General features: G+C 43.9%; 6 protein-coding genes, 1 long non-coding RNA gene and 2 other non-coding genes across 9 annotated transcripts; 3 read left to right on the forward strand and 6 right to left on the reverse strand.

Moving 5' to 3' along the window:
- The first annotated feature begins 15,605 nt into the window (after window positions 1-15,605).
- Window positions 15,606-29,823, forward strand: EGFL7 (EGF like domain multiple 7). Its single transcript, XM_053472672.1, is given in 11 exon segments — window positions 15,606-15,814; window positions 17,295-17,351; window positions 21,634-21,804; window positions 24,336-24,458; window positions 24,577-24,643; window positions 24,645-24,660; window positions 25,812-25,907; window positions 26,185-26,364; window positions 27,809-27,873; window positions 28,156-28,315; window positions 29,611-29,823. Coding segments are annotated over 9 exon segments (810 nt in total). The 5' UTR covers window positions 15,606-15,814; window positions 17,295-17,351; window positions 21,634-21,724; the 3' UTR covers window positions 29,634-29,823.
- Window positions 29,824-32,556: 2,733 nt separating this feature from the next.
- AGPAT2 (1-acylglycerol-3-phosphate O-acyltransferase 2) lies at window positions 32,557-41,942 on the reverse strand. Its single transcript, XM_053472671.1, has 6 exons — window positions 41,685-41,942; window positions 37,562-37,695; window positions 35,342-35,517; window positions 34,937-35,032; window positions 33,627-33,699; window positions 32,557-32,949 (listed from the first exon to the last, which is right to left on the reverse strand). Exons 1-6 carry the CDS (start codon window positions 41,870-41,872, stop codon window positions 32,792-32,794), a joined length of 825 nt encoding a protein of 274 aa, XP_053328646.1. The 5' UTR covers window positions 41,873-41,942; the 3' UTR covers window positions 32,557-32,791.
- A 21,893-nt stretch (window positions 41,943-63,835) lies between these two features.
- On the forward strand, window positions 63,836-88,257 carry DIPK1B (divergent protein kinase domain 1B). The gene is made up of 5 exons (XM_053472425.1): window positions 63,836-64,030; window positions 72,389-72,523; window positions 86,134-86,241; window positions 86,511-86,687; window positions 87,158-88,257. Exons 1-5 carry the CDS (start codon window positions 63,968-63,970, stop codon window positions 87,968-87,970), a joined length of 1,296 nt encoding a protein of 431 aa, XP_053328400.1. The 5' UTR covers window positions 63,836-63,967; the 3' UTR covers window positions 87,971-88,257.
- A 2,884-nt stretch (window positions 88,258-91,141) lies between these two features.
- Window positions 91,142-91,275, reverse strand: LOC128504170 (small nucleolar RNA SNORA17). The gene has a single exon (XR_008355403.1). It is a non-coding gene; the product is annotated as a small nucleolar RNA SNORA17 (small nucleolar RNA).
- Window positions 91,276-91,546: 271 nt separating this feature from the next.
- On the reverse strand, window positions 91,547-91,681 carry LOC128504172 (small nucleolar RNA SNORA17). The gene has a single exon (XR_008355405.1). It is a non-coding gene; the product is annotated as a small nucleolar RNA SNORA17 (small nucleolar RNA).
- A 2,030-nt stretch (window positions 91,682-93,711) lies between these two features.
- On the reverse strand, window positions 93,712-95,858 carry MRPS2 (mitochondrial ribosomal protein S2). Its single transcript, XM_053472426.1, has 4 exons — window positions 95,768-95,858; window positions 95,097-95,228; window positions 94,451-94,580; window positions 93,712-94,308 (listed from the first exon to the last, which is right to left on the reverse strand). Exons 1-4 carry the CDS (start codon window positions 95,802-95,804, stop codon window positions 93,765-93,767), a joined length of 843 nt encoding a protein of 280 aa, XP_053328401.1. The 5' UTR covers window positions 95,805-95,858; the 3' UTR covers window positions 93,712-93,764.
- Window positions 95,859-96,713: 855 nt separating this feature from the next.
- PIERCE1 (piercer of microtubule wall 1) lies at window positions 96,714-97,864 on the forward strand. The gene is made up of 3 exons (XM_053472427.1): window positions 96,714-96,897; window positions 97,311-97,389; window positions 97,479-97,864. Exons 1-3 carry the CDS (start codon window positions 96,776-96,778, stop codon window positions 97,659-97,661), a joined length of 384 nt encoding a protein of 127 aa, XP_053328402.1. The 5' UTR covers window positions 96,714-96,775; the 3' UTR covers window positions 97,662-97,864.
- A 1,827-nt stretch (window positions 97,865-99,691) lies between these two features.
- LOC128502589 (uncharacterized) lies at window positions 99,692-101,899 on the reverse strand. The gene is made up of 3 exons (XR_008355152.1): window positions 101,388-101,899; window positions 100,831-100,907; window positions 99,692-99,905 (listed from the first exon to the last, which is right to left on the reverse strand). It is a non-coding gene; the product is annotated as an uncharacterized LOC128502589 (long non-coding RNA).
- Window positions 101,900-104,589: 2,690 nt separating this feature from the next.
- On the reverse strand, window positions 104,590-109,045 carry PPP1R26 (protein phosphatase 1 regulatory subunit 26). The gene is made up of 2 exons (XM_053473203.1): window positions 108,884-109,045; window positions 104,590-108,138 (listed from the first exon to the last, which is right to left on the reverse strand). Exon 2 carries the CDS (start codon window positions 108,082-108,084, stop codon window positions 104,662-104,664), a length of 3,423 nt encoding a protein of 1,140 aa, XP_053329178.1. The 5' UTR covers window positions 108,085-108,138; window positions 108,884-109,045; the 3' UTR covers window positions 104,590-104,661.
- Window positions 109,046-144,179: the final 35,134 nt, after the last annotated feature.

Below are 144,179 nucleotides of genomic sequence, written 5' to 3' on the forward strand. Positions count from 1 at the left end.
CCAGCGCTGTATACAGTAATATAACCTCCCCAGCGCTGTATACAATAATATAACCCCCCCAGTGCTGTATACAGTAATATAACCCCCCCAGCGCTGTATACAGTAATATAACCTCCCCAGCGCTGTATACAGTAATATAACCCCCAGCGCTGTATACAGTAATATAACCCCCCAGCACTGTATACAGTAATATAACCCCCAGTGCTGTATACAGTAATATAACCCCCAGCGCTGTATACAGTAATATAACCCCCAGCGCTGTATACAGTAATATAACCCCCAGCACTGTATACAGTAATATAACCCCCAGCGCTGTATACAGTAATATAACCCCCAGCACTGTATACAGTAATATAACCCCCAGCGCTGTATACAGTAATATAACCCCCAGCACTGTATACAGTAATATAACCCCCAGCGCTGTATACAGTAATATAACCCCCCAGCGCTGTATACAGTAATATAACCCCCAGCGCTGTATACAGTAATATAACCCCCAGTGCTGTATACAGTAATATAACCCCCAGCGCTGTATACAGTAATATAACCCCCCAGCACTGTATACAGTAATATAACCCCCAGCACTGTATACAGTAATAACCCCCCAGCGCTATATACAGTAATATAACCCCCAGCACTGTATACAGTAATATAACCCCCCAGCACTGTATACAGTAATATAACCCCCAGCACTGTATACAGTAATAACCCCCCAGCGCTATATACAGTAATATAACCCCCAGCACTGTATACAGTAATATAACCCCCAGCACTGTATACAGTAATAACCCCCCAGCGCTATATACAGTAATATAACCCCCAGCACTGTATACAGTAATATAACCCCCCAGCACTGTATACAGTAATATAACCCCCAGTGCTATATACAGTAATTTCCATAACATAGAATTTGGTGACATTCCCAGCATTCGGTTCCCGTTCCGCACAGATCAGGGATTCTATTAATGGTAAGATATTTTTTTTGACCTTCTGGGGAATTCTATTATCCTAGAAAGATTAGCGTCCCCTGTGGATTATCTTCCTTATCAGCGTGATAATAACTCAAGGAGACCTGGGATCTTACAGGAATTGCTCTTCGGACTCTTTACTCATTTGGTGCCAGTTCCTTGCGGCTCCCATACATCGAACTCTGACCCCTTTGACCCCGATTAATGCCAACGTGTCCTGCGATTGTCACACCTCATTACTTAGCATTAGTGTTCGGAATTGTCCCATTAGGTTAGACACAAACTCTCGTTTCACGCTTTGATATCTACAACATGTTACTCCATCTGAGGGCTGGATGTGTATGGAGTGGGTAAAAGTCTGAGGAAGAGGGGGCCTTAATGTCCTCTGTAAAGTCCTTTGTCCCCACAACCTTGTCTGAAAGGCATAGCATCTAAAATGTGAAGTTCCTGCATGCTTCCTCTCGCCTTCCTTCGGTCCTTCCTCGTCCTCTCTCTCACTTCATTTCCTCTGTGTTTTCACCCAATTTCTTAATAAAAGAAGACCCCCCAAGTATAAGGAGCTCTGCGTGGAGATACATCTCTAGAATGCGACTTTCTTGATGTTCTGTTGATGAACGTCGCGTGTGTTTCTCTGACGGATACATTTTGAGAGGTTTCTCTGGGAATAAGAAAGGTCTCCAGCGATCAAACATTGAAATGTCTGACGACAGACGAGCAAATTCTGCCGAAAGCCCAACGAGGAGGCTGGAGAGACCCCATTAGACTGAGGAGGACCCAGATGCAGAATCTAACACTAGAGGCTCAGAGACTGAGATGGAACGGAAGGAGGTTTTAGTTTACTGAGAGGGTGGTAGATAAGTGGAACAGCCTCCCAGCAGAGGTGGTAGAGGGTAATACAGTGAGGGTATTAAACATGCATGGGATAGACATACGGCTCCTGAATCTAAGACGAGGCCACGAATGATGAAGGTTTGAGTCTTTACAGCAGGAGAAACGGGCAGACTAGACGGGGGCCGGATGGGCTCCCAATGTTATATAACAGCATTACATAGCGTTCCGTATGCCACAGATATTTATTCTACATATGTGGTATATTTTTACATTGCTGATGAAGTCATCTAGCTAATGACGACTAGACCTTGAGTTGTAACAGATGTCCCTCCGTCTTTAAACCCTCCCAACAGAATACTTCCTCCCCTGATGATGGAATATACTTCATCCGAGTGATGTACAGCGGCGGCCCACATCCCGATAAATCTTCTCAGTCGCTAAATGGAGTTATCACTTTGTTATGCACTTAATGATCTGTTTTAGGCGTTTGCAGGAATGTGTCCTAAGTGTATGGATAACAACACTTCCAAATCCCCTCACTGTATTAACCCCTACGGCCTCTGCTGGGAGGCAGACCACCCTCTCAGTAAAGTAAAAACCTCCTTCCATTCCACCGAAGCCTCTAGCGTTAGATTCCGGTCTCTTGTTCTAACGTTTCTCCTCCTTTGAAACAAACTCCCCTCTTCTTTTCCCAAATTGGTGGTAGAAGTGGGATAAAAATAAAGTGAAGGAAGTGAAACATGTATCAGGCTGAAGGGGTTAAAGAATTCCCCGCATTATTTGTTCAGAATCGCAAGAGGAATTACATTTTCCATCGGGCAGGAAGTGGACGCTTCCTATTGTTCAAAAGCGGCAGGCCCAGGGGCATTGTGGGTAGCCCGCTGCAATTTATATCCCGGAGAACAAAGAGGTTACGGACCGGCCTAAAAAAGATTTTTTTTCTGTGTGTTTTTGTTTAAATTTATCTCAACCAGACGGCCAGAGATGTTAACAGACAGCAGGGACGGGAAGCCAGGTCCCATTATGCCGTCATTGTGTTACAAATCTGATCACTCTCAGCCAGCCAAGCCGGAGGAAGGCGCATGTTGCACCAACATTCTGTGCCAGAGGTCCACCAAAGCAATTACCAATGGTGCCCTGTACACAGATATGCAGCGACTTGGGGCCACCATTAGTCCATCGGCCCCCGCACTTGATACAAGAGGCACAAGACATAGAATCCACACAAAGTAGATAAGTGGAACAGCCTCCCAGCGGAAGTGATAGAGCATAATACAGTAAGGTAATTTAAACAAGTATGGAATAGGCATATGGCCCCTCAATCTAAATAAGTGTTTATTCATGTAAAAATGTTGCCTGTGATCTATGTTTTATTGTCACGGGGCCAAGAAAAAAACCCAAAACTGCTAAAACTTCTTAAAAGTTTTTGTATGTTTTTTTTTTTGCTGATTAAACCACCCGGGGAAAGAATTAAATGCCGGATCTGCCACGGCTGATTTGCTTCGCATTCTATAGAGTACGAGGAATGTTTTAGGGAAGTAAGTATGGAATTTTTAGGATCAGATGTATCTCTTTCGTCTGTTACATCGTCTCGCGTTCATCCCGCGTACAGATAAGACGATTACCGTATATCACCCGGGGTGCTCATCCTCGTGAGACCCCCTGACGTTCAGCGCAAGGATGACATGAAAAAGCCTGCGATACTAATCCCGCTATTAACAATCTCCGTGGATGACAGCCCTGGATGTGGATCCTCTGAAGAAAAATGAATCCTCAGATCAAGAGAACGAAGAAAAACCTCCTTTTATCTGGATATTTTCTCCATTAGAGGAGGCACCTCCTTCAGACAGCTGAAAGTCTTCAAGTGCGTTGGGAGTCTGGGCTTTATTAACCAGGCAAAGTGCAAACAACGGTGATTTATATACATCTGGGTGATTGCGTAATAATGCATGACTTACCCCCCCCTCGGCATATTTCAGGGGTAAATGGCTACAAAAAACTTGGACGTCTCTGGAAAGAAGAAGACTCTACGTCCATTTCCATGGATGACCATTGAGTAGAGATTAATAGACGTTACATTGGGTCGTTGAGTCCGAAGAGGTGCTACTGCAGCAGGGTTATCGAGAAGTGAGTGGAGGGGGAGACAGTTAAAGCGATACATTCCTTCCAACAGTCAAGGGACAGTGCCGAACGTTGGACAATGTCATTGGAGACCCTCTGATCTCCCCTGACCTGAACCAAGAGAGCTGTAAAATCGAATTAGGTCTGTGCTTTTTGCCTATACGTCCCCATTGCCCATATCGTGGAATAGCATCAGCTAGCGAATGCATAGATCAAAAGTTTACGGGCACACGCAACACGTTTGGAATGCTGAGCCCTGCATTGCGGGCTGTTAGGTACGTTATTGCGGAGAATAACCAGAAAGTTGGATATTAATGTGTGTTTATAACAATATCCTAGAATCCCCATGATGACCATCTTTGATCTTCAACGAGCAACATATCAGGCAAAGCCTCATCTCGGACGAACATCTCGCGGACAACTCCATCTGCCCATAACCTGTCTTCTGGGAAGCTACTCAACAAATCCACAGCAAGGCTCCGTTACATTAAAACCCATTCAAAATCAAATAAAAATAATAAAATTAAAATAATAATAAAATATTCTTTTCCTTTCGTGTTGTTTTTTTTTAGTTTACGTTAACATTTTTTGTTTACTTTGTTTTTTGTTAACGTCTATCTCAAAATATAGCCCATGATGCTATTGGATTATTCTGTTTAGTCCAAAATACCCATTTTCTATCAATTTAAGAGTTGAGGAATGTCTTCCATTGTCTTCACTAAATTGTCTAGGGGCGATTTAGTGAATTTCATGCATTGTGGGAATTTAGAATTTACGTTAAGGTCACTTAATTATTCCTAATTATTCCGTATTCCGTTCTAGATTCTGAAATATCAGCGAGCGGCTCGGCTCTGCTACTCCATACGACATTTTAATTTACTAAAAGACACATTAACTAATTACCTGCACATTGTCTTGGAGAAATAAATTAATTTTATCGCCGTCAGAATATCTGCTTATGGTAATTTTCCGTTTTATATTCAAAGCGTCGGCATCGAGTCCGCTAATGGGATTCCCCGCGGTTTCCAAGGAATTTCAAATTAATGAATTTTTCTCAAGCTGTTGGCACCATAACCACGACACGTCGGAGGTGTAATAAAACGATACATTCATTATTTATGATTTTTTATTGCATTTTGCAGAAATGTGCATTTTTTTAAACAATGGATCAAGATGACGCAACGCAAGAAGAAAAAATAAATAAATGTTAAACAGTTACTTAAAAGCAAGAAAAAAAACTTTAAAAGGATATCTATTAATAATATTCTACTAAGAGATAATGTAGGAATATAATAAAAAAAAAATATATCTAAAAATATATATTTTTAAATGTTTTATTAAGATAGAATCTGTTTGTGTAGGAAGCCATTTTGAATTTTTAAGAGCCGCCCACTACAGTTACAGGTAAGAGTTGGGGGATCGGATATATTTTTTTTAACAAAATATAAAAAAATAAATGTTTTTTATTATATTTTCTTTCATGTAATAATAATAATAATAATAAATAAATAATAATAAAAGAAAATATTAAAAAAGTAACTAGTAAAGGAATCAGAACTTTGGTAAATTATATAAAAATATAATTCTAGTGGTATTCTAGAAAACATTAGATCAGTCTATGGTGGTCCGTACCCGGGAACACTGATCTAAGAAAATTATGAATATTAACTATATTTTAAAAAACGTAATAATGGAAAAATAATGGGTTTTTTTTCGTAATTAAAAAAAAAAAATCTCTGTCTACAATCCAGCTCACGTGCATTTATTTTTTTACTCTACAGACCACACCAACGGAAATGGGTAATTTATTATTAGGCTAAAACATATATTATATTATATAACATTTTAAAAAATGAATCTGTCAGTGGGGTGTGCCCCCCCCCCCCGGAAGTCTCTGCTGCGAAAGATTGGATAGTTGTGTTGAGCCGGTTTCCTTCCAGCCTGTAAAACGGTTATAGTTTGGCTTCTCTCGATATCCTGCTCTCTGCCCAGAAGTCACATGTCTCCAGCATATATCGCTGCCGCCACTGCCTTACTCAAGAATCCACGATTCCCCACGCATAAAAGACCCCCATAAAGGGTCCATTACTTAGATGGAATGTAAGGAAATGTGACTTTACAGAGAGGGTGGTAGATAAGTGGAACAGCCTCCCAGCAGAGGTGGTAGAGGGTAATACAGCGAGGGATGGGATAGACATACGGCTCCTGAATCTAAGACGAGATCAACGACTGATTAAGGTTTGAGTCGTTACAGCAGGAGAAACGGGCGACTAGACGGGGGCCGCCGGGGGCCGATCTGCCGGCAGGTTCTGGGTTTCTATGTTACTAATCACTTCATATATGATGCAAAATGATGTTGTTCGTGTTTATTAAGTAAATATTCCCGTTAAGTATGGGAACGAGAACAAAATGCCCATTCATTTAGCAGAAAGCTGCGAGTTACTTTTCAGCACCTAATTTATCATTTCCGATTCGGTATCTGGCTTTTTTCGGGAATTTTTCGTGCGTTTCATACATTCACTCGCTTTTATTGTCTTCCAACTTCGCCTTGGTGTCTGAAAGCCGCGAAACTGCCTTTTTCTTTAGCTGGAAGGGGGAAAAAAATACAAATTCCTTAGGAAAAAAACCCTTAACTTCTCCACATCAGGAGGCATGGAACTGACAAGAATGTACATTTAATTAAAGTTTATGAACATATTTATTTATTTTATTTCTGAAAAAAAAACAAAAAAATAAAAGAAATTATGTATATATATCATTTTATTTAATTTTTTTTCAGAAATAAATTTTTTTAATGAATTTTCACAATCCAAGAAAGGGAAAATGGGTACAAATATACACATATACATAAAGCGAATGAATTAAAACATAACATGAATTAATTAAAAAGCTACAACTACTTTAGCTTTTACAAACCCAAACACTGGAGCCTTTGGATTCTCCCGATTAAGCAGAAGCTTCTGTGATGTCATCATACCATATATGGTGTAAATGATATAGTTGTATAGCTGTTTCACTAGAAATTCTCTTTTCATAATTCTACTAAACACAGCATTAAAAACATTATAAATAACGTTAAACGTGAAATAATGGAAACATTTGGTCTCATCGGGAATTTTCCCGGGGAACGCTTAAAGGTCATTTGACACAAAACCAGAAATTGATTTCTAAGTGGAACGGCAGCTTTAAATCTCCGTTATAATATTAATAATGATGGACGCCATTGTAGGGTTAATCTTTTTCCTATGTGTGCAGGCTGCCTATTCCTTTGTAGTAGCTGCCTGCGAGCTCAGGAAGGTCTCGGTGTAAATGCGAACAAAAGCCGGACGTGATGCCAGAGATATTTGGAGTTATCTTTGTCGTCCACTCGGGCCGCTCCGTATTTTTTTTCGGGGCTCCATTAAGGCAGGAAACTCTCATCTCCCCCGACTCGCTTCCTGCCTCCAGTCCGAGCGGTGGCCGTGTACGCATGCAACGCCACGCATTATAATTTAACCGTAACACGGAATACAGAGTAATATCGTACAAATATTACTTTACAGAGGGGGTGGTTAGTAGGTGGAACGGCCTCCCAGCAGAAGTGGTAGAGGGTAATACAGTGAGGGGATTAAACATGCATGGGATAGACATACGTCTCCTGAATCTGAGATGAGACCAACGACTGATTAAGTCGTAACAGCAGGAGAAACAAGCAGACTAGACGGGCCGAATGGGGGCCGATCTGCCAGCATATTTTTAAGGTTTTTATGTTTTTTAAAAAAATATCAAATATTAAAAAATAGGGACAAATTTATACAAATCTAACCAGGGGCCATTGTGGATAAGAAGACTTTTATGAACATTAAAAAAAAATCTCACATTCTCGATTTATAAATCAATAAATAATAATATTTATAATAATAATAATATTAATCAGAATGTTAATTCAGAAGCTTTCTATATGAATCATAATATTTCTATCTAAAATTATCTTGTGATGGCATCAAGGTCTTTTTCTATGACTTTTATTGAGTTCATTTTGGGGCATTTTGTGTGGATATTTTAGCTATTAGGATCTTATTATGATTAAGTAACAGCCAAGCCATCCTAATGAGCCATAAATTACTCTAAATGCGATGAAGCAGCTGGCCTGTGGTAAGCATGACTCGTGGGTTATTTATGCTTCGTAGGTATATCTAGAAGAGGTTCCATGGAACGTTGTAATGTATGCATCACTTAGGACAAATTCTGGACACTTGTGAACATTCTGATAAAAGGAACTTTAGCTTGGATCTAAGTCAAGATTTCTCTAGGTGAGTGAGCCACAATAATACTGAGTGAGGGTAGCTCTGAGATTGTGTCCATCACAGAAGATCTTGGCCAACGTGCTTGCTCTTCACATATGGACGTCATCTCGTTGGAACATGTAGGACATTTCATAGAGAAGGAGCGTTCCACCCAACCAACAGCTGAGTTGGTGCCGGAGGGTGGTCTTCGAGAAGTTGGGGGGAACCCGTCTAGGACTCCAGCCTCATCACAAAATCCATATCTACTTGTCGCCCTACTTCATGGCTTTCCAGAAGATATATAGCATCTGTTATATTAGGACAACATGGCTCTCCAGAAGATATTGTCCATGGACCTTACTGACACTAATGATAACCCTGATTGAGAAGTGGTTCAAACTTTAGAAAAGGTGTCCAGTGTATCAATTTGAACTTCTTGAGGTTTCCCAACTCAATGTTTTTCTTTCATTCCAAAGGGCATAGTCTTTGGGTTATGGCACCTCGGGGACATCCCCTCTGACTTCCCAACAAGGAAAGTGTCAGGTATCAAAGAAACCCTACCTTATCCATCTAAGAGGAAGACTCATGGGCTCCAGTTTCCTGTCCCTTTAATCCCACGCCAGCTTTTTGGGTACTAGACCCATCTACACGTGATAAATGTCAGGAGAGACCTCTGGGTTGGTCACATTAGGCTGACCTGTATCACAATGACATCATTCTCATTCATTTCAACTGAAAATACTCAGCACTGAATCATACCATTAAATCAGATTATTATTTATTAAGATGTATAAAGCACAGAGAGGGTGGTAGATAAGTGGAACAGCCTCCCAGCAGAAGTGGTAGAGGGTAATACAGTGAGGGTATTAAACATGCATGGGATAGACATACGGCTCCTGAATCTAAGACGAGACCGATGTGTATATTGGGTCCAGTCTGGAAATATAGAACCATAGTAATAAATAAACCCGATTTGTTACCCCATTTTTTTATCTTTTTCTGGATAAATGAATTGAATTTTGCTAAAGAACCAAGAAATGTATTTTTTGGGGGATATTTTAAATAAAAACATAACTCCGTTACACATTCTTTTGATTTAATTGTAACTTCTTTTGTTAGAGAAGAGACAGGAAAAATGGTCTGAGAGATAAGGATATTGGCGCTCTCTAGGATTCGCGAATGTTTTACTTCCAGCAGTTTCCATAATGAATTCTGGATTCAAAATGTAACCAGTATTTGTTTGTAGAAACAGAGAATTTACCCAAATATTGGATTATTTTTGGGGGTTTGCTATAAACAATATAAAAATAGTTATGGACGTTAGACAGTATTCTTCAAAATTAGAAAGTGGAAACACTTGAGTTTGCAACTGGTGGGATTTAAATCACCGGAAAACAAGTTTGGTAGAATTTTCCCCTTTTATAGACAAATATTTAAATTATTAGAAGTTTCAACGGAGACAGATTATTTTAGATTTTCAAAATAAACAATATAAAAAAGTTCTGATAAATTAGATCATATTCTGCAAAATTTGTGGATTTTTAATTAGCGGGGGGGGGAATATTCCCCTTTTTTTTAACAAATATTCATTTTTTTTTTTACAAATTTCCACTGCGACCCCAAAAATAATTTGGTTCAGTTTCAAGCTCTGAGAGTTGATTTTAAGGAAAGAAATAGAGAAACGGATAAAAATCGGGCCAAACGATAAGAGGTTCTCTGACCGACGATCCTGCCCTACAATACGATGGAAAGATTTTTCAATAGGATTTTGTTTTTTGCCTCCCACGCAAGAAAATAAGCAGGAATTTCTTAATATAAGTGACGCGTTCTGTTGGTTTGTGGGTAAAACACAATAAAAAATGTGTAAAACTGAATACTCGATTTTATAATTCAGATAAATCTGGAATCCTTTAATTTTGAGATGTGGAATAGTCTACTGATTGTCTACAATCTTCAGAACATGTTGGGGTCTAAATGGTCCAAGTTGACGTCAGGGTCTCAAACCTCCAAAGACATCAGGGTCTAAAACCTAAGCGGCCGCTGGGGGTCTAATAGGGGTCTTTTGGGCCAAAATTCTAAAGGAGTCATTTTGCTTTTTAGGACCTTACATTTTGGCCTTCGCCTAGGTCTTCCAGCAGCTCACCAAAAACCCCTCAGAACCTTCCCAACCCAATTGTTTTGCAGGCAATCAGGGAATGGAACTTTTCCAACTGTTTTTGGACTAAAAATCCCCCCAAAAATTCTTGCCGTAGGTAGACGCTGACCTACGGTGACGGAAGAACCGTAATCGATCTACCGATGAGGACCTAGACAATGCCATGAGCTACAGGCTCTACAGGGTTGCGTTGGAGGTTATGGACGTTGATGCCAACGCACGATGAGCCAGTCCTTGTTGGACATTCCAGCTTCCGATTCGTTGCGTAAACTATATTTGTCTGGCCTTAGTCACCATGAGGTTGAGCCGCATTGGCTGCCAAGGAACATACGACGGCCCAGCAACACCCTACCGATTTCATCCTTTCTGTCTTACGCTTGTACCTTTCTAAGAACTCAACCGTCGCCGACCTTCAAGCGTCGTGATCATCCACTAAAAAATAAATTCCCGCAATATTATGTTTTGGGGGGTGGGGGCTGGATTTACCCCAGAAGAAGCCAAAACGGAAAAAAAAACCCTCACTTTGTTGTATTTATAAAGAGCGGACGGGGAGCAGATGCATTCCAATATTCATTAGGACTTTATTCTTTAAGGAATTCAAATTAAAGGTCATTCTCTCATCCCTTCCAAAAAATGTGAATTTCCGTTTGACGCACATCCGTTTCCTCCCTGAACGAACTTTTCATTGTTCTGGAGAAAAAAAAAAAACAGAGCCGAAATCTTGCTTTTGCACTCACTTCCTGTTTCCTGCCTGACAGGAAGTACAGATTCTCCAGCATGTGAACTTGATCCACCGAGCGAAAGGAAATATAATAATTTAGCAGCTAACGCAGCAAAACGCTCTACACATTTTACTAAGTCATAAAGTAGATTGGGGGGGAAAAACATACATCTCCGTCCGGAGCGGCCAAAATCAATGGCCGATCAGGCAAAGTTTATCAGGGGCCAGCGAAATCCTCAGGAACTCGGCAACTCGAAACTATTTTGGGTCGAGTTTATGCTTAACAAAGGCTATTGAGGTTTCCTTTTCCTGAAGCCTCAAATTAGAAGAAATTATTCCCAAGAAAATGCTAGTCATGCGCGATTAACTATTCGGAACGACCCAAATCCCGCATAATTTATGTTCAAATTTTTAAATATAATATTTTACGTTTTTACTTCATATTGTCACAAATTTGGTGTTTTTAAGCAGTATTCGATTCCAAATAGTTATTTTGGTGGGAGGGGCTTAACGATGACATTGAAATGACATTGTATCAGTCATAAGGTGAAGATCACTCAAATTAATGGAATTTAACTTATTTTAATGGACTGGGTGGGCGTCGTTAGGTGGATTCATTGTAACCCAGTGTGGGAAAAGATTGAGGTCAAGAGAAGTCGGCCCGGCAGAAGGAGATTACATGGAAAACTCTGTGATCATACATGGTGTTAGCGTGTAATACGTGTCGATAGGGGTTTCCTGGCCAGGCTGATAAAGGGATTGTAGGAGCCGGAGATCAGCACAGCTGTGATTTCACGACGATTTGGGGAACACCTCTACGCGTTCACCAAGCCTCATCTTGAGGGTCAGAGGGCTTAGATGTAATGTAAGGAAGTTTTACTTTACTGGGTGTGTTGTAGATCCACGGAACAGCCTCCCAGCAGAAGCCGTAAGGGCTATGCCCATGTGATATGGCTCCTGAATCTAAGACGAGACCAACGACTGATTAAGGTTTGAGTCTTTACAGCAGGAGAAACGGGCAGACCAGACGGGGGCCGGATGGGGCCGATCTTCCAGCTTGTGTTTCTATGTCTGGATGGGGAACCTGGCGAGAGCCTCGCTTTTCTCAGATGGTTGGATTGTAGCGACTCCTCACATATGGGAGCCACCTGGAAGAAATTACGAGCCATAATAGTAAAAACAGGTGGATTGTAGAATTATCACGCAGCGTCCTGATACACGGAACCTCGAAATCCGCGCTGCGATTGGAACGCGATGTACCTGCGCCGTTACACCATACAGCGTTCTCCGTCCGCGCTCCCCCATTCTGGAGTTGTGCAGAAATTCTTCTACATTCATTTTTTTTACCATTTGTTGAAATAAAATCATTTTCAGAACCCCCCCCCCCCCCCGAGAATGAACAGACGGCCCAACCGAAGGAACCAACGATTTCCATATGGAATCTGACATCTACTTCCATCCAACGTTCTAGGTTCTGAGCCGTGCCAAGAACCGGAACGCCGGCGGTGGGCTGGAATGGGGGCCGCTACAAATCATTCATGCAAAACAGTTCCGTATCTGGCTTATATCGGGGTGACCCTCGAGTCTACGGAAGAGACCAACACCCCGTATGCATTAAAGGTGCTGTCCCACTAAGACTTTGATTGCGCTCTCCAGTATGTTAAGCAAATAAACAAACAACACAGAAACTTTTAAGGAGTGTTTTTTTTTGTCTCTATGGCAACAACCACTCCCTGCTTTTGTATCATGTGACAATAAAGTGTTCCCAGCGAAATTATGATCTAGAGGGAAATTTTAGATGATTAGAATAATTATTCCTGATGCTGTTTTCTTCGTTACAAAAGCACCAAAATTCGAGAACGTTTTCTTAGAATTCCAGGCATTCCGATACAATTAATGCTTTGGAATTCTAAATCACAATTGAATTTTTGAGGGCTTTTGGGGGGGCTTTCTTTAGCTCTCAACCACGTAAGTGGATGTCGCAGGGAGGATTAGCGGCGGGGCAGACATCAAACGCAGAAATTAGTCTCCTAAATCAGATGGAGAGCTCAGGAGGGGAGACGTTTTAAAGCGGCAGTCCCGCCATCATTAGTACTTTAATGCATGTGATAGCTAAGAGGTCCCTTTAAATGTTGCCCCCTTTGCAGATGTATGGGGAACCCCTCATATGCATTTGCCCCTTTTTCCATCCCAGGGTGGAGGGTCTAACGGTATCACTGGTGGCATTGAGACTAAAGCCACGTCCTATCAGAACCCTGTTATCCAACTAGTGACTCAAGAGCTATGACATCATAACAAAACACCAGCTAGGGGGTGGGGACTAATCATTATCTCCTTACCCCAACGTATATATTTTTTTTACTCAACATCAATTAATTTCCTACATTTTTTTAAGGGAGATTCTGAAACTTTTTGCACATCCGTAGCTTGAACACATTTGGCGTTTTTTTCTATTTTTTTCTGGGGGGGGACTCTGGAGCCGGAGCCAGATCTTTATTCCGTATTTTGCCGCAGGGCTGCAAACCTTTGCTTTGAATTTCCGTCGGAAGGTCAATTCCGGAGAACACATTGACGGATATTTTTCCTGATTTTTCATATGAGGTTACTGGGTTACTTTAATTTCAGATTAGTTATGACATCACACTAATAGGTAATAGGAGAAATGAGTCCCAGACGGTTAGAAACGTACCGCGCCGGTAAATTCAAGATGGGGCGGGCTTATGATGCGATGCTGGACATTTACAATGATATCATAAACATGTGTGATGATGCAATAAAATATGATGATGACACAAAGATCATTCTGCTACTCATCAGGGGCAGGGCCTATTTGGGGGGGGGGATAGCCAACCCCTAAAAAATGTTATTCAATGAGCAGGATTCCTTGTCTTTTGTTTTACGTTTTACTTTATGGCAATGACCTTTTAGAGCCTTGCGTTGCCCCCCTTATACCAAGCAGAGCCTTGTGTAGCCCCCTTAGGTCCGGCAGAGCCTAGTGTTGCCCCTTATGTCTTGCAGAGCCTTTGGATCACATTCCTCTGAATGTATGGATCGAGTTTTCCATGACGATCTCGATCACCTTCTGTATCACTGCAGTACCCTCTACCACGTCTGCTGGGAGGCTGTTCCGCTTACCCGCCACTCTCTGATAGTTAACTAGAATCCCATTGCGTTTCTCGGTATGATTTCCTATGCCGGGACTTTCGTGACACAGAACACGCAAACGTTTCTCTTTTTTTTCCTCTTTTTTTTTAGACCCCATGTGAACCGGCCAAGAGTTCATTAAGAAAACGAGGAAAAGATGGGGAAATGTTTCTCGTATGTTGTAATCGGCTATAAAAATAAACCAGGATGCGGGGCGTGAGGCTGAAGAGATGAATAGAAGGGCCTGTGCGTTAATACACTGAAGAGGTAAAGGGGGGCAAATTATGGCCATGGGGGTATTTTTTGGCATCTGGCACAGATATGGTGAGTGTCTAGATGGCTGCAAGACTGAACGCTGGCGGGTCGTTGCCGCGTGGTATCTTGATTTGGCATTTCTACGGAAAGTTCTGTTACCTTCCGACGAATTTAGAACCAAATTTAAGGATTTGCCCCCTGAACGCCCCCCCCCCGCCACAAATGGTTAATGGGGGAATTTCTTCCATTGAAGAAAAGGGTACCCAATAATGCATGATGACAAAATGTTAAGAAAAATCTCTTATCTACAAACCTGGGGGTCACCATTGCAGGTTGTCATGTGATCTATAAGTCCCGCCCCCTGGCTCCAAACCACCATGTGCTGATTGCTTTATGGCGCTGTTCCTCTTAAAGGCATTGTTCTGTAGTAAGTTTTAATTTCCAGGTAAACCCTGTCCAGAGCACAGTTGTCGACATAAAACTTGCCGGAAGTTCGGCCCCATTCGGCCCGTCTAGTCGCCCGTTTTTCCTGCTGTAGGTGCCTGCCAGGTGCTCATGGTGGACAATTGCTGGGGTCTATGGTGGACAATTTAATGATGTTCTATGGACCTTCACCAACCTTGCCACGGAAACCGTTGATACTTTGCCTATCCGTGGTGAAGACTCAAACCTTAATCAGCCGTTGGTCTCGTCTTCTGGGAGCCGTATGTCTATCCCGCGCGTGTTAATGTATTAATGAACCGGTGGGTATCGTATGATAACCTCTATGACTTTTTTAATCTAGCTTGGTGGACGTCCCAACTCTACATCTAGGATTGACTTTGATGATGGGGCATTCTCATTGACTTTGGTCTTTATGGACCATTTCCTCTTTGACGTCTGAATCCTAACACAAACATGGAAGTGTGCGCTGTGGAAAGGTGACCTAACCCTACCCCCCAAAACATACGGTGTTTTTAGGAGTTGGGTGCTGACTGCAATCTCATTAGGCCCTTGTCCTGTGTGTGCAAGCTTCAAGTGTTTGTTCTAACAAAAGTCTTTATCAGCCCGAAACACATACAGGATTTCCTCTCTCGGATTGTCCAACCCAGTCCTGATTTATACAGGAAGAGGAGCATAAAAGCATCCCTTCGGACATTTCAAGTAACACAGCTAGGGCTTTATAGCAGCACCGGGGTCGCTCAAGACAGAGCAAGAAGAAGGGTCCAAGAAGGAGACATCTCCGCTCGATTCTGCATTGAGACGATGGGGTGGTTGGTCCTTCACCAGGGGTTATTGACCCCATCCAGCAAGACGCAGCCATCATGGAAACCACCGGGGTGGAAGTTTGAGATCCACTCGGCTTTCCCGACAGGTAATACCCCCTCCATTCTTATCGTATGAATATAACATTTTCTCTTATCCTTATCATCAGACGACTACTGCTCTCTTCTCCTTGTTCTAGATTCCAGGTCAGAATGTAGGCGCCTTTCTTCTCGGTGAATTCTAGACTCTTCCAGAACTTTCTAACTTCTCCCACTCTAGAGAGCAACTTTTTATTTATGGTCCACTGGCCGACAACCACATAAAATTATTTTCACGACTTTATTTTAGAGCTTTTCAGGGGTTCTTTACATTGTAACATCTAGATCTTTTAGTGGTTCTCGATCTACGCAACGTCTTGTTGGATCTACTCGCAATAAATGTACAATGCGGATCGTTTCCACGGCAATTAGGCTTTCATTAAATATAGGTATACCTCTGTACCCCCCCAAAGATATTTCGAACATTTTTCCTCCCTTGTACAATTTCTGAAAACTTTCCGGGGTAACAAAAATTTTTGTTACAAAAAAAAAAAAAAAAAATTGTTACAAAAATTAACAAAAAATTTTTTTTTACAAAACGCTTTTTATGTATTTTAAAAATGAATATTCTTATTTCAAAAGATATATTTTTTTAGTAATTCGAGCAAAGAATTTTAGCAGGGAATTTATTGGTCTCCAGGAGAATTTAAAAAAAGAAATTTAAAATAATTTAAAAATTTAAGTCTTTTTTTTTTTTTTTTTTTTTACATTTTATTATTTTCATTTTTCTTCCCGGCCAACTTTTTCGTATCTTGCCAACGGGGAACATCTGAATGCCATTTATCTAAAGTGCTTTTCTTAATTGAATCCATACATTGAAAAAAAAAAACGAGACTGTCTGCTAAAAATTGGGGTTATTTTATCCTATTTGTACGTAAGCGTTTGGGAGTAACCTATAGGATTTTCAATTAGCGCCTTTGGTCACCAGATAGATGGCATCGATTTTATAGCCGGGGCGGGTAAAAAAGTTACGAATCTCAGCCAGCAGTCTGAATTTTTTTTTAGAAATTGGAAAAAAATTGCTTTGGAACTATTTTCTCAGAGATAAGGGGGGAAAAAAATCTGTTTCTATGACGCCCGCTATAAACGGGCATCGCTAGAGCCACGGTTCAGCTCTGGGAATGGAATATTAAGAAAAACTAAAATATCCACTGGAAAAAAATGTCACTTTTGAGTAAATGTAATTACATTCAAGGTTATTATGAGGACAAACCGAGTCTAGATTTCTAGATCTATTATTAACCCATTCAGTGGCAGGGGCATCAGGACTAAGGTTTGTATTAATGCTTCTTTTTGTTTAAAAACATTAAAAATTATTAACATTTGTATCAATTTAACAAAGATTGACTTTTCTTTTTTAATCTACTAAAGATGTAGATTTTTCCAAAAAATAATTCCAAATCTCTCTTGATAAAATCATTTTTTTGTTATTTATTTTTTTATTCTTCTTCTTATTATTTTTTTAACCCATTTTTTCCTCTTCTCGTCTAGTTACGTGAGGGTCGTGGGTCTTCTGTGGACGGCTGACGGATTCCAGGGAATATAAAAGTAAGTGCGTTTTATAGCAATAAAAAGAGACAGACGCCGGCGGGTTGTGATTGTAGGTGAACGTTCCGGAATCTGGTCCTGATTATCCACCATCAATGTTCTACAGAGCGTAATTCCCGTCGACGCGTCAGAAAAGACGTCTATTACATGTGACATTTATTTCACCGGCTTTAAGTATAATTCGAATAATTCCCAATATTCCCCATTGATGCAAGGTTTTTGGCGTGTCTTATTTTACTGAGAGGGTGGTGGATAAGTGGAACAGCCTCCCAGCAGAAGTGGTAGAGGGTAATACAGCGAGGGGATTAAACATGCATGGGATAGACATACGGCTCCTGAATCTAAGACGAGACCAACGACTGATTAAGGTTTGAGTCTTTACTCAAAAGACGTTTCATGCAGTCCGGGGGGTTGTTAACCCTTTCCATGCCATGGAGGTTGCATTTTTCTCGCTCTCTTTCAAAAGGTTAATCTGCCCTTTGATGTGCGCACTGTGTATATGTTATTGTTTCACGCCGTTATTCCCCCCCATTCCTTGGTATTTTGGGGGCAGGCAGCTGCATTTCAATCATCCAGGGGGTAATGAGAGGGGGGGGGGCGTACGAGCGCGCGGAATGAATGAGGGTCCCTTTTAAGAAGAAGCAAAACATTTCTTAATTAGAACGTGGAGGTTGTTATTAGTGAAAGCGACCCCCCCCCCCCATAAACACTTAGAGTGATATTTAACTGCGGTGGTCTTTTAATGATCTGCTACTCCCATTACGCCCAGCCGGCCTCGGCTTCTGGTGCAGCATGGTTGCAGCTGTACATATCTGCTTGAATACTACAAGTTTTTTTTAAAGAAAAACTCTTTTTAGCTCTAGTTTTAAGGCCCTATTAAGGCCGTGGCCGGTTTCCTCCTAAGAGGTGGTGCAGCAGCTGTGGTCTTCGGTGAGCAGGCAGCCGGCGAATGTTTTTTTCATATGGCTACTGCTCAATCTCACCCGCGGTTGTGCTTAATCCGCGCACGTAAATCCTTTTATTAATCTGCCAGTTTCTCATGAGAAGGCCTGAGTTAAAATAAGCGAGTTTTCTGGAATGTAAACAGAAAACGGTACTTTTTTTTTTTACGTCGTCTTAAAAGCTGCAATAAAATCCACTTTACACGAAAGGATAAAACTGCTAACCTTCCCTCCGTTAGTAAAAGTGCATTGAAGGCAGACAGAGCTCACCGTCTTATTAATTTACTGAAATTCAGGTTTACCGAGAGGGTGGTAGATCAGTGGAACAGCCTCCCGGCGGAAGTGGTAGAAGGTAATACAGTGAGGGTATTAAACATGCATGGGATAGACATACGGCTCTTGAATCTAAGACGAGACTAAGGACTGATTTTATGTTTCTACGGCAACATTGCAAAGAAGCTAAAATATACGAAATTAAATACAAAATGTAAAATATATATTTTTTTTTAAATTGTATTAATTACATAAAATTTTATTAATGACAATAATGCATCATTTTCACTCTTTTATGACTTTTAATGTCTTCCAAAGGCGCATGCGCCGACTTGCACCTAAAAGGTTAGTCTCCAAGGATTCTGCGGCTTTTAACCCTTGCCGTGCTAACACCAGAACCGGCCGCCGGATCTGTTTTCTCGGACGACTTCGAGTAATAACGAGAATCTCCTAAAATGCAGAATTCCTGCCCAAAAAAAATGACTATTTTAGATCCTGAGCCCAAGCCCGGGAGAGATCTGTTCTCCGTTTAAGTAATCACCTGGTCCTTGACTTGGATCAACGGTACTTAGGGGGTCTCTTTAAACATCTAAAGAGCGTCACGGACAGATAACAGACCCCCAGTTTAAGAATCAACCCCCCCCAGTCTTTAAAGGGGGTGTGCGTCAGGTGGTAACCCATCTATGAGATGCTATGGAAATCCTACCCCTGCGTCCAATGGGAGGGGGGGCTTTCCTGAAGGCATGTTGGGGGAGGGGACCCTTTACCCCCCCACCTTGTCCTTTGCTGAGTGCTGGTGTATTTTTTTGGCTTATTCTACGAGGCATTCACCGTCCGCAGGGAGACTTCTGTGTCTCAAATAACTGACGGAAGAATCCGAGGAAATTATTTTATCTTATAAAAAAAAAATACATTTTTGAACCAGAGGCACCAAAATCTTGTTTTTTTTAGCCAAGGAATTAGAAGCTTCATCATATAAGGTGTATAAAACCCAGACCCCCCTCTTCCCTTGGAATAAAAGTGAGTAAACGACGTGAAATTAACCAAATTCGCCAAAATTTACCAATGCATGTAGTCTTTAACCCTGTGGGTGCCACAGTGTCAATATTGTTTTTCCCCTCCCTCCAGCATGCAATGGGTTAATTAACCCCCTCACTTTGTCGCTTTTTTTAATGACTGTCCCTATTGCATGCTGTGCCTTCAGCCTTGGCAGGGAATGGGTTAACTCTTTGCACCCCTGTGGCTCAGTCTGGGGTGATGCATTTTAAAGGAGGGACTGATGTGGCCTCCCTGGTCTGGGATTTTGGTTTTGCAAGTTGTTTTCAGGACAATATATATATTTTTCATTAATTTTCAGTAATTATTTCCCAATTCACTTGTTTTCTAATAGTTTTACTATCTGTACAGATCTCCATCTAGTGGAGCGCAAGGATACTCTGTATAACTCTCTCTCTCTACTACTACTCTATATACTACATGTAATACTCTCTATATATAGTACTCTATATACTACATATAATACTCTCTCTCTCTATATATATATACTACTCTATATAATACTCTATATACTACTCTATATATATAATACTCTATATACTACTCTATATAACTCTCTCCTCTCTGCTACTCCACATACTACATATAATACTCTCTATATAATACTCTCTCTATATAATACTATCTCTATATAATACTCTCTATATATAATACTCTCTATATAATACTCTCTATATATACTACTCTGTATACTACATGTAATACTCTCTCTATAGATAAATATATACTACTCTATATACTATTCTATATACTATTCTATATACTACTCTCTCTCTATATATATAATACTCTATATATTACTCTATATAATACTCTCTATATATACTACTCAATCTAATATTCTATATACTACACTATATGATACTTCATATAATACTCTACTCTATATATACTGTGCTATATATCACCCAGATGCCAGATACATTATGTATGAAACCCAACCCTCTGTAGGAATATAGATGTTTTGGTTTGTTACGTTTTGTAACAGTTTCTTGTTCTTGTTTATTTGTTGAATAAATGTTTCATTAACCCATAAATATTATCGGATTCCCGGGTTATTTGTCACGGTATTTGGAGATATATGAGTTTATGAGACGTTTTTATTCTCAGCGGGAAGGCCGTGTTATTTGGGAATTTATTTTAAATTTGTACAGCGCTGCGGAATATGATGGCGCTATATACATCAATAACTAATAATAACCCCCCTTGAAAAGTTTCAGAATCTTCCTTCCCTGTTTAGTTACGACTCCACCTGTCCTGAGAGCCCGGGAAGGGCCGGTTTGGACAGCCCTGGTTCTCCAGTCTGAATGATGCTGAGCCAGTAATTCTTATTTTTTTTGCTTCGGAGCAGTTCCCATGGAAACCAATGAGACAATGTGTCTGCAATGACTATGAGTTCTCCGTAACCCTTTCATTGCCATGGGCCAACTCCTTAGTTTCCCATTCCATTTGTAGAAGAGACCTCTGAGGTCTCGAGAGCCCATGTGACATTACGCCCCAAAAAAACGTCAGCTAAAGACTAAATATTGGGAAATAATGGTCGTGGCCCTTAACTGGGAGAGATTCAAATTTTAACCCCTTCGTGTCTGTCATATGATACAGCCTGCCCTAACGTCTCTGGGGTGGATATTGTCTCAGCAACCCAACCATCTCTGCTTGGAGACTGTTCCATGCTAGAATCAGGGCTACCCAACAGGATGCTGAACTGACAACGCCTATGAACCTCAGCCGGCTCGGCTTGTATGCTAGCCCAGCGCTAGATAGATTTGGGATGCTGATTGTGTTCTGAGGGCTGGGACCCAATGAGGTTGTACTGCGCTGCGGATTATGTTGGTGCTATAATAATAATTAATAATGTATTAAAAATAAATGAATGAATTTGTGTTTCTGCTGGTATTTTACGCCCCGACGCTGCAGGCAGGATAAGGGGATTAGTCTGGGGGTCTCCGACAGACCACTTGGAGGAGGGATACGGCTGAATTTAACAGGCTTTATGCGCTTTTGTGTTGCAGGGAATTCCTCGACGGACTTCTGTACAGGAGCTGGACGGGGGGGAGAGCAGAGGCGATCCGTCACAGCGGGGGCGCCGAGCCGGGGCAGACAATGTGGGGAGTCAGCTGTTGGTTGGCGGGATTTGCCCTTCTCCTCGGGGCGTCCGGCACCGATCACTTCTACCGCCCGGGGTAAGTCGGCTCGTTCTTTGTGTGACTCGCGTTCAGAAAGCCTCTTAATGAGAAACAGGCAAAGAGGCCAAGTTCAGCCTCACAGCGGAGGCGGCCAGAGGGGCTTTAATATCCAAATTACTCTGATTATCAAAAAATAAGCCCCCCAAACCTTTCCAAATTCACCCCAAAATCGTGCTATTCACTAAAGAAAGGGGGGGGCATCAGGAGCCAAATTCCTCCCGAACTTTTAGGATTTATCAAACGTCACGGACACAGCAAACTTACCCCCAACGGGGCAGAACGTAATACCCCCCCGCACGTCAGGGAACCCCGCAGGAATGGGGTCGCTTATATACATACGGGGTAAGGAAGGGTACTTCTTCATGCCCCTGGTCATTGCCACCCCGCGTTCTGAGAATGAACGTTGATTTCAAAGGAGGAGAAATGTTAGAACCAGAGGCTGAGATGGAAGTTTGACTTTACTGAGAGGGTGGTAGATAAGTGGAGCAGCCTCCCAGCAGAGGTGGTAGAAGGTAATACAGTGAGGGGATTAGACATGCATGGGATAGACATACGGCTCCTGAATCTAAGACGAGACCAACTGCTCTCGGATGACCAGCTCCTGGGGGCCAGAGGTGCTTAAAAAATGCATAATGCGGGGCTCTACTCCCTTTTAATAAGCATCTGGGAAATCGAATATAACGGGACGTGAAATTAAATGGAAAACGTCCTGCGTTTATCGGACCGGTTCAGGAAGATGTCTCTGACCTGAAAAAAGCTTCTCTTTCCACCGGGAGCTTCCCGTGGCGCAGAGGTTAATAATCACAGACATCTCCCGGTATTTGCTCTATAAAAGAGGAGGCTCGGGGGGCTCCTGGCAGAGGGGATCAATGTTAACGGAAATATTTACCTCGAAATAACCCAAAGTCTGGCAAAACAAATCCTTTACTTCCTGATCGCCTGTTCCCCCGGCTTCCGGAACATTCATTCTAGAACATCAGGAAAGGAGATGCACTTCCCAAGTTTCCCTTTTAGACGGTTCAGTCTCCCAAAATCTCTGTGCCCCTCTCTCCTCCCCTGATGCCCCTTTTTCCTCCCCTGATGCCCCTCTTTTCTAGGAGGTCAGAATGTTTGCTGGGTATGAGGGGATCGCAGGGTTCTACAGCCCTAAAAGCCCCGATAATGTGTATAGAAACAGCAGGGAACGGCTTTATAAATTCTTCTTCTAAATGGCCCACTCAGTTACACCAGTAGCCCCGCCCCAACCACACCTCTAACCACACCCATAAGAACAAAACTGACCCTCTTGGATCGTGAAAAAAAAACACCATTCTGAAATCATAAAAAGTCCGAGTCAAAACTCAAAAGATAGGGGGAGAAAAAAGAGCCGCAGCAATGAATAAAAGACTGTAATTTGCGATACGGATCGGCTCATCGGGGATTATTTCCGTGGAAGGTTAGATAATTCCGTATCGAGATCTGTAACGAGCGCAATAATTACTGCAAATTTCACACTGATTCCCCGCAATCAGCGGCTCAGTAAAAGCCCGTAAGGGAGGGGCCATGGGGGATACGGCTGCGTGGCGTTAATACCCTCTGCCTGGCAGTGCAGGGGTTAAGTGTTACTATTATGTATCATGTCTGTTTGGGGTTTTTTTTGCCCAAATGACCTCAAGCGTCCCATACTCATTGGCTGTCAGGGCGTATTAACCTTATAAAGGAAGGATTTGATTGGAGAGCGTGAGCGTTTCATGTATTATAGGATTTCATGTATTCTTCCCAATTTTTATTTTTTTTATCATTTTTTTTTCAAGTATATTTTTAGTGAGACGGAGAAACAAAAAGAATTAAATTTTAGCTCTTAATTTAAAAAAAAAATTAAAAATAATAATAAATAAAAAAAATCCAATTAGGATTCCCGTTGCATAACATTACATTTATTTATGTGAAACTAGTAGATTCTCTAGCGCTGACTAAAGACACGTAACACATGCTATGACATGATGGTACAGAGGAGCTGCGCCGTACCTCCTAAGTGCCCCTATTCGCTTTGGACAGTCCTTCTTTCCACCCCAACTCCTTCTGTCCCTCATTCCTCCCTTGCAATACTTACTGTAACGTCTTTAAAATATAAACTGTAAATCACTGTATATGGTAGATATATATATATAATTTCATTTAAACTATTGTAATTTTTTTAACCCATTGTGGTATAGGAAGTCACTATTGTTGCTGAGATATAGCATATCTATCTCTTAACCCCTTAATGACAAAGCCCGTACATGTACGGGCTGAAAATACATTGTATTCAATGGGTTTAGGAACCGCCCCTTGTCCTTAAGGGGTTAATTTTATTTGTTGATATATATTTTATATATGTATTTATTAAAGATTTTTATATATTTTTTTATAATTACTGGAGCGCTGTCTTTTTTGAGTTCATTTAAAATATGAATAAAAAAAAATACCCATTATGCATTATCCATTTTTTTTTTAACTCTTTCATGTTATAGTTTGATTTTTACACTTTCTTTTTTTTTTTCTCTTAGTCGTAGGATTTGCTCGTACCCCGGCCAGGACAGGACGGTGTCCGTAACGCAATCGTTCGTGCAGCCCGTTTACCGGCCGCTGATGACGCTGTGCGAGGGGCACAAGCTCTGCAGTACCTACAGGTTGGTAACGTTTTTTACATAAAAAACAAAAAAAACAACGAAAAATATAATTTAACTTTATTTTTTTTATGCATTTTTGGGATGCATTAAGTTACATTATTCATCGTTTGTATTTCAGGACAACGTACAGAATTTCCTACCGGCAAGTCTCTAAGAAAACATCTTCCTCGGTTTATTCTTGCTGCCCACGGCTGCAATAAAGGTAGCAATCATCTCTGCTCAGAAATAGGGGGGGGATATTTTTTTAATAAAAAAATAAAATAAAATAAATACAATTATTCACAGCAGCAATAAAAAAATATATTCTAAAAAACACAAATAATTGGGGAAAAAATCCTTCCCCTAAAACTCCCATAAAGAATATTATATATACATACCGTATATATATATATAGAGGTTCAGTCTCTCTGGTGCCCTCTACAGCTGGGTAAGAGAATTGCAGGTAAATACATTATATTTGAACATTTCCCACATTTACTGTTTTGGGCTAATAATTACCCTTTAAATGACTTCCCCATCCATAAACTTGTCATATAAATAAACAAAGTGTTTTACAACAGAGAGGAATCCTAACAAGAAATTAACACCCGGACCCCCAAAGCAGATGCTGAGCCAAAATTCAGGAAGAATGCTTTTTATGGGGCAACAGGAAATTTGAGTTATTTGTAGCTCATAGAAACACGGACTGTTACAATGTAACAGCGGGAAGGTCATTTGTGAGAATACCGTTTTACTGAAAGAGTAGTGGATGCCCGGAACAGCTTTCCAGCCTAGTCAAGGAAGCCACGATTGGTTAGGATATCCGTAGAATTAGGTGAAGTAAGTTATCACAATCGCACAATGGCTCTTATCTATAGAGACGTTTCTTTGTTACATTCTTACCCTGCTCTGTATTCCCAATGAAAACTGATTTAAAGTCAAGAATAAAATTACCTCCGGTTTTCGGCCTGTTAACCCCTTAGACCAAACTCCCGTCCCGCATGCTCCAGGCCCAATGAAAGGGTCGTATAATTGTTTTTAGTAATGGTTGGGCAGCAAAAAGCTTTGATGTTTGAGGAAACCAGAAGGCGGTGATTATAGAGTGAAGACCCTCATAAAAATGACAGCCGCCGGAAGACATGAGGCTGTAAACGTGACCTTAATCAGTCGTTGGTCTCGTCTTACATTCAGGAGCCGGGTGTCTATCCCACGCATGTTTAAATCCCCTCACTGTATTACTCTCTACCACCTCTGCTGGGAGGCTGCTCCACTTATCCACCACCCTCTCAGCAAAGTAAAACTTTTTACATTTTGGTTCCATATCGGAAAATATAATATGAAGATGCCACCAAACATGATTTCTTTTTCTCCTAGCGTCATGCCGGTTACTTTGCCAAAACGGAGGGGTTTGCACCGGATTAAACAAGTGCCGGTGTCCTGCCGGTTGGACCGGACTCCAATGCCAGACGGGTACGAGACTTTTATTTTTTTTTAAACATCTTATTATTTTAAGACAGCGTTTGTGACAAAAACAACAACGCGAGTGTCAAAAAAACGTAACGGGAAAACAATAGCGAGACTCCATCTTTATATTAACCCTTCACGTGCCTGTATACAGTGACATCGCCCCGGGGTCTGTCGTTAATGTCTCGGAGCGCGTTCCTCTTGTCCCAAGTCACCTTAGTCAATAAGACGTCCGGTCTGGGACAGGCCACCCGAGCTGATCTGTCGTAACGTCTTATTTCAGATGTCGAGGAGTGCGAGGGCGGAAGCCATCGGTGCTCCCAAGCATGCATTAATACCCCCGGGAGCTTCCGGTGCCAGTGCCTGGAAGGATTTACCCTCTCGGAGGACGGAAGGAGTTGTTTCAAAGTGGAAAACCCAACAGAGCTGCCCCCGGAGACGCAACCACCGGCGAATGCGTCAGGTAACGGCCGTATATATAGTGCTGGCGCCCCCTGGTGGCAGGAGGAGGAGGATACAGTAACCTCAGAGGCTTATTCACAACGACCCATCAGTGTCTGCGTGTGGATCACATAATAATTAATCATTCCCTGAAAAATTAGGGATGACGCATAGTTTTATGTAATTAAATAATTATTAGCGGGACATTCAGTGTTAAATTCCGTACGCCTCCGCTCAAAAGTTTGGGGTCACTCGGCTGTTTTCATGGAAAACAAGGACATTTCTGGCTGTAACATAATTACAAAAAGGGTTTCTAACCATCAATTATCCTTTTAAACTTAAACTTGGATCAGCGAACACAGCATGCCATTGGAACACAGGAGTGATGGGAGTGATAAAGAGCCATTGGAACCCAGGAGTGATGGGAGTGGTAAAGGGCCATTGGAACACAGGAGTGATGGGAGTGATAAAGGGCCATTGGAACACAGGAGTGATGGGAGTGATAAAGGGCCATTGGAACACAGGAGTGATGGGAGTGGTAAAGGGCCATTGGAACCCAGGAGTGATGGGAGTGGTAAAGGGCCATTGGAACACAGGAGTGATGGGAGTGATAAAGGGCCATTGGAACACAGGAGTGATGGGAGTGATAAAGGGCCATTGGAACACAGGAGTGATGGGAGTGGTAAAGGGCCATTGGAACACAGGAGTGATGGGAGTGATAAAGGGCCATTGGAACACAGGAGTGATGGGAGTGATAAAGGGCCATTGGAACACAGGAGTGATGGGAGTGATAAAGGGCCATTGGAGCACAGGAGTGATGGGAGTGATAAAGGGCCGTTGGAACACAGGAGTGATGGGGGTGATAAAGGGCCTCTTTACGCTTATGAAGAGATTTCATTAAATTTCCAGCTACAATAGTCATTTACATCATTAATCCCGTCTGCGCTGGATTTCTGATCCATTTTATGTCATTTTAATGGAAAAAAGGAAATTTCCAAGTGCCCCCCCAATTTTTGGATGGTAGCGTAGGTGGAACAGCAGCTTTAATATTCAGATATTTTTTTAGCGCAGTGTTGTATTTTCCGTCATGTTTCGTTGCTGCCAGTATCAGAAATGGACTTTTACTTTATTATGATGTCAGAGCGCCGTCCCCCGAAGAACGACCTGCGATGTCGGCGGCTGTTCATTATTACTTTTGGTACGCGCTGTGACACATCAAACTCGTACCGTGAGTAATAATGCGCAGACGCAGATTCTACCGACCGAGACGCCACAATTACTTTTTTTTCTGAAAAAGCAAATTATTGGGTAACAAAGTAACTTAGATCATTTAAACTTAAAGCTGAAAGCTTTTTAATTTTTGTTTAATTTTTAGATATTTTTTACTTATTTTTATTAGTTATGACGATGACGTTTTTAGTTATTCCTGTCGATCAGAGTTATAACTTCTTTTACTCGTTAACTAGCTGTTCCTGATACAACAAGCAAAGAAATCGAAGAGCTCCGGAACAAGGTCGAGATATTGGAGCAGGTAAATCTAGCCAAACTGTGTCATACCTTCTAAGTGTCCCTGTTCAGTTTGGCCAGTCCTTCTTTGGGCCCTAAAGCACTGATCTCCTTCTTTCCTCCCCTGATGCCCCTCTTTCCTCCCCTGATGCCCCTCTTTTCTTGGAGGTCAGAATGTTTGCTGGGTATGAGGGGATCGCAGGGTTCTTCAGCCCTAAAAGTCACAATAATGTGTATAAAAACAGCAGGAAATGGCTTTATAAATTAATGCAGCGACCCGATAACATCCTGCGTCTTCTCCGTATAGAAGCTGCAGATGGTACTGGCTCCTTTTCATGCTCTGTCCGGTTCCGGCCCCTCGGACGGCTCAGACGCCGTAGCTTTCCTGACGCACTCGATCCAACAGCTGGAGCGGATCGATTCTCTCAGCGAACAGATCTCCTTCTTGGAGGAACGGCTGGAGACCTGTGAGTATGCGTTGGAATCCCGTCTCATTCTCTCCTGGATCTCCAATCTTAGATTCAGGAGCCGTATGTCTATCCCGCGCATGTTTAAATCCCCTCACTGTATTACCCTCTACCACTTCTGCCGGGAGGCTTTTCCACTCATCCACCACCCTCTCAGTAAAGTAAAACTTCCCTCCACCTAGGAGCTACAGGGTTAAGCGCGTAACGCTCTATCCTGCGATGCTGTAACAGGACGTGGGGGTTAATTGCTGCAGAATGTTCAGGAAGCCCTAAAAACTCTAGATTAATTTGCAACCCGGACTTAATGGTTTATTTAAAATTTATGACTGCAATAAACAGACCGACCGTCCGACTTATGCCTTTAAAATACGAAGCCCCCCCCCGACCCCTGATACACCCCAGGGAGATGGATTAAGCGTTAGCTCTTGCGCAGCCCTTTAGGGGAATTTTTCTCGGAATGCTGTTTATTGTTGGAAATGTATCTGTAAACGGGTGGGATAATTCAGCCCAGACATCAGATATTAAGTTACCACATTTTTAACACCGCGGCTTACAGAAATATTTTGGGGTTTTTTTTAATGGGAATTTTGAATTCCAGTAACTTAATACCCCACTTCATGTCGGGCGGTAGGGCCACACTTACATAATTCGGTGGCTGTTGGCCTTAAAGTGCCAGGGCCACTTAATCATCCCTAGTCCGGCCCTGATAGCACTTAGGTGCTCCTGCTGTTTTACATACTTGGGAGCATTGTATATAAGTTTTATTATATATATATATATATATATATATATATATATATATATATATATATAGATAGATAGAGAGATATTTTTTTTATATATAATATAGTTATATATATATATATTTATTTACATATATTATTTGTATTATTTTATGTAATTATATTTACATATATTATATATTTACATATTATATATATGATATATATTATTTTATATATTTATATTTACATATATTATATATTTTATATATTTACATATATTTTTATATTATGTTATTTATTGACATATATTATATATTTTATATATTTACATATATTATATATTTTAGATACCGGTATTTACATATATTATATATATATATTTTTTTATATTATGTTATTTATTGACATATATTATATATTTTATATATTTATCATTTCTATTATTTTATATATTTACATATATTATTTATATAACTTTATTAGTAACGTCTGTTTCTAGGAAGTCCGTAATCTGGTGTTGAATTTATACCAATTTGTTCAGTAGTTTATCAAACTTTTTGTCTCTTTTAGGTTCTTGCAAAAACGAGCTTTGATTGACGCCAAAAACACGATTCCAGATGTTAAACGGGGCAAAGGATGACCCTGAACGATGGTTTTTCCAATTCACCAATTACCTCACCGGTGACGGCACTGAAAACCAAGCTGTTGCCAACCCACCAACTAAAATAATAGACCTTGTAGCGTTCGGTGATTAAAAGTTTTTCTCTGCAAAAAAAAAAAAAAGGAGGCGCCATCTAATCGTCTCAAAATATTTTAGGGGGTGATTTGCTTTTTTTCCCTGTAAATTTTTAAATATCTGCGGATTTAATGCAGATCTGGCAGCTGTAATTCTCCAGCTTTGGACCATACCATTCCAACAAAACAGAATCGTAAAAGGGGGGGAAAACCAACAAAAATCTTTTGAAACATGTAAATATATTTTCTCTGTTATTTAAGTCAATTTCACCGGCCTCCCAGAAGAACTTTATTGAACTTCTTCTTTCATCTATAATTTTTTTTTATCCGGGGCAGATATTTCCTACCGCATTGCCTTTAAGTTGTAAAATATACGTATATATTATATTAATGTATTCACTTTGGAACTCTGAGGTTTAATTTCTGTATATATTTAATACGTTTTGATACGATTAAACTTTTTTGGGAGACAACTTCATTAAAAAATAGGTCACTGATTTTTTTTTTTTTTTTTTTATTCATCTCTTTCTAAAATTCTACATTTTTTGCAAATATTGTGTCGTTACCTCTTAATTAAGCCTACCCCCCCCCCCATAATTACCATAAATAAACCATCATATTATATGTGATGGATCTTTTCCAGGAGGCAATTGGCTTTTTTTTTTTGGCTAGATGAAGATGGGGAACAATTTCTACGGGCCATAAAAATATTTATCGCAACCAAATTAAGATAACCGATTGGCAATCAGGATGGATCATCCTTTTGCCGCTGATCGGTTTTAAATATTTTTAACTCATTTTGTTACTTTAAGTGTTGAAAACAAAACAAAATATATAAAAAAAAAATGGTACAATAAGAATTTTTTAAGGAAATATTTTAAATGGTTCTGGTGGAAATACATTGTATATTATTTTCAAAAAGAACATAATAAAAATAAATGTTGGATACGTGCAAAAAAAGTCTGGGAATTTTTTGTGATTTCAATGTTCCAAAATTGTTTCTCCCCTTTGTGATGTCACTTGGACCCACCCGGGCTATTTTTAGTAAGCCATGGTCACTCTTAAAGGCAACTTACACTTGGATCTTCCCAAATTCTACATCTCCGTACACTGAATAAATTGAGTTAAAAATAAAAACACCCCTACCTTTGTGTGTCCCATGGGATCATCCATCTCAACTTCCTGTTTGCATGATTACCCCTCCCCTTTTAGTAATTTCTCCCCTAAGTTGCTGATTGGTCGGGGAAGTCTTTGTCAGGATGGAGAAACGCGAAAACTTCAGGAAAGGAAATGAATTAGAAAATGCTGGATCTGCCACAGACTGCCACCCACCTCAGCGTTCAAAATGTTACATTTAAAATTAAAAACCTCAAAACCAAATACACCGGCGAACAAACAAAAAAAAGCCACGATACAGAGAACAGCTGATCGGTTTATTGCATGAAATATTTACATCAGTGCTCGATCACGGAACATTCTAACAGATTGTTTCAATTATACGGGTTCTAATCAATAAAATAATATTCTATTCTAAAATAAGCTGGATCAGGCACGAAGCTATTCCAAAATCCACAGAAACGAGCAAAAATAGCATGAAATACGACAAATAAAGCGGAAAAAAATAAATACACCAAAATGTCTGAAGTTATTGATCCAGGCATAAAAAAAATACTAAAAGTGTGAGAAAACACAGAATTTTGCACATATTCTTGCGTGTCACGTTCCCTGTATAATGTTATTTATAATAGGTACTTTATGATAGAAAACGTGCAAAATAAAGTATTTGATTGGGGATGAAATACCCCAAAACAGTATAATGGTTACAAAAAAAGACATCGAGCAGTCGCTTATAGCAAAGGTTCGGATAGTGACAGGCGGACGAAGATTATTATTATTAAATCTCTGTTATCAACGTAATAAATGATATATATAATATATAGAAAAATGAGAAATCTGGCCTGCTTTCCATAAAACCTGAAATTACTCATTCACCATAAAAATTAGTAGTGAAAAATAGTTTAGACACAACCAAAAAATTTGCTTTTAAAGCTAAACAAAAAGGAATTTATTATAATATGTCTTTAATTACATAATTTAATATATATATTCTATAGCTAGACAGATAACCAGCCTAAAGATGGAGGTTATTAAACCGGGTTTGGTAAGTAACCGAATTCTTTGCTCAAATAATTATATTTCTGATAAACTTTTTTTTATTTAACGTTAAAAAAATAAGGGATTTATTGTACATTTTTAGGCATTTTTTAGTTTAATATTTTTTTTTTATAAAAAAAAATTAAAAAATGCAGATTTCAGATGCGGCCGGCCAACTTTAAGGGCCCGCATTTCAATTATTACAGGTAATTCCTAAGATTCTGATCAGAATTCTAGATTCTCTGAAAAGGGGATATTTTCTTTCCATCTGCCCTCGAGAAGAGGGGTTTTAAATGGCGGGGGGGGGGCTTTAATCTATGGTGAGAGTAAATAAAACCCACCGAACACCTACTGAAATTTCTTAACACAGATTTAACAAATTAAAAAAAACATTTTTTTAGGAATTTTTAGATTTTAAATCTCATGTCATTTAATAATAATAAAAAAATTAAAAAATTGCAGGATTTGGTAACTTATTATTTCTAGATACGTACCTTTTAACAAAAAAGGAGATCATTCTTTGGCTTGTCGAATAAAAATTTGGTGAATTTACAAAAATAGTATGATTTCTTTATATTTAACACAAAAGAAAAAATAAAACTTAATATACAAGATTTGTACAAAATATTATTTTTTGTACACATTTCAAATTATTTACCAGGATAGCAAAAATAGGCTATAATGTTTCTTTTTTTTTGGCAAGTTCTAAACCAACTTGCGCTTCCATTAAATATTTAAAACACAGTGTGCGGCACTTGAATTGGCAATTTTTTATCTTTTTTTTTTTTTTGGAAGAATCCAAAAAGCTTGTCCATTCGGGAAACAAGATCGGCAACTTCAAGCCTTTGGTAGCTTGAGTTCCTTAGTGAGCTGACGGTCCATTACACTTCATGGGTTTGTCCGACAGCCTGAAGAAGACTTGTCTCATGGTTTGGTAACAGCTCTCCGTCAGGTCGGAGATGTCTGCTTCTGTCAACCCCGATATCTCAATCTTTGGAAGGATTTCAACTTTGATGGTTCCTGGAAGAAAAAACCATAAAAAAGGTTATTTCCATTACACACGGCCAAAAATAATGGTCTTCGATGTTCTAGGTGACACAAAGTTGGCTTGATTTTGTTTGACCTAGAACATCGAAGACCATTACTTTTGGCTGTATCGATGACCTACACTTATATTTGTGACTAAGGAAAGCTGTCAAAAGAAGACAACAAGACATTTCAGAAGATCCTGGCCGGCTGGTTTATACATCTACTCGTGGGGATACATATCTAGAACCTACCACACAGAGCTAGAAGGGAATTTAAACATGTCATGGGATAGACATACGGCTCCTGAATCTAAGACGAGACCAACGACTGATTAAGGTTTGAATCTTTACAGCAGGAGAAACGGGCAGACTAGACGGGGGCCGAATGGGGCCGATCTGCCGGCAAATGCTATGTATCTGAATCTATTAGCAGGGCTGAATACTATGATTATGATACTGTAGTGTAACCAATATATTTTTAGTTTCCTGCAGCAAACAACATTGAGCTGGTTCCCGACCCCTCCTTCTCGTGTTTTTAGGGCTGCGCTCCCACCCATATAAATTAGGGAAGAGCCGTAATACCCTAAATGCCCAGGAGGTGGCAGTAGCAGCTTAAAACAAATCCCCGAGGTGCTCAGCATACGGAATGAGAATTGCGCATTTACGTACCTCCTGTAAATAGGAGTTTCCGCTTGTCGTAAAAGCTCGAAAAAGAGGAATAGACGACCGGGATGATAGGAACCTGAAACCCGACCCACACAAAAAACACCGAGTTACGCAAGAGATCATTTTCACGAGATATTTTTAGATTTTCAGTATATTTCCGAACAATTTTTTTTAGCACAAGGTGGTCTTCTCTTAACTGCAGATAAAAAAGCAGCGGAATCGGTGACCTAAATGTTCCTATTGGCTGCAGCGGACATCTGCCCAGCCAATAGGATACGGAGCCAGCTGACTTCAGGGCTTTTACGTACAAAGAATCGGAACGTTACGTATCTTGTGAACGTTAGCAAAGGACAGGAGGGAAGTTTATTGCAAAGGAGGGGAAACGTTACAACAAGAGACCAGAACCTAACACTACAGGGTCTGAGATGGAATGGAAGGAAGTTTTACTTTACGAAGAGGGCGGTAGATAAGTGGAACAGCTTCCCAGCAGCAGTGGTAGAGGTTAATACAGTGAGAGAATTTAGCATAAGGCTTGATTACCCCGTACATTTTAAGTTTGTGTTTTTTTCCAACACGTCCATCTGTCTGTTGGAACGGCGCTGAAGCCACCAATTCATTTCACTTAATGGTCCCTGCAGCTCCATCACGGAAACGATGGCCGTCGTTTCCATCTCCGTACCAGCCCCGTACTGGCCGTCGTGCGGTTTATAGGTTTTTTTTTTTTTTACCCGTATTTAAAAGCGGGACCAGAATTAAATTTCTAAAGAGCTCTGGTCCCATACCCATACCTTCCAAGTGTTTCTTATTAGCCCATAATTATTTCCAACACAATTTCTCCCACGTTTTCATAGCGAGGACCACACGGAATTCCGCGGCTTGTGCCAAGATTCCGTTGGTATTAAAGCGATAATAATGTCAACATTTTTTTTTCTTTCATAATTTAATTACAAAAACAAAACTTTGCCTGCCTCCCGCTTTAAATCACTCGGTAGGGGAGCAGACCCTATGAGACAGGGGGATGGCCAAACAAAAAGCCTTGCGGGTTACATGTGGCCGGTGGGGCTCTTGTTGGTCTACCTGCTGGTGATGGGAAGCTGGGAGACCCACCTTAATGTTAATGTTCTTCAGCGACGAGAGGCAGGAGCGATGAGAGGCAGGAGCGATGAGAGTTGAACATCTGTGTTTTTTGTGCTGGAGGTTTTAATATGCAAAGCGCCTCTCTCAGTGTTCTCCGAATCCCAAAATATACGCGTTTTGCATGTTAAGAAGGGGGTAAAATGCAGCTCCTGGCAGAAAACAGTGATGTGCGTTACCTGAGCCTGAAGCGCAAGGTGGAAAGCTCCCTTCTTGAACGGAAGCAAGTCGTCGCTGATGTTTCTCGTCCCTTCGGGGTAAATCCAGACTTTTAACTGGAGGGACGAACGTAAAGGGCCGTTATCGAACTGGGATAGAGTGTAGCGATAACAAAAAAAAAAACAATTCATGGCGCCATAAAACGGGGTGGGTTCTCTATCAGGGAAAATGCCGACATTGCAGAAGGTTCCTGATAAGAGCATAACCGGGGATATGATCCGACAGACAATATTTTAGAATTTTTTTTAATTAGTAATAAAAAAAAACAACTGGAGGGATGAATCCTTTTAACGGAATTGTAAAATAATCGATGGTTCCTTTAAAGCGTGGATTTCTTTTGGATCATCATACGCTGTTGTACTTACATTGTCGTCTATCATTTCTTGTGCGACGGACGCCATGATGCTTTTAGCGTCGCTTGTGCGTTTTCTATTGATATAAATGACACCACCGAGGTAGGTGATCAGGCCGACGGATCCCGCATAGAGTAGTTCCTTTTTAGCAATTTGTACGCAGCGGTCCGGCAGGATTTCCATCAAACCTGGGTTGGTAAGAGAATAAAAAGTCAGTAAAAGTGGGCATCGAGAGGACTTGACACGTGTTTCTACTTTTTGAGTAGAAACGCGTAATGCGCAGCGACAATTAGGGCATCCAGGGAAAATTCCTTTTCTCCGCCATTTTTAAAATATGTGCAAAATATTTCACCCTGCCTCCAATATCAACCTGGAATTCTGGGTTGATTTATAAAAATTAGAAAGCTTTAAGCCAGATTACTTTGAAGTGTTAGACACATTATATCTATGTGGTGGGGTGGGCAGCATAAACGGCAGAAAGAGGATGAAAAAATAAAACAGACAGACAAGCAAAATAGAAGATAAAGGAAAAGCAAAGATGTCAGCAAGTTAGGTACAAAAAATATGTAAGGTAAAATAAAGAATAGAAGGAAAAAAGGACTACAAGGGACAGAAAGCAGAGGAAAGAATGCAAACTATCTCTTTGCTCCCCTAGAAATAATCCAAACAGATTTCTTGCCTTTCAGTCTATTCCTGACCCCTCGTATAGCCTTTTACTGTTTCCCATTCCCCAACGCATTTCGCTACCTTCATGCGATCCCAATATCTCATCCTCCCCTTTATCTCACAACCGCGTCATAGATCGTATCACCAATCCAACACCAAGCCACTGACTTTTTTTTCCTTATTTAAGCTTAAATCCCCCGTCTCCCTTTCCCACACACAGCCCTTTGGAACGTCGCCATCATTCAATGGAACGATGAAGCCTTTAGGCTTCCAGGTCTTCGCCACAAATATTTCAAGAGAAACCGAAGTAGGTATGAGCGAAATCCGCGTGGCCACATCTCTCGTAATGAAGTTTCTATAATTAAAAACCCTCGAGGTAACGACACCGCCAGAGAGCTTAAGGCATTATTGGGGTTATTAACCCCTTAATGACAAAGCCCGTACATGTACGGGCTCAAAATGCATGGTTTTCAATGGGTTTAGGGACCGCCCATTGTCCTTAAGGGGTTAAATATATTATTAAGATTGTCTGCAAGGTCTGGGGGGGGGTCCCAGCCAATCACAGGGCTTCGTGGCTTGAGATGATAGAAAATCAAAGTTAAGTTTCACAATTCCGGTGAAAATGAGTCACCAGCACTGGGAAAATATGTATATATACATAACACTAATATTTCATTATATTACAACTATTTTATTTTTCTATATATTACATAAAAAATACCACGAAAAAAGAAATGAGCTTAACAATGAATATTATATCAAAAGGCAAATATATTATATATTATAATTATTTGTCAAAAACATGTGAGACAGGAAAGGGGGGAAAAAAATAAAAAAAAATTGGTTCTACGCGTTTCGCACAAAATAGGGTCTTTAAAAAAAAAAAAAAAAAAAAGTAATTTTGATACTGGTGAGGTTACTGTTTGTCGCACAATGGTTGCTGGCTCGTTTAATTGGCCATCCAAGAAATATTTTGGGTGCCTTCTAATTGAATTCTTGGGGGGGGGAGTCTAATCCTTTAGGAAGTTGTTTTCTTATAAATCCTACGTGTTCTTTAATGTATCACCATGTCAAGAGTTAATCGGGGCTAATCCTTACCGTAACAGATGGCGGAACGGCCAGGATTATCTCCAAAAAGTCACTTAACCGGATAACTCCGTTACATAAGGCAATTTACTAATATTGTGTTTAATAAACTGGGACAAAAAAAATATAAGAAAACAAAAGCGAAATATTAAACACATCCTCACTTCTGATCCTCCCCAACCCCATTTCACGTGCACTTCAAATTATTGCCATAATCTGCCAAATTTCAATCTACACCCCATCCCAAAAACCTACTTTTTAATTACATAATTATTACATTTTTTTTCTGTTTTATTTTCTTTTATCTCCAGGACATTTTTAAATTAATAAATAAATAATACATTTAATAATATTTATTTAATAATAAACATTATTTATTTTTTTCTTATAAAACCCTAAAATCGAAGGCTTAAAATAATTTTCAGAACTGAACAACAAAAAAAAAAATAATAAAAAAAAATGAACATGAAAGTCACTTACCCATCATGTCCAGGACACTCTGGTGGTTGGATATAATGACGCAAGGACCCTCGACATTAAAATTCTCCAATCCTTTCACTTCGAAGCGCAGCCCGTAAAAATACTTCATCGTTCGTACAAAGCTCTTGATCACCCTGCGGAACAGAATATTTTTTAAATGGAACGTTCCGCAAAAGTAATAATATATATTAATATATATATATATATTTTTTTTAGAATTTTCCTATTTAATTAAGAATTTAAAATTGAACGGAAAGCGGATTCTCCGTATAACTTATTTTGAAGGTGTTATGGCCAACCCTCTTGGCCGGTCGATGATGGTCCTTTAAGTGCCGGCTCATGGCTGGTGGATTCTTGATCATATCCGCATTCCAGAACTTGCTATTTCTTAATCAAAAGTAGGTGACGAGGCATGAAACGGGGCCAAAGTTGGCGCTCAGAAGGTTCTATGACTTCGGTGACTCAAACACAATCGTAAGAGATGATGAAGTCTCACGCCGGTTCCTGGAGGACTTTCCCATTGTAGCTCAACCCAAAAACCACGCTGTACATTGGATCTTACCAGTTGCGGGAAAGTCAATGACGGGACACCTATGTTGGGGGAGGGCGGGTAACGAGGAACCCACACCAGAAGCGGATGGGGTCAGGGACATGTCCATCTGCCCAGCTCACCTGAGGAGCCTCCACTGATTTAAGAGCTTCCTGGTGGTCACTGTCCCGCTTTTTGAGGTCAGTGGGGGGATCAAGGGCTGGTTGTGAAGATCCTCTGATCTCCCCTGAGAGGATCTTCACAACCAGCCCTTGATCCCCCCACTGACCTCAAAAAGCGGGACAATGACCACCAATCAGGGCTGTCCCACCAAAAACCAGGACGGTTGGGAGGTATGGAACGGTATGTGTCGAGGCCGTCACAAGATGTTTTAGGGTAATAATAATCCCTATTTTACAAACGTTACTTCCATCGGAATTTGTATTTTAAATATTTTAATAATTATTATATCAATAACGAGATCTCTAAATGTCTATCTTTTGTAGAGTGGCCCCTCTGTGTCCCCGTCGGCCCCCGGGAGCACCATATGAAACAAAATGACCCATGGTGATTACCCCGTTCACATTTATAGGTTCAGTTTTTCCGAGAGCCAACTAGCACAAAGATTTTAACCCTCCGGAGGTCGGGGCCCCCAAAACGCCCCGAATGAAAGGCGCTCTGCACGACCGTCTCGTTTCACACCCGCGAATCCCCGCTCGCTTTTAAAAGGCCTCTCGAAATCCCTCAAGAAGGTCTCAGCGAGAAAGGAATTGCTAAATCCTGAAACGTTAATTGCTCACCAAATAATTTCCTTCACGCTGGGTGAATTTGCAGATACTTTGGCAGAACTCTGTTTGCGCAATTACTTTCAGTAAATGACCGTTAAATATTTCATTTTCCTCAAACTGCGAAGAGGATCCCGGACGAAAAAGAGAGAGAGAGAGAAAAAAAAAGAGAGAGAGAGAAAAAAAAGAGAGAGAAAAGCGACATTCTCGTCTCTGCCAATTTATCTCCTTCGGAAGACGCGGTTATTTACCCTGAAGACGGCGCGTGATCTCGGCATGAATATTTAGCGGGCTGTCCAGACGTCCGGGTCTATTAAGCGCTCTATAAAGCCGCTTGAGGGAGTCTCTTCCGGGAAAATACAATCTGTAACAATATTTCCGCTCTTTTTTAGCGTCGGGAGCAAATGCAGGCAGAGGTGGCCGCGGTTTGATGGGATTGATGTCGTCGAAAAGGGGGGAAGGCATTTTCTGATGCGCTGTTCACTTCCTGTCTTGTAACATAAGATCTCGCGAAGTGCTCAGGGGAGGAGGTGCCACAGAGAAAAACTTCCCCGTGCGACAAAAGCGGCTGAGCCACAGCCAGCGAGAACACGCATGTTATCAGTGCGAAGCGCCTTAATATTGTGTAATTCGGCGTTATCGCTCGCTGCTATTCATTAGTTTATTTATAGTAGGCGAGCCGTGACCTTCGACCCCTGCATCGATCCCGTGTTTCCTCTCCCCATGTACAATGACAGGTGTAAGAAAGGCCGTCGCTCACAGAGATTCTGCGCGGGAATAATTATCCCGGGGGTAATGCCTTTTTATCGAGCGGCGAGAAAGAGTCATAGGGCATCCGACGCATTCTGTTCAAACAGGCCCTGGGGAGGAAAAATAACAAAACATTTCCCTCCATCGGACTGTACTGAAGAATACGGCAGAATGATTAAAGGGGAAGTTTGACTCAAACAAGGCCCCATTCGGCCCCCGTCTAGTTGCCGTTTCTCCTGCTGTAAAGACTCAAACCTTAATCAGTTGGTCTTGTCTTAGATTCAGGAGCCGTATGTCTATCCCATGCATGTTTAATACCCTCACTGTATTACCCTCTACCACTTTTGCTGGGAGGCTGTTCCACTTATCTACCATCCTCTCAGTAAAGTAAAACTTCCTTCCATTCCATCTCAGTCTCTGACCCTCTAGATTCTGGTCTCTTGTTGTAACTTTTCTCCTTCTGAAATAAACGTCCCTTTTTTAAATCTCTTTATGATTTTTTAATGGATTTTACAGTTTGTTAACAAAAGGGACCAAATCTGCATTAAAATGAAATCTCAAAACAGGGGGAAGCAGTTTTTGGGAGCACCCCTCACTTCCTCCTGTTTGATAATAGCTCCCTGTATAGAATATTAGCAAGCGACATCTGAATTCCTCCCTGTCACGCCTCTTTTTTTGTTACAGTATCAAAAACTAACATTCCGAGACGTAACGACTATTTTAGGAACTTGCAGTATATAAAAAAGAACTGCCCCTCCCCCCAGGGGCAACAAACAGACATCGCTTGTACTCCAGAGTCACCGAACTGGCTTTACCCGCTGCCGGCACGGGCCGGGGGGGCGCCGCGCGGATTATAAAACCCGTCCGTTCACCAAAAGGTGGTACAAAGCCCTGCATAAAATCCTCTGTGGATCGGATTCCCCGATTTAAAGGGTGCTTTCCATGCGTGTACACCGGGGGGGGGGGGTGCATATTGGGGGGTCATTCTGCCGAAACCCCCCCACCCCCGACTCTTGGATGGGGGCGCCATGAAAATTTAAAGAGACCTCAGCTATGATATGCATTAAAGTGTATAAGAAGAGGGGGGGGGCTTTAACAAATCTGCAAAACTACAATTGCAAACCAAATGGGGTCTGAGGTGTGATGTCATCATCATGACATCACAGAGACAAGAAGGGAAATGACACTTTGCCGCCGTGCCTTCACATCGCTTCGTGTCACGGAAACGTGGCGGCGGGAAGCCACCCCGGCGGGGAGAAAGGAATAGACGACGGCAGCAAAACACCGACAAAATAACCTCAAAACACATAATGACATCATAACGCAACAAACGTGAAACCGCGAGGGCTGGCAGACAGCTAAACACGCGCTTACATAACCCACATTCTACAGCAGGCCGAACCCCCAGACTGACTCAGTGAATCCAGGACAGTCGGCAGGTATAGGAGGGTCACATCTCAACGTTGCCAAAGCAGACTCCCTGCAAGCGGCATTTATATCCCGACGGCGATTTCTCTGCAACCGACAACTTAATCTGACCTCCGGCACCCAAAGCCCAATAGATCGCAAGCTCTTAGGACCGCACTTCATCTAACGACTTGGAACACAGAAAACATCAAATTTGGCCCAAACCTTAATCGTCTTAGATTCAGGAGCCGTAAGCCTATCCCATGCATGTTTAATACCCTCACTGTATTACCCTCTATCACCTCTGCTGGAAGGCTGCTCCACTTATCTACAACTCTCTAAGTAAAAAAGAAAAACTCAGCAAAGTATCCTGGAAGCTTAAAAGGAAGATATTTTAGCATCTTTTTTTGGCGTAATATCGTTTTAGCGATATTTTAGCGTAAATCTCAAGTTAAATATATATATATATATAAAAGTTTGCATTTAAGGCAAAAAAAAAACCTGCAAACAAGAAATTTGGGTAAATTTCAGAAATCCGTTAAATCAGTCATTACAACCCCGGAAGGGGGAGTCGTGCGGTCAGATTGGGTTCAATTCCAATTAAATGCCCCCCGTACAGTCATTCAGACGCATAATACCCCCCAGGACTTGCCTCATGTTTTTGACGTTCCTGCCCCCGCTTTTGAGGAGGCACACGGGCGCTGCCAGGGCAGATAGGAAGAGGCAGAGGGCACAATACGAGGCGATCTTAACGTGGAATTTGAAGAAATCGCTCATTTCCATGAGGAGGAGCGGGAGAAGAAAGAGCAGGGAGAGCCAGAAAATCCACCACAGCTCCATGGGGGCAATAAGGGGCACTCAAGGGGGCAATAGGGTATTTTAGTAAGGGGCAGAATGAGGGGAGGGGGGACACAGGGTGAGAAGAGAGGGGTATTTTAAGGAAGAGAAGACTGGAAGGTGTGAGACTGGGAATAAGGAGGCGGGGGTCTGGGGGATTAGGGGGCCCAGGGCAAGTAGGCCAGGTGGGGCAGGTGGCTGATTAAAAGGACAGCAGGGCAGGGTAAGGAGCCAAGGGCACGGGACTGAAGCGCTGCTGAAGAGGCAGAAGAGGGCCAATCACAGTGACAGGGGCAGCGGGGCAGATAGTGCGGGCAGGTGGAAGCATCACCCTCTCTCTCCCCCCCTCAAGGCACAGGTAGGGCAGGTGGGGTAATTTGCAGGCCGGGTCACTTGGGTGGCATCGGGATCCTGACCCGGGCCGGAGGCTGCAGTTCTTACAAACCCAGGGGGGTAATTCTTCCCAAACTACACAGAACTTCAGCGGGCAGATCACGGAAGGGCAGGAGGAGGAAGGGAGGAGAGGAGGGCGGTGACTCGGGGGGCGGGGTCTGGTGACAGGGGGGAGTGGTGTAGGAGGAGGGAGCAGGGTCTAGTGACAGGGGGAGGGTAAATACACGGGATATCCCGCCCTGCTGTCGCCTCGTGTCATGTGAAGGGCTGGCAGTCTAAAGGAGGGAGAGGGGTGTATTGAGGGAGCAGTCTGAGGGGGGGTCTGTGTACTGGGAGAAGTCTGAGGGGGGGTCTGTGTACTGGGAGCAGTCTGAGGGGGGTCTGTGTACTGGGAGCAGTCTGAGGGGGTCTGTGTACTGGGAGCAGTCTGAGGGGGGTCTGTGTATTGGGAGCAGTCTGAGGGGGGTCTGTGTACTGGGAGCAGCCTGAGGGGGGTCTGTGTACTGGGAGCAGCCTGAGGGGGGTCTGTGTACTGGGAGCAGCCTGAGGGGGGTCTGTGTACTGGGAGCAGCCTGAGGGGGATCTGTGTACTGGGAGCAGTCTAAGGGGGTCTGTGTACTGGGAGCAGTCTGAGGGGGTCTGTGTACTGGGAGCAGTCTGAGGGGGGTCTGTGTACTGGGAGCAGTCTCTGAGGGGGTCTGTGTACTGGGACCAGTCTAAGGGGGGTCTTTGTACTGGGAGCAGTCTGAGGGGGGTCTGTACTGGGAGCAGTCTAAGGGGGTCTTTGTACTGGGAGCAGTCTGAGGGGGGGTCTGTGTACTGCGAGCAGTCTAGTAACAGGTGGGGTGTGCACTGGGAGGGCGTCCAGTAAGTGGCTGGTGTTTACTGGGAGGATTTGGCTCCGGGGGGGATTTAAAACTGGAGGGAATTCTGCAGTGAATGAGAGAGAGACAGACAAAATATTCGTTATTCCGCCCCATCCCGGGGAATGGATCCAGCTTTCTTGTGCCATGTGACACGCGTGTAAATGTTTGCATCCCGTGTGATATGCGTGTAATTTATTGCAGTGACCCAGACAGCTGCATTTACTAAAATAAAAAAGCTGGAGAGGTTTCACGCACCGCCTGCCGCTGGTTAGCAGGGAAGACAAACCCTCTTTTATATTTTATACACAGCTTTCTGCACAAATACCCCCCCCCCCCCCGGGTTAAATATATGGCTGGCGGCCAACAGACGTCTCACTTGGTTGCACCAAGATACCCTCAACCAGGGACGCCGACCCCAAACAACCCCTCACCTAAAAATATACTCGGCGGAAGCTTGTCATATCCCCTAAATATATACCATCTCCTATTTATACCGCTCCCTGCGAAAACTACCCTTTATACCCCTGTATACTACCCACCCAGCATGAAAGCAGAACCCACCGGCAGATCGGCCCCCGTCCAGTTGCCCGTTTCTCCTGCTGTAAAGACTCAAACGTTAATCAGTCGTTGGTCTCGTCTTAGATTCAGGAGCCGTATGTCTATCCCATGCGTGTTTAACACCCTCACTGTATTACCCTCTACCACTTCTGCTGGGAGCCTGTTCCAATACTATTTCTAACCCCTTAACTAAAACACATGCACATACAAACATGCAAAACACCATACACTTATACATACGCACGACCTCCCTCCTCTCCTCACCCCTGACACTGTAACACACACACACTCACTAACACCACATGTTAACACACGCAGGCATGCTGACACTATACACCCTAACACAATGCAGTAACACACACATGGTAAGGACATACACTCACACATGCTAAAGACATACACTCACACAAGCTAACACCTGGGTGCCATGCACCTGATTCAGGAGCCAAATGCCTATCCCATGCATGTTTAAACTCCCCACTGTTTCAGCCTCTACCTCTTCTGCTGGGAGGCTGTCCCACCCCTCTACCCTCCCCCTCAGGATCGTATCACTTTAAAACTTGCTTTTGAACAGCTCATCCTTTATGACTCAGAAACAAAAGCTGACTTCAGTCCAGACGTAGCGTGTTTTTGAGCGAGGGCGATTGGCCCGCGGCGGAGCTGTCCTCACGTGGGTTAATATTTTGCTGTCTCTCACGCTGAGTGCACCCACACCCTCTCAGCCCCAGGCGGCAAATTGATTTTTCTATTTTTAATTTCAGAAACATTTTCAGCATTAAATCTCTTTTATATAACACAGAGCAGTAAGACCAGAGAAGCTTCAATAGTGGCCAACCGTCTTGATTTTGCCGGGACAGTCCCACCTGTTGGTCATCTTCCCCCGCGACAGAACCTTATCCTCTCTGTGAAAGACTAGAAGGGGTTGATTCAGTAACCTATGGACCAATTTTCATAAGTGCCAACAGTCTTCACTTAGTTGGAACAGTTCTGAATGGAGACTAATTACAGCATACCATGCAACATTCCAAACTGCCAAAGAGGGTCACTTTAGTGGTAAGAGGTGGGGTGTGGAGCGGGGCTTGTCATCTGACTCTCTGGACTGTTGGTAGTTATTGTTGTAACTGAGTGAGGCATTTAGAAGAATAATGGGGGTTTAATTTACCCCGTTTAATTTATAAAGCCGTTTCCTGCTGTTTCTATACACATTATTGGGGCTTTTAGGGCTGTAGAACCCTGCGATCCCCTCATACCCAGCAAACATTCTGACCTCCAAGAAAAGAGGGGCATCAGGGGAGGAAAGTGGGCATCAGAGGAGGACAGAGGGAAATGGGAAGAAAGAGGGGCATCAGGGGAGGACAGAGGGAAATGGGAAGAAAGAGGGGCTTCAGAGAAGGAAAGAGGGAAACTGGAAGAATGAGGGGCTTCAGAGAAAGAAAGAGGGGCATCAGGGGAGGACAGAAGAAAATGGGAAGAAAGAGAGGCATCAGGGAAGGAAAGAGAGTATTGAGATCCTCACACAGTAAAAAAACACATAAAATAGGAACACAATTAACACAACATATTACAAAGTCACAAAAACATTTATACGTCCCAAAAGTTAATGCACCAGGATGACTGGCTGCCCCCTTTAGCTGGAGTCCCACTGGGGTTCCCGTCTCTAACCGTATACAGAGAGGACTATGGCAATAACAGAGTACCCTTGGCTCCTGGTAGCTGATATCTCTACAGGTGATCTCAGCCGTGAGTTGCGTAAGACACTCAACCTTCGACCGGGAATAAAAATCATTGAGGACGTTGTATTTCCAACACACAACAAGCCGTTACCGGGTGATATTCACAGCGAGCGTCTCCTGGAACCCTGTCCTCAACTTTCACACACATTACTGCTGGATGAACAGCGCCGGACGTCATGAGAACTTGGAACCCAAAGACCATACTCTAGTAACCTCTAGTAACCCGAACAAGGACGGCGTGAACTCCGGAGAGAGACGACATCACAGAAGAACAGCTAGAATTTTAATGGAAAAAATATGTATTTATTTTAAATTATATATATTAATATTCAAAGACTTTAAACAATAATTAATAATATTTTTATTAGATTAAAATATATATATAAAAAATATAATTTAAAAAAATAATAATAAATCACGTCTCACATGAAAGTAACGTTGTTTCATTTTCTGTAAGACATTATATTGTTTCTTTTCTTTAAATATAGAACAATGATCCGTTTGATGTGGAGGAAGTTGATTGTTTTTTTTACTTTCTTTAATGAGAACGGACTCGTTAATTTTTTTCCTCTGTTTTTAAAGTAAAAAGCCCATAAAATGCGAGAAAATTGAGCGCAAGCAGAGGAACGCGATTTATTCTCATTCGGTGGATCAAAGACTTTTATCCGTAGGAAATCTCTTCTCGGGTTGGCTCTTACATCATACATAAGTAGTTTTTTTAAAAAAAATTATCGTTAGAAGTGCATCTGGACCAAAAACAATTTGGACAATTCTTTTTTTTTTTTTGATTTAGGAGCCATATCTCTATCCCATGCATGTTTAATACCATCACTGTATTACCACTTACCACTTCTGCTGAGAGGCTGTTCCACTTATCTACCTACCTCTCAGTAAACTAAAAAGTCCTTACATGGGCCACCTATATGTTATATCCACCCTTGCATCGTGCCATGCGCTATGGACTATGTTGGAGCATAAGTGTGTCAATTGATGTAATAGCCCACGAGCCCTCGGCCAATGACTCCTTATCAATATATAGATGGGAACATTGATACATAGACATAATTATTCAAAATAAATCCTTCTGTCCCCAGGTAATGCATTTGCATATACAGTCAAATTAAAATGCTTCATTGATTAATTAATTGGATGAGTCCGAGGCGGTTTATCCTCCAGGCGGCTGTTCCGACGAACCAAATTCTCCATAAATAAAGGCTTCGTTCCATGAGCCGGGAATCGTGAAAAATATTGAGATTATTCAAGATCCTTGTGGCTTCTTCGACGGTTTGCCCGGCAGCTGAAATTTCTCGCGGGACTTTTGTTTAATTATATGACACGGATCTGGCAAATATTAGTGATTTATTTCCCGACTCGCTGATAGAAGGAATCATCGCTCTCGTGGCTTAAGTGAGATCAGCAGTTCTGCGACGCGGTGAGTTAAGAAGCCGTGTCTTATTAAGCGGTGCAGTGGAAATTAAACTAATTGCGTGCGTTCCATCAAGCAACGTTTCGATGGCTGCTTCCCGGGAACTTGATTTAATGTATGCAAGAGCACAGGCGAGGAGAGAGACAGATCCACCGACAGAAGGATTAGACATCTCCCAGGTCTCTCTGTTTTAGACAGTACCTTCTTAAACCCACAAATCACTGTGCTCCTCTTTCCTCCCATGATGTCCTCTTTCCTCCCTTGATGTCCCTCTTTCTTCTCCTGATGCCCTCTTTCCTCCCCTGATGTCCCTCTTTTTTCTTCTCATGCCCTCTTTCCTCCCATGATGTCCCTCTTTCCTCCCCTGATGTCTCTCTTTCTTCTGATGCCCTCTTTCCCCCTCTGTGGCCCTTTTTCCTCTCCTGGTACCCCTCTTTCCTCTCCTGATGCCCCTCTTTTCTAGGAGGTCAGAATGTTTGCCGGGTATGAGGGTATCGCAGGGTTCTACAGCCCTAAAAGCCCCGATAATGTGTATAGAAACAGCAGGAAACGGCTTTATAAATTAAACAGGGTAAAAAAAAAACGTTATTCTTCTTCTAAATGCCCCGCTCAGTTACCCCAATAGCCCACAATAGGGCATAATCAATCCTGGGAAATTCCAGAACGGATCACTGCCCCAACCATGAGCGAAACAGAGAAGTCGGGTCACCCCGCTGTAATGCCGGCTCTCAAACCGCGGGATTATGACTTAATTAAAACTTCATGATAACCCAGGGCCAGCGCTCCGCGAGAGGGAGATTTCTCGGTCAGCGCGGCCGAGCCTTCGCTTTGTGCTTTTTATCCGGATGCGAGCTCCTTTCTGCCAGAATGCAGGACAGGATTAAAAAGTAGCCCCTTCGACACAAAATGTATCAAGAACAAAAAAAAGAATCTTTTAACTCTAGCTCCGACAGTGAACATTCTAGTCTGTCTCCCCGGCTTTCCCGTCATGATATAACAGTCGGCGCTCCATAATACATCATCTAAATTCTAATTCCGATGTATCTGGCAGCACATTACGTGGTCATTAATTTCGCGGGTAGAGCGGCTGAATGTGACGCTCCATTACAAGCTTGTAATTTGCATCCTGGATAAATTGAGGCTAATTTTAAACCTTCCATTTTTATTTTTTTGTTCTAGGTGACATGGACATCTTACTCTGGTCGCCGTGAAGAACGCGCGGTGCAATTTTTAATATATAATAAAAGCTTCAGCTGTTCGTTCGTTGAAATGCTCCGATTTTGCATGATTGTGTGGCGTGATTATTAGAGGTCCCGATATATATAAAAGCCCTTTGTAAGTATATACGGCGGTCCGCGGTAGTAGCTGGAATTCCAGTATATATGGAGTTTGATCTTCAGGTGGGACATTCTTGGTGCTTTTTGACGTCTGGCCTGGGGTGAGGGCCATCATGTCTCATGGCCATAGTCCCAGGTGGCCCTTTTAAAGGAACGGCGAGACCTCTCACCCCCTCGCTATTATAGCGCGAGCCCAAATTATTTTTTAGGAGTACATGGGATTTGAGTTAAAAGCCCAAGGTGTCCTGCTTTAACCTTGATGGTGAATATGGTGAAGGTGCCTGTGTCGTTGTAAGGTCACAGAGGAGCCCCAGGCCCCCAACCGTCTTCTACTGGGATATGTAGCCCGTTCTTTGCCCAAAACTATAGGAGGGCTGGATCTTCTTGGTCCAGGGGAACCACTGGAGTCTTCATGGAGCTATGGGAACCAAAAAGGTCAATATACATCCTAAAGCTGAGGAGATGTTGAGGACACCCTTGGCCACCTGGTCAAAGTAGGACCTACTCCTGTCCCACCACCAGTTCCTTGTTGATGACCTTTCACTTTCTCTCTGCACAACCCTCTGGCATCAAACAGGTTAATCAGATTTCCTCACGTTTCTACTGTCTTCCAAACCACATTCTCCTACTCGGAGGGTTTTTCTTCCTATCGCCGCTCTCTCCTCCCGGTGTAATACATAACACACCTGCCACCACGGCTGTAATAATCCAGCGTTTCTCTGCAGCTCACACGCAGATAACCCCGGCATCGTTTCCTATTTTACAACCATCTGCAGTTCTTGCAATATATTTACCTTTTCTGTAAAAAAAAAAAAACCCCATCGAGACGTTGCTTTGGTTTTTATTGCGAAATTGAACTCTAAAAAAAAGGTTAAAAAAATAAATAAAAAAAATTTAAATTTAAAATATTTTAAAAAGGTTAAAAAAAATGGTGATTGAATATAATGTACCGGATAATTAAGAAAAATAAAAGGAAAAAATGGAAAAAGCTTTTAAAAAAGAATCCTTTGGTTGCTATGGTGACCAGATAAATAGGGGGAAAAAAGCATTTTTCAGGCTGGATCGTTTCCAGTCCGGCCATGATGGAATCCGCATCTTGTCTCCGGCCCGGTCGGTTTGCCGAACAGAGGGGCAAATTAGTGTTCTTTGTAACCACAGCCATTGTCTGCGTCTGTTTCTTTTTTTATGGAGGGGGGGGTATTTTGGCAGGCCGCACCAGCCATTTTATGCTCTAAATAGCTTGCAGTTCATTCTAGGCTCGGAAGATTTGGCATGAACAAGCGTACAGCTCATCCCACAGAACCGGTTCCACGAGGGCGCGATGCCAGGTCATCTGTATTAACATGGCTGCTTCCTGTTCGAACATCCCACATGTCACACTTGGTTTGCCGTTCGCAAACACATCGTGAAGTAGAGCACATTTTTACACAGAATTACATTTATTGCGGGTCTTTTAAAGGAACAGTAACATTTAATGGCGACGTTGATGCGTAACGTGAAACAGCTCATTTTTTTTCCGATACATGGGGGAAAATTGAAAGCCGGAACTTTCCTGCCAAAAATATGAGGCTTTCAGAATTTTCATGGCATCCCAACGAGCTCTGGTACCTGATTCTGGAATCTGACTCTTGGAAGGCCAGTTAAAATGGGGTATAGCCAATCCCACCAGATGAAGCAAGCCAACTGCAAACCACCTGAAGGTCTGTATCTACCAAATGTTCCTAGCTGATGATCTGGTTCTGGCCAACTTTATGACCTGAAGATCTGGTTCTGGCCAACTTTATGACCTGAAGATCTGGTTCTGGCCAACTTTATGACCTGAAGATCTGGTTCTGGCCAACTTTATGACCTGAAGATCTGGTTCTGGCCAACTTTATGACCTGAAGATATGGTTCTAGACAACTTTATGACCTGAAGATATGGTTCTGGCCAACTTTATGACCTGAAGATATGGTTCTGGCCAACTTTATGACCTGAAGATCTGGTTCTAGACAACTTTATGACCTGAAGATATGGTTCTGGCCAACTTTATGACCTGAAGATCTGGTTCTAGACAACTTTATGACCTGAAGATATGGTTCTGGCCAACTTTATGACCTGAAGATCTGGTTCTGGCCAACTTTACCACCTGAAGATCTGGTTCTAGAAGATGTTACTACTTGAAGGTCTACTTCTAGCCATTATTTCTATCTGAGGATCTGTGTCTAACCAACGTTACTACAGGAAGGTCTGCATCTGCTATCAACGCAACATTAAAAAAGGACATCAGAGCCGCATCAGAGCCGTCTACTCTCTCCGACAACCTCTTTACTCCGATCTAAGCAAAATACATCCGGATTCATGAATCATGCGATTCGTTTATCCGTTCCTCTGTATGCAGTGTACTTTACATACTGTAAGTTTATTTTTCCCTATTTTCTTTTTTTTTATATAAAAATTACATCAGGTCACCTTCAGGAAAACGAAAACCTCTGTTTTTTCCTCTTTATGATTCCGCCATATCCTTAAATATGTAACTCTGTCATTTTTTGTTTATGGGCGCCATCATTTTTTTTATTTATTATTTATTTATGTTTGGGAAATTATTCTTCACTATATTAAATATTATAGAATCAGCCACAAATGAAACCCTATGACACCTATTACATCATAGTATGATGAAAATAGATTTTCCTCTATTGTTCTGCTTGCCGTGGACCGTAGTGGTGTTTGGAGATCAGATGTTGAACTGCAATTCCCATGATCCTTTGAAGAAGGCATTTTCCAGGGTACAGACCGCCAGTACATCTTGCCACACTGAACGAGACCCGTCAGCTAATACCGGTATCGAGTCTCTCATTAGAATGATTGCTTCGTAACAGATGCGATGTAACAAGATGCAACTGGGACCCGACCAAAAGACCAAGGTGACCTGTCTCCCCTTGCACCTAGAATGAACATATATATATACTGTATAGAGACTGTATATAGAGTCCCTATACTGTATATACAGTCTCTCTCTCTATAGGTCCCGCACTCCAAATATAGGTAATGTCATGTATTATTTTATTGAATAAAGTGCCAAAGAATGCAGACGGACCAACGCGTTTTGCTCTAAATATTAATTGTGTTGCAAGGTGATACCCCCTGCAAATACATAAAAATTAAGGAAAAAAGATTAAATTGTTCAAAAGCTCCCCGGCGGGGTGTACAATGCCCACTCAATTTCAACACAAGGGGCGTTCAAAGCCCATGAAAAGTTCTCGTTACGAACATCAAAAGTGACTTTTTTTAATCTATAACAGTTACTTAGCGCTGTCTGCCCTCCATTTTTAACTAATCTGTCATTTCTTCTAACGAGATAACCGACGCGCTGGGCTGGGAAGCGAAGCCGGAGACCGGAGCCCGGCGCCTCGTCCTGCCAGGTAGAAATTCAATTAGTTTCCTCTGCTTTAAAGTTAACCGGCCGGCATTACGGTCCGGCTGCCTTCATCAATTATACATTTTACTGATTCAGTCTGCGTTCTGTAACCGTTCCGGGGCGTACGGATCGAACCCTCACGGCTCCAGGGATTATATATATATATATATACGGCAGAATGTATAGGAGACAATGGGTTAACGGCCCAACTTATTGCAACTATCAGAAACATACAAGAATCATGTGGCTGCATTTCATTTTTGGACATTGGTGGCACGTTTATGTTTCGCCCGCTTGTGCATATTCTACATCCTGCATCCTCTACCACCTCTGCTGGGAGTCTGTTCCACTTATACAAGACCATCTCAGTACTGAAATACTCTACATGCTTTCTGATCTTGAAAGGAATACACACAGCAGCCCAAGTTTTAAAACCTTACTTTAAATACCCAAAAAGGGCCTGAAGACCACCCAGGCTTAGGTTTAGGACCCCCCCTCAGGATCACATCTCACGGTTGGGTTGACAGGTATTATGGGATATTATACATCACGCTGTGAATCTGCAGCCCCCCCACCCCCGAGAGGTAATAGGCATAGCCGATATCCGGGGACCCGTGATAAACGCACCTCTCTTCCAGTGCCGGAGGTCACGTCTGGCATCTGTAAGTCATCAGCACCTTGCAGATTTATGGATAACGGTTCTGAGACTTTGCTCTCCTGAGTTAAATATTGATTGGGAGCTCGGAGCCGAGTAATATTTATCGTGCGTGGAGACTGTATTTCAAAATGCGATCTCTCCATCCGTGTCATATCGCCGCCGAGTCTGTATTAATCTCGCCGCCCCGCATCTTATTTCCATCCAAGTAGCAGGCAGAGCGACTAGACGGCTTTAGGCGGATTAAGAGACCTGCAAAGGTGGAGGAAGCCGGAAAACCTGACCCATGGACCCCACCAAGAAACCCCAATGAAACCCGCGTGGCTTGAAGGACCTCGTCGGCCGGCCACCTGCTTTCTTTTTGTTTTATTATTGATATCTTGGGTTGCAGGGTTCGTCACGTCCCGTTTATTCCTTATCCTGGACTAAAAGCAAAGACGCTGACGGCAGAGATGACCAATGGCTGTAGCGGCTGGATCGGGTCATGTCCTGTATGACCCCACATGGCGCCTTTGCTTCTCGGGAGCTACTTTTTCTACAAATAATAATAATAACAATAAAAAATGCGGAGTCTGTATGGAGACGTTACAGAATCCTAACGAACCCGGACCCATAATAAAAATACTAACAACCTTCACACAACAGACATCTCATAAACACGCATCGTCGGCTTGCAAGCATTGTCTTCTCTCCCTGATTCATCTTCTGGTGATCTGGGTTTGTAAAACCCTCGCCCCGTTTGTAATACGTAGCCCCGTTACAGCTCTTCTGGCCCTCAATCCATCCTGTACATAAAAGGCAGTGAGATAGGCACCTCTAATAACAGATTTTTTTCTGTTTTGTTGGTCGTTGATTAACTGAGGACACCAGTTTATGACATCATATCCTCGCGACGTTGGTTAACGCCCCCGAGGAGCTGAAGATGCTTGTAGTCTTTAGTAAAAATATCCTATTGTTAATTATATCTTCTACTGTTTCTCTACACATTATTGGTGCTTTTAGGGCTGTAGAACCCTGTGATCCCCTCATACCCAGCAAACATTCTGACCTCCTAGAAAAGAGGGGCATCAGGGGAGGAAAGAGGGGCATCAGGGGAGGAAAGATGGTCATTGAACAGGAAAAGTTGGGAAGCATGTAATTTCAAGTAATGTAACTATCCTGGTAGTTTTAGGGGTTACCCCAAACTTGCTTTATTTCCTTGGGGATCACAAAGGCCAAACATAAACCCAATGCATAGTTGTCCCTTTAGAACCCGAAAATATCCTTCTTTTGAAAGAACCTCGTGTTTTGGGGGCTTCTCTACTTAATATTAATTTTGAAAAAAAAGAAGAAAAATGTCTAGTCTCCCCAGAACGAAATAAATAACGTTCCAGAATTCTGCACAGTCAATTAGCTGTACCTTCGGAATACATTATTTCTGACCGGAGAGAAGTCAATCATCCGCACGATGTTGATTTACAACGTAGCGCAATCATCTTGCAGCTATTGTCAGTAAATCAAAAGGATGCAGGTTGGTGTTTGGAAGGGATTCTGGGAAACACGCGATCCGCTGATGTTCCATGACATACTTCCAGTTGGATCAATTAATCTTTACCCACCTACGGAGCAGGCTGAGCCCGACGCTGTAAATCAGAACTGCGGATTATCTAAAAAAAACCCAAAAAAGATGATTCAGTTTTCCCGAATTTAGAACAATAGAGCTACAGCTGTCAGCGGCTGCGGTTCTTTATTAAAATCGCTCCATTCGTGCCACCGGCGTCTTGCGAAGATGTCAAGATGTACCCCGGTCGGAAATAGATAGGATTTAGGATACAATGAGGGAAATTGGAGATTTTTTTCCCATTGTTCCCAAAACAGTCCATATATTAAAAAAAAATCATGTCCTTTGTTTGTCCTGATGAAGATCTGGAGGGTCGAAGCGTATGTCGCATCCCTACACATTTTAATGCAAAGGTGGGACTCTGGTAATATATGGAGTGTGCTGGGATTCCCCCCCCCTCCTTAATTTTCTCATAAGAAGGTTAAGGCTGGAGAAACCTAGGTTCTAAGGAAGAGTTAAGACTCCCAGAGGGTTAACAAAATATGAGATGCAAGATAGGGTTGAGATCGGGCAGCAAAAGCATAGTCAGAAGCGGCCACGCTGAATGAGATGTCGATGAAGGTCTACAAAAACAACACGTTCTGGAAAAAGTGGACTTTAAGACCATTTATATAACTAGGGGCCACATTTGGTAAACCCAACACTGACCTTGGCCAACTCATTTGTTATTAACCTTTCTACACAAGGATGGAGGTCTATGGGATCTAGTGGTCTAGATGGGACATCGTCTAGTGGTCTAGTTGGGACATCATCTAGTGGTCTAGATGGGACATCTGTATGGGATCTAGTGGTCTAGATGGGACATCTTCTAGTGGTCTAGATGGGACATCTTCTAGTGGTCTAGATGGGACATCTTCTATGGGATCTAGTGGTCTAGATGGGACATCTTCTTGTGGTCTAGATGGGACATCTTCTATGGGATCTAGTGGTCTAGATGGGACATCATCTAGTGGTCTAGATTGGACATCTTCTAGTGGTCTAGATGGGACATCATCTAGTGGTCTAGATGGGACATCATCTAGTGGTCTAGGTGGGACATCATCTAGTGGTCTAGATGGGACATCTGTATGGGATCTAGTGGTCTAGATGGGACATCTTCTAGTGGTCTAGATGGGACATCTTCTATGGGATCTAGTGGTCTAGATGGGACATCTTCTTGTGGTCTAGATGGGACATCTTCTATGGGATCTAGTGGTCTAGATGGGACATCATCTAGTGGTCTAGATGGGACATCTTCTAGTGGTCTAGATGGGACATCATCTAGTGGTCTAGATGGGACATCTTCTAGTGGTCTAGATGGGACATCTTCTATGGGATCTAGTGGTCTAGATGGGACAACTTCTCTTGGCAAAGACTCTCATGGCTGGATAGAAAGTCATACCCTTACCGGTGTCCTCATTTTTTTGGAACATGACTATGGTCCCCTTCTAGTCTAGACTAGAGCCGATAACGAAAAGTCTGCCCCCCACCACCACCAGTAGGTACCTGGGCCACTTGGAGTTAGGTGACCTGGTGGCAGCTCTTCTACCAAACCTTACTCCCCTGGAAGGAATCCTCACGCCCTCTCTCCTTGTCACGAATCTTGCGAATACATTGTTCCTCCCCGCACAGCCCCGCTTTATTTATTTATTTGTTGGTTCCGTGTAATAAATACGGCGATCCTGTTAGACACGGAACATTTTACACATCAAATAAAATATTGCTAGATGACTGTCCTCGGTAATGATGTCTGCCTGTCATTCTGCCTCATCATCTGTACCGACAGTGTTATTATTAAATCCAGCCGCGAAGCAGCGAAGGACAATGCTCCGACGCCGACGGTGTAACGAGACTGTCAAAACTCAACGAGAACCTATTTCTCATACAGTCATCCCCTCCTTCAATCTGGGTTTTTTTTTTCGCCCCAGTAACAAGGCATTTCCAAAGTGAAATATCTTTAAGGTTGTCCGCTCCACCAGATAAAAGAAATCCAGAGCCGCTAAACAGACTCAGAGGTAGAGAGGAAAAACAAAGAGAGGACCTTGTTGGAGAAGAGACCCCGTCTACGGAGGGGAGACCACAAGGATGAAGGCCTCACGCCACCTGGAACAACATTAAAAGCCAATTTCTCTTTGTTTCTCATTATTTTATGAGTGCCCCATCCGACCCATTGCTTTATGCACCATGGCGGGCACTTTGGGCACTCCTAGTACGGGGAAAGCAAGCAACCGATGCTGTTTGGGCTCATGGCAAAGGTCAACCTGTGCTTTATTTATTTATTTATTTAAAAAATTAGGATTGTCCTAATTTGAATGAACTTGCCCATATTTTTAACTTAATGCCGTTAGCGTTTCCGGGTTATCCTCTGATTGTCTCGGCAGCCCCGGCACCTGTTTGGGGTATACCCTTCCCCGCTCACATCTCAAATGAGCGTAATTGCGCGTCGAGGCAGACTCTGACACATGAAAACACCATTTTTTAACGCCGTAGACATCGCTTTCCTGCATCCCCGAGCGGCAGAGAGCTTCTGTTTCCAAACTATCATTATAAACAGGTCATCGCTCTGTGTGCTCTGCATCTCATGTGCAAACGAAAGTCAATATTTAGCAAAGTCTGAGAACGACGGGGAGGAATAATTAACGTAATGCTGTTGCATATGTCTAGATCTATCCTTAAAATAACATAGCTGGCCATGGACTGGCCGTTTGCTGACAGCACTCCATACTCATCCTCCAGCCTGGGTGCTGGCTATACCTGGCCTGTAAGTGTTAGGACCACCTCATTACCCCCAGTCCAGCCCAGCTGATTTTGATTGGGTGGTCTTATGATCCCCCACCCCTTGTTATTAGGGAATTCCTCTGCTAGAAGGTGACACCAGATGAGCGCCGGCCCCCGATATCATCAACAAGCCAAACACCCCCCCCCCCCAAACGAATCCACATCTTAAATAAGAATTAGCGTATTCGGTGAATCCAAATGCGTAACCTTTTGCTTTATTATGTTAAACTCCTATTACTGAAAACAGGAAAATCCTAAATGACGCCCGATTGGGTTATACCGAAAATTACAGAAACCGAGCGTTCTCCCCGATATTCTTTTATTGCTATAGAAACACCTTATTATATGTATTTATATATATATATGTATCCGGTGATATTATGCAGATCCGGCTCTCGCATAACCTAAAAAAAACTTTGTTACGGGACCTACGATGGCCAAAACTGTGGAAACGTGAACCAAACTGCTCCCAATTTACTACTACGTGGTCCTACTCCATAGAGTAGATCCTACGAATCCACTGGATCCACTTAGAGTCCGATCCTCCCCTGCCACCTACGTGTGAAGTCAATGCGCCATCTAGTGGTCACTTTATCCAAACACCGCTATTACCCTCGACACATTGTCTACGTTGTTTACATTGTTTACAAATTCTAACCGGTTCAACGTAAACATTTGGATTACTAACGATACATTTTGATACATTTCAGCGAACACTAAAGAAGGGGAAAAAAATGTAATTTAATGGAATTTTAAGTGAATTATTTCTATTAATATTGTGGTTTTTTTTTTTTATCAATCAAAAGATAAATGATGCCATGAAGCATGCGCAGAAATCCAAGATTTTAAGCTATAGCCCGTTTGTACTACGCCTCCGCATCTGCAGTAATCGCTTGATACAGTATCATTGTACCTGCCTTTCCGGATAAAGAACCCCCCCCCCCCCGGGGAGGAATAAGTGCGTGGGAGTTTATTTTTTAAAAGGTACATTGTCTAAATGGAGCTTTAAACCTTTATGGAAATGAAACCCCCTACTAGCTGCTTATAACACGCGTGTTCTAATAGATCGCGCTATACGTAAGACGCCCCCGCTGTAAACGATAAGTTATTTCCCCTGCTGGACGCTCGCTTAAAAAAAAGGAAAATCTTATAAAAGTGACTTTAATTTGGCAATTTAATAATCGGTTATTTAAAAAAAATCACCTTTGAGAATTGTTTTTATCGCTCACAGGTATTATATATATTATATATTAACCCCGCGGGGGGTCATAGGAAGGAGTCAGACTGCGCGACCCCAAGAATCTGCCCCGAGACCCTGAGACTCCGGGGAAAAAACCCTGACAGTTCCCAGGTATGATCCTCTATAGCCTGATGATAAAGCATCTTTTATCCACAAGGGCTTTTGAGCGGCCTCCCAGCAGAAGTGGTAGCAGGCATTTAAAGACGCGTGGGATAGGTGTGTGGCTCCCGGACGCGGGTTCCCAATACCTGTTTTATATGAAGATGGAGCCTCCAGCAGGTTGCGTCCTGATAGATATTTATAAAGAACGCAGGTTACGAGCAATTTGATAGATGAAGTTGCCATGGTAACCTCAACTGCATTTGATCTTCATCTGAGATTTGGTTGGACGCTAAAAATGAGTCAGTTTGGGTTTTTTTTGATGTTTAATTCGGATTTTTTTTTATATTCATCAAACAATCGTTAACCATTCGCGGTAGAAGCCGCTTCACGTCGCTTTCTAATTGGTTCTGGCAGGAAGCGACTCCGGGATAATAAACGGATCCGACGCGTTTAAAGCCCCCCCCCGCCTGTACCAATTACCACGGACGCCCAACAAATTGACATCAATAACTACTAATGCGCCCGGGGCAAGACTGGATCGGGGGGGGGTCGTGTTTTAATCAAAATCTCAGTCTTTAAAGTGGGATCCTACATTCCACTAAGAGGTTAGTAGATATGTGGAACCGCCTCTCAGCAGAAGTGGTAGAGGCTACAGCTATTAAAAGGGGCCGCCCAGCTTTGAGATATGGGTATGGGGGGGTAACTCGACTCCGAGGGGTATCACCATGCTGGATCTGCCACACGCATTTCGCGCGGTTCATGGGGCCGGCACTTGGATCTGTGTGAATGGGTGATAATGTTTGTCGAGGTCTCTCGAGTCCCCAAATTACCTGTAATTCAATTTCCAGCGAATGAACTTCTCTCCGGTCTAATGTATCCATAATACGACTCGATGCATCGCGTGATGTGTTTCTGGAGATGCATTTATCTTTGTAAATCTATTATCTCCCTGCCAAAAAGTGATAACCCCCCCCCCACACCCCCAGGGATGGTATATGAAATCTGGGCTTTAACCCTTTGATTACCAGAGGACTGTGCAGGTTCTGGCTTCCTGCCCCTGACTGTTCTGCAGCCACCCCGGAGTTCACGCTCGGGGGGATCCCAGTTTTCCCTTTAGTGGTCTTATGGTGGTCCGGTTTATCGGGGGGGGGGGTCATTGCAGGTGAACATAGATCCTAAAAAAAGATGCTTAAAGTACAAGCATTTCTTATTACCATGGCAACCTGTGGACCGGCCACCTGTGACGCGGGGGCAAAAATCCGGTGAGTCTCGGCCATACATTGCTCCATACGCACCGCCCCGGAGTCGCAACGTGCCCCCCGCCGAGGGGATACGCTGACGTGTGGCCCTCACATCATTGGCAGCCACTGGCCTTAAAGTGCCAGAGCGGTCTCGTTATCCCCAATCCGGCCCCTACATCCCCCACGTCCTCATCGCCACGCGAAGCCGTATGCAAATTACAGATATGTTCTTTGCATATAATGGCGCTCAGTGATAAAAGCAGGAAAACCACCACGTAATACGCGTTATCGGAAACGCTCGTTCAGGGGCTTCGGCTGAATAAATCCTGGACATTTCATATTTTGTGCATTCGCAATCATTTCTGAGTTATTTATTTAGGAGTTTTTTATTTTTAGCCATACATAGGAAGAAGAAGCGAGTTACCGGCCCCCGGCGGCACTGAAGCATCGGCTGCCCGGCGCTACGCGGCTGTCGTATGGGTTTCAGCGCTCCACGCCTGTCAGCTCCGGGGTGAAGACGCTGTAACGAGCAGACGCGCTCGGTGACGCCCCGGCGATGGAAGCCGCTTCTCCCTCCCGTCACCCACGCAGGGCTGCCATCCAGCCCCATCCTCTCAGGAGTATATTCCGGAGAGACGCTGCTGCCGAGACACGGAGACCGTGCCTCCCCGTGAGACCCCCGATGAGCTGTAACACCGGGGGCCACCTTTTGGTGAAATGCCCCCCAAAGGCTGGTGCGACATCTTTCTCCTTCCTCCATTGTTTTCCCTTTTCTCTTATCTGTTGGCATTTGTACAAAACCTGCCAAAAGTCCCTAGAAAGAAGTAAAGTCCCTACTTCTTTTAGGTGCCCCCTCTCTGCAAATTGTTCATTAAAAAGGGGCACTCCGGCCACCATGGCCACTTTAACGCATATGATACCTGGGGGGTCCCTTTTCACGGTGTTCCCGTTGCGAATGCTTGGGGGGGGGATCTGCAGAATCCCCCATTTGCCCCCTGTTGCTACCCCCCTGGGTCACTGTGCTCCGTCTCCAGGTCACAGGAGCAGCGTTCAGGAACTGCTCACCCATACAGATTGAAGCTATCTGGGGTTCGCTCCACCCTCATTGACAGGTAACCCTGCCCCTCGTGTGGCTAACCCCACCCCACAAGCCGCGCCCCTCAAAGAGGAAATGCCAGTCAGCTCCAGTACTGGCTCAGGAGCGCTCCAGGAGGGGGGGAGGCATTAACAAGACCCTTCATGTACATACGCAGAAAGTGGTTCACGACATTGAGGAAGCGGGTGTTATCCGTGTTAAATGTCTCTTCAATCACCCCCTCGACTTTTTGTCATCTCGACCCCCCCCTCCCCCCGGTCTCACTGCTTTGAATCTTCCAGAACAAACTCTGTATATAACTACCGGTACCGGCTGAGCCGTAACTCTGCAGTGATTAACGTTTATTGGGAAGTTCCGTTCCAGACCGGAGCTCTCAGCAGGAAGCCGCCGTTCACGCATTCGATTGACCCCCCCGGCTTCTTCTAACCATCCAAAGCCCTTTTCCTCCTCAGATATTTTTTATGTTCCACCCACCTGCGCCAAGCGGGACAAAACAATTCCGTTAAAAGCTGCCCTGTGACCCGCGAGAACTTTATATTAAAGCGTAAAGGCTGGCTGGCTGTACTTGAGAAGGACTCGGGGGGGGGGTTCTATAAATCAACGGAACGTTAGGAGCGTCATAATACACAGGACATTCCATAATAATTATCAGAATGCTGAGCGAGAGGCGCACGTCCTTCTCCTCCCCTTTTTTTGTACCCGGAGTCCTGCGCCAGTTATATATTAGTCATATCATAAGCTGCAAAGTTTTAGGAGAGTGGGTGTTTTGTTCATCATTTTTGCTGGGAACACTAAAATTACCATGTGACCCAAAAGCAGCCTCTGATAGGCGGTATGGAAAAGTGTTGCTTTTACGCGATTAAACCTTTAGAACAAACAATGAAATGGGAGATCTCTAAGATTTATTTGCTGGGGGGGCCACTAAGTATTCTAGGGGCCCAATTAATGTTCTAGGGGCCCAATTAATATTCTAGGGGCCCAATTAATGTTTTTGTGAAGGTGTAATAGCATAATTAAGCTTTGGGGGTATAGAAACGAGTCTCAGGGGAGTAAAAGTATCGCCGACCCCTGTGACGATAGATATAGATGCTTTCCTTTTGTATGACATCACTTTGATGATGTCACATGACATTAAATCAGAATGGCCCATTCACCTGCCGGTCCCGTCAGCGGCGTATCCTTCCTCGCGGGGACTTTTTTTTAATACCGTATCTTATTAGATGAATTAATCATTGGGCGCTGATAGCCGCTCCGCAGACATTTGTACAATCAATAGTAATCACTTAATTACTTGGCGCGATCCTACGGAGAGATCTCCGCGCTCTAATTACATTCTCCGGACCCTCTCTATTCAGGAGTATAAACTCTATGGTCCGGAGTCTAATTACACCCCCATCCATATGTAAATCTGTGATGATTAGAACCCCCTGGGGGCCGAGAGAGAAAAAAATTTCCTGTTACTGGATCCACGGCTCGGGAATGGGGCGAAAATACAGCATATCTGTAATAAGGAGCTGGAATTCATGCAAAGGGGGTTTCCTAACAAAATATTGTTCTCGCTTCAATCAGCCCCTAGCTCCATTCTATTATAAATTAGTGTAATAATGTACAGGGGCTCTGGAGAAATGCCCTAATATACCCCGTGTACCCCAATATACCCCAAATATACTCCAAATTACCTCTAATACCCCAAATATACCCCATGTACCCTAATACCCCAAATATACTCCAAATTACATCTAATACCCCAAATATACCCCTAATATACCCCACGTGCCCCTAATACCCCAAATATACTCCAAATTACATCTAATACCCCAAATATATCCCATGTACCCCTAATACCCCAAATATACTCCAAATGACATCTAATACCCCAAATATACCCCAAATATACTCCAAATTACATCTAATACCCCAAATATACCCATAATATACCCCATGTGCCCCTAATACCCAAAATATACTCCAAATGACATCTAATACCCCGAATATACCCCAAATATACTCCAAATGACATCTAATACCCCAAATATACCCCCATGTACCCCTAATACCCCAAATATACTCCAAATGACATCTAATACCCCAAATATACCCCAAATATACTCCAAATTACATCTAATACCCCAAATATACCCCTAATATACCCCATGTGCCCCTAATACCCCAAATATACTCCAAATGACATCTAATACCCCAAATATACCCCTAATATACCCCATGTACCCCTAATACCCCAAATATACTCCAAATGACATCTAATACCCCAAATATACTCCAGATTACCTCCAATACTCCCAATATACCCTGTGTACCCCAATATACCCCTAATTTACCTCTTCTAGACCCCTTATACACCCCCCATACCCTAATACAAAAATATAAAATCTGCCCAAATTACATATTTAAATGAACAGATAGATAGATAGATAGATAAATAGATAGATAATCCATGCAGGATGGCAGGGGCTGCCCGGCTGGCAGGGGGGTTTAGGGCAGTGTGCCTAGGAAGGCAGGGCTAGGCCCTCGCCCCTCCTTATCCCCGCCCCCAGCCCCTCCCCTTGTCTGTACCGGAGCCTTTTGTGTCGGAGGCAGAAATTCTTCGCCTTTAAGGAGCGGATCTGGCAGCGGCTGCAGCGGCAGGAGGATGCGGGGACCGGAGGATCCAGCACCCCTTTCAGGGGCCACACACCGCCGGGGATAGACCGGAGCCACACACCGCCCGGGATAGAGAGGGGCCACACACCGCCCGGGATAGAGAGGGGCCACACACCGCCCGGGACAGACAAGGGCCACACACAGCCCGGCATAGACAGGGGCCACACGTCCCGCTGCACCTGCCGTTATCTGCCCGGCCGGCGGGGAGCTGGGTAACTGTGATGGAGCTGCCACCCGCTGCCCCACTGAGCTGAGCAGGAGCCGGGGAGCAGGGAGAGGATACAGGGGGCAGGGACACGGATCACTGAGGGGGCACTGATTACCAGGGGTATAGGGAGTGGGGGCAGGAGGCATGGTGTGGGGGCAGTAAATGTCTGTTGAAGGTGTACGTGGTTACTGGGGGGTAGGAGGACACTGAGTGGGGCAGTGAGTGGGGTAGGGGGGTGCACTGAGTGGGGTAGAGGGGGTGCAGTGAGTGGGGTAGGGGGGTGCAGTGAGTGGGGTAGGGGGTGCAGTGAGTGGGGTAGGGGGGTGCAGTGAGTGGGGTAGGGGGGGTGCAGTGAGTGGGGTAGGGGGTGCAGTGAGTGGGGTAGAGGGGGTGCAGTGAGTGGGGTAGGGGGGGTGCAGTTGCCTGGATCCAGTTTGAGTGGTAAAAAGTCCTGAGTATTAGGAGTCTGGGTGGGCTCAGTGAGTGGGTGCAGTGAGTGGGTGCAGTGAGTGGGACGGGGGGCAGGGGGGGATGAAGTGAACAGTGTGGAGGAAGTGGGAAGGAGTCCTGTGTAATAGTAGAGACCAGGACATCCAGTGTCAGGGGGGGTGTTGGGGGCACCCAGTGAGGGGGGGTGCTAAGTGTACAGGTGTCTCGTCAGTCTGCAGGGTGCGGGGTCTGGAGGAGGGGGGGCTTCTGTTCCACCTGGGGCCACCATAAAAAAGGATTATCATTTCTGAGCAGAGGAGGAGAGCCGCAGGACCTCGCAGTCCCCATGATCCCTGTTTTGGGGGTGCTGGTACCCTGACCCCGCTATCCACAAAGATGAGGAAACTGAGGAGATATGTGCACCTGGTGCTGTTCTGCCCCCTGTCCAAAGGACTCCAGGTACTTCTACTCTTTCCTTTATTTTTTTCTCTCCATCCTGACGAGCCGACGATCAGATTTCCGACATGCCGATGCAGACTTTTGATTTCAGGGTATTTTGTGTATCATGTGAGGTCCTGCGATATCATGGATTCCTCCCCAGCACTTCAGGGGTTAAAATGGTGCACAAAACCCATATTCATCGGGGGGGGGGTCACAATGTTTGTGTTACAATACACTCTGTATCAGAGATAAATGGATCTTACTATAGCAAAATATCGATCGCTCTTCTGGCACGTTAGAGGTTAACTTGGCATTCTTGGTCATGTTACATGTATGTGAATGTACATGCAGACAAAACATATGTGTTGCGGACAGATTCTGCAGTCTGGGGTATCCGGAGTCTGTCGGGTGGGCATCTAAATCGTGCAAAACCTGCGCTTCAAGGGATGATGAGACTTGTAGTTCATCTACAACTGAAGGATCGCCGGTAGCCCAACCCTCCGTGGCCAGTGCAGTAACGAAAGGGTTAATTGAGCTGAAATCCACTCAAAAAAAAGGGATCCTACGCGTTCTGCGGCAGGGAAGGTGCCCGACGCAGCGGGGCAGAATATATGTCTCCGGAGAACTCTCGGTTAACTGTTTCATTACTGTCAGTTTGGCACGGGGTGTGGAATATACCCCCCTGGGGGGTAATAAGAGCAGCGTGTCCTCCGGCTCGGCCCGTATTAATAACGGGGAGGTAAAGTTGCGGTTATTAATGTAACTTTCACTCGGGCGCTCTCTGGGGGGCGATTGGAAGCGGCCGTTAGCGCGTGCAGAGAATCGGCTCTAATGATTGGGGACGGCTTCTGTTTGCCGTCCATTTTTTTTCTTTTTTAACCCTTTCTTCGGTATCCGGCGTGGCTTCTCTAAGTGGAATCCGTAATTATTTTTATTCGAATCTGTAACGAGCATGGGTGATTGGGTTATTAAAGACGGGACCTGGTCTGAAAGGCAAATGTTTAATCTCAAATGCCTTTTTTTCCCCCTTCTCTGCTTCTACGGCAACAACCTATCAGCGCCTGCTTTTGTGTCACGTGACAATGAAGTGCTCCTGGGCAAAAAAAAGATTAGGAATAAGCTAAATTGAATCATTTCTGGAGTAGGTGGATCGGCACCTTGGAGAGCGCTCTAGAGGCTTTGTAATGAATAGACGGACAGACGGACGGGCCGGGCTCCGGGGATTCGTGATGTACGGAATAGAAACACAGTGTGTGTCCCTTTAAATACTTTATACTTCCCTGAAATGCCTACAGCGTGGCCCCGTATTTGGAAGCAAACAGTGATGTCTTGCATGCCTTTCATGGCATCCTTACTGAGAGGGTGGTAGATAAATGGAACAGCCTCCCAGCAGAAGTGGTAGAGGGTAATACAGTGAGGGTATTAAACATGCGCAGGATAGACATACGGCTCCTGAATCTAAGACGAGACCAACGACTGATTAAGGTTTGAGTCTTTACAGCAGGAGAAACTGGGTTTCATGTGAAGGACACTTTAGGAATGGACCTTCTGCCAGGCATTGGAAAAATGAGAGGTGGCTTGTCTGGCTTTTGGAGAGACCTCTTGCCCTGAAGGAATGTCTGGGTAGGGCTTCTGGTCCAGCTCGGTCCTGGTCTGGATGATCGGAAAGACTGTAAGATTTAATCAAGTCCTCCTACGTGCGATTTCGGACCAGTGATGTCAGCACCGAGACCCGAACTACGACGGCACCAAGTGGGGATTACTACTAATTCACGGCATGCGCGTGGCCTCTGCAAGCATAGATGGCCCTCATCACATGCGTGGCATCACCATACCCTGGAGTCGGGAACTGGTTTTGAAAGTGTTAAACCTCTCGTCTGGCTTGCAAAGTGTTAAGGCTCTTTAGCTCAGCGCATTGTTCTGTTAAGGGGTTAATAGGAAGCTTTGGGCTGCATTATCGTTGGCTCCCGGCAGACCTCCAGAGCATTGACTTTCCGATCTCCTTTCGAGCTCCCAGGTCACAATGGTCATTGAACGAGTCACTCAACGCGTCTGCTCGCCTGGCCCTCAAGGTCCTATCGATAGCCCGGATTCCCTTTCACCCCCCATTGTGTATTTAAACCCGATCGCGGCTACGTCGGGTGCGGACAGACCTGCGGCGTGCCTGACTGCTAAATACCTGGGCTCGGACGGGATCGCTTTACAGTCCATCAATCATGGCATCATTGTGCTGGTGAAATCCAAACACCTGTCCCTTTACAGCTGCGTTGGCTCACGGGAGACGGAACTCCGTCCAACGAGCCCGTTCACTATGTGTCGGTGCTGGGACGGGGCCCGGGGATCCATCTTCCTTCTGCTCAACCACCAGGTAAGGGATGGTTGGCCAGCTGGTGGACCACGACCCGATGATGGTCCTCCTGGCTTAATTTTTTTGGAGGTCTCCCAATCCTATCTGATAACAGAACAACAGTCTGCGTCCGACAAAATAGGAAAGAAGATTCCAAATGTTACCCTGGCAGATGTAGCATGGAAAGTCCACCTCAAACCAGACCAGGACCTGGACCAGAAGCCTGACCCGCTGCCAGTGCTGCAAAAAATGCATCTTTTGCCTGAAAGTGTATCTTTTTCCAAACAATTACTGGAGACGGTTATGTTCCTTCTGTGCCTGATGCGCGGAATGTCCCTTCAGGGCAAGAGGTCTGTCCAAAGCCACCTCTCATTTCCCCAATGCCTGGCAGAAGGTCCATTCCTAAGGTGTCCTTCACAGGTCACGTAGAAACCCAGAACCTGCCGGCAGATCGGCCCCGTTCGGCCCCCGTCTAGTCTGCCCGTTTCTCCTGCTGGAAAGACTCAAACCTTAATCAGTCGTTGGCCTCGTCTTAGATTCAGGAGCCGTATGCCTATCCCACCCATGGTTACGTTGTCTCACTAGGAGGTTCTTTCCATGAAGACCATTACTGGAAAACATGGCGTTTGGTGAAAGAGTTCCGCCCCGTAAGATATTCCTAAAATCCACCCCACCTAAGATACGTTTATCCCGCTCCCTGCCCAAGAACGGGGGACAGTTTTAGAAAAGATCTCCCCATTGGTATCAATTTATGACGACCTCCCGGCAAACACCGCAACGTTGTGGAAGGTTCTTTGAGAAGCATCATAACGCATGCACCATTAAAAGAGCTTTCGCCGCACGGCTCGCCCCGCTTAACCTCTCCGTGGCTTGAGGGGACGCGGCAGCCCGCGGGATGCGTTACAAGGTCGGGGGGGGGAGGTGAGCGAACTCCAATTTATTCCACACAAAGAAGATGTTTCCGCGTTTCCGCGACGAGCCCGAGGGTCTTCGTTCAGAACGTTGACTCCTAGCGGATTAGGGGGTTTGAAAGGCTTTTTAATAGAGACGCCGGGGGGGGGGGATTTGCATAACAGTATCGGTGATATCCCATAACGTGAGGCTGGCGGAGTTATACCCTCGGCTGGGGCAATTAAAGGGCGGAAGGGCAGTGTCTGATTTCTAAGCGGTTGGCGGTAAGCATTTCCCGTCGGAAGGGAACGCAGCGCTGATACTTTCATTAAATACGTTTAAATGACAGGTGAGATCTCTACTCTCATTGGCTGCAAATACCTGGCCAGGTAGAAACTCCATACCACTGATTTGTGGGCTGGAACAAGTTAATTCTCTGTATTATAAAATATTTTAAGACATATTAACCCTTTAATGGGGACACTTTCCAACCTGGTGATGTCGGTTGTTGAAATGTGTTTAGGAAGCTCCAAAATGTCCTGTGTTTAGTTCGGCCAGTCTCTCTTTTGTCCCCAAACCCCTGATATCCCCCTCTTTCCTCCTGATGCCCCCCTCTTTCCTCCTGATGCCCCTGTTTCCTCCCTTGATGTCCTTCTTTCCATGATGTTGCGCTTTCCTCCATCTGATGCCTCGGTTTAGGTTGGTCAGTCCTTCTCTGACCCCCTCTTTTCTCCCCTGTTGCCCCTCTTTTCTAGGAGGTCAGAATGTTTGCTGGGTATGAGGGGATCGCAGGGTTCTCCAGCCCTAAAAGCCCCAATAATGTGTATAGAAACAGCAGGAAACGGCTTTATAAATTAAACGGGGTAAAAAAACCCCATTATTCTTCTAAATGCCTCACTTAGTTACATTAATAGCTACCAACAGGCCACAAGGTCACATAAAAGTCTCCGTAAAGCCCTGACCTCTAATATCTGGATGCATGCGCGCATGGTTTAGAAAAAAGTGTAATTAGCTCAAACGCCATCAAGGACGGTTAAATCAGAGCGCTGAGCGGCCCCCGGTGATTTAAACGGCTGTCTCTGAGCTGACACTTCCCGCAGAGCGAGTGTTTTTAGATGAGCCCCGGCCGGCCCCGGCTGACATATTTACGCACTAATAATACATTAACGGGGATTTCGGCGTCCTCATCGCTTCCCAGAAGGCTCCTTGAGGAGGAGAAGTTGTAATATGTGGCGGATGTCAGCGTTACCTGCTTTATTCGCTTGCCGAGCGGCCAGACGGGTGTCTCGAAGCCGCCCTGATGCAAAAGCCGAGTCCCAGCGAGTGATCAGCGGGGTAGGTGGAGTCCGACGTCGTCTGCTGCCGGGAGCCGGCAACTCACCGTCCCGTCAGCCGGCTGCCTCTGAGCACGAAAGACAGCGCCGAATAAAAATAGAGTGTTTACTCCGAGCGAACGCGGATCACACAAACAGACACAAACATTTTGGTTTTCGGCGGCGTGTTTGGACTCCCGCCAGCCATGCGCAGAAACATTTCAAACGTTTTCCGGGGAGGGCCACAAAGTCGGCGATTTCCCAGTGTTTAGTGCAGTGCCTGCTTAAATAGAGGACATCTAGTTGGCAGGACTAGCCTGACCGCAATGGGACTGTTGGTAACTATGTGCTAGAGGCGAAGTTCACTTGTGACGCACAATTCCCATCATCTAAAGTGGCCAAAGACTTTTGTGTGCTTTTAGGGCTGTAGAACCCTGCGATCCCCTCATACCCAGCAAACATTCTGACCTCCTAGAAAAGAGGGGCATCAGGGGAGGAAAGAGTAGCACAGGGGTTTGGAGTCGAAAGAGGGACTGTGGCTTCTAGACAGGGACACTTGGGAGTAATGCTTGAATCCAGTACCAGGGCATATATTGTCGGCAGGAGAGGAAGGAATGTTCGTGCGGCCCCCCGAGTCGGACACCCTGCGCGTTTTCACACCCCAAAGGCCCCCCAGAAGCGCAGAGAAATACACCAGTTCTTCCCCAAAGAGCGATTGACAACATTATGGAAGCTCGGGGGGGAGACGGCGTCAGTCACCACGGCAACAGCGGCTGCAGCGGATCCATCGGAGCTCTCGGCCCGGCGGGGATAAAACCGCTTAACACCTCTGCCCCCCGTTCTCAGCGAGAGCGTGAAAATACTGGCGGATACAGTATCCGGGAGCCGCAGCGCTGCGAGGGCCGACAATTAGCGCTCAGCCTCGTCGTTAAATATCTTACCTGGAAGGCGGCCGGAAAACTCAATTTCACTCCGCGATTATCTCTCCGCCGAGCCGCGAAGCGGGCGCCGGAATCAGCCCGTTACACTCGGCCCCGCCGGGGGCCGCATCTTACCGGCTCATTACCAGCCAAAGGAGCGCGGAATCGGCGGGAGACGGAGGGGCGCGTCTTCTAAATAAACAAGACTGTTCTGTCCGTTTTCTGTTTAATACCCTCGCTGTATTACCCTCTACCACCCCTGCTGGGAGGCTGCTCTATTCATTTACCACCCTCTCATTAAAGTAAAACTTCCTTCCGTTCCATCTCACCCACTGACCCTCTTGAGTGACAAGGCGAATTATAGTATACAGGTTGAGGGGCTTCCGGGGCCCCCTTTACATTAAAAATATTATTATTATTAAGGTCAATTCAGGGAAAAGGAGAAAAAAAAAGAGCAAAAACAGGAAACGGTTTGGTTGTTTGCAGAAGGCGTCTCCTGCGGGTCATATATATTTATACCGATGCAAAGTCCGGAATGTGGAGCAATCAGCGGGAACGTTTCCATGGCAACTGATCCGAATTTAGAACTTTGTTCCAGGATTGTAAATATTACCGAATGTTTCTATACGTACCCCAACCCCCCCCCCCGGGGTAAATGTCTATTGGGAACAGAATACATCGAAACCCAGAACCCACCAGCAGATCGGACCCCATCCGGCCCCCGTCGCCCGTTTCTCCCTCCTGCTGTAAAGACTCAAACCTTAATCAGTCATTGGTCTCGTCTTAGATTCAGGAGCCGGATGTCTATCCCATCCCAAACAAGACCTCCAGCGTCTCCCCTTATCACCCCACTTGCCCAGAGCGTTGGGGTAAAGAGACCTCCGAGGTCCTCAAGCCATTCTTATTATATATGTTATATATATTTTAGGATATATGGTGATAAGACGGGTGCAGCCCGCAGCGTTCTGTTTTGGAACACGGACGGGTCGTCTCTAGAACGCGTCTGTTGTTGGTACGACGCGATCCAGCGAAGCCATGAGAATCATTTATACCCCGCTGGCTTCTCAATGACAAAAACCCCGGATCGGAATCGAGAGCTGCGCCGAGTTATCGCGCCCACGCCGCCCCCCCCCGGACGCGTTATTTATCTGTCTAATTGCAATCAGTTAACGTGGATCGTCGGCTCCTCTCCCTCCCGCCACCCTTAGGGAGAGATCCTGTAATCTGACGGGGGCTCTGGGGGGGCCCCTGCTGCGCCGGCAGACTGGGGAAGGAGGGGTTAATCGTGTAATGGGTGGCGCAGAGACCTATCTGCGGAAACATCCTGGTAATTAGCTGTGAACGTAAAAGGCATTAATTAGCAGAACATGCGCTGCCGAGAAATACACGACGCCCCCCCGCGAGTCACAGGCTCGGAGCTTAGTGTTTGAAATGACAAAGAAACTTTGAGTGTGAGTGTGCGTGTGTATACTCCAGCTATCATGTGCACTTTGATAGCTGAGTGGCCCCTTTATATATACGCGATGTTCCCCCTTGCAAAGTCATGAATCTCCCCAAATGCAATTGTCTAGATAACTGGAACAGCCTCCCAGCAGAGGTGGTAGAGGCTAATACAGTGAGGGTATTAAACACGCATGGGATAGGCATACGGCTCCTGAATCTAAGACGAGACCAACGACTGGTTAAGGTTTGAGTCTTTGGAGCAGGAGAATTAGATGGGGGCCGGATGGGGCCGATCTGCCGGCAGTCTTTATATTTTCGCAGCCAGGCCTGTAAGCGGTAGGAAAATGTATCACCGACCATGAAGGGCAGCGGAGCGCCGGAGGTTAATTAACATAAGAAAGTAACGGGATTTACTCGTCGGCTGGGCGGCTGATCAAGCTATGTCAGCGCAGCGCCATGGGGGTCACGTGACCACGGCTCACGCGCCTCGTGTGCCTCAGTGAAAAGGAGAAAAAAGGTGAAATCGGTTCATTTACTGATCCTGGTTTGAAAAACGTTTTCATTAATTTGATTCGACTTTCCGTTTAGTCCAAGATTTGAAACTCGTTGGGGGGGGGCTGCGTTACATCTCAATACAATCTCATTTTACGGTATTTTTAGGTTTTTCATATCTCTGAACCCAGCCAATTGGGGAAGAGATCACAGTGCGTCTATCACTGTGACTCGGGCAGCTGTTCGCGCATGACCCACTTTCTGGGCTCATCGGGTTCATACTGTGGCCCCCGTGACGCTGGAGGCAGACAGGGGGGGGTGCGAGAGATCCTGACAATTAAGGAAATTAGAATCCCCGGTGATTTTTGGTTCTTCTTTATAAATTAAAGATATTATTATTGTCCTTGTGATTTATTATTATTGTCATTGTTGTAATTTATTATATTGTGATTGTTATTATTGTTGTGATTATTATTGTTGTTGTAATTATTATTATTATTGTGATTGTTATTGTTTTTGTGATTTTTTATATTATTATTGTCGTTGTTGTTATTATTATTATTATTATTATTAGGTTGCTTCAGTCCCTGTTTTCTTCTCATTATTATAATTTTTTACGGTGGGAAAGGCACTGAAAGGATGCAGGGAATCCGCTTTTTCTTTATCTACCTCCTCTGCGTGCTTCTTCTTTATTTCGGGGACCCCTCTGGCCCCTTAAAGGGCTGGCAGACAATAGAAAAGGATTATTAAAGTTCTAACACATCCTTTGTGCGACTCATCGCCATGGAAACATAAATGCAGATCGCAGCTCGTTGTCATAAAATGAGTTAAATATACAGAGTATATATTTTTTAGCCGCTCGTAATTAACGTCATTATGATTAATAAACCCCAAAAACCGATGTTCTTCAGATACAGAGGCTGCTCTGTGTTATTCCTCCCCGGATAACCTTGGGTTCTTTGGCTTTCAGAGTCGCCTTCCGGGTATCAAGGTGAAGTACCTGTTCCTGGCCTGGCTGGGTATTTTCGTGGGCAGCTGGGTGATGTACGTTCATTATTCTTCCTACTCTGAACTCTGCCGGGGCCACGTTTGCCGCATGATCATAGTAAGTGTCATCGATTTTGCCTATTTTTTTTTCTAAATATATATTAAAAAAAAAGGGGGGGGCTGCCTGGGGGGGTCGATAACAACATGTTAAAAATATTATTTAAAAATATTATTTCTCTGAAAGGATGTCGCTACAGGCTCTTCTGTTAAAAATGAGAGGAATAAAAGAATTTATCTCAAGAATACATTTTTTTATTAATGAGAGAAATAATTTTTTAACGAGAGAAATAATTGTATTTATTAAAGAGATAAATAATTTATTAATTAATGAGATAAAAATTGTATTCATGAGATAAATCATTTGTATTTATCAATGAGATAAATAATTTATGAATGAGATTGATAATTTTAGTAATGACATAAAAATGTTATTTATTAATAACTAATTTTATTTTTTATTGAGATAAATCATTTTATTTATTAATGAGATAAATGAATAAAAATATGCATCTCATTAATAAACCTCGCAGCTTAAAGCTGAAATATAAATATTTATTACATTTTCTTTGTACAAAATCCTACTTTCCTGCCGATGCTCGTTAGCCGTCTGCCGGCCGTCGGAAGGCGAGCGTCGGCAGGTAAGTAAGTACCTTGGTTTTAATACAAGCGAGGTTCATCGTTTTTCTTAAGGGTAAAATAAAAAATGTCCAAAAAATGCTACTTTAAGCCACAAGAAGTATCAAATAACGTCCTTGAGGGGCCGCACGGAATCCTCCGGTTACTTTGTTACGGACTCGGAATCTTCAAAATAAGAAATTATTGGCGTTCATTCTTTCGCTTTTAAGTTTTGAGAGGATACTTCAGGAATTCCAGCGGTTATCTTTGGATACACATCTGTGCTCAAGTAGAGTTATCGTTAGAACGTTAAGAGCTCTTGAGAATTCCCGATTGGCCGCGCAGGCTTATAAAATATGTTTGTTATCACTTTGTGACAGAATAACAGCGTGCGGCCGTCTTAGTTGAGAGCGCAATCATCAACAATCCACTTTATCAAGAGTTTTGCGGCAAAACAAACACCCGGCATCAAAAGATTCCATTAAGGGACGCCGGATTCCACCCCTTTCCTTTTGTGTCCCAACCGAAATCTAATCTTTGGTTAAAAATATAAATACATATATTTTTTTAACTGTAGCGTTTGCAGCTATCAGGGCGACAATAAAAACGACGGATGATAAAGAGATGGAAAGGAAATGATCTGGAAAAAAAGTGTTTTATGGCAAACAGAAGAGCGTCACACTGATAACACCTTATATCCCTGTATATTCCTCATATTATATATTATATACTCTCCCCCCATATAACTAATCCCGTCCTTATAACCCGTTATATCCTGTATATTCCTCATATTATATATTATATACTCTCCGGCCGTATAACTAATCCCGTCCTTATAACCCGTTATATCCTGTATATTCCTCATATTATATATTATATACTCTCCCCCCATATAACTAATCCCGTCCTTATAACCCGTTATATCCTGTATATTCCTCATATTATATATTATATACTCTCCCCCGTATAACTAATCCCGTCCTTATAACCCGTTATATCCCTGTATATTCCTCATATTATATATTATATACTCTCCCCCGTATAACTAATCCCGTCCTTATAACCCGTTATATCCTGTATATTCCTCATATTATATATTATATACTCTCCGGCCGTATAACTAATCCCGTCCTTATAACCCGTTATATCCCTGTATATTCCTCATATTATATATTATATACTCTCCGGCCGTATAACTAATCCCGTCCTTATAACCCGTTATATCCCTGTATATTCCTCATATTATATATTATATACTCTCCCCCCGTATAACTAATCCCGTCCTTATAACCCGTTATATCCTGTATATTCCTCATATTATATATTATATACTCTCCGGCCGTATAACTAATCCCGTCCTTATAACCCGTTATATCCTGTATATTCCTCATATTATATATTATATACTCTCCGGCCGTATAACTAATCCCGTCCTTATAACCCGTTATATCCTGTATATTCCTCATATTATATATTATATACTCTCCGGCCGTATAACTAATCCCATCCTTATAACCCGTTATATCCCTGTATATTCCTCATATTATATATTATATACTCTCCGGCCGTATAACTAATCCCGTCCTTATAACCCGTTATATCCCTGTATATTCCTCATATTATATATTATATACTCTCCCCCCATATAACTAATCCCGTCCTTATAACCCGTTATATCCCTGTATATTCCTCATATTATATATTATATACTCTCCAGCCGTATAACTAATCCCGCCCTTATAACCCGTTATACCCCTGTATATTCCTCATATTATATATTATATACTCTCCCCCGTATAACTAATCCCGTCCTTATAACCCGTTATATCCTGTATATTCCTCATATTATATATTATATACTCTCCGGCCGTATAACTAATCCCGTCCTTATAACCCGTTATATCCCTGTATATTCCTCATATTATATATTATATACTCTCCTCCCGTATAACTAATCCCGTCCTTATAACCCGTTATTTCCCTGTATATTCCTCATATTATAATTATATACTCTCCCCCCGTATAACTAATCCTGTCCTTATAACCCGTTATATCCTGTATATTCCTCATATTATATATTATATACTCTCCGGCCGTATAACTAATCCCGTCCTTATAACCCGTTATATCTTGTATATTCCTCATATTATATATTATATACTCTCCTCCCGTATAACTAATCCCGTCCTTATAACCCGTTATATACCTGTATATTCCTCATATTATATTTTATATACTCTCCCCCCGTATAACTAATCCCGTCCTTATAACCCGTTATATCCCTGTGTATTCCTCATATTATATATTATATACTCTCCGGCCGTATAACTAATCCCGTCCTTATAACCCGTTATATCCCTGTATATTCCTCATATTATATATTATATACTCTCCGGCCGTATAACTAATCCCGTCCTTATAACCCGTTATATCCTGTATATTCCTCATATTATATATTATATACTCTCCCCCCCATATAACTAATCCCGTCCTTATAACCCGTTATTTCCCTGTATATTCCTCATATTATAATTATATACTCTCCCCCCGTATAACTAATCCCGTCCTTATAACCCGTTATATCCTGTATATTCCTCATATTATATATTATATACTCTCCGGCCGTATAACTAATCCCGTCCTTATAACCCGTTATATCCTGTATATTCCTCATATTATATATTATATACCCTCCCCCGTATAACTAATCCCGTCCTTATAACCCGTTATATCCTGTATATTCCTCATATTATATATTATATACTCTCCCCCGTATAACTAATCCCGTCCTTATAACCCGTTATATCCTGTATATTCCTCATATTATATATTATATACCCTCCCCCGTATAACTAATCCCGTCCTTATAACCCGTTATATCCCTGTATATTCCTCATATTATATATTATATACTCTCCCCCGTATAACTAATCCCGTCCTTATAACCCGTTATATCCTGTATATTCCTCATATTATATATTATATACTCTCCCCCCATATAACTAATCCCGTCCTTATAACCCGTTATATCCTGTATATTCCTCATATTATATATTATATACTCTCCCCCGTATAACTAATCCTGTCCTTATAACCCGTTATATCCCTGTATATTCCTCGTATTATATATTATATACTCTCCCCCCGTATAACTAATCCCGTCCTTATAACCCGTTATATCCTGTATATTCCTCATATTATATATTATATACTCTCCGGCCGTATAACTAATCCCGTCCTTATAACCCGTTATATCCCTGTATATTCCTCATATTATATATTTTATACTCTCCCCCCTTATAACTAATCCCGTCCTTATAACCCGTTATATCCTGTATATTCCTCATATTATATATTTTATACTCTCCCCCGTATAACTAATCCCGTCCTTATAACCCGTTATTTCCCTGTATGTTTGAAGGGGGGACCATTTATGCCGCGCTCTCTACTTAAGGAAGTTCAGGAAGCTGTCCGCCAAGATTGTGCGATGGAAATTGGCTTCCCCCAGTTCTACAATATATATATTTTCTGCCAAAACAAAAAAAAACTATTTGAAACGTACTTTTATATGTATTTCTATTACGCATCATATTTTTGTGGCGGTAACAATGCATGCGCACAGCGTGTATAACTCAAACCCATCTTCAGGTTGGATTTTATCGTCCGTGTCCGTTACACGCTCTCCCCTACCTCCTGAAGTGGGGCGCCGTGAAACACGTGCAGTCGTCTGACACTCCGGTTGCCATGGAAACCAGAAGCAGACTCTCAGCCTGTTTAACTCTCTACCTCCTTGTATAAAAACGCACCCCATGCGCGCGCGTGAGCCTCCCCCCCCCCCGTTTCATTAAGATGCGCGTTTAGGGGCTCCCGGCGACATGATGCCCGCGGGGGAATAGAGGGGCCGCGGGCGATCTGGATTGGAATCCATTAAAATTCTAATGGAATGTAAAATAATGCAATGGATCCATAAACCACCTTATCTCATGCAGGCAGGCGAGCGGCGCGCAGGAGGCAGAGCCAGGCGTGCGCATAAACCGGTATATATAGCGTGACGGCAAATATTAATTCACGAGGAGAATAGGTAATCCGAGTTTAAATGACTCGTCGCCGTGACAAAAAAAAAGGAAGAAATGGTTAAAAATGAGCCGCCCCTGAGAGTCTTCAAATATTAACCCTTTAATAGCCCATCATGGCGTTCCGTGTAGCCACTCATCAAACGGCTCTAATACTGGTCGTCACGGAAACATTAACTTGTTATTTAAAGATATGTTTAATTGAGTCACCTGCATTCAAGCAGGAATATCAACCATAACAGACTGGGAGCAAAGGCACCAACTGGGAGTCTTATAAATGATCACAGCGGGGAGAATAGCAAGGAGTCAGACTGTGTGACCTGGAGAATCTGCCCCGTCACCCTGAGACTGGGGCAAGAACCCTGACAGCCCCCGGTGTGCTTGTCGCTCTCCCGTCGGATCAGTCTGGAGATGTCGTCTCTTTAAGAGTCCGTTTAACGTCGTCGGGCGTCTCGACGAGTGACAGATTCGGTATGCGGCCGGCCGCCTGAAACGGGACTTTTGTGCAAATTAATGAGCCGGAAAGGAACAGAAAATTTCCGCATCCCTGACTTCCCTCTTACGCAGAACCCGAAGCGACGAGACGGCTGCAGGAGAACGATGTGACCTCCCTACTCAAAAGAAATGTACAATTTGCTGGCCCATTCGGCCCTCAAACCTTAATCAGTCGTTGGTCTCGTCTTAGATTCAGGAGCCGTATGTCTATCCCATGCGTGTTTAATACCCTCACTGTATTACCCTCTACCACCTCTGCCGGGAGGCTGTTCCAGTTATGTTCCATTGCATTATGGCCCTTGCCGCATACTCAAGGTGATCGTGCCGTATTTCCGATGGCAGCTGAATCCGCGCTGACATTCTCCCGCGCGGTGGGTGCGGGGCGGCATATATTATTGAATGCAGAACGTTCCGTTTGCATTTTGAGCAGGTGGGGAATTTCCTTTCAACCTTCAGATTCTGATAATGCGAGGATTTTTTTTTTTATTACAAAGTCTGCTTTAAGCATGAAAAGCGCCTGTTTCCATGGAGACCCTGCATACAGTCTTTGCATCCTAAGGTATAAGCAGGGGAAGAAGAAATGACCGCATCTCGTTACGACCCGCGGGAGGCCAGGTGTCAGTCCCCTGCATCTATACCCCTCACTGTATTACCCTCTTCCACCTCTGCTGGGAGGCTGCTCCATTTATCTATCAGTGGCCAATTCCAGAACCAAGCCCTATTCCAGAGCAGATAGCCTATTATTGTGATAAAAACGGTATCTCGGCCCCTTGGACAACACATACGGTCCCTACATTCCGAGCGAAAAACAAAGCGATAGATTTTTACCTCTTTTTTTTATTTTATTTTTTTCAAAAAAAAAAATGAATTTGCTTGAATATTCGATTTTTAGATGATATATTTGGGCCAAACTCTCCCCAACGAATCGCACTCCGAGAATAAATAAAAAGCCGCTCATCGCCGCACAAATAGGAACGTAAACGGCTGTTTCTGGGTGAATTACATCTTTTTCTTCTTTTTTTTTCCTCCCCATTCCGTAATGTTCGGCATAATTCACGTTTCTGTCCGGCTCGCCGTATATTTCTCAGCGTGCGGAAAGCGCCTCTATTAATTTCCTGCCACTGATTGGCTGCTTCAGAATCATTGATTGGCTGATTGGCGGCTTCGGTATCTCTGATTGGCTGCTCCGGAATCATTGGCCCACGGAGGAGGGGAGCTGCAGCTTCTCCCTAAACTATTCGATGTAATCATTTAACCTTTTAAATAATGGATATTCCTCACAACGGTCCATCCATGCGGCTCCCGCCGTTGGTGTACGCAGCGCTATGTAAAACCCATCCCTTCTGGCACCCAGTAGTTTGAAATTAAATGGCGATCGTTTGTCTGCAGCGACAACCTGGAGCGGTTTTACAGAGCAAAATAAATCCCGCATCACCATAGCAACCACCAATTAAAAAAAAGTCTCAAGGAAAAAAAGTAGGCGTCTTAAAAACTCACTTTTAAAGGAAATAACAGAACAGAGAAAAATGAATATTTTTTTTTCTACATGCAATAAAATGAAAAGTCAACTTCTGAGGATTAATAAGAGCGTTCATATTACTGGGGAATATATATATATTTTTTTTAAATTAATCCTTATTTTTCTTACATAAAAGCCTTTTAAAGAAAAAAGGCCAAAAAAACCCAAAATACATAATAATAACTTTTAATTTTATTAACAATAATATATATATATATATATATATTTTATAAATATATTTATTTTTATTTATGTATTAGAAATGTTCTAATTCCTTCCCCCTTTTGATGAAAAATAAAAAATAAAAAAATATATATATTTTGAGTTCTGCTAAGGCACGGAAAGCCTCCCATTTATATACCGGAATGTTTTAAATTCTATTAGCTCTGGTTTGCCTTTACAGGCGTAAAGAACTTTCTCCCGCTAGAATCTCGAGGGATATTAAGTAATTCCGTTTACTCTCAACCTCCCGCTTGGGAAACTTCACTCTGGTCATGTGTCCAGTTAACTAAACAATTCCCTGCGTTTATTGAGTCCGCGCACGTTCTGGTGGAGCCTACAATCTGCGCTCTTTGGAATTCATTTTAAAGAATTCCTGCAGTTATGCCCAAACTTTTTTAAAACTAAAAGCTACAATATTTGTGTGTGTGTGCGTGTATATATATATATATATTTTTATTTTATTATATATATATATATGTATATATATATTTATATAATTTAATCCATTTTATATGTTTAAATATTATGTATTATATAATTATTTTTTTATTAATTTTTATTATTTTATATTTTAATATATGTATTGGTTTTTTTCATCTATTTTCTATATTTATATATTATATATTTTTATATATTTTTATTATTTTATAATATTTTTTTTATATATATATATTTTTATAATAACTTCACTTTAGCCACAATTAAATCCCCCTTTTTAAATAAAGCCATATCCATATATTTATCCGGGCAGCGGCTTAGCACCTCCTGTTTCAAAATCAATCCATGTTAAAATTTTATGCGCAAATAAATTAAGATGCGGAAAGGCATAAAACTGCCAAGTCTCAATACGCAGCACACCAGACTGGAATTGATTTTTTTCCTCCCCATTCTTTCCGCAGGGGACTCTTGCTTTGCTTGGCAGGCTTAAACGGCACCGAAGTAGTTAACCGACCGTCATATTAATTTACGGGTATAAAAACTTTGCGACGGCGGCATTCAGTCCGGATTTGTCAGGCCGCGCTGTGTCTAAGCGTGCGGTTTGTTGAGTTAAAAGCCACGCGGGGACTATGAGCCTGCGCTCCCCTACCAGCCGGGGGAGAATACACGAGTCTCGGGCCCCATGACAACAGCACGTAGTTGCCGGGGTCCACAGGCAGCCACGAACGAGCAAGATTAATGATCACATAATAACATTCTAATGAAGCGAGCGTAATTCCAGGGGGGGGGGCGAACCCCGATTACCATGGAGATGAGTGCTTTGGAGAGAAGGGACATGCCCGTCTGCACAATGAGAAGCCCTCTCTGATACAGCCCCCCCCTCTCCGTTCAGATGAGATCTTCCGCCCCCCCCCCCCACCATTTCCTGGGCCTGAGAAGGGGGGAGCTTGCTTTAACTCTTCCATTGCCGGGGGGGGGGAGTATTTGGGGAGCGAATGGCACTCCCCAAGATGTATAAACCCACCCATTCTCTTAATCGCCACCAACTTTTTATATTTTTTAAATTCAAAATTTTAAATACAAAAAATATTACAAAAAAAATCCCAACCCCCGCTCTACGCTGTAATCAGCATAAATATTATTTAAATATATATATTGATTGAGAGCCGTTCTTGGTTGCCAAGCAAAGCCTAAACAAGACCCTCTCCACGTACATTCTGATTGGCTTCACCTTACTGGGTTGACTGGTGCTCGGGACAGGTGGCCCGGTGTCGGTGCCCAGTACGAGCCCTGCCCGGTGCCAACGTCCCCCTCACCTCCGACTATAAGGAGTAGTAATTGCCCTGACTCGGGTCGGGTTTTTAAATGAAATCCATGTTTAAGCGGATAAAAAAAAGTGGCCCCGGTCCCCGCAAACCTATTTTTTTATTTGTTGACCCCTGACTAGGTCAGAATTCTGGTTCCCATTAATATTAATCAGAAATATTTTCCTGGAATTCGGTAACGGTCCGCAGCTTCGTAAAGGACAAGGGTTACGTTTTCCGGGAATTTTATATCTTTTCCAAGCAACGCAAAGTGGAACGCGGCGAGGAGACGATAACAGCCTCAGATACTCCCGAGTCAGCAAAATCATATAACGACCTCCACGGTGAACTCATGGGATCTCCGTATCAGATAAAAAATACGTTTTTAAATAGATTGTTTTCTTTGTTTTTGCCCCATAATTATACCTGGGAACTGGTTCGACACCCAACCGCGGGATATCAGGGGGCCGTACTGGCCACGTCTCGCAAGGTTAGGCTCCAGGTAGCCAAAGCCCAAAGTTCCCAGGTATGCACATAATGTTTTCTCCTTTCTCATACAGCGCTGGGGGGGGTTATATTACTGTATACAGCGCTGGGGTTATATTACTGTATACAGCGCTGGGGGTTATATTACTGTATACAGCGCTGGGGGTTATATTACTGTATACAGTGTTGGGGGTTATATTACTGTATACAGCGCTGGGGGTTATATTACTGTATACAGTGCTGGGGGGTTATATTACTGTATACAGCGCTGGGGGTTATATTACTGTATACAGCGCTGGGGGTTATATTACTGTATACAGCGCTGGGGGGTTATATTACTGTATACAGCACTGGGGTTATATTAATGTATACAGCTCTGGGGGTTTATGTCATGGGACCCCCCCTCTTTATCTATGAAGCGATGTGGGTTCAGCTGCGTTCTGTAGAATCGTGCAGCGACTGAGTGAATCCGGTGAGTCAGATCCATCCAGTTCAGGCGCGTTAATGAATGAAGCTCTCCGATGAGATCATAACGAGAATTTCATGCTTTTGTGTCGCCTCCAAAATAAACATTTCAGAAACCAACTAAAAACGGTATTTTCTGCGGATAGAATTAATTATCTTATTTTATTAAAGAATTACATTTCTTTTTTTTAATCCAACATCGCAGCAGCTGCAGCATCTCCCTTATCGGCATCATTCATTCACCAGCTTCATATGTAGATTTTTGTTGGAAATAAATCCTTGTCTCGGAAACGAATTACCGGAAACGTCCCCAAAAATATCTGCGTTGGCCTCGCAAGTCTAGAGAGACCTTTTTGTTCTTCTGCTTCGTGTTTTCGTCTCGCTCGTTTGTTCTCGGCTTTTGGGACCTCGTTCTCTGCCAGATACCCACCTTTTATTATTTAACCTTCTGTCGGAGCACAGGACCAGCTCTGTGTTCGTTTGGTGGTTACCCATCTTGGTTTACAATGAACCCCGTCTGGCTTCTTGAAAGACCGTTGTTTTTGTACACTTAGGAAAAGTTTCAAGACTTTTTCTGGACGGTCCTTTTAAAAAAAAAAAAGGTACTTATCGTAACGTTACACCTGCCGAGATGCCAAAGGCTAATTCTTCTGCTCGCTGGCGGGAAACCAACAACACGTCCCTGGACAGAAGAGAACCCAAAGCTTTCCAAAATTCCATTTGTGTGTTCGTCTCGCAGAAAAGTTACCGAAAGGGAGAAAAAAAGAGATGAAAGACTCGGACCGCTGGCAAATGGGTCGAAAAATTGGAGTGGAGAACTTAGATTTGGCCTTCAAGCTTCCTGTGAACATCGAGGTTCTTAAGGAGATGAAAGACTCGGACCGCTGGCAAACGTGGAATGTTGGGCTTGATTGAGTCCAAAAATTAACGAATCCACAAAGTAATCATTTTGGAACGCTAGACTTATTACACGTTGTTGAAGTCTTCTGTGGAGAACTTAGCTTTGGCCTTCAAGCTTCCTGTGAACATCGAGGTTCTTAAGTCATAGAAACTAAAAAATTGTCACTTTACCAAAAAACAAAGAAAGTTTTGACTGATATCCGAGGTTTTCTCGTTTTTAGGATATGGTTTATTGAATTTTACCCTTCTGCGTATGTCTGGCAGCCTGCTGGAGATAATGGTAGCTCACAGTCAGGCCGGGCCAGGCTGTTGGCAGATGTCCGGTGGACCGGTGCCTGGCCGAGCCTTCCTTTACCATGCAGCGGCACGGCTGTGATTTATCAGCTGCTGGCCTTAAAGGGAAAGGGCCAATTTTATCACTGTATCGGCTTATTATACCACATGATGTAATCCTTTCGTATTACATCATGTCGTATAAATTATGTTGCAAGGTGCCTGTCTGCAGGTGAAACCGTATTGAATACAGTGTTTCCCTCGACTCTAAACTTCTCGACTGCCTTGTGTTTGTAATGCTAGCAAGCGCTGCGTCCAACACTCATGTGGGTGGTTGGCCAGGAGCCTTCGGCTACCAGCTCATGACACTCATTGTGCATTTTGGCCGAGCATTCGCTGTCTGCAGTCATGGTAGTCGCAGTTCAACCACAGTTGAAGAGCTGCCTTCTGGCTACACGGTAAAAAAAAAAAATTTCTACCGCAGAAAATTCTATTTCGGATTCTAAGCCGATAAAATAAAGCGCCTCTCGTTAAAATATAGTCCTGAATCTTGGCTGTCCTATCGATCCCGAGAAAATCTGGTTACATGTGTGGGTCTCCTGATCCGGGGGCTAATTATCAGATGCACCGAGCTTTCCGAACCCTGTAGGTCTCCTGCTCCCGCCCTGACAAATCCGAGCCGAAGACCAACGTTGACCTGATGATAACGTTCATCGCAGCGATAATCTATCACGTCGTCTCGTACGTCTGTTGTTGCTCAGATAGCGTCCCAGGAGCTCTGCTGCTTCCAGTAAGAAGACGCGACGCCGCGTGCGGAATATTAACGTCCTCCCTGCCATTAGCAGATGACACTGATGCAGGAGGCCTGCGGGCTGAGATGATCCAGGCCAAGACGGCAATGAAATTACAGCGAGAGCCCCCGTCGCAAAGCACTCTGTCTCTTAAAGCTGCCGGCGGATGTTCGTGGCGGAGACGCCTGCCACTCTGTTTTAATTAAGGCGCTTCTCCATCTGTCAGTCGGAGGTTACTGTTAAAGATCGACTGATAACAAAGTATTGACCCAGCGTCTACCGGGACTAATTTATTTATTGAAGTCTGTTATCCGTCGGCTGCAGATAGCGTCGTAGGAGGAAAGGGGGTTAAATGGCCAAAGACGGAATCGTCCTTTATGAGCAGAATACTAAAATATCTCCTGGGTTGGTTTAAGAAATCTTATCGGTTTAGGGCCGTGGAATCTTCTTGATTAAGTCAGAGGTTGGTCAACCACAGGCGACCTCATTGACCAACGGGTCAATCGCCTACTTAACCGGATACATAAAACTTTATTAATGAAGTTATCACGATTCACTAATACCCCAGGCGAACTTTCAGAAGATCCAAGAAAGGGTGGAACGACTCTCCTAACTTTGGAGACCCCCCCCCCATGACCTGTAAAAGGTTCTGCTTGATTTTGGTGAAAAGTTGACCAAGTGTTCTAGAATGTCTTGGAATTCCAAATAAAGACGTTGACCTTGGTGCCAATCTTTTAGTCTGGAAAGTACCATTTGGCTTCGCTCGGCCAGATAACTAGATTTTTCCCCCTTTGCTAACTGGGACCTCTCAGTGAGAAGGTAACGTGTCCAATCACTCGAGACAACCTAATAAACCAGAAGACCCCTCAGCTTGCGCGAAAGCCTCCTGGGTGCCCGGGCTTTCAATCACTCTGTAATAAAGTATGACCTCAAAGTGATGATTGATGGTTTTATTTCCCAAGAGGCTTTGCAGCAGTCCGTGAAAGTTGATGCTCACTAGGCTGATGCTCTTTTTTTTTTTTTTTTAAAAACACTATTTAAAAAAAAAAATCTAAATATCTTTTATTTTTATGTTTCTGACCTTTAAATTTCATGTTTTTTTTGTGTAATTGTGTGCAGTTACGTTGAATGCTGGGTGGAGATACAGCATACGGGAGCCCCCCAGCCTTATTTATGCTAAATGCATATTGGGGGTCCATTTTGCGTGCACTCCAGTGCATTTTACTGCTTGCAAATCGGTGCAGGCATTCTTTAATTATTGGAGTTCCTCTGTCTCATTTAACTCCTCCCCCTGCGGCTGCTACACTGAACAGGAAGTGTACCGCGGTATGCTTCTTGCACATGCTCAGTAGAACTCCCATTTTAATGGGCATGGTAGCAGCCAATCACGGCTACCTCAACACTTATTTTTGCACGCATTCGTGTGATTGGATGCTGCTGTTACAGGAACGTTACTGAGCATGTGCAATAAGTGTACATACGAATGCTTCCTGGTTTCAACAGAGGCAGCCGGGGGAGGGGCTTAATGAGACAAAGTAATTTTTCAACTTGATTAAAGAATGCCAGCACCAACTTGCATGCAGGAGAATTAATTGCCATCCATGCAAAATGTGCCCCAACATGCAATAAAAATTAAAAAAATAGAATTTTGAGGACTGCGCTGTCCCTTTAAATGGAAATACAGGCTCTTTGGTGTTCTGGCACCGCCGGGGGCAGATGTAGTTCTGTGTTTCTGCTCCCGGAGTCGTTGACACCGCGGGGGGCTCCTTCCCTCCGACACCAAGCGGATCAGGATTACGCGGGAATCCCAACTCTCGTAGCGTTAATCCTCTTAAAGGCGCAGTGACCCCAAAACGCCTGTCACTCAAAGACAAGACAACAAAACAGAGCGCTTTCCCCTTATAGACAAAGCAGCTTTCCTTCTCGGCGGGATTCCCCTAAATATCATGTAATTAAATTTATTTATCGCTAAGTGATATACGTTAACTCTTTCTGTCTCCGCAACAGTCGGAAATATACCAAGTTCTCCGAATTTGCGTTTTTAGTAACGACGGGTATTTATTTTTTTCCTTTTTTTTTTCCGGCAGTGCGACCAGTACAAAAAAGGAATTATTTCGGGATCGGCTTGCAAGGATTTGTGTGAGGACCACAGCCTGGTCTTCCAGCAATGCCTATCATCCTCACCCAGGCACCAGGTATGCATTGCCATAGCAGTAAAAAAATAAAAAATAAAAAAAAAAAAATAAAAAAAAAAAGGCAACAAAAGAAAATAATAATCCTTAAGAAAAATGGAAAAAAAATGCACACGACCTCTCTTCTTGTCAAATGCATACAAAAATATAAAATAAAAATGAAAATAAAGTGAAAAAAGTCAATTCCATCATTTATTGTACAAGTAAATTTTTTTATATATATAAAAAATTCTATTGTTTTTATAAAATAAAAAAAAAGTCCGCCTCTACAGGTCTACAGAGGATCGTGGAAGGACAGGGAAGTCATCATCAAATGCGGCGTGGAGGAGAACCTGAAGGTGGAAAATAACCCCGACGTGGTTTCTCGGCGAGAACTCGTACTTTTTGATAAACCGACGCGAGGGACCTCGATGGACGAATTCAAGGAGATGCTGCTGTCTTTCTTAAAAGTAGGTCCTTTGCGGTCGAGATCGCTGCCCCGCGGTGAGAGCGTCTCGCGTGACAGTGTCGAGGAGAGAACAGGCTGTCTCGGTTCTTCTTTTCTCGTGTTGTGGTTTTTTTTCCTTTCGACTTTGTGGATGAGAAAAGCGTCGGCCCAAGGAAATTCCCGCAGAGTCATTTTTTAAATGTATTTTTCAATAAATTAAACCCAGTTTCAGCAAAAAATGACTGCAGACCTATAAAAAACCAAAAAAAAAAAACATGTTTTTTTAATAAAAAGAGAATTGATAGAAAAGAAGAAAAACCAATAGGGGCTCGTGGCAGTGGTTGGCAATGGACCAATTAGATCACTTAATTATAAAGAAAAATTCTTTAAAAGTTTTCTTTTTTTACATTTCTGTTTATAATATATAAAAAAATTGCGTGACTTGTATATATAATAATAATATTAATGTTTTTTCTCTTCCGCGTCCAACAGGCTAATTTGGGGGACCAGACATCGCTTACGGTCTTGGTGAGCCGGATTCTGGTCATGGCCGACGTGAATGACGACGGGAAGGTGTCCCTGGCGGAAGCCAAGTCCATTTGGGCTTTACTGCAGCTCAACGAGTTCCTCCTGATGTTGTCTCTGCACGAGAAGGAGCACGCCGCCCAAATGCTGGGACACTGCGGCGACCTCTACGTCACGGAGAAAATCCCCCACGACTCTCTGTACGGCGCCCAAATGCCCGCTTTCCTCGAGGCGTTTCTGCCTGCGCCCATGCACAGAGTCGTTTACCAGTGGTTCGCTCCGGCGTGGCCAAGGAGGGCCAAGATCGCCATCGGCCTCCTGGAGTTCGTCGAAGAGATTTTCCACGGGACGTACGGAAGCTTCTTCATCTGCGAGCCCAACTTCAAGAACGTCGGCTACAACGAAAAGTACGACTTCAAAGTGGTGGACCTGCGGAAAGTGGCCACGGAGATGACCATCAAGGGGTTCCTCAAAGGCCGGCACTGCGAGCAGAACTCGGACTGCACCTTCGGAAGGGACTGCACGGCCGCTTGCGACAAACTGATGAAGCAGTGTAAAAATGACGTCATCCAGCCGAACCTGGCCAAAGCGTGTAAGCTGCTCCAGGACTACCTGCTCTACGGCTCCCCGTCCGACCTCAGAGAGGAGCTGGAGAGGCAGCTGCGGACTTGCATGACGCTGAGTGGCTTGGCCAGCCAAATGGAGGTCCACCATTCTCTGGTGTTAAATAACCTGAAGACTCTGCTTTGGAAAAAAATATCCAATACCAAATATTCCTAAGCGTTCTCGTAAAGACGGGAAGCGTTTCGTTTTCTTCAACTAACTTTTTGGACGTCGGAGAGACGACGGGCAGCGCTCTTCCTCGAAACGCCCAACGGTTGCCGTGACGCCCACAAAAAATACCGCGGTATATATTTCCCACAAGCTGAGGTCTAACCGGCCTGAGAGATATCAGTATTCAGAGCGCTCCGACGTCCCGTCCGGCTGATACCGCGTCACCTCTCCACTCGCTGTGCAAATTTGTTTTCCCGCGAACGCTCCAAATGTAAATAAATGGCTTTTACGTGGAGTTTTCTTGGGAATTTCAATTCCTTTGTACGTTTTTTATGGTTGTCTTGGGTCAAACGGGGGGCATTTTCTGCTTTGTGGAGGAGGCATTTAGCTGAACGACCTCCATTCGTGGTCTTAACGTGGGAAGCTTTCGTTTTTCGGGTAACATTCAGAGGAACGAGACGTGTATCGCGCCACTCGAAATGATTTCCATGGCAACCTCAGATGCCTGGCTTAACACCGCTGATACATTCTATTAATAATTCATCTCTTTAGATAAAAAGCTCCCTTTGTGCTGTTATAGAGGGAAGTAAACATGATGAACTCTCATTTAGTTAAAATTGTCATAACACAACGCCTCTTTAACACTGACCAATCGTTAAAGAGGCGCTACAGGGCGTTCTTGTGCCTTATAATGCCCCCCCCCACCCAGTATGCGTGCATAAAGCGATCTAATCAATTGTAACCGTTGATTTCACCCCAAAAAAATATTTAATCGCAGCTACGCCAAATGTACAGGACTTTCAATAAGCGGTAGGTACGGGGCAAATCATAGGTTGTCTGGGGGCATTGATGGGGCACGGACCCCTGTAAATGGACTGTATACCCCTTATCGCTATACCGTTCTTCAACGCGGTCTCTCCTGTCGCAGCGTCTGCTTTGTAACAAGCCAAAAGCTTTTAGTTTTAAGCGTTTTGGTAAATATCAAAAATTGGTCAATACGTGTCTGCCCTCTTGTGGCTAAAGGTGAGAACTACAAGCTCCACGCAAAGATCTTCGGAGATCACTTCATAAATCGTACCTTCCAGACATGTGGGCATCCCTTACGCCTGGAACAAAGGAGCCTTCATCTTGAAGATAGAGGTGGTTTCTTTACTGCACTTACATCGTGGAAGACGCCGCCATCTGCGGTCGTTCTGGCCAATTTAACCAATATAGTTAACGAAAACAAAAAACTTGATTTTCTAGATATAAAATGCCTGCACATAAAAGTAGATAAGGGAACGCAGATCCAGAGAGTGCGACTTGGGGCCGAGAAAGATTATTTTTCTTGGTGGTGGTGGGGGGGGTTTTGGCCCTCAATTAATGGGTTTGTGGAATGGGGGAACTTGCGTTACCCGGAACCCAGATCGCCTTCATGATCCCGCTACTCGGGCGATCGGTTTGCGCCGTGGTTTTAGGCACAATTTAGAAAGAATGGAGCCGGAAGACAGGAAGAGAATCCACACAAAAATACTTCAGATCCAGAGTTTTATTAAATGTTACACAATGTATTTTTATTATATTCTTTTGCATTCAAACGACTCACCGTGCAAACAGCAGAACAAAGACATCGTACGGGACAGGAGCGTGCGTTACTGCGGCCTGATTCACCCCAAAAATGCCCTCACCTCCAAATCAATGGATTTAACTGAGCGTATCTACGCTGACTGACTCTTGTGGCCCTAAACCCAGGGGAATCGGGGTGCAGAACCTTAAAGGGACCGTTTGATGTCTCAGAAGAAGAATTAAGTACCTGAGTGAGCAGTAAAAAGGGGACACCACGTAGATTTAAAGGGACCTCAGCAATCACACGCGTTCGTTTCTATGAGTGTCCCTTTAAAAAAGCAGCAACTAACCTCACGCTCGGCAGCCGATAACACTACAACCCCCACAATCCTTTTAACAAATCCTATTTTAACAGGACCGGTTTAGGATCTAATCTATAACCCAATACCTAATTAGAGAAGTAGTTCTCTTCCGTACATCTTGGCAGAAACTGCAGTTAAATGGCCTCCATTCTACACTTTACTTGCTCTCCCCCCCCCCCCCCCCATAAGCAGGTCCACTCAGTCCCGGCGTCTGCCTCCTACACATCCCCCCCCCCCATTGGCAGATCTTGGCTTCAACGGCCCTTTCCCAAACCCCGAGCCGTCTGTGGCTATGCGTTGGCGCGGCACGCGGTGAAAGACCCGCCGCCGGAGGTCTGTTAGGAATTCTCCGAGCGCAGAGCTTCCATTAGCCGGCGTCTTTTGCCAATTAACGGCTTCATTCTCCAGCCGGCAGCGAGCGCTCGGCTAATCACACCTTTGGCCCCCGATAACGCCGTTTAATGAGGAAATTTCCGAGGGTTTAGGAACAGACGGACTTTGTCAGGCGATTAATCTTCGCAGGAAGCTGACACAATTCGGGCTGTCGGACAAACGCAGAACGGCTTCACCGCAATGCCGTGCGGCCCCCAGGGGCCCAAGAATACAGGGAACGATACAAAAAGGCACTTTAACTATCATTAGACCCCTTCTGTGCTTTCTATACGCCCGTCGCAGAACATTAACCCGCAAAACCATTTCTACCCCTCAGACCAGAAGAAATTATACGTCGCTGTGTCCTGCCAGGAAGGGCTAACGGCCGCCCCCCTTACTTAATACATAAACGGCATTTTATTCACGCCGTTAGGAGCCGATTGCCTAAACGAGTTTAGAAGAGCAGCAGTAACGCACGTTCTTTGCACAAAGTCCTGTTATACCTCGGCACGTCCAGACAAAACCCGGAAGCTTCTTTTGCAGAATACTCACCAAGTTTCTTTACGCCTCTGGTCCCAACCTACAGAATATAGAGAGCCGGATTTAGTCCACATGCGGAGTTAATGCAAATGTCTACAATTATAATGGTAATTTTTCCATATGCATGTTTAAATTTCTCCCTTCTACCACTTCTTCTGGGAGGCTGTTCCTCTTAACTACCACCCTGTAAAGTAAAGCTTCTTTCCATTCCATCTAATTCTACAACCCTCTAGTTTAAGATTCTGGCCTCTTGTTTGAACATTTCTTCTCCTGCCCCTTTATAAAAACGCTTTATGTATTAAAAAGGTTTCTAACCACTCTCAGAACACTCAGCCTTCCATAGTTGAGCATACGACACGTTGTATGACTGGTAATCATTCCAGGTGCTCATTGGCTGGAGCACAGAGCGTAGACGCAGTCATGATACTCTATGCCACCTAATGACACAAACGCGACATCATCAGTCGCATCTGTAACGCCTCTAGGGGCAAATGCAACATGCGCGAGGAGGAACGTCTCATACCTGGAGCAGAGTCTGACGCGTTCCGCACTCCTCCGGTGAATTCCTAAGAACAAAAAGAAGAAAAAAAACCTCAAAAATCATATTTATGGAAAACAAAAGCGTTGCTAAACTCATCGTCCCGACCCAAATTTACATTTCAGAGTAAAGAGATATTTTTGGTAGTTTTGGGAAATCAGCTCTAACGCTTTCCATCAGCAGTTACTGAGCATCATCCCTACATATAAAGAGGGGTTTTCATCGCCTGTCTGGCCGATAACCATTCTTAATGCCCACGGGGTACGGGGCACAGAGCGTAGACACAGCCACAATTCTCTTTGCCACCTAATGACACAAGCAGGACACCGCAGACCAGCTTGTAACGCCTCTAGGGGCAACATTAGCACCATCAGTACCCCCAACACAGTATTATATGGGGCTGTCTGGGGACTGACACCCCTTACACTTAAAGGGTTAAAAAATATTTTTTAAAAAAATATTGATTAATAAAAGACATGTAGACCCCCCTTGGACCCCCCTAATACTTACATGAATAGCCCTCTGCCCCCCCCCCCCACCTACAGCTGGAGCTGCTGCAGCCCCCGACCTCTCCGATCAGCCTGCAGAGAAAGAAGAGAGCCTCGTGTTCCAGGCGGGGCCTTTTAAACAGCTGCCTACGGAGAGCCTGCGAGGTCAAACATCACGCAACTGCAATAATACAGCGCACCACCAGATGGCGCTCCATACCATTACAACTAAGCATAAGAACCCATGGATGGGGGAAGCCATGAGAGCCAATGGTGATTTATTAGATGATGGGGACCGCTCTCCCTGGCTGGGGAGTTGAAGGCTGAGGTGACCGGCTTCCAACATTCAGCTTCGGGGTTTCATGGAACCTCTGTGATGGTGAGTCCTGCTCTTACTGCATTACGATCACTGCTGCCCTGCATGATGCATTTTTATAAGCATCTCCATCGCTCTAAGGCAGCAGAACTTCCCAACTCTGCTCTATAAAGGAGATTAATAGCTTTCCGGATCCCAACTGCACAGGTGGACCCAAAGATCACTCAAGCTTTGCCAGATCCACCAGCACTGACTTTGTCACCGTGACAAAGTTTCAATGTTTTTGAAAGACTTATTTTAATTGGCTACAAACACACAGCTGAACAATAAATCCATGCGAAAGTGATTCATAATTACATTCATACACATTCATTTCACCTGCAAAATAAATCACTTACCTTCAGGAGAAGCTGCAGATCCAAAAACGGCAACAGAACATCCTCTCTCTGCGGTCCTCGGTGGCTACAAAATCTTCTATTTATCCCTCGCTGAGCCAGCGCAAGAGCTCACAGCACGTAGATCACGTATCAGATGTGTCATCCTGCCACATATCCTGCAGGGCAAAAAAACTGGGGTGGGGAAAGGGACGGAATAAATCTAAACGGAACTCTCAGGTACCGTGTGTATATATGATGGCTGACCTTTAAGTAAACCAGAAGGGAAGATTTGATCTCCCTGACATCACACTGGCCTAAGGATGATATCATCAAGCTTCTCCTGCCAGAGAGCCTGTTATGTATAAAAACCCCTGGATATTCCCACTTTAGTGAATACACATAGAAAATGTAAACCCTGGAAAAAAAAAACACTTGCTGCTCGCCTTAGTGGGGGTGCGAATTCACTGCCTGCCCCTCTGTGTCCAGGAGTACCCTACTGTTCAACAGTTTGGGGTCACTTTGGGGTCAGAAATCCAGCACAGACGGGGTTAATATTGTAAATGATTATTGTAGCTGGAAACGGCTGATTTTTAATGAAATATCTTCATAGGCGCTCATCACTCTTTATCACTCCTGTGTTCCAATGGCCCTTTATCACTCCCATCACTCCTGTGTTCCAACGGCCCTTTATCACTCCCATCACTCCTGTGTTCCAACGGCCCTTTATCACTCCCATCACTCCTGTGTTCCAACGGCCCTTTATCACTCCCATCACTCCTGTGTTCCAACGGCCCTTTATCACTCCCATCACTCCTGTGCTCCAATGGCCCTTTATCACTCCCATCACTCCTGTGTTCCAACGGCCCTTTATCACTCCCATCACTCCTGTGTTCCAATGGCCCTTTATCACTCACATCACTCCTGTGTTCCAACGGCCCTTTATCACTCCCATCACTCCTGTGTTCCAATGGCCCTTTATCACTCCCATCGCTCCTGTGTAATTATGTTACAGCCACAGTGACCCCAAACTCTTGAACCATACCAAACATGGTGGTATTTGAAGGGATGAAGATCCTGCACACTCACACACTAGGCAGTTAAAAGGTTTCAGTACGGGGATCAATATCCAAAACATTCCCGACCTCTTAAAGGCTACAACCATGTAAAGAGGGCAAAGACCGTGGTTGTTAAATGCATTCAAAACACCCAGACAAGAAAAGTGTATTTATTAAGGGGGCAAAAAACATTACAAAGAGGGGACGCTACGCCTCAGTGATTTTGTTTTGGAGTCCGTACAAAACCTCCATTTGTTTTCTTTTGTCCTTGGCCCTGTTGATGGTCATTTTGAAGAGCCGGCAGTACAGTTCCACGGAGGAGGGCGAGTCGTCGTTCCCGGGGATGGGGTAAGTAATCAGACCGGGGTTACAATTGGTATCCACGATCCCGACGGTGGGGATGTTCATTTTCGCCGCATCTCGGATAGCCACGTGCTGCTCGAACACGTTGTTAAGGCTGCTGAGGAAGACGATCAGGTCTGGCATTCTCACCCCTGCCCCATACTGGACAGGGGCGTTGGTGAGCAGACCGCCCTGCCAGTATCGAACGTGCGCGTATTCCCCGCACTCCTTGGCCGTGCACTCCACCAGGTGGATGAACTGGCGGCTGCGGGTCACGAACAGAATGATCCCCTTGCGGTAGGCAACGTGCGCGGTGACGTTAAGGGCCAGCTGGAGATGACTCATTGTCTGGTCCAGGTCTATGATATCCTGCTCCAAACGACACCCAAAGATGTAGGGTTCCATCAACCTGGCGTCAAAGACATTTCGCAAAACTTTATTATTCCATTGAATAAAACAATACTTACAACGAAATATAGACTTCAAGAGATCCCACCCATATAACCTGAACGCCCGCAGCACTTGGCGTGGTCCCTACACGGGTTACATACCTGTGGCGGCATCCTTTCTTATGTCCTAAGTGCACACGGGCGTCAAATAACTCCTTAAGGGAAAACAGCTCCTTTATATTGAAGAAATCCGGGTGCTTCAGGGGTTCGGAAAGAAGTTTCTCACTGATATCTGAAAGCCAGGAGAGGTTGTCAAAACGCGTGCCACGGTCCGCCACCCCCATCACTATTCTGGAATATTCCACTAATGCCCTCCTCTGCCCTCTTCCCATTTTAGATGGGTTTTTTGCCCTCAGTCACAGACTCGAGGATTCTCAGCCTAGTGCCTTCTTGCCTCTCCTCATCTAAATTACATCTTGAGCTCTTTCTTGAGTGAACGTCTCGATATCATCCACTCACTGCTGCACTTTTCTACGTCTTGGACCGCAATAGTCTACGCCTTTATGCCTCTTCTCAATCCTGCCCATTTTCACTACTTCCATCACCCCGATTCCTATCTATCCTTTCATTCTTTCTTTTCTGCCCCGACGACCCACGCGTTTCGCTTTGTGATTTGATCCTAACGTAGAAATGTTTCAGCAGATTACCTGCACACCGTGGAGATGTTGTAAAGATGATCTCTACGCTGTTAACCCTTTACTAAGCGCCAGACGGCACACCGCGCGTCAGGATAATACAATAATCTTACCGTTAACGGCAGGCGGTTGGCTTGACACAGCTGCGGCGGCGGCCGGGACCGTCACGTACCGGCGGCTACAATGCTTCGTGCAGTAAAACGTCCCTGAGGACTGGAGGCCGATACTCCCCAGCCTTGGTAACGCTGCAAGCAAAATGTTTTAGAAACGGTATCAAATTAACTTTAACTAAATTGACGCAAACTGTCCTTTTTTAATGTTATGGTAGCTGTGGCGACCAGTGTCACAAACCCCCATCCATACGCGACAAGTAGAATCTCTGATCGTCACAGGAGCTGACGTTCCACGACGGCTACCGAAATATCTACTGACTACTAAGTCCCTATAATAGACTAATGCATTCCACCCTTTAGTTGCCAGAAGGCTGTGGGGATGAGGGTATTGCTCTTTGACACTTAAAGTGTTAATGTCACCTCCTTGTAGTTTAGTGACATCACTAAATAAACGTAACACCCCAGGCTGGGTAGCCCATTCACATATTAAATGCATTCCATCCTTTCATTGGCAGAAGGATGGGTGGGTCATAGTGCTCTCCCCCTGTTACTCAAAGGGTTAATTTCTTGTGGTTAGTGTGGTAAGACCCTAATAAATGCACGGAGTGCCCCCTGTGCGACCCCTTTACATCATAAAGCATTGCGGAGATGCGCTGCCCGGTGACACCCACCTGTCCGCAGCAGCGAAGGCACTGCAGAGGCAGCCATGCTTGCTGCTGCCTGGAGAAGGTCAGGATCCGCAGCACTTCCGGCCTCCTGTTCACTTCCTTTTACACAGTGAGCCTGGCTGCATGTACCAGCGCCATCTGCTGGGCCACCGGGAGTACTGCATATACGCGTTAAATCCCCTACATATCAGACATACCATGTACAGTGTATACATTATGTCTGTAATAGAATCTTTCCATTACTATTGTTATTATTATTTTTACTAAAATTATTATTATTATAAATTAATTAATAAAGATTTTAATAGATGAGGAAGAAATAGTCGAGGAGATCAAATAATTATAATAATACTAATATTTAAATTATTATTATTATTGTTATTACTAAAATTATTATAAAATAATTAATAAAAACTAATTTTTTTTTTATTATTTATAAGGAAACAGTCATCAATTAAAATGTATTAATGTTATTATTTACTTATATTATTGAAAATAATATATAATAATATTAAAATAATTTTGATACAGTCAGTCTGATTATATATATATATATAATCAGACTGACTGTATCAAAATTATTTTAATATTATTATATATTATTTTCAATAATATAAGTATAATTAATATATATATATATATATATATACCGTATATATATTAAGTAACAAGGACTATGCCATATCATTAATTGGAAGGGTATCTGTGAGGTCCAAACTGCTTCAGATTCCTTTTCACAGCATCAGTTTTATAAAATGCCTTTTTTTCTTTACTAAAGAGAACTAAACCCTTAAAAAGCTTTTATTCTGTTAACACCGACTGTCTTATCACGTAACCGTCCCTTTAAGATCCAGTTTCGGTGAAGCAAACTCTGCTACTTTGTTGCCACCCAGTGGTTTCCTAGTAACAGTATCTGAGCAACTGGTTGTTAACAACAGACTTGCTGGTCTCCCAGCGACCGGAGGCTGACTCTCAGGGACACGCAGGATCCCCTCTCCTTCCAGAGACAAAATGTCTAAAGATCTGAGTCCCGAGACTGAAAACGCCTTCCCGAAAACAAGCGATTTCTACAGAGTGAGCAAAGACCTCCCGGCCAAGTTCATTCACCCGGAGACCTGGAGGCGCGGATACAGGTACGTCCCCCGTCATTAAGTGTATTAAGTATTGTGGCAGTGAAGCATGTTCAGCACGGGGTGGCCCTCAGGTGGGATGACTGGACAGCCCCGTATAATCCTCAGTACATGTCTCCTGCTTACGGGGTAATCTGCTCACCCCGGGTTTAATATGTGGTTCTGTGGCTTTAAAAAGCAGGTATTGTACAGCGCTACGGAATGTTATGGCGCTATATAAAATAATGATGATATTGCATGGTGTTATATGTCGATGCTCAGCCGGACTGTACCAAATCTAAGCGGGTGGCTAGTTCTTCTTGCGAGCCGAGGGGGGCGTCCAAATCGGACCTTCGTATTATTCTAAATGGTGGGGCATAGGGGTCCTTGTCCGGTTATCATTAGTGATGCAACAAAGTCTCTCCAATTGGTTCTAGGCCCAAAGTCGACAATCCGCTCTACCGAACAACCAATCAGACGTATGGAAGGAGGCCACCGACGGTCCACGAAATGCCGGTAATGGACAATTGGCTTCTCATTCTAATGAAAATGATTTCATGTTATTCCAATGAAAAAAATAACGTTTTTCTTTTTTTTATTTTCAGACCACTTTTAACGGTTTGTCGGATAAATTCTCGCAAGTAGCGTCAAAGTGCGGAATGTACAGGAACCACGGACTGAACACGAGTCTGGAGAAGAGCTTCGTGACGGGGCCCGACAACCATATCACCGCTCACGACACGATGAACTTCCACCGCAGCTACAACGTCAGCGGACCTTCTGAATGAGTAGTAGATCCTGCCCCGACTCCCAAACGAGCTGACTCAGGAGGTCCAAAAACGCGCAGCGCCGGTTATTTGACACAATATATCCCGGAACGCTCAAAGACTTAACCCCAGAACCAGCATAATGTAAACGTTACTTTACGGCTTTATGGGGAGATTGTGAGTCGACGTTCTTCCTGATTATCAAACACGTTTTCTAAAATGTTCGAGTTTCGCTTTCTTCTCATTTCGGGAAAATGAGGGACAGAAAGTAGAAAATAATAAGAAGTGAATTCCATTGGCAGCGTGGGACGTCGTTACAGAACCGCCGGAGAATTCGGAGCGTGGGGTGGAATAAATACATATTAATCAGTATTAGGAGACAAGAGGGGTATTCATGTGAGAGGCGGGCAGGACGGGGCAGATCGGGATTTGAGGAAGATGGTTTATATTATTTCCACCGCTGCTCTAGGTGGGGATTCCTTTAATTCTATTATATTGTGTTTAACTGCATGCGAGCCACGGACCTGTTTGCAGTAATAACCCCCCCCCCACCAGCGCTGTATACAGTAATATACCCCTAGCGCTGTATACAGTGATATAACCCCCCAGCGCTGTATACAGTAATATAACCCCCAGTACTGTATACAGTAATATAACCCCCAGCGCTGTATACAGTAATATAACCCCCAGTACTGTATACAGTAATATAACCCCCCAGCGCTGTATACAGTAATATAACCCCCCAGCGCTGTATACAGTAATATAACCCCCAGCACTGTATACAGTAATATAACCCCCCAGCGCTGTATACAGTAATAACCCCCCCCCACCAGCGCTGTATACAGTAATATACCCCTAGCGCTGTATACAGTAATATAACCCCCAGTACTGTATACAGTAATATACCCCTAGCGCTGTATACAGTAATATAACCCCCAGCGCTGTATACAGTAATATAACCCCCCAGCGCTGTATACAGTAATGTAACCCCTAGCGCTGTATACAGCAATATAACCCCCCAGCGCTGTATACAGTAATATACCCCTAGTGCTGTATACAGTAATATAACCCCCCAGTGCTGTATACAATAATAACCCCCAGCGCTGTATACAGTGATATAACCCCCAGCGCTGTATACAGTAATATAACCCCAGCACTGTATACAGTAATACAACCCACCAGCGCTGTATACAGTAATATAACCCCCAGCGCTGTATACAGTAATATAACCCCCAGCACTGTATACAGTAATACAACCCCCAGTGCTGTATACAGTAATAACCCCCAGCGCTGTATACAGTAATATAACCCCCCAGCACTGTATACAGTAATATAACCCCCAGCGCTGTATACAGTAATATAACCCCCAGTAATATAACCCCCAGCACTGTATACAGTAATAACCCCCAGCACAGGTATAACTTCCCACTAAGAACAGTCCGAATTAAGTGTATATTGAAGGATCAGTGGATATTCATATAAGAATATTCTATGTAGTATACTTCTACTAATTCAGCAAGATATTTTGATATATTTTTTAAAAACCTTACTTTTTTTTTTTAAACATATGTCCTAAATCACATATAATATCCAAGACTTTACATACTGACGATTAGGTAAGAAACACAGTCAGGACTAAATAACTGAATGCAGTGAACTTTATTAAATGACTTAAATTCACGTTTTTAACAGTGAAACAGTAAAACGTTACATGTTAACCCCTGGGTGGGAGGCTGCAGTGGTCTTTGTCAGCGAGCCCCCCTAAAACACCGTCTCTCCGTCCAAGGAAAGTGGGCCCTGCGCCCATTATTAACAAACCTGAACAAAACCGGTGTAACTTCCGCTCCTTGTTTGTGTTCACAAGGGCCACATATTAAGAAAAGAAAATTCCGCAACATAAACCAAAAGGAAGCGTAACTCTCTATAGCGCCGACGGCCAGTAATTACTCTCAGTAAAAGCTCTCATTACTGACCGTCGGCGCTATAGAGTTACAATTCCATTTACGCCGTAATATTACTGACCGTCGGCGCTAGAGTTATAGCACCGACAGTCAGTACTATTACGGCGTAAATGAAAGCGTAACTGCGTTATTGTGACCGCCAGGGTCTCCTCCCTGGACCCATTAAACAGCCGGCGTCTTATTCTGCACCGGCTCCTGTCACGGGCAATAAACAGGTTAAACCAAAACTCAAACTCGAAGGTCTGTCCCTCCACTCCTGGAAGTGTAACCGCCGGCGGTGTGTCCAGACTTGGTTACCTTTGCTCTGGAAGAGAAGACGGCGGGGAAAGTCTTATTTCTGGTTCAGGGCTGCAAATGCCTTTATTTGTAGCGAGACGCCCTTTAAAAACTATGAACCCCCCCCCTTTATTATGTTGGTTGGGATATTACATCATAATTATCTCAAGGGTGACTCTCTTTGCACAAAGAAAATCCAACAGAGACGGGACGAGGGCAGCTCCCGGTTTAACACACTCGGATATGTGGCTCTATCGGGAAAAGTCTTGGCTGGCGATGGCGGAGCTGTGGCATGGGTGACACAATGAGCACGCCAAGGCCACTGATGATGTCATATCCCTGCGCTCAGCACTGAAGCCATGCGCACCACGATGGAACACAGGAATTAAGAAAGGTAAGTGGTGGGAGAAAATAGGGAGATATTGGCCCTTCACAATATATGGCTGATTAGTTAAAAACACAACTCTCCCTTTATTCAAAATACCCCCCCCAGGAAAAAATCATTTTAAGGGGTTAATAATTTTTGGTTATAAACATATTGGAACAGTAATAAAGAGGAACTGTCACATGTGTAGCGCCGTAGAATCAATAATAATTCCATGGTTCCTCCAACAGAATGTTTGTTCTTACAAACAAAGCTCTTTTGCCCCGAGGTATCTGTGATAATAGCGTTACGGGGGGACCTGCGCGGCTGGAAACAATCTCTAGCGCTAGAGGCTCCTGCGCCGTCCGCTAAAGCAATGCGGGGAGTGAACAGGAAGTAGCTTACAACTTCCTGTTCGGGCTGTCGGTGATATTCTGATTCAGTCGTTGCCGAGGGATCATGGGCAATAAAGGAAAATTTGCATGAAACCCCCAAATACCTGATAGAGCTGAAAACTATAATTTTTAAATCATCCGAAGATGTGACATTTCCTCCTTAAAAACTCTGAATTGACCGTGTAACGCCTCACCTCGACAGCTAGCACACAACCTGCGTTCAATCTCTCTGACGCTGCCCTACAGCGCTCTTCCTCCGTGACGTCCCGTCCTAAAGGGAAAAAACGCCAAGATTCTTAAAAATACCGCTATCCGAGAAATCTATACATTCTCTCGTGGTATTTGCCCCGACGTATCAGGTGCTAAAAGCCGGACATCTTTGTTGGTGGGGTGACTGGGGGCATCTGGCAGCTTGTTGAATCAGAATGCGGGATATGATATTATATCCCACCACTTCCTTATAATAGATCGTTAGGAGTGATCTGACCTGCCTGCAACAGTGGGACAGCACCTCAAAATCCAGACTATACCATGGAAAACAGACACTTGGCGGTATACCTAACGATCGAAGCCACCCCCCCAGCGTGTTTTATATACTCTGGGCAGCGATGCTGGGCCCTGCTCCACCCTGACTGGCTACCGGCACGGACCGATAGCAGTCGAGGCCAGCGGCTTACGGAAAATGCGACGGGTACACGGCGACGACTCCTGCGCGGTTATGGGTGATTTCGCATTCTCTCTCACTAGGTACCTTTTTGGCCGCTTTGCGAGCTCGCAGCCCAAACTGGCTACAGATCTGCGTGCAGGACAGCGCTATGTAAGTCTGCACCGCCATCCCCGTTTGGATTGTTGTACTAAAGCTGAAAGACAGAGACATGGAGTCAGTAAAGTGTATTTATACGATCGTCACGGAAACCCAGAGGCAATTCGCATCAAAAGTTAAGTTTTTACGTTTAATTTTTAATTTATTTTATTCAACAATTCCCCGCTCAGGCAACTCAGCCTAGGGGCTCGTCACTCCCCCTTACCCATACTCTCATTCACTCGCTCTCTCTTAATGTCCAAAGCTCCATTTCTTCTTGTTCTTCTGTCTTCACCTCGGAAACAGCTCCAGTAACAAAAAGGGGCGGAGCCACTGCGCAACACAAGGCATAGCCTCTCCCACTTGCTCTTCCAATCAGGGGAGAGGGTGTGTGCAGAGGCTCCGCCCCTTTGCAGAAGCACCTGGCTAAGGGAGCGGACACAGAGAAAAAGCGGACAAGGACAGAAGAAGAGGCAAGAGAAGAAGCGGAGCTGCGGAAAAGGAGACGAGGACACGGAAGCGGCCGGCGGAGAAGCTATGGAGACAGAGAGCGTGAACGAGGGTCTGAAAGTAACAAAAGTGTTTTTAATCCCCCCTCCCCAATAGGGTCGTCTTATATTCAGGACTCTTCTTTTTCTTCTTTTATTAAGATCCATAGTTCATAGCGTTTGAAAATATAGAGGGAGGAAAAAAAATAAGGAGGCAGTTGAATTATACAAGGAAGCAGAAAGAGTCTCGATAGTTTATTAGGCAGACACTAGGCAAACAATCGTCTTTTTTTTTTTAAATCTCTTCAATAACAAACATCTGGGGGGGAAAAAGTTATAACAACTGGCGATGCACAGCATAGTCAGTACATATATATGTATATATACATACATCATAAATTACAGGCCTTCCGAGTCCCACAACCTGTTGCGTGCCCCCCCGCGGGGACATCCGAGATAAAAGATCCTCAAAACAATTTACAAATTTAGCTGGAAGGGGAGGAAAAAGCCAAACCAAGAAAACATTTGGTGAATCGGCTTTTATTTACAAATTCGTTTTCAAAAGAAAGGCAAAAAAAGCGACTTAAAAAACCCCTGGTTACCAAAGTTACGAGAGCAGAGTCTATTAGATCCGCGTGAAGAACAGTAGCCGAGTTATCAAAACGTCAACCCCCCCCCCCGCCCCCCAAGGAGGGACACGTCCGGCAGGCCCTCTGGGGGCCACTAACTTGCTATCAATCTTTGGTTCCCACAAATAAAAGTGGCCCCAAGTCCTCGAGAGCCAGGCTCGGAAAGCCCAGGTACAAGTGCCTTTGATAAAATGTTCGAGGCTCTCCAACCACCGCGTGGGGTATCAGCCCAAAGCGGACACAGAGACCACTGAGGCTTCTTAAAGGGGAAGTCCCACCGTATTTTGTTTTCTTGTAGGTGACAGAAGGGTACCTAGCGTCAGGTGTGATGGGCCGTGTTGTGATCTCCGGAGGGATTTTGGGTGGAGAGAACGAGCTTCTCCGATAGCTAGGCGTGTAACTTGCGTGTAACCGAAGGATGGTAAAGTACGGTGGGAGCTCCCCTTTAAATAGAAGATCAGCTTATATTTCACAATTGACAAATCTCGCTGACTGAACACAACTGTAAAGGCTGGCTGGGGGTCTCGCTGTTTGGTGAATGTTCTTCGTTTAGTGCATTAAAACGGGTTATTATCCCCTGAAGGACAATGGGTTGTCCTTAAACCCATTAAAAACAAAGCACAGTACATGTATATTCTTTGTCTTGAAGGGGTTAAAATGCTCTGTGAGGTCATCACAAAACTCAACTTTATCAAAAACAAGAAGATGCATTTAAAATCAGTGCAAACAGGCTGGGGAAGAGAGCGCGCGTGCGCAAAAGTGAAACCGAAGCCTTCGTCCCCCGCACCTAAAGTTATGGAATGTTCCTTCTGTACTGGGTATATAAAATAAACCGCTTCCTGGCAGGCATCTCGCTACACCGTGCGATTGTTTATCAGCCGGCCGCAAACAAGGTGCTTTGGGACTAGTTATTACCATAGAGGCTCTGGGGAGACGCCGGCCGTGACCGGGGGATCTGCACACGCGTTTAAGTCTGCTGGACACATGTGAAGCACGAGCATTGTGTATGTCACACAGTCAACAATATATTTATTTACTTAGAATTAAAGTAAATGGGAAGATAGAGGCTCAAAGCCGAGGACTTGGTGGCCAGGAGGCTTAAACGTCTTCTGGCCTCCAAGTGGCCAACTTCGAGCCTCTACCTCCTGCGCACATTTCTATTTAATTCCACGGACTGTACCGGCGTGAAGTCTCTAAGTTAATGATCTACTTTAAGTTTAATGGCCTGTGCGGGAAAACCGAAGTAAACAACTTGGTCCGTCCAGAACTCCCTCCTCGATCCTTTTCAGACTCTCCTTTTGGGATAATTATCCAAAACTCATCATCTGAAGGCTTACCAAAGCGTGCAGTACTGTGAGAAAAAACCTTATTCGTGGGTAAATTAAACAGGTCCGGCTTTACCTTAACCCTACGTTACCCTGGCGCTGGTGGACTTTTAACTCTTTACGTGACAGAGCTACTGCCAAGTTGATAAACAGGCGCACCTGTCCGGATGTTGAAATTTACCATCTCTGCTCGGTGAAAGCACTATGATAAGTGATGGGTTAGTGCGAGCGTGCGCCTCACAAACAGGCTGATGCTTCTACGGCAACATAAGTTACAGGGGGAAAGCTGCAGTTGCTTTTCTGTGGAGGAAGAGCTGTTTTTTTTTTTTTTGCTTTAAATCAGGGGGCGGCCAACAAACAGCTCAAGGTGCAACAGGCAGAACCCCACGGGCTACAACAGGCTAAGGATGATAGGATTTGGGGTCTCTGTGCCCAATAGGGATGTCCCTTATCTAAATTGCCGTAAGCACTGCTTAGTTTACAAACACCAGAAGTAGGATTCCTGTAACGGAGTGTAACTTAAACGTCACAATAATAGCTACAGGAACCGAGTGCCGACATGGATAAATGTAAATTTGGGTTTTAAAAACAGTAAATGAACCCCCGTATCGCTTCTAAACATAACAGTACGACAGAGCGTTCATAAATGAATAAAATCCTGCGTTACACGGAGCCCAATGAAAAGGTTGATTTCTAGCGTCTGGCCTTTTTCTCTTTTTTTCCTTCATTCCATTTAAATGATTACTGTACAGCTACAAAAAAAAGTGTCAAAATAAGGTACTTACAGACTCCCTTTAGAACCTCTGCTTTCCTTCACATTTCTACCAGAGCCTGTCTCTAAGGCTGTCTCATCTGCACTCCTCGCTCTGCTGTCGCTTCCTAAAACATCCCTCGCTGCGGTTTTGGTGCCGGGGGGCACTAACGCTGCTGCCTGCCTCATGACTTGCTCTCTGATTTCTGCCCCTTCGCGTTGTTGAAGGGGCAACTCAGCTGCATAAGGGGCTGCACGGGGGGCTACCTGACTACGACAGTACTGCATGCCCATTAGATTAAGGCCGGACTCGTACGGCGCTGGACTACTAAACGGAAGGCACGGCCTAGAGTTTTCTTTACATACTTGGGTTGTAAGCAGGTACAGACCGGGGCAGACCAATGGACTTTTAGGGGAAAGATCGGGGGCCTGGACAACCTTGGGCTTTTGTAAAAGAAGTCCTTTTTTTGGAAGGGGGTGGCAGCTTGTCTGCTTTGGAATCATATGCTGTCCCAATTTCTGAAGCCCACCCGTTAACCTGGACGGGCTGGAGTTATCGACATTTAAAACAAGCTGCTTATCGTTTCCTGAAATGTACTTAAGACCGGCGACGAAGTTCCCTGAAAGCGGCAAGTGAGATTTCCCTTGCGCGCCGTTCATTTCAGTCTTGATCACCACGGCCGGTAGAGTCTGCACGCATCTCTCGCTTGGCATAGCGACATTGCCGGCAGAGACTGAACATTCCTGCTTGACTAGTAGACAGTCGTTCCTGCGCGCCGGGCTGGCACCCTTCACTAGATCACCAGGGCGGTGGGACTGCTGAGCAGCCGGCAAAATGTTTTGCTTAGAATCATTTAACGCGGGCACCATGGACGGCGGCAGAGAGGACATCAAAGAGCCGGTGATTTCCGCGCCTGGCTGAAGCGCCGTCTTCGTCACCGCATTGCCTGCGACCGCTTGTTCCTCCACCGCAGATACGCTAAGACTTTGGTCGGAAACGCCAGCCAACTTTTGCGCGGCGGAAAGCTCTGCGGACTCCCTGGCTCTTTCCGCCAGAAACTTTCTAATTTCTTGCTCTATGCTGTCGTCGCTGTCCACGGAGCTGCTGTCCCGAGCTTCGGACTTGGAAAGAGCCGTGCCGCTTCTGTCCGAGGCACCCGCCGGTTCAGGATGGCAAACAGCGCCGCCGGAAGAGGAGAACAAATGGTTCCCGGCCTCCTTATCTTCCTTAGCCCTTATATTACCCTTCGCCCTTCTTGCAGAAGCGTCTCTTGCAGCGCTAGAATTCATAAGGCAGCTTTTGATAACAGGAGATCTAACGCCGTAACAATCCTTCTCCTCGAAGCCAAAGGACTCTAAAGGCTTCGCTGCAGAGTCCCCAAACCGTACCCTTTTCTGAGACGGAGATCTGGTATCTTTCACTCTTTTCTTACATTTCTTCTTTGACTTCAGTAGATCTTTTATCGCAGTGTCTAGATCTTCATCGCTGTCCAGAGAACTGCTCTCGTCCCCGCTGTATTCACCCTTGGTTCGGAAATGTACTTTTCCAGATACCCTGCTGAAGGCTGGCGGAGACTCCGGACTTCTTATCACGTTCCCAACACTAAGCCCGGCAGATTCCCGAGCTTCTGGTGGACGCGATAATTTAGGCCTCTGAAACACATAAGCCGCTGTCCTCATACAGCTGTCCTGCACGGTCTTGGACGTTAGCTGGTGCTTTGTCACGTCTGACCGGTTATCGACGTTGGACGATGTCTTTTCCAGTACGTTGACTTTGGCCGTCGGGCCTTGCTTGTTTTCCGCAAGCTTTCTTTTACGTGACAGGGACAGCTTATTTTTGGAAGCAGTCGACTGGTTGCCTTGTTCCGGCCTAGCGCCTGTTGAAGAAGAAGGTGATGATGATGATGATGATGATGATGTCTGTTTCATAGAAGCCGCCGCCGCCAAGGCACCTTCAGCTTCAGCTTTACGAGCCAAAAATGTCCTTATCTCTTGTTCTATGCTGTCGTCGCTGTCCACAGAGCTGTCACTTTCCGGCTCACGCCGAGAGCAGGGATTTTCAGAGTAAACTGTGAAAGTGCTTTCTGGTTGGGAAGGCAAAATTGTCTTAGAAATGTCCAGTATCGCTTCCGCACACATCAGCTCGGTGGCCGTCTCCGCCCTGCAAGTCGCATGAATGGCGGTTTCACATTGCGCGGCCCGGTCGTCCACCTTTTTATTGGCGATTTTATTGACGTCTGCTACATCTTGGAATGTTGCCGTCTGGGCATTCTGCGGTTTTCTTTTTATTTCTTCGTTTACGCGGTCATCGGGAGCCACGCTCTTGTCCGGACCGTACATTAAAGCGGTGTCGGGTACAGCGCTCCCCTTGTCAGCAGGGACACCGAGAGCAGCTTTCAAATTACTTTCCAGTCTGCTTTTCTCGAGCTGATAAAGCTGAATGGCTTCCTCGATACCATCGTCGCTGCTAGAATCTGAGAGGTCTTCGTTCATCCTCTGAGCAGCTGCTTGAGCCTGTGATTTTTTATTTTCACTCGGCTTCAGTACACCGGCCTTGGACTGAACCCTATTAATGGCGCCCGTCTTGATACATTTAGACTGCGAGCCGACGCTCTCCGGGACCTTTTTCCCGACGGGCTCCCGTGCCTTGGGGGCTGCTTTCTCAGGTGCCTTAGTAGACTTTAACTTCGGTTTGGCCTGCGTTTCTCCCTGAGCGGTTTTCTTACATGTTCCCGTCTCGTTGCCGCCGCTCTGCTGCTTCTTGTCGTGCAGAAATTGCTCGATCTCGTCTCTGATGCTCTGCTCGAAAGAGTCATCGCTGCTCACGCTGTCAGGCGAAGGACTTCTAGGCTTATGTTGAGGCTTGAACCTCTCCAAGAGGCTGTTATTGGGTTCAGTCTTAACGGGGCAAACATTCGGAGCGGTTCTCCTCTCCTGGTCTTTTTGAGAACTTTTCGGACTTTCGGAAGGAATGGAACTTGTATCCGCTGTATGGGTTAACGGGTCGAGGGTGCTTTTCTTCTTCAGGTACTCCTGGATAGCTTCTTCAATGTCTCTGTCCACAGAATCGTCGCTATCCGAATCGAGCAGAAGAGGGCCGCACCCCGAGCTCTCCTCTTTGTTATCCTTGAACTGAGCGGGTACGACCAACGTGGCCGCCTCTCTAGTATGCCCTTTAAACGCGGCGCCGGCGCTTTTCAGTCCTCTCTCGACGTAAATCTCCCCCTTTCTGTTCTTCTGCATAATACACTCATATTCGCCGGTCACATCAAGAGAAGGTCCATCACTCTGGAGGTTACTGATAATGTCCTGAACCTGCGCGGTCACGGAAGTTCCCGAGATCTCCTCCTCGGATTCAGAGAAGCATACGGGGAGTCTACCAGCCGCGGCGTCTGCGAACGTTGTCCATTTCGTTTTGAAAGCAACCAGAGGAGGGACGTTGACAAGAAACATTCTAGCAGAAGACGCGGGGTGGTCAAAGCGAACAGACCAGGACGCGCTCACATCCTAAAGGGGGAGGAAAAAAAATAAAAATCAATAAATAACAAGGTTCACATTGCAAAGCAGAAAAAAAACATCTCACCGATCCGCAGCGGTAATAAAGCATTACAGATGTCTGAGCACCTGGATTTCAACAAAAGACTAGACAGAACGAGAGCGATCCGACGTCCTCTATATTTACGGTAGTAGGTCTAGTGTTGTCGTAATTAGGTTTAAAATAAGCTCAGCGCGTTCTCCGCGATGGGCATCACCTGCAGAGCAAAGCGCGGCTCAACCATGAGCCGCGCAGGTGAGCCGGTCAGTCCGTCAAGAGTCCAACTCACGCTTTAGTGAATAAGGACCGCTGAGGAGGCAATAAGATCGAGGCCGAGCCTCAGGAGCACCTGTACTCCATCGCCCGCCAGATCCGTCCCTCAGTCCATTGTCACGCTGTCCCTGCCGGTCGCTATGCCTCCAGCCCAGCCTCCGCCACCTGCTTGATCTGCTCCCAGCCCTGCTCTCCCTGCTTGCGGCGCAGCTTCCCTCCTGCTGGATCTGTCCCTTCCCCCCCTCCTCCGGGCCTGCTCTCCCTGCCTGGCCTACTTCCTCCCCCTCCTGGCCTTGCAGCCTGGCCGCACACCGCCGCAGCCTCCTCCTCCTGCCTCAGTGCATCCAGAGAGGAGGGGGCAGCACCCTGCTAACAGCGGCCTAAGCACTCAGCTCATCCCCGCCCTAGCAGCAGCACCCCCGGGGGCCGTCGCCGCTCTCTCACCTGCTGTACAGGCCCAGTTCACGGACAGCTCGGGGACGGCGGCCTAACAGCCAGAGCTCCATGCCTGTCCGCTGTTGGAAGCCTCAGGCCGGGTGAACACACGGGCACCGGGAAGCGAGCTCACTCCCACCGCGGCAGCCGCTCAGCTCCACACACAACACAAACGCGCGAACCACAGCCACGGGAGCGAGCACGGCGGGCCTGGGGACGCGCAGACACAACGTCACGCACGCCGGCGCAGCCTCTGTTGCTAGGGCAACACCAAGCTCCCTGCAGGCCTTATATAATGTAAACAAACCCTATAAAACAGCCAGCCAATAAAATGCTGTAAAAACGGCATAATTAGTTTGTGTTTATTAAATACAAAAAATAAAAGGCACAATATGCGCTTTACTGCAACTGCATGGCGGTATTCTGCCCCTATGCATTTGACCCCCCCCATGCATAAACTCCCATTGATTTCATACAAGCTTACATTGTGCGGGGTAAATCTCCAGCACGGGGATAAAATTTGCCCCAACTAGAACTTTTACTTTTGTAATAACAATCACTCTGTGTGAATAAAATATGGCGTCACAGCGATGACATCATAACACTTCCTCTCATAAACCGCATAAAAATTCCGGCCACGCTCCTCAATCACAAGCACCGGGCTCGATACAGAATCAGTAGAGATACCTGTGCCTGCATACCTGGCAAGTGGACACCGTTCAACTCGACTAGCCCCTCTTTCAACCCCCAAATCCCTGATGCCCGTCTTTCCTCCCCTGATGCCCCTCTTTTCTAGGAGCTCAGAATGTTTGCTGGGTATGAGGGTATTGCAGGGATCTAAACATACCTGTGAACCTTTTAAATGAGCTGACGCTGAAATAGTAAACCTAATCGTCACGAATATACGTAGTGACCCTCCAAATGTGCCCCATGGAAATTATTTAAATATACACTTTTTCACCTACATTCAGGCAGGGAGAGCAAACGGACCAACTGGGAGTCTTATATATATATATATGATCACAGCGGGGGAGAATAGGAAGGAATCAGCCCCAAATTGTGTGATCCGGAGAATCTGCCTATTGGGGCAAAAACCCTCAGACTCAGGGGCAAACCCCAGCCCTAAACGCCGCAATAATCCGGGCAATATTTAATGCGGGGCAAAGGGGGCATCTGCTCTGTTCTCGGGCTCAAGGCAGGTGTCGTTGGCCCCCCTCCAATGATGCCAGAAATTAAGGTTTGTGCACATGCCAACGGGGGCCACCCGACTACCAATTCCTTCTCGCTCACCGCCAAGGAAGGATCGACCTTTCTGGAGCATTTACAATTGGGCTAAGGGTGGCCCTCAGGGGCCGATACAAAAATGGGTTAATAATTTAAATGCACTATTCTTAGTCATATAAATACCTATAAGCAGGACACAAAGTCACATTAAATAGTCTTATTAAATCCCCTCCACCTGGCCATTTAAAACAAGCGCAGTATGTGTAAAATGTAATACTTCTGGTCACCGGCAGGGGGTGCTGTTCACCAACAATAAATGGAACAAAGCAATTAACAGGGCATTGTAATAACTAAAAGAAGATCTGAAATAAAAGCAATTAAACTGATGACTTCTTTGCCCCCTGTCATCGTGCCTATTATGGTCTTAAGATTTTCATTTTAATTATAATTAATTTCTCTCCCGAGTAGAGAAAATCAATTTCACATCTTAAATGAATCGCTAAATAGGAAAAATTCAAATCAACAAATAAGGTACAAACTTGTAGAGTTTAGCGACGGGGTAACTTTCTCATTAAGAAGCAAGTATTTGCATTTAGCGCTGCGGCCGCCTGTTTCTGTGCTTGCATGTTTCTGTCTGTCTTTTGCGTCTGTCTGTACAATATAAGAAGGGAATAATTATAAGGGAAATAGACGGTAATGTATTCATAAGACAAATGGTTCTCTTATTAAAATAATAATAAGTCCTAGTTGTTTCAGAATCTTTCAATGCAGAAATTGTTGGCACCATATAAATAAAATAATAATACTAATAATAATAATAAACAGATGCATTAGCACAATTTGACCACTAGATGGCAGAGCTGCTTATTTCAAATTAGCCATACTGTTCAGGACAGACAAACATTGAGCATTTGGACAGCATACCTCCCAAGTGTGGATCAATCCCCTTTTCCTTACATGATGCCCCCTGATGCCCCTCTCTCCCCTCTGATACTTCTCTCCCCCTGATGCCCCTCTCTCCCCCCTTTTTTCAAGGAGGTCAGAATGTTTGCTGGGTATGAGGGTATCGCAGGGTTCTACAGCCCTAAAAGCCCCGATAATGTGTATAGAAACAGCAGGAAACTGTTTATGAATTAAACGGGGTAAATAAAACCCATTATTCTTCTAAATGCCCCACTCAGTTACACCAATAGCTACCAACAAGTCACATAAACCCAGCCCCCATCCGCAAAATGAGTTACTGAGTGGATGTTGCTCCCCATTTGCAATCATGGCCCCGTAGGGCCACCTCCTGTACAACACGCCTGTACTAGGCATCTGGCACATGGGGTAATGCCCGATGGGCTGGTGCCTGAAAGGGTTCATCTGACCACATGTAACTGCAACAAAATCCCAAATTCTGGCGCCTGCTCGCAGAGGTGTTTTTTCTCCCCGTTAATAAACCAACTGCTGATCACGTGTAAAGGAAAATGAAACGATTTGCATAAAATCCCACTAAGTGCTAATGAAGCTGCGCATGAAGTGCGTAAAAATAATTTATCTCAGATCACCGCACAGAGGTCGGCGCCGAAACCTGACAAAGTCAAAGGAAATTTGATGTCATTGTCCTTGGTCTAGATTCAGGAGCCGTATGTCTATCCCATACATGTTTAATCCCCTCACTGTATTACCCTCTACCACTTCTGCTGGGAGGCTGATCCACTTATCTACCACTCTCCCGGTGCATCTAGTTTTAAATGATGACCTCTTGTTGTAAGGTTTCTCCCCTCCTGTAAAGCAAACGCTGCAGAATGAAATTAAAGGAGCAAAGAAACAATATAGAGAGGCGACACGAGAACAAGAAAAGGTATCCACATCGTTCCGTTTGGGGAGCACCGGGCAAGGGTTGCCGCTGTAGGACATTGATGTCTCTCCTTCCAGTCTAGAGACTAGTTGCTGTCCATAATGGGAAATCACTGATCTGGTAAGCATACCTTCCATGTGTCCCTGTTTAGTTTGTCCACTCCCTCTTTCCTCCCCAGTGTCCCTCTTTCCTCCCCTGATGCCCCTCTTTCCTCTCCTGATGCCCCTCTTTTCTTGGAGGTCAGAATGTTTGCTGGGTATTAGGGGATCGCAGGGTTCTACAGCCCTAAAAGCACCAACTTATGACTTGAAGGAATTCAACCCCAATGAGCTTTCTAGAAATATCCCGATGACTTTATACGTGTTATAAATATTAGAGAGAAAAAAATAAAGCAGCGGGGCGCTGACGTCGGGCGTCAAAAGGCCCATAAAACGGACTCATTTTGTGGCGGCTGCTCTCAGAAGTCCCAGTTTGACATTTTGCTGCGTAGAAGAGCCGTTTGCGTACGCCGGGGAGGCATCCATTTCTCTGCAGCAGTGTCAGGAGTTTCTCATTACCGTGGAGGCGGCGCGGGGCTGCTGTACGGCGTTTTGTCTCATGAGTTCTGGCCTTTACTCGTAAAGTTCATTCATTTTATTTTATTTTCAATCGCGCAGCCATATTGTGTGCAAAAGCCGTCCAGCGCGGCGCATTAAAAACGCCATCATTTATAGGCAGCCCTTGACGCCTCTGCCCCTTTATTGAACTCCGCTGAATGTTGGAAGAAAGTCTGAAATTCTATTTATGCTACCGGAGATCGCGCCGTTGGGTTCCCGTTAAAGAGGCAGAAACGTGGATTGCTAATTATATGATAAGTTAGGTACTGGTAGCATTTATCTGACTGCTGGTTCTGGTTCTTTACGACCTTGCCATAAAGCAGTGAACAATTTGAAGTTTCTAAGCAAGGGGCGGTGCCCAAAAATCACATGATAACTGAAAATGGTGTCCTCCCAGCTAGAGTTTAACATAACAATACAGGTATCTAAAATACTTTCTTTAACCCCTTAATGACAAAGCCCGTACATGTATGGGCTCAAAATGCATTGTTTTCAATGGGTTTAGGGACCACCCATTGTCTTTAAGGGGTTAATACAGGACTACGTTACTTTGAAGCATTTTTTGCCCTTTTCCCCCCTTTGTTATGTTTTTGCAGACAGAACCAATTTCAGGTCCTCATCGCCCCTTCAAACACCCGGCGACGCAGTCTGTCGCTTCACACCGCAGCCTAATTATTTCGGACCTTTCCCGTTTCCAGCACGTCCGTCTCAGATCATTCTCTCCCCTGTTGGCAAATTGTCACAATGTAGACAACAAATTTATTCCATTTCCAACAACTCCGAGGGCCCTTGAAACATCCCATTAAATACCCAGCCGGTGTGTGAAAAGGGCAGGGTGTTTAATCTGCGCGCAAAAAGAATTCTGAAACATCGTCGACGTATCGATTCCTCTGTAAAAATGATAGCCCTGCCAGGCGTCTATGAAGGTGATGCCTACATCGGCCTATTGTGCTTCATATCAAAGAGATACAATGTTTAAACACGAGCAATGTCACCATAGAAACGTAGAGTCTGCAGGCAGATCGGCCCCATTCGGCCCCCGTCTAGTCTGCTCGTTACGTAAAGACTTAAAATCAGTCGTTGGTCTCGTCTTAGATTCAGGAGCCGTATGTCTATCTTAGAAGTATTTAAATTCTACCACTTTTGCTGGGAGGCTGTACCACTTATCTACCACACTCGCTGTAAATCAAGGACGCTTGATCAGTTTTCCAAGCCAAGTGTTACAGTTTAAGGATATTTTTTTTGGCATGGCAGCATACTTTACTTTTTTTTTCAATTCTCTTTTATTATAACTATTTCAAACAAAATATCTCAACTTTTTGTGTAAGTCTTCACCAGACCAGGTCTCAAACCACGCCTTCTCAAATACGCGGCTAGGAATGTCGCTGAATTTGGCTGAACTCACCTAAAAATACAATACATGAACTTCACATGCTAACGCCCACAAAGATGTTTGCAAGGACGTAACTCAAACCTTGCGCTAAGGCAAGAGCGTAGGAAAGCATGGAAGTTCAATGCAAACTCGCATGGCCTCGCCATTAACTCGCAAAATTACTCGCTTCCTGACACACTAAAGATAATTAAAAAAAATAAATATAAAAAAAGAGGCAAAACCCTCTGGGTCTCCAATTCGCTTTTAAAGTAGTAAGTAGCACATAAATTAGTGATTTTTTTCCCAAAAACTTTTTGAATGCAAAAAAGCCAATCTGTATAAAGCCGTTTCCTGCTGTTTCTATACACATTATCGGGGCTTTTAGGGCTGTAGAACCCTGCGATCCCCTCATACCCAGCAAACACTCTGATCTCCTAGAAAAGAGGGGCATCAGTGGAGGAGAGAGGGGCATCAGGGGAGGAAAGAGGGGCATCAGGGGAGGAAAGAGGGGCATCAGGGGAGGAAAGAGGGGCGTTTCAGGAATGTGTCTTAAAAAGGGACTGTTCATCTTTAGGAAGCTCCAAGCAGCTTTTTCACCTCTCCTTCTGACATTTAGAGAAGCTAAAATCTCATATAAATCATATTTTGTTTCATTCCTTCAGCCTAGACTTTAATTAAAACACCGTTGTAAAGCAAACTGCGCTCCGCACTCAATATTTCACACTATTTGCAAATAATTTAAAAGCCTGCAGAATTGCAAACACAGTCTAACAGCCGCACAATTTGTGAATCAGGGTTGATGAACGCATTTCATATTTCACAGACATACATTTTTCTTTTCTTTGCGTGGAGGGACGGCACTTCGGGGCCAAAGTCTAGAAACATTCCGTATTTAATGCGTAGCTAATGGCAAGAAACTTACATGATTGGCAATTCATTAAAAGTGCATTTACCTTTTCCATTAGCAAATGCTTATTTTGTGTTAATTAATGAAACATAGAACCTGCAGGCGGATCGGCCCCATCCGGCCCCCGTCTAGTCTGCCCGTTTCTCCTGCTGTAAAGACTCAAACCTTAATCAGTCGTTGGTCTCGTCTTAGATTCAGGAGCCGTATGTCTATCCCATGCATGTTTAATACCCTCACTGTATTACCCTCTACCACCTCTGCTGGGAGGCTGTTCCACTTATCTACCACCCTCTCAGTAAAACTTTCTTACATTACATCTAAGCCCTCTAATTTAATTCTACTTTTCACCAAGATAGCTCAATATTGTATCTTATATTTCACCTTTTTTGCAACGTTAATGTGAATTCTTTAGGAGAAGCTGCAGCTCCAGAGCACCACCCGCTTAGTGCTGCCATATTTGTGCTGGAAGCAGTCAATCAGTAGCAAGGAAGAGGTCCTAAGGATATCAACGAGCCGAGATATATATGTGTTTAGAAGATCTTCATTCCGGACACATAGGGGGTTAATAAAGGTTACCGTATAGGGCCCCGGTAACGTAGGTGCCCTGTTAGGGGCCACAAGAAGCCGGGGTTGTAAATACCCACTGTGTCCTCCATCGTCGTGTAAGTTTACTGCAGGAGTCACCTTCTTCATCCTGCATTTTGAAGGTCAAATCAGTGACCTCCTAGATTCTTTATCCAAAAAAAAGTCATCTGCAAAAGTCGTTACAAAGTCAGGAATGGATGCGACTTTTAGTAAAATTAGTAACTTTTCTTTCTCGAAACATTGAATTTCGTAGAAAAATGACTTTTTTTAGCACTTTTTTGTAAATGTTTCGAATCTTGAAAACTTATTAAAAAGAATATTTATGCACTAATGAAAAAGTACAGTTTCACTAAGCTCCCGATTCCTGCTAATTGTCCTCAAACTACACGGCAAACGAGCCGGGGGGTTTATTCCCTTCTGTATCGCCTCGGAGGTTGTTACCGAAATTGATAGTTTTGTTTTTAATTCTTTTTTTTTCCGGGTGCATTCTCAGTTCACTTCCATTTCATCATTCAAATCCCACTGAGGCGTCAAGAAGGCGATATAAAATTTTGATTTAATGCTGTTCCTAGGAATTGTGGTTTTTCTAATTGCTTTTTAATGTATCGCAATATGCAATGCAGAAAGATTTTTTATTTTTTTTTATTCCGCAGCGAATGCATGGAAGTATCTTCAGAATCCGGCCCTGTCGTTCCTGGCTGCATGCTTAAGGAGCCCGCGTGACGCTACTCACCAAGAGGACCCCCAAACAGCTCACGAATGGCTTGGATTAATAGTTGGATTAATAATACGTTTTTAAAACAGTTGTAGTTTTTGCCCCATAATATAATGTTTTCAGGCAACTTCATATTAATCATTTCTATGACACCCCGACTCCTTATCATACTGCCTATGGGGGACAATAGAATGCCTCAGTCTTAGTTATAAAGTAGGACTCTATGACTAATGAAAGTCTATGGAGGATCGGACTTCATTAGCATTGCCATAAAGCACCAGCTCAGTGTGGTGTTTGAGCCGGGGAACTCACCCAAAATATCACATGATTGACAATATTACTGGGGGGTTATTTCTGTATACAGCGCTGGGGGTTATATTACTGTATACAGCGCTGGGGGGGTTATATTACTGTATACAGCGCTGGGGGGTTATATTACTGTATACAGTGCTGGGGGGGTTATTACTGTATACAGCGCTGGGGGGTATATTACTGTATACAGCGCTGGGGGTTATATTACTGTATACAGCGCTGGGGGGTTATATTACTGTATACAGTGCTGGGGGTTATATTACTGTATACAGTGCTGGGGGGTTATATTACTGTATACAGCGCTGGGGGTTATATTACTGTATACAGCGCTGGGGGGGTTATATTACTGTATACAGCGCTGGGGGGGTTATATTACTGTATACAGTGCTGGGGGGGTATATTACTGTATACAGCACTGGGGGTTATATTACTGTATACAGTGCTGGGGGGGTATATTACTGTATACAGCGCTGGGGGTTATATTACTGTATACAGCGCTGGGGGTTATATTACTGTATACAGCACTGGGGGTTATATTACTGTATACAGTGCTGGGGGGGTATATTACTGTATACAGCACTGGGGGTTATATTACTGTATACAGTGCTGGGGGGGTATATTACTGTATACAGCACTGGGGGTTATGCTCAAGGAGAAAAATATTTTTTTCAATGGGACTTCCCCTTTAACCGATACTTATTGGGGTAGATAATATATTATTTTTCTTATATTTAAAGGCCATATTACAAAATATACATCAATAGTGACGCCAGAAAGGAAGCAGTTGCCATTTATACCATTTTAAGAAAAACACCTGACTGCTGGATAAATATAATTTACTTTCACACGTGAAGAATCCAAGAACTATAAAAAATGATTTGTTTCAGGCGTTACGTTGGATTCCCGGCGGCTCCCACAGGGTTTGTGTCTTTTTTAAAATTCTTCATGAAAATTCCTACTTCTTCCTGATTCTCGATTTATTTTCAGCCGGACGGAGCTCGCTTTCTTCCCTTTATGAGATTTTTTTTTTCTTTACCTATCATATTTTCTTCTTATTACTGAATAATCTCAGCGCAAACAGTTCATTTCCCGCAGGGGAACGGAGAATTTATTATGCAGGAAATTCCAAACGAGGCCATTAGGAAGTTACTTGGGCCTCCAGCAATTAATAATTTGAAGCAGCGGATGAAACGATGATTGCTAAAAGGTAGACTTATCCTCTTTATCGATGGAGCTTTAAGGGACAATATCGAGGCCGGATAGAGATTTTGGACTTTAGCATTTGCCCCCTCGTGGGGCCTGAAGTAAAGAGGACCCTCACGTTCTTTGGCTTGATTAACTCTATAGGTTTATGGTTGAGAGAGTTGGCCTGGGGCCCCTAGGAATCTGGTCTTTCCATATTCAAGATGTCGGCAAAGATCGTTCATGACTGCAGACCATTAAATAATGTATGTTCCTGGTTCACGTGGTGCCTGGAAGGTGATCTACCAAAGATCTCCCCAACTGGTCCATGGAGCGGTGGAGTATCAAGGAGTCCGATCGCCCTGATACCCCTTATCATGGACTGAGCAAGAGAACTGAGGTTTGGACTGGAGGATACAAAATAGCTAGATTGTTTTCTTTACCATCAGGGCAAGAAAGAATTATGGAGTCCAAAAATAGTGGACAACTGTAGAAGAAGGTTTCATTGATCTTTAGGTGATGAGGACATACATGGGGGAACTGTTTTAAACCTACATTCGGAGTCATGCATGGACTTCCATCTGCTTCGTGGCAAAATTGGTAATATTTTTAGAGGCTTCCTCATTCTGAATGAGTACAAGGAGGAACATCTTGGATCAACTGTGTTTGATGGACCTCGTGATGGACCTACTGTTACCTTCAGATACTCTATTGGTGACCTACTGAAAACTTTGAAGGTTCCTCAGTCTGGTGAAGGCTTATCGAGCTAATTAATGACTGTTTGGATAAAATAAAGCTAGATTCATATACTCAGATCATTTAAAAAGGATCGGTGTGTTTTCTTATCCTTGGCTACCAAGTGCCACGTTCTTCCATATTCACCGAAAACAGCTACAGATAAGCAACGTGTGATTCCTATTAATAGCTGAAGTACAATATTTACTTCAAACGCTTATGTCAACCCACAGATCGAGTCTCTCTGGAGTGTAATTGCTGGATGTTAACAGCTACTTCAGTGCCCTCTTTATTTGAATTATATCCATTACAGGCTGGGATGAATGGGATTGATGGCCGACAAGTCCTTGTCTTGTAAACCTCCACGAAAAGCTCCGACGTTGCTGCTGCTTTTATTGAAAAATAAGACGTTAGTTTGTTAGAAATGTATAATTTGATTATTGATCACTACATTTTTTACGGAGAGTAAGCCAAGTTATAGGATCCCGTTTTCAGCCTTGAGTAGGACGTGTTTTAGTGAATAATACCATTTGGAATGCTAATGAAATGTGAAATAACAGAAGTTCTATTCCGTTACATCTAGGTTTTAGATATGGCGTTAACTCTGAATAATCTCTATGGTCTTGAAGCCATCTTGATTATTATTCCTCCCCATGGGCAGGGGAAGGGAGGTAACTTTCAGACAACAAGTTGACGAGATAATGGCGGCACCGACGCTCAGATCTCAGCATTCATCATGTGAATGTCAAAACTCAATACCTCCACCAGAACGTTGGAAATGGATTACCCGCTCAGCCATTTATCACCCTGGTAATATAACAGTGGGGTGGCTTGTCACCATCGGATGGTGGTCTTAAAAATATCTCGTTTAAAGATTCTGATATGTTATTGGGGGGGGGGGCACTGGTTTCCATTTGGTCCCAGCATTAAGTTCTGTGGGTTTTATAGATCTTTCTCCATTCAGCGTGGGAGGTAATGTTAATCTCCGAGGATATTGATCTGCACCAGCTGCTGGAAACACAACCAACAGATTTGTTATTTTGACGTGTGAACAGGTGTTAAACCAACAAAAAAAAAACAGTCAATTTGCTCAACCAGGAAGGGGTTATAGGGATGAATAAATAATACATCAATTCCATACAAAGCATGTTATAGGAAGTGGGTATACCGGTTAGTTCTCCTCTCACGTCTCATCGACGAGGAGGCAGAATGTGCGAAAAAGGTCATTTTTAAGAATATATAGATGTGAGAACAGAAGAAGGGTTTGGACTTTGCATCTGATGTGTCTTGAATGTAATAGGACAGGGTATTGTCCTTGGGTTGAGGTAGAAGATTAGGCGAAGGGGCTTGCGGTTATCCTCGTGGTGAGCGGTTATTTTTACTAACCACCCAAATTGCCCCCGGAAGACCATGAATATCCTACAGAAGAGTCTAGTTGACCATTAAAGGATTCCGACCATCGCACTATTCAGAAGAAAAATATTCTAGACCACATCTAGTAGACATCCCACCTTCTACAAGGGCTTTATTTATTAATCATAACTGTAACTCCATAACCCATCATCAAAATGCGCTATAGCTCAACGACAATTTAGGTAGACTTGGTGGACACTCAAGACATTGAGTCAGTTGTGTGGGTCTCCAAATGTCTTCTGTGTCTTCAGCTGTTGGGGGGAGAAATAGGAAAATGGATGGAACCATATTGGCCCAAGAGAAGATAGAGTCTTAAGTCGAAGACGATATCTCTCTTGGGCCAACATTGAAGAAGATGTGGAGTTATATATATGGTTTTGGGACCCCAGAGGTCTAGATTCTATCTTAAGAAGACACGGAATGTTATGTAACTTGTTGGCCCAATAAATCACCATCGACGAAAGACTCCATGTTGAGCCAAACTCATGCCGTTATTTTTGATAAGAACGTATCATTTTTATTGAATGCTTGTACCGACTCTATCAATGGTTCAGAACAATTTCCTGATGTACGCCTTGGTGGACACGTAGCTCGCGAGGCATGAGGTTTGACAAACGGCTTGAAACCTGAAACGCTTGAAGGTAACAATGTTTGCCCGTCTTATAACGAGTAAACAGATCTTGTAGCAGGATACACGGACCCCGCTTAATGTCCTGCTGTTTGAGTTACCGTCTCATGCCTCCCACGGTCCTTTTCACATACGCCGTCTCACTGTGTGTTTACTCCTAATGTTTTTTTAATTTGACAAAAGTAGACGTAACAATCTATCACGAACAAGCTGGAGTCTTCATATAAGATGAGCTTGGGGACCGACGCGCTTCGGCTCCCAGCGTGACGCTTTTACAGACACCTGCTCGAGAAAATCACTCAATCAGTCGTTGAAGATCCATACGAAGCTCCTGTGAATTCTCACATATAAAATATTATCATGAAACAAACATTTCCTGAGCCAGGGGTGAAAAAACTGTTCAATAAGTAGAATGTTCTTCACCTGATCTATAAACGTAACCATAAAGTTACATCTCCTGTAAAGAATCATTTTTGGCCGTTAGACTCCTCACTTTAGAGCGATAATAGTTTTTGAAAATATGGGGCTGTTTTCTTTTTTACCCCAGTTGTAGTTTTTGCCCCATAATATAATATTTTTCAGGCAGCCGCATATCAGCCGTTTGTATGAATCTCGCTCTGTTATCTGACCCCCGATCTACTAAACACCCCGACTCCTTATCATACTGCCTGTGGGGAACAATAGAATGGCTCAGTCTTAATCATCCAGCTGGACTCTCTGACTAATGAAAGTCTATGGAGGAACGGACTTCATCAGCATTGCCATAAAGCATCGGCTCAGTGTGGTATTTGAGCCGGGAAAGTCACCCAAAATATCACATGACTGACAGCAACGGCGGCTCCAGGTCTGCAGATAAAGGGAGTTTATTGGGACAAAATGAGATATTACTGTATATAGCGATGGGGGTTATATTACTGTATACAGTGCTGGGGGGTTATATTACTGTATACAGTGCTGGGGGTTATATTACTGTATACAGTGCTGGGGTTATATTACTGTATACAGCGCTGGGGGGTTATATTACTGTATACAGCACTGGGGGGTTATATTACTGTATACAGCGCTGGGGGTTATATTACTGTATACAGCGCTGGGGGGTATTACTGTATACAGCATTGGGGGGTTATACAGTATACAGAGCTGGGGTATTATTGTGTATACTTTGTGCGACTTTTTGCGTTGTTGAAATATCTGCAGTCCAGAAGATGCTCCGGTAAATGGTTGGTTGGTAAATGGACAGGCGAGATCTCATTAGAATAATTGCACCAAAAGCAGGCAGTCGCACCTCGTATGATCTCGTTGAAAAAAAAGGTTAGGAAAACATATTCAGCCGTTTCTTTTCTGCGGCTGTGTAATTGATGTGGAGCCGGGCGCTCGCAGGGGTCACGCGGCAGAAATGAAAATGTATTTAAACATCGGGTGACCGGCATGTAGATGCGATTGTTCAATTGAACCCTTTGACCTGATGATAAATGCATCTGTCAGGGCCACAAACAGAAACATCAGCGACGCGCTCAGGATTCACAGCGGCTCGTCGAATTACGGAAAATGTCTTTATTGGTCTTTTCGGAAGAATTTTTTATTTATTTTTTTCACTTTTTATTCTAAAAAACGCTTCTCTGTGTAATTGTAAAAGTTTTGCCTCCATAAATGTAAACTTTTTGCCTGGAATATTTAGAGGAAATGCGTAAAATAAACAGTAAATAGTGCATTATAGGGCTATTATTATTTCTGACGCCATTGACGCTATTTTATTGGCCTTTCTCTGTCAACGATGTCACTGCTGTTACTATTGGACAGATTGTTATGATGTCATTGGATGAACGGATCTCTCCTGTTATCCAACCGGTGATTGGTGTGTCAGCTATAAAAATAAAAAAATATAATAATTTTTTAATTTTTTTTTTTATTGATCTAACGCTGATTTTTCAATAATATTTTATTAAAAAATAAAAAAATAGATTAAAAAAAACACCTTTAACAAAATAAGCACAGAAGTTAAATCGGTAAAAGGTAATTTTCCGCAGGTGGGAATAATATTGATAAAAAACCATTATTTGGCGCGAGAGGGGATTATGGAGGAAGCAGACAGAGGGGAGAGCCGTTGGAATAAATGGGGATTTAGTTTGCCTCTGCTGTGGATTCGCATTTCCAATTATATCCCGCTAATGAGCACCCATCTGGTAATGAAGAACTCCTCTCGGGCTGAAGGGAGATTCATTTCGATTTAATTATTTCTTCATTTAAATGTCTCTCCTCGTAATCTCTTCAGCCTCTTCCCCGTTATACCCTTGGCAAAGACTTTGGAGTTCCAAATTGCATTTTATTTTTTGATCTTTTGCTCCGTCTCATCTGTTTCCTCAGCCTTGGATGGAGCTCAGATTATTATTTTTTTTCTCTTTTTGTTTTGAAGAGATACTTTGTTGCAAGCCTTTAGCGCCGTAAACAATGTTCTCTTGACGGTGGGGGGGGGGAGTACGCGGCGGTAAATACCCAGCGCATCAACCGATGCAACCTCTGTACTCACATGCCGGGGTCATTAAATATTTAGAATGGACTTAGAACTTAGAATCAACGGAACGGCTGTTAGAAGCTCCGGAGTCTGAAGTCCTGGGAACTAAAAACTAAAGAAAAACAATACAGTTTCTACGGCACATGGGTTATAGCGGGTCGGAATAACAGCTCAAAGGCGCAAAGGAAAGAACCCCCCCCCCGTGCTGTATACAGTAATATAACCCCCAGCGCTGTATACAGTAATATAACCCCCCAGCGCTGTATACAGTAATATAACCCCCAGTGCTGTATACAGTAATATAACCCCCAGCGCTGTATACAGTAATATAACCCCCAGCGCTGTATACAGTAATAACCCCCCAGCGCTGTATACAGTAATATAACCCCCCAGCGCTGTATACAGTAATACACCCCCAGCACTGTATACAGCAATATAACCCCCAGCACTGTATACAGTAATATAACCCCCCCGTGCTGTATACAGTAATAACCCCCCAGCGCTGTATACAGTAATATAACCCCAGCGCTTTATACAGTAATATAACCCCCCAGCGCTGTATACAGTAATAACCCCCCAGCGCTGTATACAGTAATATAACCCCCAGCGCTGTATACAGTAATATAACCCCCGCGCTGTATACAGTAATAACCCCCCAGCGCTGTATACAGTAATATAACCCCCAGCGCTGTATACAGTAATATAACCCCCAGCGCTGTATACAGTAATATAACCCCCAGCGCTGTATACAGTAATATAACCTCCCAGCGCTGTATACAGTAATATAACCCCCAGCGCTGTATACAGTAATATAACCCCCCAGCGCTGTATACAGTAATATAACCCCCCAGCACTGTATACAGTAATATAACCCCCAGCGCTGTATACAGTAATATAACCCCCAGCACTGTATACAGTAATATACCCCCCCAGCGCTGTATACAGTAATATAACCCCCCAGCGCTGTATACAGTAATATAACCCCCCAGCGCTGTATACAGTAATATAACCCCCAGCGCTGTATACAGTAATATAACCCCCCCAGCGCTGTATACAGTAATATAACCCCCCAGCACTGTATACAGTAATATAACCCCCAGCCCTGTATACAGTAATATAACCCCCAGCGCTGTATACAGTAATATAACCCCCAGTGCTGTATACAGTAATATAACCCCCCAGCGCTGTATACAGTAATATAACCCCCGCGCTGTATACAGTAATAACCCCCCAGCGCTGTATACAGTAATATAACCCCCAGCACTGTATACAGTAATATAACCCCCAGTGCTGTATACAGTAATATAACCCCCAGCACTGTATACAGTAATATAACCCCCAGCGCTGTATACAGTAATATAACCCCCAGTGCTGTATACAGTAATATAACCCCCCAGCGCTGTATACAGTAATATAACCCCCGCGCTGTATACAGTAATAACCCCCAGCTCTGTATACAGTAATATAACCCCCCAGCACTGTATACAGTAATAACCCCCCAGCGCTGTATACAGTAATATAACCCCCCAGCGCTGTATACAGTAATATAACCCCCAGCGCTGTAAACAGTAATAACCCCTCCTGCTCTGTATACAGTAATATAACCCCCAGTGCAGTACACAGTAATATAACCCCCAGCGCTGTATACAGTAATAACCCCTCCTGCGCTGTGTACAGTAATAACCCCCCAGTGCAGTACACAGTAATGTCACCACACTGAGCTGATGCTTTATGGCAATGCTAATGAAGTCTGCTCCATAGGCTTTCATTAGTCAGACTGGGTGATTAAGACTGAGCCATTCTATTGTCCCTCAAGGCTGTATGATAAGGAGTCAGGGTGTTTAGTAGATCGGGGATCAGATAACAGAGCGAGGATCATACAAACAGCTGATATGCAGCTGCCTGAAAGCATTATATTATGGGGCAAAAACTACAACTGGGGTAAAAAGGAAAACTTTTTAAAATCTGATATTAGAGTTTTATTCTAGACCAGCCTTCAAGCAGAAAAATTATGAAGAAACGGTAAATTCTTGCTCACGTCTCTTCAAATTTTAATTTCTGCTTCATGCTTTTTTCCAGGTAAATGGAGTGAAAGAAAATAACCCTCTTAAATACGGGCTGCTTTTCCACCATCGAACCAGCAGAGGGCGCAAAAGTTTTACGATACGAAATGTATATAAATTCTTAAAATTCAAGGATTCGGTAACTCGATAAGCAGTGTTCTGTGTTCAGGCAATAAAAAACACTGATGGGAAAAAGAAAGCGGATGTAAATTCACACATCTCATCAATTCTGCGTTTTTGTACACTATTAAAATAGATTATGTGAAAATCACTCATACACGAGGAGCTGCCTCCAGATCTTATGTTTAAGGTGTATATCATCAACTACCGGAGCGTAAAAACGTAAAAGCAAATGTCATTTATTAAACAAGCGGCAGGAAAGAAAAAAAAAAACAAAAAAAAATCAACAAGATCAGCTACAATTACATGTCATGGGATTTTAAACACAGTCTGCTTAACGAAGGTTCATTAATTCGGAAAGACGGTCTGTGTGCAACTGTGTTGGAATCTTGTGTTTGCTTTTTATGGAACGTTAGAGTTAATGCTTTCTACGTTACATTGCTTTACTGAGAGGATGGTGGATAAGTGGAACAGCCTCCCAGCAGAGGTGGTAGAGGGTAATACAGTGAGGGTATTAAACACGCATGGGATAGACATACGGCTCCTGAATCTAAGGCGAGACCAACGACTGATTAAGGTTTGAGTCTTTACAGCAGGAAAAATGGGCCGACTAGACGGGGGCCGAATGGGGGCCGATCTGCTGGCAGGTTCTATTTTCGATATTGAATTTACCCTATTAAAGTAAGAGTCTACTCTGGAGGCTATAGGAGGCTATGTAGATGAGGAACCTTTTGATGCTAGGGGATGGTCTATAGTCCCACCATTGGTCTTATTGACCCCACACTCTCTGACCCCGGTGGGCCTCCAATGGACCTGATTTGTTTCTCATTTGTTTCAGAATCTTGACGATTACCTTATTCCCCCCCCAAAAAAAAAACTGACTTTCCTCCACAGATCATGATCAATAAAAAAGTAGATGGCCCTGAAGAGGATTTCCAAAAACAGCAGCAGAGAACAAACTTTTTGAAGGTATATTTTCCGAGTCTCCGGTGGGGAAAAAAAAAATGGATATTTTTTTATCATTTTCCAAAAACCTCCCCGTCAGCCTATGAATGATCCGACCCCAAAAAAAGCTCCACAACCTTTAATCACGACGGGCAACATTTTCGTCTTTGGAACAGGTCTATCCGAAAGTCTCCGAGAAAGACCTAACGAGGTCCAAACAAGGTCTTTGGAATGGAATAAAAGTATCGGAGCAATCCTGGAACGCCGATTGTCCCGGGTTTTTCTCGTCCATTCCTGAGACGGTCCGACCACCTTGGGTTCCCACCTCTTTGTGACGATCCCGTGTCTCCTTGGATAACCTCTTGGCTGAGCGGTGGAAGCTACACTCAATCAAACAGCGTTATTGATGGAAGCCATCGCTTATAAGAAGAGCAACGCTTTCATGGGAAAGATAAATATTCTGACAGCGCTGTTCAGAAATACTTTGTTACAAGCGGTTTTTTCTCCCCTATGCAAAGCACACGATGTTTCGAGATTGTAATGAATTACCCTTTAATCTGACAATTGAAGGATTGTAATTAGCAACCAACAGAAAGCGCTATAAAGAACGGAGGGGGAGGGGGAGGGGGAGCCAGGTGAAAAGAACTAGCAGAATTTAATTAAAATCCTTTTCTTTTTATAGTTTCTCTACCGGAAGGGTTTTTTTTTTTCTCTTCTCTTCTAGAACGGCAGTCATTCTTACAGTGACGGAGCGTTAACTGATATTTTTGACAAAGAAAATGAACCATTAATAGGTTGATACCTGACAGCATCGTGATAGAAATAACAAAAAAAAACCCGGCTTGGATCCACCGGATCTTTAATAATTATAAGCCCTGGGAAGCCACATTTTTTTGACATACGGTAATTTAAGATCACCTCCTTTATCCTGTAGCATGACTACATAATGGACTACATGGTCTACCTCTCCAATAGGCAGGTCTCCTCTGATAGAGAGGTTCCATAGTCAGTCCGCCAAAGATCGACCAATCACTAGCACCTATGGTCAAGTATAGATATTTTGGCCAATTATGATGTCACTAGCCCTTGGTCAAGGTGCCAAACTAGGCCTGCCATTCCTTGAGTCACGACGTTGAGGCTTAGTCAGCGTTGGCCTCTAGTAGGGTCATCCACTTGACCGCGGGCTTCAACTGTGAAAACATAATCGGAATTTTAACCATCCAGCTTTTTTGCCTTAAAAAGGAAGGAAACGAGTTGTCCCTTTTAGCTTAACAAGTGCAGAAAAAGTTCTGGTCAGAAAAATGTCCTTCCTGTATTTCGCCCAACATCATAGACTGCTTCCAAGGAGGGACCTCGCCTCCCATGTGTGGAGGGAGCCTGGTGTTTAGTATGAGGTCTCACCTTGGCATTTATCCACAGAGTCACGTATTTAGTAAGAATCAAGCTTTGGTTCAATATCCGCAGGGGTCTGGTGAGATGTCTTTTTCCAGTTGGGGACCCATACGCTCACTCACTGGTGAGACCTCAGGCACGATGCGGAACATTCCTCCGTGGTATCTTCCAAGAATGAACAGCTCTGATACTTTGTAACCAACTTTTCAGAATTCCAAATTAAAACACCTTATCTTTTCCTCCTTGTCCTCCAGTCCAGAAAGAGGCTCAGCGCGACCTCAGCTCATTCCGCACTTCATCGGAAGAAATGATACTGAATGATTCCGTTGGGAACCCACCTTGGAAAGTCTAATTTTAGGATTGTCAACTCGAAACGGTTGAAGAGTCTCCATAGTTTCTGATGACTTCTTAACGAAACCTTGCTTGTGTCTCTTAAAGCGCGTGCTCTCTCTTGGCACACGGTCACTCGCATTTATTATTCGCTACACCCCTAAAATAAAATTGCCCTTCTTTGGCTTTTTAAAAAAAATCAGAAGCCAGGGATCCTGGGAGCTTTATATGAACCCTTAGGCAGTGCCTCGAACACAGACAGGCACTCCAATGTAGCTCCAAGTTGTCTTTCTGCGCCAAGCACACCGGCCGCCATCTTTTTCCCCCCCGTACTGTACTATAAACCAAGTTATTGAGGCTAGTCCCTTTTTTCAGTAGCACACGGGGAGTTCTGAACAGATTATACCCAATGCTGCTTCTAGACTCGGGACTTCTTTCGTGATTGGAAAGGTTTGTGTTTGTGTACCCCCCGCCGCTCCGTTGCCGGCAGAGTCTCTGTGTCGGGAAGCCAGGTTTCTCATTAGGTGAAAATTGAATTCTGCAGCCGTCTTCCGGGGCGCGAGTCAGGACGGCAGCGGAGCAATGTTTGCAAACCATAGGGACGCTCCTTGCAGAATATTAAAGAGCGCCTTCGACGGGCAAACCGCAAAATTACAAGAGATTTGCTCTAATGGGTGGAATTTTGCCAGCCCGTGGCACCTCGTATGGAACGAGTTGTATTCGTTTAAAGCGTCACAGACCTGAGCTGCACTCATTTAGATTCCCTCTCTAGGTGTGCAATACTTAAAAAAAAGATAATAGGTAATTAACCCTTCAATGCTGATGAAAATCTCACAATAAATATCACAGAGAAAAATATGGTCCCTTTTGTAATTCTAGAATTCTGATGTATTATAAGGAAGTTTTAGTTCACTGAGAGGGTGGTAGATAAGTAGAACAGCCTCCCAGCAGAAGTGGTAGAGGGTAATACAGTGAGGGAATTTAAACATGCATGGGATAGACATACGGCTCCTGAATCTAAGAAGACATTTGCCTAAAGAACCTGAGGAACGGCTGATAAAGGGGGTAGTTTTTATTCTTTGTATTTTTTGCAGCATAGCTGCAGTTCCGCAGGCAGCCACCAGGGCGTCACGAGCAACAAGCGTTTAGGTTAGAAGATGCAAGCGCTAAATCAGAGAGTACTGCATATGGGTGGAGCTAAATGTTAGACCGACCAATGCCCATCGACCTTCTATCCATTTCGAAGGCTTGTCCTGCTCCTCTTCGCTCCCTACGCCTATAATAGCGCTTTGGGCAGCGGACTTAGTATTCCTGCCCTCTACCTAAAACACTTTTAGGGGGCAAATTCCTTACCCTCTCAATTCTTGATCGTACCCCCCACGGGGCTATTCGTTATGATGTAGAATTAGCAAGTATTCTCCTTACAACTGGAGAATCCGATGATCTGTTACTGAAGCCTCCCGCTGAACGCTCAGCTTAAACCCGTTAATATCTATAAACATTCTATAAATATTCATTTAACGCCACGTTCTGTGAAATTCCAAGAACCGGTGTCAGCGGCTCCCGCCTGACGAGGAGGATCTCCGCGCCGCATTCAGGCTGATTGCAGCCGGTCCTCCTCATCCATCATATCTCTTATTATAAATGAAATACCCCTTCTCTTCTCCCTGCGGAATATCGCGCACGTTTCACAATTAGAAGCAACTTGTTCTGCCGGACCCCTGTTACAATCCCTCTTTTTCTTTACCTAAATATATAGAAATACCCCCATACAGGCATGGACTCATTGAATTCTGATGTTTGTTAGAAAATCACAATCATTTGCGAGTTTGGAACACATGGGAACCAGAAATTCCTCTGAGACGGAGCTGTTGAGGCTAGATGAACATTTTAACCCCTTAATGACAAAGCCCGTACATGTACAGGCTCAAAAAGCATTGTTTTCGATGGGTTTAGGAACCGCCCATTGTCCTTAAGGGGTTAACGGTTTATCCAGCCCTCGGTACGTACACAGAGCTAATAAAAGGTATTGATGTCTTAATATCTCCGGCCTGCAATATTACTTTGCCCCTCGGGTTTAAAAACCTGCCCTGCTGAGGGTAGCCGCCCCGCGCTCGGTAAATCCAATCTATCCAGTGCCTTCTCTCCATAAAGTAACATTGAGAAAACTTTTCTGATTTACCACGCAGGCTCCCGGGGATCCGTAAATATTAGCGATCCGTCCTTCACTGTATGAGCTCGGAAACGCGGGTGGAAATTTCAGCGCGAGGCTCCAGGGTGCCCAACGCGGCTTCCATAGCCGTAATATCATTGATGAGGCCTTTTGTATTCAGCAACACAATAGTCTCCGAATCAGAGGCTCTGCACACACATCGTACATCATACACTATATGGACAAAAGTATTGGGACGCCTGACCGTTACACCAACAGGGACTTTGATGACATCACATTTAAAAACATAGACATTAATATGTAGTTAGTCCCCCCCCCCCCCTTTGCAGCTATAACAGCTTCAGCTCTTCTGGGAAGGCAGTGATGCCCAGCTCGCAATCTCCGTTCCAGTTCATCCCAAAGGTGTTCTACGGGGTTGACTTCAAAGAGCTATTATAGGCGTAGGGAGCATGGGGGGGCGGGATAAGACTTTCAAAATTGATAGAAGGTCGATGGGCATTGGTCGGTCTAACATTTGGCTCCACCCATATGCAGTACTCTCTGATTTAGCGCTTGCATCTTCCAACCTAATCGTTTGTTGCTCGTGACGCCCTGGTGGCTGCCTGCGGAACTGCAACCAGGCTGCAAAAAATACAAAGAATAAAAACTACCCCCTTAATCAGCCGTTCCTCAGGTTCTTTGGGCAAATATCTTTTTAGATTCAGGAGCCGTATGCCCACCCCATGTATGTTTAAACTCCCTCACTATATAAACCTCTGCCACTTCTGTATGTATTTAGAATGTGATGTCATCAAAGTCCCTGTCAATCAAATCACATATTAGATATGAGATATTTGACATATTATAAAGAGAGTCCCCATTAGATTTTGTATCATTTTGCTATTAATGACCGTATTACCGGCGCCCGGATACATTATAACCGATAGCTTTACATCATTTTTTTTATATAGAGAGTCGAGTGTTAGAATTGCCTGAGAAAGGGAAAATCTTTTTTTTTTTAACTAATTTTCTAGCACAGATAAAACCTTTCTTTTTTTATTTGCTTTTATCATGTCAAGTGTGCCAGGCAATTTCCAAGCCTTTCACGCGGTCCCACCGAACGTGGCAAGATGTTTCGCGAATAAATAATTCAGCGGAAACTGCTACGAGCTCTTAATGTCTTGAAGGAGAAGATAAAAAAAAAATAAGATTATAAGGAAATTATCTGGGTTATAGAAAAAAATGTCTTCAGAAAACATAAAATCTGAAGGCAGACAAGAACCATTCAGCCCCATCTAGTCTGCTCCTACATATAAGCATGGTTTGTCTTATTGTATCATAACTATGATGTCATAACCTATTTAACAGTCCTCCTAATAGTTCAAATGGCCCAAGAAGAGCACTTTTAGATTAGGGGGTGTGGTTAGAGGTGTGGCTGGGGGTGGGTCTTTACCAAGACTTTTTATGGGTGTTTGTGGCTTTTGGTAGCTATTGGTGTAACTGAGTGAATCTAAGACGAGACCAACGACTGATTAAGGTTTGAGTCTTTACAGCAGGAGAAGCGGGCAACTAGACGGGGGCCGAAGGGGGCCGATCTGCCAGAAGGTTCTAGTTTTCTATGTTCCAGGTGGTATCAATTAGCCATTCTTAAGAAAATATTCCACGCACCCACTACTACCCATTGTGGCCTTGTAGGTCTCCTGTTGCCATTGAGTTGACCGCCATTGCAGGCCATCATGTGATATTTAGGCTCCTCCCCTTTTCCCGAGCCACATTATAGAGATTGCTTTATGGCAAACCCTAGGAAATCCTCCTTAATTCCTTTAACAACAGCCCTTCTCTGGTCAGCTGCCTTCTAAGGTGATTAAGACCCATTCGCTCCATGAGTCTATAACGATACATAGTGATACGTAGCGAGGTTTAGGTCCATAAACCGAGACCCACGCAAACAAAGCTGGTCAGAGCCAGTTCTTTGAAGAAATTGTTTAATAAATTGTTTTCGGTAGAATCTTTTTGAATTATTAATCAGATGCCCCGAGCGATGGGTGCTGATTACACTTCCGTCCTCTAGGGGGCAGTAGACCATTAACCAAAGAGCGATAGAAAAAGTATTCATCGCTCAATCAATATGATGCTCGAGAATTTTCCCAAAACGAAGGAATTAAATGCAGGTCCTTCTTAAGTGAACTTAATATTACATTTTTTTTGGAATATTTTATTTTATTTGTTGGTCCAATTAAGCAAAATTTTGTGAATATTTTATTTTATTAATTGACCTATATGAGCTTAATTTTTTTTTGTGAGTATTTTATTGACCCAATTTAGCTAATTTTTTTGAATATTTTATTTTGTTTGTTTGTCACATGAGGAATTTTGATGCTTAACCATAGGATTCATTTCAATCCGCTAACTCTAACCAAAAATATGGTTTCCGAAACGTTGGCACCCAAAATCTTTAAGATCATCAGAAAATCATTTAAGACGCGTGAAATCTAACGGTTTATCTACAGACGAGGCTCGGCGCTGTAATAAACGAGTATAAATAAATGAGAAGAGACTTTCAGCTCCGTGGTACAATTAATGGCAAATAATAAAACCATTAGCTGGGTATTTGCTGCAAATACAATAGAAAACACCTTTGCTTAAGGTAATTACCGCAATTTATCCCGACCCTCGTCGCTAAAAACATATTCGGGGGCTTTTCAGGTTGTCGTGTGAACGGGGCACATTTAAATATATAGGAAATAGAGATATTAGGAAAAAAACTAAATTACGTCTACCAAAAAAAAGTCCTGGATCTGATTACCGAATGCGGATTGTAAACGGCAATTTAATATAATTGGAAGATATTGAGCGGCTTCTACTAAAAGTCAACGTCGTTTTAGAGGGAAATTATACCTGGGAACGCCGTTACCGGGACTCGGAGCTTCCCATGCTAAATCTTATGGGGTTGTGTATTGGGATCTATAGCGTGACTGGTCTACCTCTCTAGTGACCTGACTCTTTGGGTCCCAAACCCCTGTGCCCCTCTTTCCTCTACCTGATGTCCCTCTTTCCTCTACCTGATGCCCCTCTTTCCTATACCTGATGTCCCTCTTTCCTCTACCTGATGCCCCTCTTTCCTCTACTTGATGCCCCTCTTTCCTCTACCTAATGTCCCTCTTTCCTCTATCGGATGCCCCTCTTTCCTCTTCCCTGATGCCCCTCTTTCCTCTACCTAATGTCCCTCTTTCCTCTACCTGATGCCCCTCTTTCCTCTTCCCTGATGCCCCTCTTTCCTCTACCTGGTGCCCCTCTTTCCTCTTCCCTGATGCCCTTCTTTCCTCTACCTAATGTCCCTGTTTCCTCTACCTGATGCCCCTCTTTCCTCTTCCCTGATGCCCCTCTTTCCTCTAGCTAATGTCCCTCTTTCCTCTACCTGATGCCCCTCTTTCCTCTTCCCTGATGCCCCTCTTTCCTCTCCCCTGATGCCCCTCTTTTCTCAGAGGTCAGAATGTTTGCTGGGTATGAGGGTATCGCAGGGTTCTACAGCCCTAAAAGCCCCGATAATGTGTATAGAAACAGCAGGAAACGGCTTTATAAATTTAACGGGGTAAATAAAACCTCATTCTTCTTCTAAATGCCCCACTCAGTGACACCGGCTTGCATCAGGAGAGGGCCAAATACAGAAGTATGACATGGGAAGAACGGCTATAAATGGTTTCATGTCTTCTGCTGGATGTATGGATCTCCAAAATGGATTTAATAATAAAGACGTAAGAGATGGAAGTAAGAAATAGCGTGGAAAGGGTTAAGCAGAAAAAAATTCTTTCAACGACGACAACGGTTATAGAAATGGAAGGAAATGGGTTTATAAATGAAATTGCGTCTAACTCGGTTACGTAGATATAGCTATCAATAGGTCACGAGCCCAGTCGTCACCCTCCAGATGCTCTTTGAGAGGTGGTGGTGAAGTCTTGGGGAAAAAAACTATGTTTTATGGATTTTGTTCAAATAAATCACAACATCAAAGACCAACGGGCCTGGTGGTAACAGAAACATCAAATTGTATAAATCCAATCATGTCGCAATTATTTGGAAGGAACCAATGGTTGGTAGAACATCTGCCAACAAATAAATAAATATATATATATTTTATTTTTTTTTCATGCTTTTTAGTACTCAGTTTGGGTTGCTATGTTGGGAGATGATTTTGGTGAAATTTAAGTCTGGTTTTAGGAAAAAATAGCTCAAAAAAACGTACTTTATTAATTTCTCGAAATCAGGAGGTGGTCTCCATAGGGATGGAAAAACTACAGATACTCATTCAACCTAATTGGAAGTCAAAATATTGTCCAGAAGGGGCGACGGAAGGATGCAATTCTTGCGCATGGTTGACGAAACCTATTAACATGTGGAAATTGCATTTGGGATACCACTGGCTCCGTGCCCGCTTTAAATATGCATCATCTTGGTGACACATGCCAGTGATAATTTATCAGGTTAACCTGTTTGCTGCTCGACACCTTGAGATGAATATTTCATGGATGATGATGAATTTTGTTGTCTGGTTACTCTCAGTTTCACCGTCAAGATTTCTTAGATGGTTCTGCCGGTCCGTAAATAATCAGACTTAATCAGAAAATCATTTCGGACGCTTATAGCCGATTATTTCCTTGAAGATCGGTTCTGAGTTGAGGTTCTTCTACTTGGGCTCTTCTGAAGCCCAAAGAAAAGATTGGTTCCCATAACGATCCTATTCATAAATGGGATTAGAATGTTGGAGAAACCTAAAGCCAAGAAAAGAAAGAATGTATCTGTTAATGATACCGAGCCTTTCCTAGAGTTCCATAGAGAACACAGAATTAGACAGCAGATTGGCCCCATTCGGCCCCCGTCTGGTCTGCCCGTTTCTCCTGCTGTAGAGACTCAAAACCTTAATCAGCCGTTGGTCTCGTCTTAGATCCAGGGGCCGTATGTCTATCCCAGGGCCAACTCTTCCAATGGGCATTATCGGTACGTTCCAATGTTCTCAACATGGATGAGAGGACAGAAGAAGACTCTCGTAAAACCTCTGTCCTCATACCGGTAACTCTATTAGTCTTAATAAGACGCTCTAGCTCTCTGTGATACCTCTCTATGGTGCATTTAAATGTATAGACTGCTTCCCCTTGCAGTTCCACGTTAGTTCCTCCATGTTGTCGACCTCATAAAAGAAAAGAGACGTGAAAATCCCCCCCAGCTCGCCACGCGCGATGACAAGGAACTCGAGAAGCGCTGCCTTGTGTCTCATTCATCTTTATTTCACCTGATTTAGATGATCCCGGCATTATCTCCGCCACAAACGACGTCGGTTGCTTCAAACAGAACGCTCTCAACCAGCCGAGTCTTTCTTTCCCAGCCATCCAATTTTATTTTATTTTCCCAGAAGGACGCCGGCTCCACTGTCGGAGCTCTGTTCTATTACACTAGTAATTGAGCATTTCAGATACCTCGTGTACCTAATATACTCTGCGCCATCTTTGTCTCTCGGAACAGTGATACGGATCCGATGTTCTAAAAACAACAATTAACCTGCTATATTGCGAAAAGACATGTATTTAATAACCCCGTCTCTCATCCTCTATTCCCCCCCCACCTCTCTCCAACTCGCTCTATCACTCTCATTTGTCTCTCCCCTTGCTCCCTGTCTCCATTTCTCTCCCCTTCTTCACCACCTTTTCTCTTTTTCTCCTCTCTCTCTCCATCTCTCACTCTCCCCTCTTCTCTCTCCATCTCTCTCTCTTTATCACTCTCATTTTGTCTCTCCTCTTGTCTCCATTTCTCATACCCTTTTTTTCTGCCCAACTCTTTCTCTCCCTCCATCTCTCTCCATCTATCACTCTCCCCTACTCTCTCTCCCCTTCTCCATCTCTCACTCTCCCCTCCTCTCTCTCCCCCTCTCCATCTCTCAGTCTCCCCTCCTCTCTCTCTCCCCCCTCCATCTCTCAGTCTCCCCTCCTCTCTCTCCCCCCTCCATCTCTCACTCCCCCCTCCTCTCTCTCCCCCTCTCCATCTCTCAGTCTCCCCTCCTCTCTCTCCCCCCTCCATCTCTCACTCTCCCCTCCTCTCTCTCTCCTCATCTCTCTTTAGCCTTTCACGCTCTCACTTGCAACTCCCTTATATATATATTTTGATCTCTCTCTCTCTCTTTCTCTCTCTCTCTCTCTCTCTCTCTCTCTCTCTCTCTTCTCTCTCTCTCTCTTTCTCTCTCTCTCTCTCTCTCTCTCTCTCTCTGTGTCTCTCTCTCTCTCTTTCTGTTTCTCTCTCTCCCTTTCTCTTTCTCTCTCTCTCTCTTTCTCTCTCTCTCTCTCTCTCTCTCTCTCTCTCTCTCCCCGCTCTCTTTCTCTCTCTCTCTCTCTTCCTCTCTTTCTCTCTCTTTCTCTCTCTTTCTCTCTCTCTAGGCCAGCCAGGCCTTGAGCCAAACACAAATTCAACCCACATTGGGATCAAAAGACAGTTACAGACGCCTGGCTGTTCTCTTTGATATGAGCGCCTTCAGAGGGATGCCGGGTTTGAATGTTTAAAGCTCTCAACATTAAAGAAGAAAACAAAACAAAATGTTGGACAACAATGAAGGAGATTATGAAACTCTGCAGCTGGTGGAATAAAAAGTAACGCAACGACGCAACGGTATAATTTACAAATCACTACAAGTGATTCATCTACGAACATAGAACTCAGTCAATTTACGCATTCTGTGATGTCATTAACGCCATAACAACCGGCAGATTTCATAACTCTTAGTCCAATTAGTCAAATAACTGTCCGCTTAGGTTCTGCATCACTAGCCCTGTCACAGCGCAGAGAGATTTATTGACCGCGGCAGGAAAGCGTCAGAGAAAGTAAATGCCGTGACACCAAGACCTTTATTGAAAGGATACAGCTGTCTAAAAGAGGCAATTTCTCCCAAACAGATTCTCCTGCGCGCTATTCTTTGAGACAGGGAATAGTAATGAGAGGACACGAGTCTGTAAATGTCATTCCCTTTAAAAAGGCTTTCTGGTCGGGATCAGTAATGGCCGATTTGGCTAAGCCGTTTTTTTTCCCCCTTTTCTGCTTCGGTAACAGCGGCTACGGCTAGGATTTATTGGCTGTAGGGTCTGAGGGTTCTAGATATGTGGGACCTCTCTGGGTTTGACCGGGAGTCTCCGAGCGAAGTGCTGATTCCCCTGGGTCTCCTTGGTCAGTTCCCTCTTCCTCCTGCAGGGGGCAGTGTTTTGATACGCCCACTCCCCACCCACTTCTTCATAATCTCCCCACCCACTTTCCCTCTTACTTCCTGCCTACTGGTTGGGGCTATCATTAACCCATACACAGCTATCCCCGCCCCCATGAGAAGCCACTCCCCCAGAAGACTCCAGGTGACCTACCATGGAAAGGTATGGTTCCACTCCATAGCTGAAGCTCCTCCTTAAATCCTTAGATATCCTATCTTCACTTTCATACCCAAGGGATGGCTGGCATGGGGCCAGAGAGGGGCCCTTGGACCTCTCTAATTTGAAGGTATGGGGCCTGAAGCCTTTTATAGAGTAACAGGGGCTTTAGGCGGTATTTACACCCTGACAGGATCCTTTCTATGCTCCCTTTAAGCAGTTTATTTGTATAGGGCCGCAAACATTTTCCTTCTACATGGACTATTCCAGCAACACGTTAGAGCGCAATCTTCTGCGCTAGGTCATTTTTGTGACCATAGCAAACACATAAAACATATCTGGGCATGACAATTCCTTTAACACTTCGTATGTTGCTTTTATTCCACCCCAGGGCGCTCCAGTGCTGCGGTAATCACTTGAAACACAGCTGGGGGGGGGGGGAAGAGATTGACTTCATTTTTATCTGCAGATATTTCTGTTTGACCGAGCTGGAAGCGTCGGAGGCTGATGCAATAACCGAGAAATGGAATGAGGTCACGTGCGTACTCCGTCGCGGGCTGTCAGGAATAGATACTTCCTTTAGAGACTCCCAGGTGCGAGGGAGCGTTCAACCCGTCCCAGCCGCCCCGAGAGAGTCTACCGAACGCAAAGAAAAACAGCTGCGGGCGACAGAGACAATCACTAATTATCGGGCGTAGTCTGGCAGCTTTTGGCTGGGATGGAATCATTCTTTATTATTTCCAGATTTGGGCCACCAGTAGCCAACGCGTTTTTGGCCCACGGCTTACAAAATGCGGTAATTTCCCTTTAAGCGAGAAATTTATTAGATTTAAATGTCTCGGCGAGACCCCCCCGGGGGAATCAGGGGCGTTAATTAGCGCTGTTCTTTATGATGTCACACCCTGTCCTGGAGTTCAGCCGTAAACAGGTCCGTTTTCCCATCATGCCCTGCGGCGGTCTCTGGAGCATACACAAAGATGAATACATTCATGTGAGTCCGCGCATGTTCTCTGCACTTTACTAGCCAAGAAATAAAAAGGTTCAGACAGTAAGCCGACTCCGGAAAAAGATATATATATTTTTTCTTTTACTAAATGTTTTTATTTGCTTTTTGTCTTTATAAAATCAGAAAAAAAAATATTAATGTTTTCTGGGCTATTTTTTACCTCTATAAATGCAAAAAAAAAAAAATAATAATAATAAATAATAGCATGTGTGAGCGTTGAGTTCATACATACATGGATTTGCAGCGGTTCTCTTGCATTTTGCCATCAACGACGTGGACGACGCGTTTCAGGTCAAGACATTGCGCCCCCTACTGGAAAGCAATGAGTTAAAAAAAAAAAAAAAAACTTCTCTAAATAAAACTAATAAAATAATATTACTTTTTATAGGAGGTGTTATGTTAATTAATACCGAATTTTCATACCAATTCATGCTTTTTTTTGGGGGGGGGTCCTCCAGAGGAATTTCTTGATTTCTCGCCCCAACTGCTCCCGTCTTCCGATTTGTGCGTCTCCCCCGGGGTGCGCCAAATTGACAGCCGATGCCTGCTCCTATTAGGCTGGATTTTTCGTTTGCTTACCTTGGGACTGTTGCTCTGCTGACTGCAGGCTTCACATTGATCGTCTCGCTTTCAGATTCCGAGACCTTCGTTGACTTGACGTCTTTGGGAAGAGAAAAAAAAAACCCACCGAGAGAAGCGGCAGACACGGCGAGAAAAAGCAATAAACTAATTAGGGTCCGATTGATTGTTATTAGCATATCTACACTGATTGTCAAACCCTATTGGCGGAGAGACGGAATATTTGGAAGTCGTTAAATATTCCGCTTCCCATCCATTTCTATGAATTTCATGATCTTGATGGATATCGAGCGCTTTGGATATTTCAGTAAATACTCGGCGTGGTTGGAACGGCATACTGATTCTATTGCGGAGGGTAATCCTGCCGAGTGTCCCTGGTTAGTTTGGCCAGTCAACTTCTTTGAGTTCTGAATTCAAAAGTTTGGGGTCACTTAGAAAGTTTGTTGATTTTTTTTTGCGCATTAAAATAACATGAAATGGATCAGAAATCCAGCGCAGGCGGGGTTAATGTTGTAAATGACTATTGTAGCTGGAAACGGCTGATTTGTAATGGAATCTCTTCATAGGTGCTCATCACTCTTTATCACTCCCATCACTCCTGTGTTCCAATGGCCCTTTATCACTCCCATCACTCCATTGTTCCAATAGCACTTTATCACTCCCATCACTCCTGGGTTCCAATGGCCCTTTATTACTCTCATCACTTCTGTGTTCCAATGGCCCTTTATCACTCCCATCACTCCCGTGTTCCAATGGCCCTTTATCACTCCCATCACTCCCGTGTGCCAATGGTCCTTTATCACTCCCGTGTTCCAATTGCCCTTTATCACTCCCATCACTCCCGTGTTCCAACGGCCCTTTATCACTCCCATCACTCCCGTGTTCCAACGGCCCTTTATTACTCCCATCACTCCTGGGTTCCAATGGCCTTTATCACTCCCATCACTCCTGGGTTCCAATGGCCCTTTATTACTCCCATCACTCCTGTGTTCCAATGGCCCTTTATCACTCCCATCACTCCCGTGTTCCAATGGCCCTTTATCACTCCCATCACTCCCGTGTGCCAATGGTCCTTTATCACTCCCATCACTCCCGTGTTCCAATGGCCCTTTATCACTCCCATCACTCCTGTGTTCCAATGGCCCTTTATCACTCCCATCACTCCTGTGTTCCAATGGCACGTTGTGTTCGTTGATCCGAGTTTAAGTTTGAAAGGCTAATTGATCTATGAAGGAAACTATGAAGAACTTTGCCGAATCTGCAGTCTTCCATATTTAAGATTTAAAATGTTCAATTATTAAGGCCTCTTACCACTTCCTTTACAGCAAAAATGTCCTTATAAGGCCATATGACACCTCAAGAGGTAGGTGGGGCTTCCAAAACACATCAGATTGAATGCAATCTTTCCAGCCCCACTTAACAATAACATAATAATAATTACATAAATTAACGGGGTCTATGCCAATAAAACATTACTTAATAAGATATTTTTATTTATTTTCAAATATGCATTTTTTTTATTTTTATTTTTTTATTTGAAATACAAAATCTGACTAATGTTGTAAGCCTGTTTGATTAACAGAAAAGCAATTTAATTAAAAACCCTGGACAGCGCTGATTATAAAATGTATCATTTAATCTCCTGCATGTAGCATGTTGTTAATTAAATTTCAGGAACATTAATTTTATTCCCGTCACTTTTTTTTTTCGTATGTCACTGCTGTGGGAGAATGTTTCTATTAAAGTGATTTTTAATGCCAGGTTTAAAAAAATATCCTTTTTCGTATGAAAATGCAAATATCCTAAAGAGATTTATAAATTAAATAAATAAAAATACATTAAAAAAGTAAAAAATGTTGCATGAATTGATTCTAATTTTTTTTTAAAAATTGTAATTTTAAAATTAAATTTTCAAGGTGGCTCTTCCTGTTAGGCAGTCGGTGACCACGCCCTGACCCCACCCACTTATCTGGCCAACACCGCCCCTCCCTGCCTCTTGCCACGCCCTCAGGTGTCCTTATTGGCATACCTTAAATATTAGGGGCATCAGAAAATGTTTTTTTTAGTAAAACATGATATATTTTCTCTGTTTGGCCCCTTTTTTAATTTCTTGCACAAAATAGAGTTTATTAGGTCTTATAATTTAAGCCGGAAATATGATTAGATTCCCTTTATTTTACAACCAATGGCTGACGCTACGGGGTGCTAGATTTTAAATAAATTATCCAAGACCAAATTTAGTTCTAATTATCAATTTGCTGAAGTTACCATGGCAACTGCAATTTTACAGCAACGCCCGGGGATGGTGTCACAAGATTTAATTAACACTTGTAAGGATACGCTCATTAGGTATGCGTGATGTAAGAGCGGGGACGCAAAACAAACCTTGGGTTAGGGAAAGAATAATTAGTCATAGAAACCCGGAACCTTCTGGAAGATCGGCCCCATCTGGTCGCCCGTTTCTCCTCCGTTCACCTAGAAACTGGGGTAAAAACCCTGAGGATCTGCCCATTTACCCCGAGACTGGGGTAAAAACCCTGAGGCTCAGGGACAAGCTCTGACGAGATAAATTCACTGCTTACTAAACCATTTTTTGAGTTTTTATATGAATACATAAAAAAAAGGCAGATCTGCTTCATTCCCGTCCCTTTAACCCCTTAAGGACAATGGGCGGCCCCAAAACCCATTGAAAACAATGCATTTTGAGCCTGTACATGTACGGGCTTTGTCATTAAGGGGTTAAATCATGTCATTTTTCCTATAAAAGTTTATTTACTCATTCAGGAGGCTGTTTGGTTCCCTTAATGACGAGGAATTGCTTAATTATAACGTTTTTTTGGAACCCCGGCACGAATTCCGAGCGCGCGGCTTCGCGTTTAGTCTTTATACCGATACCCAGGACTCATGTGACTTTATACGGCCATAAAAAACATCATAATATGTCTAAACAGCAGAATCTAAAGCTCGCCGCGCATGCACACCTTTAAAAGCGGCTGATCGGGGCATTTTCCCTGCTACGCATTATTTATAACCCTCCTCTATAAGTTTATGGCTGCGTCTCGTCTTCTTTAACCATTTGGAGGTCCGTTAACTAAACGGTACGCTTTCACTATCTCATCCAGTAGGCAGAAAGATCCAGATCCTGGATTAACGGAGGACTTGGCTTTCGGGGTTAAATAGACGGCTGTGTTTTTGCAGCAGTGCTGTAAAAGGAGTTCTGGATGAGAAAAAAAATGGATGGTTGGGGGGTTAAAATACCCCAGGGATGGGTCCTTTAACCCCTCGAACTGGCCCATTAACACCATGGAAGGCAGTGCAGAGTCAGCACAGTCCTCCATAGTTCCTTTCCATCTAGCGCTGCATGTCTCCTTAAAAAGTGAATTGCTGAGCTATGACATCATATATCAACACCTAGAAGTAGGAATGGCCGGGCAGGGGGGGGCTGGTAGCGCTGCCGAAGGTAAATGCATCACCGGTGATATGTACTCATTTGCACTAGGTTGACAACAGTCTCGGTCACTGTGCATGCGTTAAGTGGATGACATCATGCTACAGTTCATGTGACATCATCATCCCATTCTATGCCATTGAACAGAATGTTGACAACTATATTTGTCAGAGTTCCAATCTCACTATATAAGTTCTGACCTGGTACCATCGTTATGTAGAAGACCCTGGGTATTACCGCTTGCTAGTGTAGGGGGGTCTCCCTTGTTGCCCCTGAAGTAGTTTCGGTGACTTTCTGTGCGCTCGTTAGGACTTTGGTGACGATATCCTGTCCATAGGATTAGTCGCAGGCGTATAATTAGATCAGAGGTGAGTAATACAGCCGGCTCACAAGATTGGATTAGTGATTGAGATAATCAGCCAATTTCCGAGCTTCACTTCAGGGTTTAGGGATAATAACGGAGTCACCGGAGGCGCTCACAAAAGCTTACAGCGTGATGGGGGGGACAGCTTTGGATCGGCCACCAGCGATACATACGGAACCTCCGAGCATAAAGAGAAAAGATTATAGGATTGTACAGAAAACGCGGGTTGGGAAAGTGCGTGTATGAGACACAGAGTCCCGCGGAGAAGTTTACAGAGGCCTCATCGATGACGGCAATAAACAGTTGTGTGCTGAATCACAAACATCTAATCCGGACCGTGTGACGCCAATAACTGCGTGGGATCAGCCGTGATACAAAGTATAGAAACCACGGCCCTAAATGAAGTCTCCCCACCACCCGTTTACTTGGACACAATGTTTTCTTCAGAAGTGTCACAAGCAACGAGGTCCTACAAGGTCAGACTTCTGGTCACATGGTCTCCATCGATCCTCATGTCCTGGCCGGGTAGATGATCGCTGGGGTCCTCACTCATCCCCCCCTCCAAACAATAAGAGCTTATAGAAAAGAGGGGCATCTGGGGGGGTGAGACAAAGATTTGAGACTGGTCTTCTAATGAGAGACACTTGGGACGTATGGACTTGGTTTGGGAGAAGAAACAAAGTATCCAGTTTTAGCGAGATGAGACTCGTTGAGAAAGGAAATGGGAAAACATTAACCGATAACTCGTATTATAATCATCAAGAAGAATCAAAGCCAGGAAAAACTTGCGGTTTTTCTTCCGAATTCTTGAACCCGATTTAGGAATCACAAAGCCAAAACACGCAGTACACGATGTGAATTACGTTATTTACCAGGCAAAGCTACAAAAAACCACGCTTTTCAGCATTCTTTGTGACGGACATCCTTACGGCGCATTGTTGTGGACCAACTGACGTTCTCGACAGGTCTGGCTTTTAATGAACTAAAGTTGAAAGACGATAGTGGACCCCAAATAAGACAGATGTGGAAGACGTGGAAGTTACACGAAGTTCTCACATTTTCCTCTGCTTGCAACATAACTTCAGCGGGAGCCAAGACAAGGGCGAAGGTTGATGAGAACCATAAGTTTGTGATACAAAATTTTAGTTTCCGTAAGAACATGAGTGAAAGTTCTCATACGGCTCCGCTCTCCACGTTACTGAGACTTATCCTCCACTTCACTCAAAAGAGCTTCGTGGACAGAACTTGCTCTGAAAGAAGACACTCAAAGGGTCTGACACTTGGGAGGTCCACACCAGGTCTTCCAGACCACCCCAGGTTTAGATGATCTATAGATAATAAGACGTCATCATGGAGCCGATGGTTACTTAGTGTTCTGAAACATCCAACAAAATGTAACTGGGATGTTGCCTTTCTCCAGAGATTAAGCGCTGAAAAAACAGGAACGTTAATGGAGACCAGTAATGGAAATCCAGAGAGATCTGCATA

The sequence above is a fragment of the Spea bombifrons genome, chromosome 8 (genome assembly GCF_027358695.1).
Source record: "Spea bombifrons isolate aSpeBom1 chromosome 8, aSpeBom1.2.pri, whole genome shotgun sequence".
NCBI classification, from domain to species: Eukaryota; Metazoa; Chordata; class Amphibia; order Anura; family Pelobatidae; genus Spea; species Spea bombifrons.

Coding starts and splice junctions, on each gene's coding strand:
- AGPAT2 (XM_053472671.1), bottom strand. CDS start 41,872: ATGGAGCTGTGGTGGATTTTCTGGCTCTCCCTGCTCTTTCTTCTCCCG. Junction 37,696..41,684: donor AGGAACGTCAAAAACATGAG/GCAAGTCCTGGG, acceptor TCTGTTCCGCAG/GGTGATCAAGAGCTTTGTAC. Junction 35,033..35,341: donor AAGAAATGATAGACGACAAT/GTAAGTACAACA, acceptor TCGTCCCTCCAG/TTAAAAGTCTGGATTTACCC.
- DIPK1B (XM_053472425.1), top strand. CDS start 63,968: ATGAGGAAACTGAGGAGATATGTGCACCTGGTGCTGTTCTGCCCCCTG. Junction 64,031..72,388: donor CCCTGTCCAAAGGACTCCAG/GTACTTCTACTC, acceptor TTTGGCTTTCAG/AGTCGCCTTCCGGGTATCAA. Junction 72,524..86,133: donor ACGTTTGCCGCATGATCATA/GTAAGTGTCATC, acceptor TTTTTCCGGCAG/TGCGACCAGTACAAAAAAGG.
- MRPS2 (XM_053472426.1), bottom strand. CDS start 95,804: ATGGCTGCCTCTGCAGTGCCTTCGCTGCTGCGGACAG. Junction 94,581..95,096: donor CCAACCGCCTGCCGTTAACG/GTAAGATTATTG, acceptor CCTGGCTTTCAG/ATATCAGTGAGAAACTTCTT. Junction 94,309..94,450: donor AAGAAAGGATGCCGCCACAG/GTATGTAACCCG, acceptor CTTTGACGCCAG/GTTGATGGAACCCTACATCT.
- PIERCE1 (XM_053472427.1), top strand. CDS start 96,776: ATGTCTAAAGATCTGAGTCCCGAGACTGAAAACGCCTTCCCGAAAACA. Junction 96,898..97,310: donor ACCTGGAGGCGCGGATACAG/GTACGTCCCCCG, acceptor AATTGGTTCTAG/GCCCAAAGTCGACAATCCGC. Junction 97,390..97,478: donor CGACGGTCCACGAAATGCCG/GTAATGGACAAT, acceptor TTTTATTTTCAG/ACCACTTTTAACGGTTTGTC.
- PPP1R26 (XM_053473203.1), bottom strand. CDS start 108,084: ATGTTTCTTGTCAACGTCCCTCCTCTGGTTGCTTTCAAAACGAAATGG.